General features: G+C 44.8%; 1 protein-coding gene across 4 annotated transcripts; it reads right to left on the bottom strand.

The window, feature by feature from the left end:
- Positions 1–5,980: 5,980 nt before the first annotated feature.
- Positions 5,981–85,561, bottom strand: RALY (RALY heterogeneous nuclear ribonucleoprotein). 4 transcript variants are annotated; one of them, XM_082857572.1, is made up of 11 exons: positions 85,321–85,561; positions 84,225–84,297; positions 49,514–49,596; positions 13,684–13,948; positions 12,506–12,578; positions 12,270–12,317; positions 10,066–10,235; positions 9,239–9,352; positions 8,842–9,032; positions 7,536–7,584; positions 5,981–6,331 (listed from the first exon to the last, which is right to left on the bottom strand). In XM_082857572.1, the coding sequence occupies exons 4-10, from the start codon at positions 13,937–13,939 to the stop codon at positions 7,540–7,542; spliced, it is 897 nt and encodes a 298-aa protein (XP_082713698.1). In that variant the 5' UTR covers positions 13,940–13,948; positions 49,514–49,596; positions 84,225–84,297; positions 85,321–85,561; the 3' UTR covers positions 5,981–6,331; positions 7,536–7,539. The 4 variants fall into 4 exon arrangements, with proteins under 4 accessions (XP_082713698.1, XP_082713699.1, XP_082713697.1 ...); XM_082857573.1 differs by lacking the exon at positions 84,225–84,297 and having other exon boundaries at positions 49,462–49,596; XM_082857571.1 differs by lacking the exon at positions 84,225–84,297.
- Positions 85,562–115,642: the final 30,081 nt, after the last annotated feature.

Raw genomic sequence — 115,642 nt, 5'->3', positions numbered from 1 at the left:
ATGGACACCTTTTAAAATTATATTCATCAGCTGCAGATTTTCATAAACTTTTAAATGAGCCAGGAACGAAATTAAAGCCAAAATACTACATGGGAAGTTGGCCAAACCTAATCATATCATGCTGGGCAACATCTTCAGTATCATAAACTATTTTGGCCTCTGAGAATTATAACTGCTTCACATTTCAGTCCCAGATATACCAATGCACTATGACAGATGCCTCTCACGTGACCCAGAATCTGGGCTATTCTCCGTTTTTTTGGCTGCACTGCACAGCTTGCAGGATCTTAGTTCCCTGACCAGGGATTGAACGCAGGCCCCAGCAGTGAAAGGGCCGAGTCCTAACCACTGACCACCAGGAAATTCCCTCTGGGCTATTCTTAAATAATCATTTATATAATAAATGGCTAGTACTACCAAAGTTCCTAATTTGTGTGAGGTCCTGTTCTAGGTGCTTATATATATTTATTCATTTAATAAGCACAGCAACCCTTTGAGGTAGGTATACTGTTATCTCCATTTTACAGATGAAATGGAGACTCAGAGGATAAGCAGCTCACCCAAGGAGTCACTTAGTTGGTAAGTGGGGAGTCAGGATGCAGTCCCAGGCACTTGGGCTCCAGACCCTGTTCTCTGCCCTCCAGGAGCTTACAGTTTAGTGAAAATGACCGATGACCAAACCAGTTGTAAATATATATAATCTGTAAGAGCTGTAATAAAAGTAGCACACAGGAGGGGCCAGTGCTAACTCAGGCCAGGAAGGTGTCTGAGAAGGTGACTTCTAAGCTGAGCTATAAAGGATAAATGAGGGTTAACCAGTGGGAGAAGACAACATTCCAGGTAGAGGCAGCCTCATGTGTAAAAGCACAGAAATCAGACAGTTCTCTTCACAATTAGTTCTATGCGGCTTAAGAACAGAGGGCAGACTGGGGGAGGTATTGAGCTAGAGAGAGAAAGGAAGAGGGTCAGATCCTAAAGGGCTTACGTGCTATGCTAAGGGGTCTGGAATTTACCCACTGAGCCGTGGATAACTGATTGGTGGTAAAGAGGAAAGACTGATGGGAAGTAAGTGGCAGGAAGGCCAGTTAAGAAGTTGTAAAGTCTATGTAAGAGATAAAAAGGGCTTAACTATTAAGGCAGTGGGATGAAAAACAGGTTAGAGCAAAGACATACCATGGAAATACTAACATGATTTGACAATTAGGAGTGGAAGATGTTGACATGAGCAACGGGGTAGACAAAAATGCCATTCTTCAAGATGCAGGACTCATGAAGATAGATAAAGATGGGGGCTGGTCAGGGCTCAACTGAGATCCTTGTGGACATCCTTGTGGACTATCAGATGGGTATCTGTGTATGTCCCCTGGCACTCCTAGGGAGGATTAAGTTAAGAGTTGGAGATTGTGGAGGCCTGAAAGTGGAGTCTGAAGCCATAGGTTTGGTCAGCCAGGAATTTATACATAAAAATTAAAGCGGATGAAGAGATGCTGGCATAAGAGGAAGAGTCAGCAAAGCAAACTGAGTATGCAGAGGAGGAAAGCCAGGAGAGACTGTTGTCACAAGAATCGGGAGAGGAATTTCAGAGTCATTTATGACAGGGGCATGTGGTGATCAACTGCCCAGGTTTGCAACCTGCCTCCACCCCTTCCAGGTGACAAGATTTTGGGCAAATTATTCAACCCAGAGTCTCAATTTCCCAACCTGTAACAAGGGATGAGTATCTCCACCTCTGGGGGATTGATGTGAGGGTTAAATAAGGTGATGCGATCTGTGTTAAAGAACTCAGAGCACCCAGGAAATGCTAACATATATGTTAACGTATATATGTTATATCCCTTTCTATAGATTCTGCAGAGGTAGAATATAATTAGGAAGACAAAGGTAGATGCTGGATTGGATTGTTTGTATTTGCTCCATAATTATGTCGGTGACCAAGTCACATGTTCCTTTTTAAAACCCTTATGTGCAAGGATGAATGAGGCAGTCTCTCACCTTAGGCAGCTCCCTGTGTGGTCATTGGGGTGTGCAGGGCAGGGCACAGAGAAGACACTGAAGGTGGGGTCTGAGGAATAAGGGGGCTTATTAAAAGGGACTGGAGAGTTGGGGGGAAAGATGGGGTCCAGGTCAGAAAGTAAGAATGGGTAACCCTGTCAGTTTCTGTTCAGTCTACAGAAGAGCCAAACCCATGCACTTGGCCAAACAAGACCTGGCTGCTGTACTTTTGTGGAAGGACACCCTGATCATCTGGGCTCCCACAGAGGTACACTGAGGTGGAGGTGCAGAGAGGAGTATGTGTGCACCAAGAGTCCACTGACCAGTCAGAGGAGAGACGTATCCGTTCATTCATACAAGCAGGATGGCTAACTGGGCTGCCCCATGGGCCTAATCACTAGACCAACGCACTCCTCTTGACTGCAGTAACTCATAGAGTTATTACACCAAAAAAGGCCTCCTTGCTGTTATCTTCCTTTGCCTCATTTTTATAATATTCTATTGACTTTTTCTTTGTGAGCTGCCTGAAATAACATTTTGAAACAAGGTAAGTATAAAAATAAGTAGGAAAAAAAACAGAACAGGAAATTATGGTCTTACTTTTTAAGAGAAAATCACCTGAATCTAATAAGTGCTCTCAGTAAGTATTGTCATAAAAAGAATGGTTCTTTTTTTCTTTTTTCAGATGAGGAAGATGAGGCTCACAGAGGTTAAGTGACTTGCCTAAGGTCACACAACAAAAAGTCTAGATAGGAACTCAATTCAACAGAAGGTCTTTACTCCTAACCCAGTTCCCCAAAGTAGAGCAAGCTACTTAAACCTTTGAGTCTCAGTTTGTGTTCTGGTTATCAACTGATATATAGCAAATCACTCCAAAATTTAGTGGCTTAAAGCAACAATCATTCGATTATTATCACTCATGGTGCTGGGCTTTGACTAGGTCAGCTGGGCCGTTCTTACTCGGTTCTCCAGACAGTGGCTGGGCTGGAGTCATCTTGAAGGCTTCCCTCACTCATGTCTGACAGTTGATACTGGCTGTCAGCTGGAACATGTACACATGGCCTCTTCACAGCATGGTGGCTGGGTCGCAACACAGAAGTAGAAACTGCTAGTTCTTAAGAACAGGACTGGGAGACTGGCATAACAGCATCACCATCACTGTATTCTACTGATAAAATAGAGTCCAGATAAAGGGGAGAGGATATAAAGACCACCTGTCAATGGGGCCATGTTCTAGAACATCCACATTTATAAAATCTATAAAATGGTCATAATCACACAACGAAGACCTGTTTTTGTCAGCCCAAGCCCCCTTTCTTCTAGCTGTAGAACTCGTATTTTCCATTTGGGGATTTTTTCCTCCCTCCACCCTTCACAGGCCCTGTGGCCATGCTCTGCCACCACTTAGAAGCTGCCTGAGAACACCACCAACAGAAGAAGCAGAGCTGAGGAATAGAGAAAAAGATTCCTGATGGCAGCTCCTGAACCCCCGGGTCCCACTGGGTCTGAAAATCTACGCCTGGGCTTTTAAATTTGTGAAACAGTTAACTTCCTCCTGCTTAAGCAGGTTTAAGTTCAGTTTCTATAACCTGTAACCAGAAGTTCACACTACATCCACCTAAAAGGGTGGTTGTGGAGATTAAGTGTAAAATGTGCCTTCTATACAGCAGATATTCAGAAAGTGGCCACAGGTAGAGGGATTTTGATATGCCCAAAGCCAGTCAATGGCCCAACTGGGATTCAAACCCAGGACACCTGGCTCAGAATCTTTTGCCCTACTCTACCGTCTGTATTTTTGTGGTCTCATCATATGGCCCACTGCATAGTATATATGTTATGGGACAAGATGTAACCTGGCCAGGGTTGGCTAATACCTGACAGTCACATACCCATATTTCAATTCCTTGCCCATAAAAAACATGACCAAACTATCATGTTACTATTTCCTAATAGTCTAAAAACTACTCCAAATCTTCAAAAAGCATTCCAGCAGCTGCTACTAAATGTTTTGAATTGGCAAGTGAAATGAGGCCTGAGATAGGTTAAAAACAAATTACGGTCATAATGAGGAATTGGGCTTAGCCATACAACTTGCTTTGGCCAGTAGACCCTTACAAGCATGACACAAGCAAGGAGCTTGAAGAGCACCTGCATATCAGGGCTTACCCTGTCTTGCCTGCTAGATGCTAGGAACGTGTGGCCCAGTTGCCCCCACTACCCAACCACTTGACAAGTGGGTGGTTATCTGGGACCAATCAGCTTCCTGACAATCTGCCAGCTCACTTCAGCCACATGAGAGCCCAGATGAGATAAGCAGAAGAACCACCCAGCTGGCTCACAGCCCAAATTGCCCAGCTACAGAATCAAAAGCTAATAAATGTTCACTAAAGCACTGAATTTCAGAGTGGTTTGTTATACAACTGAAATAAGGGCCATTTACTGTCCCTATCTAGGCCAGTCCCTCACACAGATGAGGAAACTGAGACCTGGCAAGGAAAAAGACCTGCCAGGGTCACAAACCATACTGGCAGCAGTAAAAGGGGGAAAGCATTAGCTCACAATCCAGGAAACCCATTGGCTATGATAGTCCTGCTAGGATCACAATCGATACTTAAGATCTTGAAAGTATCTAGAGGATATCAGTGCTTTGGGCAGAATCTGGTATCACATTTCTTCATGATCTCCTTTTGTTTTTCAGAGTTTGGAAAGAAAAATGAAAACTATTGAGCAATGCAATGGGAAATGTCTTTTCTGGTCCCAGACACAGGGATGACGGGCAGGTATATGCAGGCTTTTGTGGATATGAACCTCTCAACTCAAGGGCCCAACTGTGAGCTTTCTTAGCAGCTGAAGTAGTTCAGGGGCTTTTCTGGGGCGCCAGGTTGGGGAATCCCATTTTTACTCTGTCCAGGATATTTCCTGGTGCCAGGGTGATAAAACAGGGCCTCTGGGTAGGGCAGATGCTCACAACTCTGGAAAGGGTCTTCCCTGCTCTTCTCATGGCCTCTATGCCTGGCATACTACAGAAGCCCATGGCCCATGCTGTTGTACCTGTCCCCCCAGCTCTGAAAAGTGAGTGCCTCAGTAAAGCATACTGAGTAGTCCTTGTAGAGTCTAGAAATGTTATTACAGTACAATGGGCGCACAGCACTAAGCTCTGGGGACACAGAACACAGTGCCAGCCCTAGGTGTGATATTTACCAGGCACCAAAACCCCTTTGGACTTTGCCCAAGTTCCAGTCAAGGGCAGCAGTTCCCCACCTTGTACAGAGGGGAACATGAAGACCTACCCAGGTGCGCAAGTGGGTCAGCTAAGCTAGGCTCTGGTGTCCTGGGTGCAAGGACAGATTGTAGGTTCAGGGACTGTAGTGGTATGTGCCACCAAGGGCTCTTCAAGGGGATGAGACACTCCCTGTGGACCTAGCCCCTTCCTCTAGACACCCTCTTCAACTCTCCAACTCTCCAGATTGAAGTCTTTTGACCAGTTCCAAGGGGCTACTTTTCACTCCAGGTCTGGGTCTCTGACTGAAGGCCTCAGCCTCTAGCCTCTTTCCCCTTGCTGCCCAAGATCCCTGTGAAAAAACAGTGTCCTAAACCAAGATACAGAAGGGGAGGAAGTGGTGAGTTCTAGAACCATTTTAGAGCTGGGAAACAGCAGACTTAGAAACTGAGGCCTGGACCTACCACTGCCTGACCAAGTGGATCAAAACCGCCTGGCACTTCTACCACGAAGTTGCTCTCATGGGCACTGGCACATCTGAGCCTCCCGAACAACCCTACTGGCCATTTTAATCCCCATTTTAGCCATGGAAACTAAGGCCCAGACAGATCAGTTTCAGGCACCCTAGACAATGCTCTCTCTGGCAGGGAGGAGTGAAGGAGGGAACAGAAGCGGGTGTAGCAGACCTGCTTTCTGGTTGGACAGGAGGGCCAGGGTACCTTCATGAGAAAACACAAACCATCCCATCTCAGAGCAAATTGGGATCCAATCTCTTTATTGTCAGGGTCCCCTCCCCGTGGGCCCCACCCTCCTCCAAACCTATAGAAAAACCCCAAGCCTGGGAGTGTCCTGGGGAGGGGAAGCAGAGTGTAGGGAAACTCTGTTCTTTGCCCTCTGGCCTGGGCAGTGCCAACAGGGAGGGAGGGTACATGAGAAGGGGATGCTGATAACTCCACCTGCAGAGAATGTGGCACTGGCTGGGACCCGTGAGGGAGGTGGTGCCTGCTGCCAGCTCTCCTCTGGGACCCGCTGGGGGTGGTTATCCAGGGGTGGGTGCCCTGCTTGAGGCCTGGTACAGTGTACGCCCTTCTCCTGCTGGTGGCCATTGCTCCTGTCAGACTGAGAAACAGACACAAAAGAGAGACTAAGGCTGAGAGGAAGAGCCCCTTCGTGCTCTTGATAACACGGGGCGGGAAGAAGAAAGAGTGGAATGGTGTTTGCTGTTTGCAAACAAAGATATGCCTGAACTCTGGCTTGGGCCTCATAACTTTCTGGCCATGAAACCTTGGGTGAATCTTCCCCTTCCCCGAGCCTCAGTTTCCTCACCTGAGTCCCCAGCACCTCTCCTGCAAACTGGCTTAACAAGGTAAAACTTAGCCTCCCAGGTAAAACAAACCACGAAGATTGCCTAAACTTAAATGTATGGTGGAGCATCTCATAGCATGAATGTGTCATGCGTATAGACACCTCTGCTGTTTGAGGCCCTCCTCCACCCAAGCCTGTCTTACTCTGGAAACGGCCCCCAAAGGAATGGGGCAGAGTATGGGCAGAGCTGCTGTGGCCTGGTTTCCCTCTAGGGTCGGGTAGAGCAGGGTGGTAAATACCAACCAGAGAATGAGCTTTGAGGCCCACACCACTGGGTTCAAATCTAGGCTCCATCAATTACCACCTGGGGATCTTGTGAGATACGTGGCATCTCCCTGCCCCCTTCAGTGCCTCAGGTTTCTACATCTGTTACACTGGCACAGTCACGACCTTGTAGGGCTGGGGTGCACAGGGCATTTCCTCCTGACAGGATCCTATCCCAGCCCCTAAGTCTGGCATAATCATCACCCTCTGATGATGAGCAGCTCCCTCTCCCCACTGTGCAGAGCCGGGACTGCAGCCACAGGAGGCTCCTGGCCATTTCTCACACACCAAGGACTGCCAGCGTTCTGTGCCTCTGATAAGGGTGTTCCCTCAGACACTTCTCCCTCAATCCTCAACAGGCTCAGCTACACATCACCTCTTCCACCACACCCCTCTATGAGCCCCTGGCTCTCCAGTCCCTGTCATCCTGCTCACACTGGGTGGTAATGGTTTGTCCTCCTCCAGTAGACTCAGAGCTCTTTACAAGTGGAGACAGGCAATGTAGCTCGGAGTATTCTGAGGGAACTCCTGTTGGGCGGACCTGGCTAGCCCATCCACGGCTGCCTGCTCTGCAACCCACCAAGCCCCTACAAATGGGCATGGCAGGATGTCTGGGGACGACAGAGCCTTCATTGCTGGGCACAGCACTACCCTGCCAGGTCTACTGCACCCCTCCCCACCAGGACCCCCGTACCTGCTTACTGCAAGGCCCCATCCTCCGCATCTGTGTCCTGGCTGTGCTCCTGATAGGGAGGAGACAACAAAGGACCACATATCACTCACTGCAAGCTCTGTCCTACCCTGGGGCCCAGAGCACATATGGAGACCACACTCAGAAAGGGGGAGGGACAGCCAAAGGGAATAACTATGGGACCAGTCTAACTAAAGGCTGGCTTGGGATCCCAACAGGGTAGTCTGAAGGACCCGCAGGAGAGAAAGGACCAGTCAAGGAAGTTCTAGGTGTGCCAGGGGGCACATTCTGCATAGAAAGACCTTCTTAGGTTGGAGCAGACTGAAAGCCTAGTAGACTGGTGAGCTCCCCATCTTAGGAGCATCGAAGCCTTCATTAGGGCCTCTATGGAGACTACTATGCCTGAAAGAGTAAGATGGGGTATCAGGCTAGGTTTAAATAAGAAGAGACAGGCTGGGCATGAGAAAGACCTCTCAACTGTTATGGCCATAAGCCTATCTGTCCTCACACCAGAACCCAGCCATGTGGAGAAAATTCACAGACCCGCTGAAGGCCAGGCTCCAATCCTGGCTCAACCCTCATTAGCTACAACGCCCCGGGCAAGCTACTTGACTCCTTTGAGTCTCAGTTTCTTCATGGTGTAAAATGTGACAAGAGTAATACTTTGCAGAGTTCAGGGCTGCTGTTAAGGTTAAATGAAGTTAAAAAGTGTGAACTTCAGGGCCCGGTGCTCAGTGTTAGGTAACTGAGAACTAGGCACACAACAGACATCTTATAGACTCAGAATCTGGTCTACTTTCCCGCTTGATATGAGCTCCTTGCCTCAGTCTGAAGAATTCCAATAGCAAACAGAGCTCACTCCCTCTTGAGACAGCCTGTTTTCATTCTGAGGCAACAATGGCTTTTAGAAAATCCTCAGGTGGAGTAGATATCCACACTCCCCGTGGCTTCCCCAGGCAAACCCCTCGTGCTCCCTGGAACTCTGCAGACCGTGTGTGTTTGCTTGAGTCCGTGACTCTTCCCTTCTCCGACTCATGTAGAAGACAGAGTCTAGAATGGGCCTTAGGCTAGAGAGAGGTCTGCCCCAGTCCTCAGTGGGATTTCTGACTGGCAGCTGAAATAGCTAAGTACTCCCTGTTCGTTCCCCCCTCTTCCTCACAGGACTAGAATCCCTGGGAAGGAAGGAGGGAGCTCATAGGGCAGCCAACCAGCTCAGAGGTTCCCCTTCTCCCTGCAGCCCTCCTGCAACCAAGCGTGCAAAGTCCAGTCCCAGTCCCAATTCCCCCTGCCCCCCACCGCATGCCCTCACCAGCTCTTCCTCGCTGTGTGTTAGCAGCCCCTCCTCATCACCGTCGTCTCGAGCCTTTGCTTCTCCCTGGGGCATGCTTGCCTCAGCAGCTGTGTCCTCTTGGGGGGCCGGTGGCCGGCTGCTGCCACCACTACTGCCACTGCCACTGCCGATGGCGCTGCCACTGCCACTCTCGCCCTTCTTTTTGCCATCTTCAGGCGGAAGCGGGGGATGAGGGGAATAAAAATCAACCTGGGGCAGCTGCCCGGGGTAGCACCTTAGCGTAACCTAGGCCTCAGCACAGTGGGTCCAGGTGGGATTGGAGGCCACAGTCCCTCTCTGCCCCATGCACTGTCCTCCCCACACTCTGCCCTGTGCCCCTGGCCACTGATCTGGGCAGGGACCCTTGGAAGCTGACCTGGATTGGACTTCTGCGCCTCGGCAATCTGCTCCAAGCGACCCAGCAAGGCATCGATGTTGGACTTGATCTGGGCCAGCTCTGTCTTGATGGTACGCAGCTCACTGCTCTTTACTGAGAGTGAAGGGAGTACAGGGATGTCACCTAAGGGCTGGGAGCTTGACACTAACACAAGACCCTAGCCCCATTCTGTCAACTAGGAAGACAGGCCAGTGGCAGAAACTATCCTTGTCCACGGTCTTTTTCTGGCCAGGGAAAAGGCCTGAGCTGCCTGTGGCTTCCCCCTGAGACTTTCTGGAGGCCCTTCTGAACCTGGATCTCCCCCACCATCCCCGACCCCTCCAACTCTGAAAGGGACTGGGGATGGATAAGAATGGAGGTGTGTGGTGTGTACCTCTGTGTGCACCTGAGCAAGCATGTGTCTTTGCTTATGTTAGAGAGTGGTATCTGTCTTTCAAGGTGTGTAAATGTGAGTGTTTTACAATCAGATTTCCTGGGTGCCTGACCACGTGTGCACACCAGAATGAATGTGGAGTAGCGAGCCTGTGTGGACCTGTCCTTGTGCTTACTAAAGGAAAGATGACACCATTTCCTCACTGGGCTCCACGTCACAGCACTGGACTCTGTGCCTAACCCAAGACCCTCCTCCACAAATGTCGGTCTTTTCCTCTTAGAAATGCATGAAAATACTCACTTGGTTGTATTAGAGCTGCAGAACTGTGGGAGATTTGTTCCTTTATCTATTTTCCAATGTAAAAAAATGTAATTCTATTATTTTGCTAATGACAAAAATAAAAATTACCTAGGAAGAAGATATAGTCACTCACACTTGATCTTGGCTGAGCCGGTGGTGGTCATGGCTGTGGAGCGGGCAAAGAGCTTGACAGGTATGGTGGTTTTGACACGTCGGACCAAGGGGACTGTGACCCGGGGTCGCTTCACAGGGACTGCCCTGGGCACTGGCACTGGTGACAGGCGGCCCCGATAGTCGAAGAGCCTGTGAGAGCAAACGGGCCAGAGGCTGCAGCATGGCCTGTGGCCACCAGAGGGCACTGTGACCCTAGACCAACACATGTAAGGCTGGTGAAGGGCTGGGTAGCCTGTACTATATACCTCATCCTGCTCCCAGTTAGGTCCTGAGGGTGAAGAGGAAGGGCTTTCTGGACATCAGTGACCTTACTACATCCACCTTTCCTACCATTCAAGCTGGGTAAGAGCAGGGGAGGTGACAGGTGGTAATGGTTATAGCCCCATTCAACAGAGGAGCAAACTGACAACAGCCCCAGAAAGAAGACTTCCCTAGATCACCCTGACACCCAGTCCTGCTCTATTACCTGACCTACTTCTGCTCAGTCAACTGTACCCCGAGCTCTGGTCAGAGTTTTCAAATCTCCCTGAAGCAGTACAAATCCCCAGCTGGAAACAGAGAGGTGAGGGAGTGAGAGTCAATCCCTAAGCCTGCCTAAGCCTCAGTTTTCCCATCTGCCTAGTGAGGATGGCTACCCCAAACTCTGTGCCCCCCACATCCCCCAAGGCTGCCGTGAGGGTAGAGCATGGGAGAACTTGGTTAAAAACACACGTTAGAAGGTGTGATAGGTGAAGGGCCAGGGTACCGAGACCCTCAACTCAGGGGCCTATGGACCTCAGAGGCATGAGGCTGGAGTCCAAGCCCCTTTCCTCATTCTGGGCCCCCAGTCACCCCATCCTTCTCACTCGACTTTGAGGATGGAGGGGCAGGGGGCCCAGTGGAGTATCAAGGTTAGGCAGCTCGGTCAGACCCTCTATACCAGACAGTATGCTGCACCCCCGACGCCATCACCCAGCCCTTTCCAGGAGGGCTTCTCTTCCTGATCAGGCAGAAACTCAGTAAGCCAAGTAGGGGTTTCTCCCACCGCTGCTGCTGCTACCACCTTTCTGCACAGAACAGCAGCCACAGGGGTATACTATGGGATCACTTTCCTGATGACAGCCAGGTTACCTGCCATCACTAGGCAATTCAACGCCCCATGCCTTGGTACTCCTTTGTTTAGGGAGCCCCTGCCCTGGGGTGGTGATGGCTGGAGATGGAGAGTCTCTGGGAATGGACCCAGTCCCAGACCCTGCATTTCTGCCCCTAAGGGGAGGGGGCGGCTCTGGCCTTGGTCAGAATCACTGAACCACAGAATCCCAGAGCTGGAAGAGCCCTGAGGGATCACTTGGTACAAGCCCATTTCAAACTGGGAGGGGATTTGCCCAAAGTTGTGCACTCTATTCAGTGGCAGAGCTGAGATTAGCACCCAGGTCTTCTGATTCCCAGGCTAGGGCACTTTCCACTACATTGCACTGTCTCCTGAAACCACTCACAGGTGAGAAAACTGAGGCTCAGAGAGGTCTGTTCTTCTGGGACAGCCTGGGGCAGGCTGAGAGGGAGGGAGGGAGGGAGAGAAGCAGGAAGGAGGAGAAGCTTGGGCCAGCCCCCACCATGATTTCCACAAGAATGTGGCTGGTGCCATGGACGCTGGGGTCTGGGTAGGCTTGGGGGTGGGCCACAGCCTACCAGGGACTAATTCAGACCTCCAAAGGACTGCTGGCCTCTTGGCTATAAACATAAGGCTAAGAAGCTCAGACTGAGCTCTGAGGTTCCTTCAGCTGGCTGGGCACCTCAGAGAGGTAAGGAAACTGAACAGCAGAAGCGTGAGGGCTCAAATTCCCTGCACCTGGCCCTGTACCTGTTTTGTATTCCAACTTGCTACATTTATAGGTCCCCTGGCTGTCCAGTCCCATTGAGTCCCACCCCAGGATTAGGAAGGGGAGGGGCGGTCAGAGAGTTGGGAGACAGTGTGGGCTGGGGAGAGCTCTGGCCTGGGCACCTATAGAACTGGACCCTAGTCCCAGCTCTGCCACTAACTTGCAGAGCAGCCTTGGGCAGATGCCTGTCCACAACTCTGGGCTTCAGTTCCCACTTGGAGGACTGAGTGGGCTGCACCAGCAATCTCTCAGGACCCTTCCAGCTTGGCTGTTTCATGCCTGGGCACGCCCCTCCCCCGCTCACCTGGCGTAGAAGTCGTCCCGGTAGTAATCATAGTCAAAGCTGTAGCCACTGGGGAAACAAAGGGGAGAGGGCCGGGGCTTAGAGACGGCCACTCAGCCCACTCTTCGCAGGCCCTCATCTCCAAACACCTCCCGAAATTCTAGGCTTGGCATACCGTCACCACCAGTGTTCACTCCCTCTGTGGAAAGAGGAACCAATCCCACCCAGAGACAGACAAACAAGACAGAGCGCCCCACCTGTATATGGCAGATGCTGCTCTCTTTAGCCCCTTGGGTCTGTTGGGCTTTGGCTCTCCAGCCATGTTGATGTCTGTATGGAGGGAGAAGGCAGAGTCAGATGCTGACAGGATTATCAGCACCCATACAAATATCACCCTCATGCACGTGTGCAGCAATTTATGTGTTTACATGAGATACACATGGACTTCACTCACTAACATGGACAACAGGTGTCTTCACAAATTAGACTCATACCCACACATCACATGCATATAGTTGTTTACACATTCAGATACATTCAGATACATGCATGCATGCTCACAATCACACACACACACGGCCACGTACATCAAATTATATGCCTTCTCAAGTACACTCACATAAACGCATACATCAGACACACATCCTCACACATACGTTCACATATCCAGGAAATAAGATCACACACTCTCAACTACACTCAGACGTGGCTCCAACATCCTATACTTAACTGCCCATATGCAAATGAGCCAATGCACATTTACACAAACCTTCTACCAAACATCTTTATGCCTACAGCAGAGTTCAGCAAATGTTAGGACCTCAATAAATATTTGGTAAATGAATACATGAATATCTGCTTACACACTCAAGTATATTCTGATACACACATAACTCTACATATATACATGTAAGTAAAGTATGTGTCCACATATTCCCCACATGTTCAGTTACATCCACATACCACATATTCAGGGACACATATCCTTCTCAAACATACACAAATATACCGAAGTACGTGAACATATACAAACACTATACAGGCTCCAGGGCAGGCCTCCAGCACGGCCACATCTCATGTACATAGCACCGCGACCAAGAGCACCTGCTTCACCTTATGCTCCCAGCCCCTCCTCCTGGCTCTCAGAAAGGGTTCTAACCTAAGCCAAATGCAGCCCAATGTAAGAGGCTGTGCTAGTCCACTCTGTTCCCTTTCTCTGGGGAATCTGCATTTTAACTGGAACGCTTACACTGTGAAAGCAGGGACAGAACAGAAGTGTTTTCCTGAAACTTCTAAAATTTTCCCATACAGGCACTGATCTTATAGTGGGTGATGGTTGGAGAAGACAGAAAAAAGGATAAGAGGGAAGCTAAAGAATGCAGGCCAGCACCTGCCCAGGAGAAATCCAGGGGCAGGGCCATGGAGAGATGCTTACCCAGGGTCTGCCCAGCCAGCACCCGCCCATTCTCTCCCAGCACAGCTGCCCGGGCATGGCGCTCATTGGCATACTGGACAAAGGCATAGCCCTTGTGCACAGAACAGCCGGCCACACGGCCATACTTGGAGAAGATGGTCTCCACATCAGACTTCTTCACCACAGCTGTGTTGAGGTTTCCGATGAAAACCCGAGAGTTGATGGATTTGGGGTCATTCTTGTTGGTTACGTTGCTTGTCTGGATCTTCAAGGACATGGTGGCCACCTGAAGAAAGAAAGCCACTGTGAGGCTGGGAACCCGGGTTGGGCTCAAGGGCTGCCCATGGCCCACAACCTGACTAAACTGGATTGCTTTGTGCCTTCCTACACACACGCCCCTACAGCATCCAGCTTCCCCATTTTTGTTCATTTCACTGGCTGCTGACCTCATATAGGTGTTTTACATATGTTCTGTCGTTTGGTACTGACATGATAAGCAGAATTAGGACATTTTATAAGGGAGGAAATGCAAAGTCAGAGGTCACAATGCTAGTGAATAACAGGACAGGGATTTGAACCCTAGTCTGCTTGACTCAATTCTTCTCTTTTAATTGAGACACTTGAGGTTTATTGGTTTATAACATTACATAAGTTTCATATTGACTCCAGTTCTTTCAAATCCACTCTTTCTTTAATGTTCATCTCAAATGCTACCCCTTGCAGGATCTAAAGTTGAAGATCTTCCACAGCTTTTCTTCTGTTCCTTCAATGTAGAACCATGGTAAAGAGGTCACATGGTAAATGCAAGTAATGTATGCTCTAAAACAACTTCATATTAAGAAAATTGCTCAGTCTGATCCAGACATGGACCATGACTGTCTTTATTAGAACCAGCCATTTCGAAAAAAATGAGCTAAACCTCACTGAGCATTCACTGTGAGCTAAGGGTAGCATGCAATATTGAATAATTCCAAGACTCCATGAGTTCGACAGATAAGTGGATAAATTAGATGTGGCCCATATATACAATGGAATATTACTCAGCCATAAAAAGGAACTAAATTGAGTTATTTATAGTGAGGTGGATGGACCTACAGTCTCTCATACAGAGTGAAGTAAATCAGAAAGAGAAAAACAAATACTGTATGCTAACGCATATATATGGAATCGAGAAAAATGGTACTGATAAACCTAGTGGCAAGGCAGGAATAAAGGTGCAGACATAAGAGAATGGACTTGAGGACACAGCAGGGAAGCAGAGGCTGGGACGAAGTGAGAAAGTAGCACTGACATACATACACTACCAAATGTAGAATGGATGGCTAGTGGGGAGCTGCTGCATAGCACAGGGAGATCAGCTCGGTGCTTTGTGATGACCTAGAGGGAGGGGATATGGGGATATATGTATATTTATAGCTGATTTACCTCGTTGTACAGCAGAAAACTAACACAACACTGTAAAGCAATTATACTCCAATAAAGATGTAAAAAAAAAAAAAAAGACTCCATGAGTGTTATCATTATGCTTCATATTTTACCAAAACCAGACTCCAACAAGTTCATTAACTTGCCAGGAACAGGCATTCAAACCCAGGTCGTTGGTCCCTAAAGCCCATTTCTATCAAATTTATCACTCTCTTTCCCAGAGCTAAATCCACTTTAAATACAGTTGACCCTTGAACAACACAGGTTTCAACTGCATGGGTCCACTTTTATGCAAATACTTTTCAACAGTAAATACAATACTGAATGGTTCCCATGGTTGGTTGAATCCACGGATGCTGAAGAACTGTGGATGTGGAAGGGGCTGACTGTAAGTTATACTCGAATTAACCCCTGCATTGTTCAAGGGTCAACTGTACTACAGTAAGTCAGCATATTTATCTGAGAACTGTTTTTAATAAATTAATTTTTTAGAGTTATCCATTTTACACTTACTATTCAAATTCTGTCCCCTTTGCTTAGAGATACTATACTTGCTCTTTGCTCTCTATACTCAGGCAATGTTTTTTACCCCAAAGGGCTGTACAACTCTCTCCTACTCCCCTTCCTGGACAGATTATAATCTGGGCACAGGCTCCAAAGGGAAAGGGAAAAGGAAGCTCAATTTCAGTAGAAAAGGCCTACGTAAGCCTTGGCATTTATACTTCTTGGCCATCTTCTGCTCACCGACATGGGTTGGTGCAACTCCCTTTTGGAACACTCCTATCTTAAATAGAGCTATTGCAGAAGGTGCTGAAGAACCACCAGGCAGTATGCATAAAAACTCTCATCAGCTTAGGCTAACCATAAACACCTGCCTATTTACCTAATATTTTAGGGCATAGGGAGTTTCAAATTTTTAGTGAATTAGAGAAGAGCTGAGTATAAGCTGGGATATCTGTATCTTTTGTCCCACTAGGTTTTAAAGACCCTTTTCTCCTCAATCCTCCAGCTTAGAAGTTAGCACTTTCTGACCAGCAGATGGTACTGTTTGCAAGGAAACCATACGCTGGACCTGAGAACGATTCTGGGGAAGAACCTGCTCCTATTATGGGCTTGCAGTAGCAAGGATACTACTCAAGTGTGTGTCATCGCAGGTAAAGGCTGAGGGCTGAGAGGGCACTGCTACTGATGAAGGAGCTGGTGCCAGTTTTGGAGCTGGCGTGGGAAGACAAACTCTTCTGTTACTCAGTTTGCCTTTGAATCCAATCATAAACATTTATAAAGCAGTGAGGGACACAAAAGAGACTGCCCGTGAAAACACTTAACACACTGCCCATATGCAGAAAGAAACGCTCGATGTATGTGGGTTCCCCATTCCTCACAGTTCTCTGACAATCCCTCTCCTACCTGGATGACAAGCCATTCAAAGGTTAATTCCTTGTGCATCCATGGGTATACAAGAAATTTGTGGGGCTCCTCCATGGGCATCAGATAACTCTCTCCTTTGAGCTATCTCCAGAGCTATCTCCTGGAGACAGCTCAAAGTCATGAAGTTTTGGCCCAGGGAGATGCCACCTGCTTTGGCTGGAGGGAGCCAACCAGGTCAGGTGTGTAGACCAAGACAGAAAGAAGAGAAGGGGGGGTTGACGGTTCGGAGATCTACTGACGACTGCTGGCTCTGCCACTGCCCTGGCAGGGACATGACCATCGCTGGGTTCCCTCAGACTGCTTCCTGTTCAGTAGTGTTAGTGAGCTCTAACACTACTGAACAGGAAGCACTGCTGAGCACCTGTGCTTGGTGCTATTGTGGGATCAGCATTCACTCCTTGGCTGGTGAGCAAAGTCTTTGGGTTTGCCTCTACCCAGTCTTTTCTCTCATCACCTGGGGTTTGGGACGATGTATATAAAAGGCCTTTGCAAACTGTGAAGCTCTTTATAAGATCTAAAAGTTACTCTGACTAGTTGAACATCTCTGTTCTACTAATATTGCCATTTCTGGGCCCATTCTAGATGAGGGTCAAGGTCAGACTGGAGCACATTCTGTACAATGCTAAGGAAAGGCAGTCAGAAGCCATGTCACACGGGGGTCAGTTTTCTGATCTGTAGAGAAGACACTTGGGAAATATATGTATGTGGTTGCCCTGCACTGCCAAGGAGAAATGTCTGCCTGAAGCATGCTCCGGGAACCTAACCGCTGTATTGCCCAACCAAATAGCCCACAATCTGCTTTCAAGGCCTGCACGCTCTTCAGAGGGCAGGCTGTGCTGCTGCTGTACATAATCTCAAGGGGTAGGTATCTCTGGGGGTTCAGAAAAGCTTAAGTATCCACTCACATGTCCATGAAGCTCCTCAAACTGAGGAATGGAGTTGGGGGTGCAAAATGAAAAGAAAGCATGCTCAGACTAGCTCTCCTAGAACTGCTAGGTTCAGTTACAGAATCCCAAATTCAGATACAGTCTTCCAGGTTATGAAAATACCAATTTGTTAGCCTCACTTATAAGTTATAACCTTTGAATATTTAGACACATGGTACGTGGGTCTCCATCTATACTCTTGTTCTTCCCTGCAAATGTTAGAGGCAAGCTTGACAAAGTTGCACAGTAAATGCTCAATAAACATTAGGGACGAGGCAGTGAAGGTAATATCCCAGAAGGTGGTGAGAAGGGCTAGCTGTGGCCCTTAAGTAGGGGTATGGAGGAGTTGGGGGGACTACTAGAGGCTAGGGTTCCAGGCACCTTTTTCTAGCCTGTGACCCAAACACCTTGGTCCGCACACCAACCATCCCCAACTCAATCCTCTCCACACAATTCTATCTTGGCTCTTCTGGGCTTCCCACTAGGTTAGAGTGGGAGCCCTAGAAAATACTGACATCCTATTCAGCAGAAGCTGGTTGACTTGATAAGCTATTTTCCCCCCTGGGCCAAGCTCTGCCTCACAGATTAGCTGTGTAATTGAGAGCAAGGTGTTTGTAGTCCCCGGAGGCCCCATGCTTAGCAATGAGCTAAGGAGAGGTGGGTAGAGGGATTGTTCTTGTGGAGGTGCGCAGGGGCGGGGGGAGCGGTGAGAATTCAAGAACCCAACTTGTTCCCAGAGACTTCTGCAATGTCAGATTAGCAGGGACCTTAGTGAGCATGGAGCTTATATGCTCTTACTCTGAGGAACAGAGGGGAATGGACATGGCCACGATGCCATAGCCAGTGAGTAGCAGGGCCAAGAACCCCACAGGTCCTCTGACTCTACGTCTAGGGTTCTTATATTTCATTTTTCCTTCTGGGCTGCCAGGAGACAAGTCCCCAGGACTTTACCTGCTAAAACAACTGCTGCATAAAAGCTGGGATCTTAAGCTAATTAAAACCCATAGGAACACAGGCTTTGAAATGCAATTTACAGCTCAAAGGGATGGGCTGGCTCCTTCAGGCTAATAAGAAAAGAAAATTTGGCAAAAAACAAATCATTTTCCCCAGATGAAACATTTCAGATGGAAGCTATGTTTTGGAAGAGCCAAGCCTGAACATGTGGTAAAGTGACAGGGCTTTGTCAAGGCAGAAAAGCCCTAAAAGGTACCTGAACCCCTGAACTTTGAGTAAACGAGCCTCCCAGAGGGGCACCACAGTAAGAATAGCCTCTAATTACTGACTGCCAACTATGTGTCAAGAGACTTTACAAACCTCACCTTATTTAATTCTCACAACAGCCCTATGAGGAGGTAATTTAGATAGGGAAAGAAAGCTCAGAGAGACCAAGTAACTGGTTAACAGAGCAAAACCAGAACTGGAACCCAGGTCTGTTTGACTCCAAAAACCTATGCATAGAGATGCCTTGGGTACTGATTCCCATTGTAAGAGTGTGTCACCCTGAGCCAGCCACACCCTCTCCTTGGTCCTCCTCACCCCTTTCCCTTTTCTACTACAATGCTTCATATTTGCACAGGATTTTAGTAAAGAAAACCCCAGTTTATTTTCTTGAGCCTGACACTGTTAATCCCATTTTATAGATGAAAAAGCTGAGGATCATCAGCAAAGATATGGGACTTACTTAAGGTCCCCCAGTTGGTGAAGGGAGTAGCTAGGGGACTTGAATCCAGGCTTCTTGTTTGACACCTACATGCCACTGTCTCAACTATTCTAAGCCTGTGACTCTGCCTTATCAAACCTCATGCCCTCCCAATGCTGCCTATCAGGACCTAGTCTTCAGCCTGACCTCTGAGGCACTCAACCATCAGAACACCCACTTCTCCAACTCTGTAAATCCTCCTCAGCACTGGATCTCTGCTGCTCTTGGTCCCCATCCCCCACAACCAGTGCTATCTAGAGCCTCTCTCTCGGCCCGTTCTGCTGGACATCTCCAGCCTTATTCCCAAGCATGGGGATGAGTGGTCACACCAGCCTGTGGCCAGACCTCTGCCCTTAGATAACCCTGGAGCCATCTGGGTGACTTTAAAGGAAAATAGCTATCAGTGATGGGGAGAAGCCAAGCAATTATACTGATCAGGACCTAGGGCCTCCTTGGTCCAGAGGCTCCTGGTTACCAGGCGGCTAGGGATGACAGAACATCTGTTAATCTCATTAAACTCTCCAGGCCCCAGCTCATTATCACTGCCCAAATGATCATTACTGGCCAGACAGGACTAATTTCCCAAGGAATGCTCTTTAGTTCTTGACCATTCCCACTCCCAAGAGAAATCCTAGTTCCCAACAACCTGAACACTGAGGGCCCCTGGAATGGGTGGAGAGTTTAAGGGGTCTAGGCTGCAGGCTCAGGAGGCTTGGCTCCGCTGCTCTTAGTCATGTGACCTGAAACAAGTCTCGTAATTTCTGAGTCTTATCAACCTATTCTGAAAATAGAAAGAATCTTTTTCCTGACTACCTTTCAAATCTGATATAAAAATCAAGTAGGCTAATTGATGTGAAAGTTCTCTGTACATCTGTAACATACTATAAATGAATAGGGGATTATACCTATTTCTATTACCCAACTCCTATCTCCTTCACTCATTCAACCAACATTTTTGAGTATTCTCCTCTGTGCTGGCACTGTGGAGGTGCTGGGGAACAGTGTTTACGGGCCTTGTCCTCTCCTTGTTTTTAAGAAAGCCTTCTCTCCAGGAACCTGTTTCTTGACTGTTTCCTAATAACAAAAGAATAAACATGAAATAGCAGAAACGGCTCTGCAGTCAGACAGGACTGAGTTCTAATCCCAGTCCTACCACTTATGAGACATAGCCCTGGACATGTCTCTTATCCTCACTGGGCCTCAGGTTCCTCAACTGCAAAATAGGAACTATACCAACCTCCCAGGATTAGTGACAATATTTGTAAAGTGCCCAGTATAATGGCTGAGACCAGTAGATATTTACATAAGAAACTCAAATGCCCAATGCCCTATGCAAAGAGATGAATCTAGCCTGGCAGTCTAGATCCTCCACATTCCAGCTCTAATCCTCTTTACCCAGGTTGTCTCCCAGTGCTCCAACGCTTCACCTGAGAATAAGGGAGTCAGGGGTAGGGGGCCTATGCATGCTCTCTCCCTTGTCCTACTATCTGGTACCAAACCTAAAAACTTCGTAGAGTGCCCCCTCCCCATGCCTGTCAAATCACTACTGTTTGGGACTGAGAGAGGAAAGAACACTGGTTGGGAGGAGTTCCAGGCTTTGCTGAGCCACTGACTCACCTCTCTACCACACCATGAGGTCTCTAGTCCTATACTCCAACACTAGTATCAGCATCTGTTAGGCCATGAGGGGAGACCCCAAAGCAGAAACAGAAGGTAGAGCTGGGGCCTCAGCCATCTCTTCCCACAGTGTGGTTTGAGTATATACTCTACCCTCCCTGTATCTTGCACTCTAACCCTACCCTTGATTATGGCCTTAGGCTGAGGTTTAGCATCTATGACAAGCAGCCCATATAGCTATGGAGGGAAAGGCAACAAAGGGTAGGTAGGTACAAACTTGGGCTTACAATCCCCAACAATGAGTTAGAGTTGGGGAAATACAAATGATTGTTGGCTTCTTTATTTTTGCCAGAGGTCATCCCCTCCATGCTCCAATAGGAAGACTGGTCCTGGCTTCGCTGCTGATGTACCACATGATCATGAGTTTGGGAGCATGTGACCACGAAGGGCCCTTCCAGGGTTAACATTACCAATACTTGCTGAGCACTTACTACATGCCAGGAACTGTACTATGTCTTCTGCTATGAGGTAGGTGGTGTATATATAGTGTCCATTTCACAAATGAGGAAACTAAGCTTAGTTGGAGCTTAGTCCTACACAAGCTAGGAAATGGCAGAGCTGGGACCAGTCTGTATGAGACAAGAGGTAGTGCTCTTAACCTTGGCCCAGAATGGCTTTGTGCTAGGCATGCACTCTACCTGCCAGGAGATCAGTTTCTAACACTTTCTGATCCTTTGGGAAAAAACTCATGGAGCCTTGCTGAGTGCATACTCTCAAGTCCAAGAGCCAATAAGCACTTGCTGTGAGCCTGGGGGATGGACTCCTCCCCCTTCCCATAACTCAAGGGGCTGGCTCCTCACAGTGATGTGGCAAGATTAGTCACTGCTTGCCGTTGGTTGATTATAGCTATTCTTTTCTGTAAATGAAGTTTAAAAGTCATCAAAGGGTTTGTCAGCTGTGACTTATGAGCCTCTTTCCCCGCAGGGAAGTCAGGCAGTGACAAATGCCCCTCTTGTTCTGCCATCCATTACAAGGCAGAAGGTGCCATGTTCCAATTACTGGAGACCCCGATGAAGTTCATGGAAAACCCTGCTTCAGGCTGCAGCCATTAGTCAGGCCTGGCAGGGCTGCCAGCAGAGCTGCCCTAGGCCCAGGCCCCACTGGCTAAGAATGGAGTAAGGGCACATTTCTGACTTTGTGAGTCAGCCCCTTCCACCCCATACTTGTGTTATCTCTGGTGGGTTTATTCTAGACACATTTAAAAAACGAGTAAAAACATGGGCATCGTGTGGGCTGTCTCAAAGTACCCAGAATCAAGACTGCTTAAGACAAACAGACATGAGGAAATAAGGTCATGCTGCCGGTAGAGTAGGTGGGGAATATGATGCTCAAGAGGGAAGAGGATAAAGTACCTATGATGTTCAGAGTAGAGACTGAAAGCACCCTTAGAGATCATCTAGTGTAATCAATTGCCTCAGTACTCAATATCCATTATATGCCAAGCCCTGTCCACCTAAATGCTGAGGAACCAAAAATGAATAAAATATAGTCCCTACCACTGAGGGTAGATGAGATCATTAAGGTTTAAATAAGTGACTTGCCCAAGATCACAAAATAAGTTAGGATCAGTGACAGAATAAGAAAGCAGGTCTCCAGACCTCTAGTGAAGTAGAGAAAGTGGAGTGACAGGGAGCCCTCCTGCATGCCAGGCTCTTTACACAGAACATGGCATAACGGTCAAGAGCGCTAGCTCCCATTCAAATCCCACCTACACACTTATCACAGGGTTTGACTTCTGAAAAGTCCCTCAATCTATCCAAGCCTCAGAACAAAATTTATTTCAGAGTTGTGGTGAGAATTAAATAAGATAATACATGTACAATGAACAGTGGCAGGCACATATTAAGTATGCCAAAATATTACTTAACATCAATTTGAGGTAGGTATTATTAATCTTGTTTTACAGACAAGACTGAAGCTCTTTTTCACTTTGTCACACTGAGACAGTACTTCTCAAAACTACTTGCGGTGAAGAAGCAGTTTTTTGTTGTTTTGCTTTTTAAACTTCCAATCCATTACAGACAAATACATTTGTAAAATACAATTAAAATGTCAAATTACTGTAAAGGTCTCTAAGCGCTTAGTCTCAATTTCTGTACTCATCACAAACCAGCAAGTTTGCGAACTAGCATCCTATCTATTCAATGGGCTATAATTTGAGTAGCACAGCTCTAAACCACTCTCACCCATCCCTGTCAACCTCTATAAAAAGCAAAGCAAACAAAAAATAGAGTTTATTTCATTTCTTTCGAGTCCCTTAACCTGATTTCTTGTAGACTTTGGTGTTAGACTATAAAAAACTATCCTAGTCTTTTTCCTTTCTTCTCAAGAAAGAGAGAAGAGGATGCAGGTCAATGATGAGTTCAAGGATTTGCCACCAAACGCTTTAGGAGGTGATTTATCTTGCTCATCTGCCCTAGATCATGCTATATCCTGCAAGTCAAGATGATCCAGTCTTAATGAGGACTAACACCTTCCTGAAGCCCAGTGATCTGAAAGGACGGCATGTGCCTGAAGAGGCTAGTACTTCTAGACCCTCTCTCCCCAGACTAGAGGACATGAGGAAACCAGCCAGGAAGGGGAAGCATGTTGTAACTCTTCTTTTTGGTATTTCTAATTTTCAGTCTTGTATCATAGCTATTTACACAGTAGTCTTCTCTCTCCCACTAGGGAGTTTATTGACAGCAAGATGGATATCAGATTCATTCTTGAATGCCACTGTACACCCAACAGTGTGACTGGCTGGGGCAGATGAGCAGCTCTTAACCAGTGTGCCAAGACATAATAATGTACCTTGAATCTTCCAGGTGCATGGATAAAATTTCATCGGTGTACATAACTTCTTTCTGTTCTAACTGAGCTAATAGGGTAGTACTATTTTTCAGCACAACCCAGAGCTGAGTGGGTCGTATGACACGGTGTCTAGAGAGGTACAACCTGCTGCTGTGAACAGGGTGCTGCCATCAAGCAGGAATCAAAGCCTAAATGTTTCCTGCCATGTGAGAGGCCATGTAATATGGTCAAGAGAGTAACCTCTGAAGCCAAATGCCTTCATTCTGCCACTGAACCAGCTGTGTGACATGACCCTCAGTAAGTGTCTTAAGTTCTTTATGCTTCAGTTACCTCACCTATAAAATGGGGGTAGTGATACATATCTCTAGGGTTGCTGGAGGATAAAACAATCTAATTCATGTTTAAAACAATGTCTGGCACATCAGAAATATGCTACTGTTATTAGTATTGTTATTGTTAGAACCCAGAAGAACTTTTTCTTGTGAGTATGAAAGGTAGTGAGTTCTACTGTAACATTAATCTAGAGCTGAACTATGATCAAGGAAAGAATACTATCATTGTGGATGCAATAAATTTTAGTATCTGGAAATGTGCCTTGAACATAAAAGGAATCATGGGAGTAGGCACTCATTAAGTGTTAAATGAATAAAGAAATGAGTATCAAGAGTAAAGCAGTCCCCAGAGAGTACAACTTGAGAAGGCGGGCGGCAAGAGGCCCCTAAGTGAAGGTTCCCAGAAAGGCCTCTTTGTACCTTGAAGACCCAGAAGGCAGGTTGTTCTCCCCTTCCAGGCAACAGGGCTGCAAGGGCTGATACTGCAAGAAACCTCTGCTGGCTCACTGTTCGGTATCTCCGATGGAACCTCCACATTCTGTGGCTACTCTATTCTGAGCAAGGCTGCAGCAGGTTGTGCCATAGTAGTGTACATGTCCCCATTTTCCTATTGGAGGAACAGAGAGGGCGGCCTAACCCCTCCCAAGACAGACCCTGCCCCAAGTTAAAATAGTAACAGGGGATTATTAGCTTTGAATTCCTGCTTGCCTGTGGCGTCCCAGGTCCTGAACCCCACTTCCACTAGCTGTGTGAACTTGGGAAGGCACTTCGCTTCTCTGAGGTTCAGGCTCCCCATCTGTGAAATGGGGATGAAAATCCCTGCCCTGCTCACTTGCAGTGCAGGTTGTTGTGAGGGTCAAAGGAGATAACATAGGGGAGTGTACTGTTACCTGAGATTGCTACAAAAATGTGGACAGGGATATTCCCTGGGATGGACAGCTCCTGCAGGTCTTCCTAGACAGAGGCACCCTGGCAGTGAGCCAGTTGGCTGGAAGTAGGCGGTAGATGGTACACAACTTGGCACTGCAGCCAAGCACTGTGCCCCTCAGGTATAAGGGCAGTTGATTAAAATCCTTTCCTGTGAAATCAGTATTTTCTTCATTACAACAATCCTTCTCCTTGAAAACACCTAATGCTACCCCTCACAGTCCCACTAAGGCTTGATCCTGCCGAAAACGTATGCACTGGCATATAAATATACATATTTAATTTCCCACATTCAGACAGGAGAAAAGAAAGCTGACCTCTGTCCAGGGTGCTGATCTAAACACAACTCAGGGCTCTAAGCATCACCCCACAGTGCTGTATGTTTGGTCCAAAGAGGACCACTGAGAATGATGCCACCGTCACAGCCACTATGTCCCTCTGGTAACAACATTAATTCAACAAATATTACTAAGCTCTGCCTCTTGAGTGAACCACTGAGCAAGTGCATCCTTGTCTCCTGTTTAAGACCCTTCAGCAGCTTCGCACCACCAAGAATCAAGTCCAACTCCTTAAACGTGGTTTAGAAGCCTCTTCACTAAAGCTACCAAATTCATACACAACAATCCTCTAAGGGATTATAAGTCAACCCGCTTTACAGATGAGTAAACCCTAGTGCAGAAAGACAAAGGCAGTTGCCCAGGGTCACATAATGAGCACATTGGTATGAACTGAGTTCTTCCTGAAGGGCTAGGTATCTGACCCCAAGTATCAAACTTACAACCGCCTTTTCTTGGACTAGTCTATATGATGCAATATGGGGATGGGGCATTTATTGCTCAGGTGACCCCTTCAGGGAGCTGCTTAGATAAATGTCCCTTGCTGGAAGCTGCCAATCTGAACTCTCTCACTCCCATAGCTGCAGCATCATTGATAAACTTGGCGTAATGACCAAAATGTTCATTTGCATGTAATATAGTACACATTTGCATACCTAAGTTCAGGAGGCCCAGCCACCACGAGCATCAAATAAAAGTAAACCAATGAGGGCTTCCCTGGTGACACAGTGCTTAAGAATCCATCTGCCAGTGCAGGGGACATGGGTTCGAGCCCTGGTGTGGGAGGATTCCACATGCCACGGAGCAACTAAGCCCGTGTGCCATAACTACTGAGCTTGCACTCTAGAGCCGGCGAGCCACAACTACTGAAGCCTGTGCACCTAGAGCCCATGCTCTGCAACAAGAAAAGCCACCGCAATGAGAAGCCCATGCACCGCAACGAAGAGTAGACCCGGCTCGGCACAATAGAGAAAGCCCGCGCACAGCAACGAAGACCCAACACAGCCAAAAATAAATTAATTAATTAAATAAATTTTAAAAAACCAAAAAAGTAAACCAATGAACCACAACAACTTAGGGGGAAAAAAAAGCCAGCCCCCAAAATAATAAGCATAACATGCCCAATACCTAATGAACTTCTAAACTAATTTATTCAACTGATCATGACAGAAGCAGCTGTGGTCTCTACGGTCTTTTCCCCCCGTCATCCTCTTAGAAAGAATTAGCTAATCCTTTCTGGTCCCCTTTCCCCTCAAAAAGGACACTACACTAAACATGTTTCTATACTGCAATAGCTGGTATTAAAAAAAAAAAAAGTTTTCCCCAAACTTTAATAGATAGATTCTCAACTGCAGGAGCATGAGCTTTGGATAGAGACAGATCAGGATCAATCAATCATTTACTTACTAACTGTGTGACCTTGGACAAGTCATTAAATTCCCTGAGCTGATATTCTCTACTAAGCATACTTCCATATACTTCTTCCCTCCACACAGTGAATCATTTCCTGATTCACATACTAAAACCAAGCCCTGCTGATTTGGCCTCCTAAATATTTTTAGGATGTAGCCCTTCTTTCTCCATTCATATTACCACTCAATTCATCCTCCACACCGTCACAATATCACTACATGCCTCCTTTGCTTAAAACCAAAATTAAAGTTTGCTTATTTCAAAATTCTTGGCCATTAATTTGGGTGTTTGTACTTGTGTGTTTATTTGGTTTTTCTTTTTTTTTCCCAGTACGTGGTCCTCTCACTGTTGTGGCCTCTCCCGTTGCGGAGCACAGGCGCCGAACGCGCAGGCTCAGCGGCCATGGTTCATGGGCCTAACCGCTCCACAGCATGTGGGATCTTCCCGGACCGGGGCACGAACCCGTGTCCCCTGCATTGGCAGGCAGACTCTCAACCACTGTGCCACCAGGGAAGCCCAAGTACTTGTGTGTTTATTTTTTGAAATTACCGTAAGTAATCACCTAAACCCCAACCCCTCTATAGGACATAACTATTGTTAGCATCTTGGTATACTGCCTTCCAGTGTTTTTTCTTGTGCTATGTAATATTTGGATTACATAGTTAGATCACTGATTCAATTCTGTAACATAATTTTTTCAACTAACATTATAACATAGTATATATAACGTATCTGTCCTTATTGCTGCATAGCTTTCAATAAGCATCATTTTAAAATAATTATCATTTTTAATAACTCATAGTTTCCCCATGAGTGGATTTATAATTTAGACTGGTCACAGTTTAGGTGGTCATTTAAGCTTTCTCCAATTTCTCAATATTATAAATAATAGCATCTGAGGGAAAGTTCATTCTATATATTGGATTATTTCCTTAGGACAGAGTGTCCCAGAAGTGGAATTACTGTGTCAAAATGTATGAACATTTTTATGGTTGAGACACACTCTGCCTAATTGTTGTCCAAAAGTGCTGTACCAATCTACACTGCTATCACCAATGAATGCCACTTTCATGGCAACCTCACCAGAATCATGTACTGCATTAGTATGTGTGGTGGGGGGGGGGGGGGGGATAGGGGGTGGGGGTAGTTAACAGGGGAAAAGCAAATCCTCATTGTTGTTTTCATGTATACATGAAAATAATAGTCTCCCACGATTGTTACACTAAGTTTTGAGTCTACAGAGTTTTTGATTGCCACGAAGAAGTTATTGTAGGTTCTTAGAGGAATAATATGCTGAAAATTTATTTACTCATTTATCAAAAAATCATTTATTGAGTACCTGTTTCTGCCAGACACTGTACGAAGTATGGAAGTGAACAAAGTATTTACAGTCCCTGCCCCAGAGGAATTCACGGTCCACACAGTCCAGTGATGAAAACCAGAAACTATGTTTCATCCCTTTCATCTGGATAAGGGCTATGATAGGAACACGTGGGGACTCAGAGGCATGTCACTTACCAAAGGGACAGGACAGAAGGAAGAGGAGGCAGTCAGCAAGGAGTCATCGACAAGTTCTGATCTTGTCCATAGGGATAAGTTGAAGTTGACCCATACATAGATGAGAGGAAACACTTAGGAAAGAGGAAATAGCATGAGCAAAGTTGTGGAAACTGGACAGTGTTTCCACACTGAGTGAATAATAATATGTATTGCGGTTTCGCTGGAGTGTAGAGTCTAAGACTGGATGTTGCAAGAGATGATAGCAGGGCTTCCCTGGTGGCGCAGTGGTTGAGAGTCCGCCTGCCGATGCAGGGGACACGGGTTCGTGCCCCGGTCCGGGAAGATCCCACATGCTGCGGAGCGGCTGGGCCCGTGAGCCATGGCCGCTGGGCCTGCGCGTCCGGAGCCTGTGCTCCGCAACGGGAGAGGCCACAACAGTGCGAGGCCCGCGTACAGAAAAAAAAAAAAAAAAAAGAGATGATAGCAGAGAGCCTGGAAAAGGCCAGATCAGAAAGCCCTTGGGGACTGTTGAAGAGCTTGGACTTCATGGGAGCCATGACCCAGTCCTATGTCATATGCAGAAGAAAGCTCAGTAAGAAGGGCCTCAGAAGTCCCTATAGGTGTTGAGCGTCTGAACTACAGAAGCCAAACCCCGATCACAACATCCCACTGTGTCAACTTTTTTTGTCTCATATGTTAGTCTTCTCTTGCCAAGCAGTGAAGAACTTTTGGGGTATTTTTCACAGCACCTAGCACATTGCTAGGCACATGGCAGGGGCTCCAATAATGCTCATGGATCAACTAACTGGAGGTACCTCCTGCAATAATACATATACTCAAGAAACCCTTACTGCCCTGGCATAGCGCCAGCCAATCTCAGCGGGAGCTCAGTCACTGCCTCTCTTGGCAGATGTACTGCCTCAGAAAGCTACCTCCCCGCTTCTTGCTCCTTCTGCCAAATAAAAAAATGTGCCTGCGTACAAGAAACTATAAAGTATGTGATAACTAAGCAGCACATCGGGTGGCCAGCGGGGTGGCCTGAGGGTCATAAATCCTTCCCCATAGTACATTCCTCAAGCCAAGGACTCCCTCAGCTCTACTGGCAGTTTAGGAGTGCCACCACGACCCCCGCATTAAAATAAAATAGGTTTTTCCAATTGAGCACGTTAAAAGTCTCCTTTGAGTAGCTGCTGACCTTCTCTGAAGTATTACAACTTTCTACATTAATAACATCTGCTTTAATGACGACAAGGATATTAACAGGATGATTATTTCAACAATTAATATAATAGCAAGTCATTCATGCCCTGCTAGTAGTGGTATGAGCTGTGGGCAATGGGATCTGATGTGCTGCCTAAGATCCATCTGAGGAGGCAGTATTAAAATGATCTGTTTCTGTGTCATCTCCCCTCCCAGATTGTGAATTCATGGATGGCAGGGACCACAATCTATTTAATATCGGCATTCCTCCTGCCTTTCAGGATAACCCTGGCCCAGAGTGGTGCTCAGGGAGTACCTGCTGAAGTGAACTCCAGGTACCACTGTCCCCACCCTCTTCCTCATTCATACTTTTTAAGAAACAAAGAAGGAGGTGGTACAGATAACGAAGCCAGGAGACTTGGGAGACAGAAAGGAGACATCTTTGCAGGAGCCCAATCCACTCCAGCCTTTAGGAAAGGCTGTTTTGTAATATAAAAAATGATCATTATGATTCATTAATTGCTTATTTTGTGGTAGATGCCTTGCTAAGTATTTTACTTCTCATTCTTACAACAACTCTTTGAGGTTAAGAATTATATCAAGGTCACAATGGCCCTGAGACTCTTAGGACAACGACTGTGGAGTCAGACTACCTGGGTTCAAATCCCCGCTCTGCCATGTATCAGCTGTATGATGCTGGGTAAATGCCTTAACTCCTCTGTGCCTTAGTTTTCTCAGTTGTAAAATGAGAATAATATTACAGTACCTTCCCCATAAGGTTGTGAAAATTCGGTGAGATAACGTATCAGCAAGTGAAGCATTCAGGAGCTTTCTAAATGAAATTATTATTACTACTGGTCCCATTTAATAGATGGCTCCAAATACCACACTCTTAACATTGCATAAGGTTAAGAGAGATTGCTTCATCAATAAAGCAGGACCAGAACCAATTTCTGATTTGGTGATGGAGGCTGGAGCCAGAACGGTTTTCAGTGCACAAAGCCACTGATGTCATAACCTTGATGAAAACTCTTCAGGATAGCCTTTGTTTTCCATCCCCCAGGAAGATACAGTCACTGTCTCCTCTGGACCCTGATATTCTCTACAGACCTCTGACACAGAAACATGTGCTGCACCTTTGTGATTTACATATCTGTCTTTCTCCATTAGACTCTGAACTCCTAGAAGGCAGAGACTCTTTTATTAATCTTTGCAATCCCAGCCTCCGGCACTGCCCTGGCAAAAAGTAGATGCAAAAGGTGAAAGAACCCTAGGTGGGCACTGTTTCAGTAAATGGTTTCCCAGTGTTCCTGACATGGCAGCTCCTTAAAAGTGAACTGTATATTTGAAGTTCATGGGAAGAACCCAAGTTCCTCATCCATCAGTAGGGCAGAAGGACAGGCAAAACAGTGATGAGAGAGACAACAAAGGAGGATCAAAGCGAGAAGCTGGGGACCAGTGGTGTCTTTGTTCAGTAGACTCCAAGGAGCAGAGGCTCAAAAGAGAGGCTGAATCTTTAGCCCAGAAACTGCTGAATCTAAGCTTTCTGTGGTGGGGAAGATGTACAAGGTCCTCACCAAGCAGAGAGCAACAAAGGCTAGAAACTGCCATCCTCGTTGGAAATCAACACAGCAAGGGAGACCCAGTCTACTCTCTGAATTATCTGGTGACCCTGAGATGAGCCCAACCACTGGGCCCAACCATGCTGGTTTAAAGGAAAAAACACTGGGCAAAGAGTTCGAAGACTTGAGTTCAGTCCTGGAAATGTACCAATTTTTCAATTAATAAATACTTGAGGATCTACTATACGTCAGGATTGCACTAGGCACCTGTAATACAACAATGAACATATCACTAATCTGCTGTCAGCCCCTGGAAAAGTCACTACCCCTTCTCTGAGCCTCAGTGTCCTCATAACGACACGTGGAAGATAACCTCTAGGTCATAGGATTGTTTTGTGTATCAGATGTGTTTTGGAAAGTTTACTGTACAACTTTGCAAAGGTAAATGCTGTATTTTTTACTAGAGCTAAACTAGAAGGCTTAGTAAAAGCAAGGACAGCCCCCCCAAATAAATGCCAAGGACAACTACCTCTGCCAGGTCTGGATAGAAACCAGAGGCACATTCCTAACCACTGAATTCCATGTAAGATGGTGATGGAAAAGCAGAAATCTGACACGTTCTCTTCAAATTCCTCTCAGGATCTTTCCCATAGTTACTGGTATCAGTGTTCATCACTGGGAACTGCACTATGGGGCCTCTTGGATGAACCCCCTGGATGCAACTGAAACTTCTTAAAAGAAGAACAGACTTAAAACTTTGTGGGTTAGAGGCACCTTTCCAGACACTGAGCTAAAATTACCTGACCCCTGGTCTTTCAACTGTTTGGAAACATTTGGTGGCCACTAAGCCTGTTGTTTCCTCATTTTCCTGCTTACTGGCACAAACACAACAAAACAGAAAGCTTGATGCTCTAACAATGCTCTCTGATTAGTGGTTTGCAGAATCCTCTGTAATTTTATGATTTGCCGGCTAGAAGAGTAAGAACAATGGAGTGGAAATAGTGGTGTGGCCCAAGAGGCAGTCAAGCACCCTGAACTTTAGACTTTGTTCTACTGTGGACTGGCTCTGTAAACTTGATTACAGACCTTAATTGCCTCATCCAAAAAATGGAGGAACTGAACCGTATCAGTGTTGCATGAACTCTTCCATGAAAAACCAGTGTTCCTCAAGATGTTAATGAGAGTTCCTCAGAAAAGGGGCTCCAAGATCAAATAAAAACAGGAAACTTGTCATACTCCATGCCTTCCTCCCCACCCTCCCCAGTCACATGCACACTAAGGCTCTAAGAAGTCAACAATAAAGAAATGTACTTTGCATTATTCAGTCTGACTTTTCCTAGATTATTAACGTCTCTTCTGAGGAAGACACATTGGAATAGATCTCTCGGGTCCCTGGTCAGCTCTAACCCACTGTGATTTGTATCAGAAGTACTTAACCAGTGCCTGGAGCATCCCTGTTTCCCACTAACCCAGTGAGGCACTTAAATGATACTCTGGCTTACAGAATTTCATTTCATGTAGTTCACTTCACTGTAGTGAGAGTACTAATTTTTTTGTGTGACATCTTTACTGGAGTATAATTGTTCTACAATGGTGTATTAGTTTCTGCTTTATAACAAAGTGAATCAGCCATACATATACATATATCCCTATATCCCCTCCCTCTTGCATCTCCCTCCCACCTGCCCTATCCCACCCCTCTAGGTGGTCACAAAGCACCGAGCTGATCTCCCTGTGCTATGTGGCTGCTTCCCACTAGCTATCTATTTTACATTTGGTAGTGTATATATGTCAATGCTACTCTCTCACTTCGTCCGAGCTTACCCTTACCCTTCCCCGTGTCCTCATGTCCATTCTCTACATCTGTGTCTTTATTCCTGTCCTGCCCCTAGCCTCTTCAGAACCATTGTTTTTAGATTCCATATATATGTTAGCATATGGTATTTTTCTCTTTCTGACTTACTTCAGTCTGTATGACAGACTCTAGGTCCATCTGCCTCACTACAAATAACTCAATTTCATTTATTTTTATGGCTATGTAATATTCCATCGTATATATGTGCCACATCTTCTTTATCCATTCATCTGTCAATGGACACTTAGGTTGTGTCCATGTCCTGGCTATTGTAAATAGAGCTGCAATGAACATTGTGGTACATGACTCTTTGAATTATGGTTTTCTCAGGGTATATGCCCAGTACGGGATTGCTGGATCGTATGGTAGTTCTATTTTTTTTTTTAAATTTTATTTATTTTTGGCTGCGTTGGGTTTTCGTTGTTGCACATGGACTTTTCTCTAGTTGCGGTGAGCGGGGGGCTACTCTTAGTTACGGTGCATGGGCTTCTCATTGCAGTGGCTTCTCTTGTTGCGGAGCATGGGCTCTAGGCGCACGGGCTTCAGTAGTTGCCGCACACGGGCTCGTAGCTGTGGCACATGGGCTTAGTTGCTCCGTGGCATGTAGGAGCTTCCTGGACCAGGGATCGAACCCGTGTCCCCTGCACTGGCAGGCGGATTCTTAACCACTTCACCACCAGGGAAGTCCCTATTTTTAGTTTTTTAAGGAACCTCCACACTGTTCTCCATAGTGGCTGTATCAATTTACATTCCCACCAACAGTGCAAGAGGGTTCCCTTTTCTCCACACCCTCTCCAGCATTTATTGTTTGTAGACTTTTTGATGATGGCCATTCTCACTGGTGTGAGGTGATGCCTCATTGTGGTTTTGATTTGCATTTCTCTGATGATTACTGCTGTTGAGCATCCTTTCATGTGTTCGTTGGCAATCTGTATATCTTCTTTGGAGAAATGTCTATTTAGGTCTTCTGCCCATTTTTGGACTGGGTTGTTTGTTTTTTTTTTTTGATATTGAGCTGCATGAGCTGCTTGTAAATTTTGGAGGTTAATCCTTCATCAGTTGCTTCGTTTGCAAATATTTTCTCCCATTCTGAGGGTGAGAGTCAGAATACAAGACACTTAAAACACTAAGATGGGAAACCTGCAGTTACCAAGCTCCTAATACTTGTTCCATACTGTGCTCACATTTGTCCATACATTATATTATTTAATGCTTAGACAACCGTAAGAGATAGTTATCCTTTTATTACAGAGAAGAAAACTGAGGCTTGAAGAGGCTAAGTAACTTGCCCAAGGTCATTCAGCTAGAATATGATGAGCACCAGATTTCAAACCTAGGACTACCTGTCTCCCAATTCTTGGTTCTGTTTGGGGCTCTGCCACCATAATTACCAGAAGATCGATCACTAACCTTCTTCCCTAACCTTCCCTGGTCTCAACTGCCAAGTGGGAATAGTAATCCTTGCACTGCTGCCCTCAGAGTTGCCTTAAGACTCAAAGGCAATAATAGGTATGAAAGGGCTCTGTAATATATAAAGATATGAATATAAGGGGCACTTGAAATGTTGTGAACAAATGTTGGTATTTCCTTTCATGATTTTTTAAGGTACTTGAGGTTCTTGTAGGCGTCCCATGAAGCCAACTGTCCTTATCCCAGTCACCCCACCTCTCCGCCCCGCTCCAAAATAGTGTTCCTTAGAATTTTCCAGTTAGGATTTTGGATAAACAGAAAACACATCAACTTCCCAGTATTGAGTACTCTTTAGGCTAACTGTCAGAGTCACACTAAGCAGCCAATCTGCTTAAGGAGTCACAAGTAAAAACAGCAGTGGGGGTAGGAGTGTTGGGAGGCCTGTAGATATAGGAGACTCCTTAAATAGTGGAACATGCCTGGGAAATAGGTCCAAAGGGTCATTTGGGACAGCAGATCATAGAAGCCTTTGTATAAAATCTATCCAGAAGATCAATAAGTATGTTGTGTATGGGAGTAGGAGGGGGCAGGGTTGGCCAGCTTCAATTTGTTCTGGGATGGACAACACCTTGGCAGGGCCCTGACCGTAGAAACAGTAGTAGATGAGTAGGGCTCTCAACTCATTCTCTAGCCCAGCCTGGGATCACACCCTCATGATCCACACTGCTGTGGCCATCTGCTCCCTTCAGCTTCTGACAGAGTAAGGCCAAAAACAATAGCAAAGCATTCTTGGAACCAGGCCCTGGTCAGGGACAGATAAATAAATAGCAAAGTCCTTGCTCGTAGAGAGGAAGGCACTGCACCAACATAGTTTGAGTCTAACCAGAGGTTCTCTTGTAAAACAAAGTCTCTGGCTCATGGGGTATATTCAGGAATTGTGTGAACTGAATGAATCAAAGGAGCATTCTTCTATGACTTAAGAGCACCTGTGGTGTCAGGAGCCCTGGATTCCAGTCCTCATTCTGGCATGAATATAATTCAGTGAATCTGGGCAAATTACTTAACTTCTGTGGACCTCAGTTTACCAACATGTAAAGCAGGCTCTGTCTACCCCACAAGTTGTTATTTGTAGCCAGTGACATAATAGTTGAGACATCTACTCTGTAAATGGCATGAGATGGAATAGTGGGAGCTGACAGAGCATTGGGACACATGGTCTTAAAAGTTCAGAGCCCAGTCTGGAGAAGACTTGAAATAAGCTCCTTTTCTTTCTCCCCAGGCAATTTAAGTCTGCTTTTCTCACACTGAAGTCATTCTTTGCATTTCTATTGAAGGGAGAGGGAAATGTGCCACTCAAGTATGGAACAGAAAGGCTGCCATCTTTCTACCTTCCACAGTTTGTTCAGATTCACTGTACTGCAAAAGAGAGCAAAAGATTTGGATTTCTAATCCTAGCTTTTGTTAATCAAAAGCTGTAAAACCATAAACAAGCCTCAACCTCTCTCAGCCTTAGTTTCCTCATCTGTAAATTGGTGGAAGATTTCCTAAGTCATAAGATTATAGTTAAAATTCAATTAATTAATGATGAAAGAGTGTTTTGTAACCCACAAAATGCCACACAAACATCAGTCATTACAGAGCTGTCTTCCCATCAGCTCATGAGCTACACAGGACAGCAGTTATCACTAAATTGACAGGTGAGATAATCGAAGCCCAGAGAAAATACTGATGGTAACACACAGCTCAACTCTGACTTCCTCCAACAAAGGTAATTATTCCTTTTATTTGTTATAGGAGTTATTTATTAGTTTGTTAGCCTCATTAAACTAACAGATCTCTGGGGGACAGAGCTACATATATTTTATGCATTTTTGTACCTCAATGCCCAGCACTGGCACACCAGAAAGATGCTAAAGAAATAATGGCAGTAGAAACACATCCAGGACTCCTAATCCCAGGTATAGAGATCTTATAACAGGAAGTGGCCCAAACCTCATAGACTGACTCATCATAACTTATCTCTTCCTCAATTCCTCCACCCTAGCAAGACTTTCCATTACTAGAGAGAGTCTCTAAGCCTTTGTAGGTGCTGATCCCTTAGCCTTGAACATTCCTCATATGCTTCTTTGCTGAGCTAATTCCTATTCACCCCTCAGACCTGGAGGCCTTTCTAATCTCCCCTAATACTGGGTCAGGTATTCCCTCTCCACCGCCCCCCCTCCATGTCTGTTTTATCATAGAATCCTAGCACACAGCATGTGTCAAAAGTATCTGTTGATGGTTGAATGACTGAAATAGTGGATCTAGAAATCCAAAGGAGATTCTTGGCCTGGAAGTCAGGAGGGCTGACTGTTTCTAATTCTAGCTCCACCACTGCTGTGCTCAGTGATCTCGGGCAAGCCCCAGTCCTTCCTGGACCATCCATAAATGAGCTATCATCTATGAATGAACTCAAAAGCACCGACAATATATGAGACTTAGACTCATGCTAAGTCCTAAGGGTGAGGAACTTCTGAAGCCAGCTGTGTGCTCCAGAGGATGGGAGGTCCAATATCCTCACCCCAAGAGCAGCACCAGGTACATGGAACTATGCTGTCAGCAGCCTCCCAGCCTGTTGGTTTACTTAATTTCTCCTGATGAAGTGCCAAGAATAAATCGTAGGTGAGCAGCAGAACACGTTAATGAGACCAGAGCCTAATGAATCTTTTCCTTCCTGTGTCAATTAGAATTTCAAAGCTAGGATCCCCAAGGACCAATTTATTAGGAACAGAGAGAAGCCTTTTGTTCATCAGCTGCTGCCTGAGCTACTTTCCCTGGTCCTGTATGTCTGCTATGCAACAATCTTGCTTACTCAGATATGCCACCTGGTGAGACAGACAATACTTCTGGGCTCTGAACTTGAGGAAGGAGAGAAGGGGTCTAGGGTGTTTCTGGGGGTGAGTGGGGCGGTGGTTAAGAGAATCAGAGTAGCCCTGACTTGAATGCCACCTCCCAAGGATACTGGTCTTCAAAGAGCTAATAGCAGCAGATCAACTTGCCATTCACCCAACTAAGTAGCAGGTATTGTGTGACACCTATTTGCCTAAGGTATTTTGAATCCTCCCAACAACCCCCAAAGTAGGTATCAACAGCACTATTTTTTTTTTTTCGGCCGCACGGCGAGGCTTGCAGGATGGGCTCTCAGTTCCCTGGCCAGGGATTGAACCCAGGCCGCAGCAGTGAAAGCCTGGAATCCTAACCACTAGGCCACCAGGGAACTCCCTCAACAGCACTATTTTACAGACAGAGAAACTGTGGCTCTGAGAGACAAAGTAAGAATTTTAAGGAACTAAGGAACTAGTTGAGGAACTAGCTGAAGAACACAACCAGCAGTTGGTAGACAGGGATTTGAACTCACAATCTGAACTTGCAATTCCAGAGACTGGGCTCTTTCTATGAAACCACAGCAACCTTGCCCCAGGGCTGGCAGGGCCAGCAGCTGATGTCCTGAATGGCAGAGATGGCCTGTGGGCAGCCGTGGCCATGTTGGACACTTGCCACCAACACGCTGTCTTTTGCCCAGGCATAAGCAAGAGTGCCTGTGTATTGCTGGTCCTTCCATTCAATGACGTTGGCAATCTCACCCTGAGAACATAATCCAAGTAGAGTCACCATTGACATTACCCCCAGACTCCTCCCCCAGAAATCTTTTGATTTATGACGAGTTGCCAATCCTTGATCTAATAGCTCCCGGGTGCCTAGTTCTCTTGGCTCCCATACTGTCCTCTCCAAGTCACACAGGGCCAGCCCAGTTGCCACTGCAATGTCATCAACAGAGGCAAATTCCAAGGTGAGAAGGTAAGCAAGTCAGGTTTCCAAATGGCTATGAAATGGAATTTTAGGACTCTGGTGGGAAAAATGCTTAAGAGTGAGGTCAAGAGGTTTGTCCAAATTTACAGAACTAGAAAATAGCAAGAACCGGAACACAGGCATATATTGAATCCTAACCTGGCATCTATCTACCAAGAGCAGGAATAATAAATATAGAAAAAATGAGATCAGTGGTTTAAAATTTTTTTAAGCTTTTAATTTTGAGATAATTATAGATTCACATGCACTAATAAATACTTTTTTGGGGGGTGGGGGGTGCTGTGCCTCATGGCTTGCAGGGTCTTAGTTCCCCAACCAGTGACTGAACCCAGGTCCTCGGCAGTGAAAGCTCGGAGTCCTAACTGCTGGATCGCCAAGGAATTTCCCAATAAATACTTTTTTAAAGCACTTAGCACAGTGTCTGGCACATAGAAACCCACCCAAGAAGTGTTGGCTATTAGATAATTAGGAAAAAGGGAGAGGGCATTCAGGATGGGCTGTTGAGGAAGAATTACTAAGTTTCTCTTTACAGAATGCTGAGGTATACCCATATAACACTTTAAATAATCTTTCCAATGATCCCATCAAGCAGGTATTAACATCCCCATTTTACAGATGAGAAAACTGCTCTCAGAAGTCAACTAACTTATCCAAGATTACTTTGTCCCAGTACATGCCAAAGCTGGGATTCAAATCCAGATATATCCAATTCCAAACGCTATGCTCTTTCTACATTTGCTTCTCTCAAGATAATATGGGCTGGGCTTAAAAGACAAGCCTGGATGTAGACTGGAAGTTAAGAGCAGGCTGCCGGTTAAGTAGGGGGGATAGCATGAACTAAGATGCGAAATTTAGCAACATACTGTCTTTGCAAAGAGTGGTAGTTCAAAGACATTGGCCAGAATAAAACAGTAAACTCACATGACAAAGAAAAAATAAAAAGCTAAGGGGCAGATGGCAGAGGGTCACTGAATGCTAGCTGCTCTTGCCAACTATGTGGATCACAACTTGACTCTCTTTTGCTGGACACTAAAGAAAGAGAGGTAGCATGCCAAAACTGAAGAGCCATAGACTGGGAGGCAAAGGAAATCAAGTTCTACCACTAACTAGTTAAGTGGCATTGGGCAAGTCACTCGTCCTTTCTGGGTTTCTAATACCAGAGGATCAAACTAAAAGATGTCCAGGGACCTCTCTAACTTTGACCTTCCAGGAATCACTCTATTACCAGGTCATGTGTACAAATGTGAGTCTGGGAAATGCTAATGCTGTGATTAAACAAAGAAGCCTGAAATGAAACACAGTAATGGTATGATAGGAACCTTGGGTACAGGGATAGAGAAAGAGAGCTAAGTGAGGGAGAGGAGAATAAAGGAATTAAATGGGATCCAAGTTAATCTTGGATAAAAGCCAGAAGACAGCAGGCAGGCAAGGGAAGGGAGGCTGAACCAGAAAAGTTACCAATCCTGGCCTTCCTACTAACTTGCTATGTGGTCCTGGCTATTAGCCTCATTTTCCCATTGGCCAAATGCAGGGTCCTATATGTTCTGGCCTCAGCTGTCCCCTCTCCCCTCTCTCTTCTTTCTCTTTGGTGCTGTTCCAACCACACTCTCTGCCTCCTAGTTTCTCTACAAACATGCTCTTATCTTGGGGCCTAGCCTGCATATCTTTCACACATATGAAATAATCTAATAATTAATGATTTACTCGTTTTCTGTCTCCCCCACTGAAACAAGTTCCATGAAGGCAGTCTTTGTTTTGTTAACTACCATATCTCAGCTACAGGAATAGTATCAGGCATTTGTTGAATGGACCCCTAAGGTCCCTTCCAATTCTGGCATGCTATGATTAACTTACGGGCTTATGGAACTGGTGAAAATCTCAGAAGTTCAAAGTTCAAGCCTGGGTGAACTTAGGTTTAACCTGTCCTTTTGGCTCCAATTTTTGATATTTGCTTTGCCTCAGAGGGTCTTCAAAAATCATCTCCAAATGTAACAATCACATCCTAACACACAACTACACACATGCACAAATAGACAACTATATACCACTTAATTCAAGAATTATTATCGTATGCTAGATGTGAAACACAGTATTTCCTTAACCTGGAAAATGAGGCCTTATGCAGTTTAGCCCCAACTTACTTTGATAACTTTAACCCTAACCACACTCCATTCCTGAAATCCTATGCTCTGGCTACAACAGACTGTTTACTCTTCTCTGAGACACACATGGGAGCTTCTGTGCCTTTGCCCTCATTGGTCTCTTTGCTTGGAAGCTACAGACTCCCCTTCTCAACTGCCAAATACTTCATCTTTCACGACTGTCAAATGTTTCACCTTTGAAGTCCAACTCAAATATCACCTCTTCTGTGAAGCCTTCCTTGATCTCTCAGGCAGTCAGTGTCCCCCCCTCCTCCAAGTTCCCAAAGCACTCCACATGCTTCCATTATAGTGCTCATCACTGCCACCTACTTACTTTATCTACCTCTTCTCCTTGATCAGTTATGGGCTCCAAAGGCCTTGACCATGTGTTTGCCTTCTCCTTATCCCTAAGGACCTACCTCTGTGCCTGGCACAAATGTTTATCATATTGGATGTCAACATGGCACCACAACTAATAACACTTCTTAACCTTCACTGGCACACTTGATCAGATAGTTCTTCCAACCAAAAGTTGGTTTCCCTCATACTTCTACCCACTAATATGAACTCCTACGGGACTGGAGAAGAAGCTGGAAAGAAAGAGGAGAAATAGTATTTGCAGAGCCTTGAATGTCATGCTAAGGACACTGGATTTTATTCTAGAGGTTTTATGAGCAAGAAAGTGATAGGAATAAGATCTATATCTTAAAACCTATGGAGAGAAAAAGGGGGTTATATTTCAGGGTCAAAGACTGGAGATAGGGAGACAGGCTAGTTGACAATGAAAAAGTCTCAGTGAGAGAGGACTAAGATCTGGCCTTGGATGGTAGCACTGGGGATAAGAAGATGGGCAAAACATTTCAGAGACAAAACCACATAATGAAAGCAGTTGCCTACTTTACCTGAGTGAAACTCTGCTCAAAACAAACTTCCTCCAGGTGGAACTTTGTGACCTTTTTGCATCCAAGATGGCCCTGAGGGTAACCAGAGCAGGGAAAAAGCCTCCATGACTAGGTGAAGGGGAAGAAGCAAGTCTAGGATTAGCAAAGACCAAGCTCCAAGCCAGTGAGTAGGGCTGTAGGAGACAGCTCAATGTCCTGCTAATAGCTGCTACCTGCAGAAGTTTCTGCAAAGAAGTCGGGTCTGTGCCCTGAGCAGAAAGATGCCCTCCTGACTTGGAGAGCTCTAGCCAGCTTTAATACCAGAGACTCTGATGATTTTCAGCGGTGCTTTGTTAAGGAGAATTATCCAAAAACTGGAAGTAAGGGAAAAAGGTAACTGTGTGAACTTTTAAAGTCATGTTAGGACATTTTTTTTAGTATGTATCTGAGAGTCATCTGATACTCTTGGAGAATGGAATTTTGTTTGACTTACTGTTCACAAACAGTTAGGGCCCAAATATTTTAAAACTCTGCAAAGTTAGAGATTAACATATAGCAAACTGAGAAGCAGAAAAGATAACATGAAATGTTACATTTTTATTAGAACACTTATCAATTTTGGATCTAATTTAGCAATCTCATTTCAGCAATCCTTTTTCCACTAAGAACGTAAATCCAGTTTCTCAGCTATTCTCTTTCTGCTGGTTCCCACACTGAGATAAACAAAACTTGACACATGCTCACATGGATGAGAATTATGCCCTGACATAGTACACACATCCACAGGCCTGCCTACTTACCTCCCAGGAACCAGATGCCAGGAGGTAAAAGAAGCCTGACATCCAGGCACAGGATTTTAGTGAAGTGAAACAGGTGGTCACTTATGAAATGACATAAAGCTCAGTGTAGCAGAAAGGGCACAAAGCTGAGAGTCAGACCTGCCACTAATTTATTGTGTGACCTTGGGCCTATTACTTACTGCCCTTTGCTGGGCCTCAATTTCACAATTATAAAACGGGTAAGTTGATCTAGGTCAGTGTTGTTTTATAAACTGTGTTCCTGGCAACTATGCAGGTTTAAGGCAGATGCCTCAGAGCCTGTCTTTGATAAGGGGGAGGCTAGACTGGTGGACTCTGGGCCCACCACTGCCACTTCTAACAGAGCAGCTCTGTTTGAGATGTTGAGTTATATGTTTAAATAAAGGGCTCCTCCATAAACTTGATAACTGTTAGTTAAGATTTCTTCCCACTCTGACATCCTAAAATTCCATCATTTTATGGCAAATGATCCTGGGGACAATACAGAGCCAAAAATATCTCCTCTTATCCTATACTTAAAAACATATCATTAGAAGAGGGTCTCATTAAGAAGGCCCTAGCAGTTGAGTAGGAAGGGGTGAGGAAGGGGACAAGTGGGCAGAGGAGGGCTCAGAAAAGGGCAGAGACTAAAGGCCTGTCCCTTTTGCAAATGAAGATTGAGTGGAACCCAAGGCCAAGGACAGAACCCTTTCAGGGAGGGCTTAGATTCACTGGCCTTATCAAGACTAAGGAGTTGGACTCTAGCCCCTGACTCTGCCACATAAAGGCAGATGCCTTCAGTTTCCTTAGACTAAAATCTCTACACGTAATGTACTTTGTAAACTGAAAAATGATTACAGATTTGAAGACCTATTAGAGCAATCTTATTCTTAAATCTTTTATATTATTCTCTTCTCCTGCCAGGTCCCTGAAGGAGGCTCATCACACTTGAGATGTATAGACCCTCTCTCTTCCTTCCTTACATTTCAGAGTTGGGCATACAAGGGGCTTATTGCTTGGAATATTCCCCTCATTCAACTTTGAAAATGACAAGTACACTTCTTACTAGGGAGTCCATGTTCCATGTTGAAGATGGAAACCTGGCCTCTCACTTAGTGATTGGACCTCTGGGCCACACACGTGGATCCTAGAGAAGTTGGTTTGAGGCAGGGCAGAGCAGAAGAAACTCATGGGAAAATGCACTGAAGGCATGGAGATATTCCCATTATACTAAAGCCACTGCATACCCCTTCCTGGGCACTCTTGAACACTCTACCCTCCTGGAAGGGCAGAGGCCAGAGGAAGTATGATACTCAGGAAAGAGCTTACTATACTAAATGCTTGGAGTCTATGGAAGGAGGAGGACCTGAGTTCAAAACCCAGCTCTTTCACAGACTAAGTATATGAACTCTGGCAAATTCATTTACTTCACTGAGGCTCAGCTTTTCCCTCTGGAGCTATTAATAACTTAATGAGTTATAAAGATTAACAAAGATAATTTTAACTTAAAACACCTATGACAATACCTGGCACATAGTAGGCACTTGATACATGTGACTTCCATCAACAGGGAAAGGGCAAATAGCAAAAGATGACTGAACGTGATTCACATGACAGGTAGGGAGGACTAGGGGACGAACCCCAGCAAGTATATCAGAGCCGTGAGTGGCTCAGAATGGGAATGGGCTGATTTGGAGAGTCTGTTGTGCTATCTAAGAGCATCTGGATCCTGTACCAGCCAAAGCAAATCAAACAGGAGTGCTTATGAAGAGCTTCTTTCTAAAACAAGTACGGGCTGTGTTACTGACACACGCCACAGGGGAATTGAGAAGACTGCTGGCAGAGATGTTAAAAAAACTGACAAGCTTTCAGTTCCAATCTTTGCTACTACCTACGTATGGGTACAGCTGACCTTGGTTCCAGAGGAGAAAACCCTGGACTGAGACACAAGAGACCTAGGTGCTGGTCTGAGCGTGACTCTGAGCAGGCGACATCATCTCTCAGGCCTCAGTTTTTTCTTTCTCCTCCAAATAATAACAATTCTTTACATGCCTACTCTATTATCACTATCCTCATTTTCTATGGCTCAGAGAAATTAAGCTAATACAGGCAGGCATCTGAATTCCAGGTCTGCTGTTAAAGCCAGTCGTCTTTCCACTCTATTGCATCATCTCTCAGTGTTAACTGACGGGGTGAAACCAGGTGGACCAAGGCATTTGAGGACCTGAAAATTTTATGATTCTTAGCAGCTTGAAATTGTGGTTTCAAGAGCATTCTAAATATATACTGTAGTGCTAACCTGCTAGTTAAGAAGCCTTCTATAAATGAAATCCTCAACACCAAGGGCAAAAGCTGAGTACAAGCCAACTTGAGAGCCAGAGAAGAGCAGACAATGAAATTTTAGGAAGCCTTGAAGAGGCCCTTGGAGAATACATTGCCTAATTCATTTTACAGATGGGGATATGGAGGCTGCAAAAAGAGAAACAGCTTGACTGGGAACACCCAGAAAGTGGGTGACAGAGCACAAACTGGGTTCTATGTCGCATGGACTCTCTCATACTCGTTATCTACTCAGTCTCCAACATTCCAGGCCGTTCTGATTTTCTCATTGATATTTTTTTTCCAAATGCTGAGTGACAGGCAGGTCACTGCCCCTGCAGCCGACTCCCAAACACTTCTCGTTGTAGGTAATGGCTCTTCCTTTCTGTCTCTGCTGCAGCATTAAGCAGGACTGAATCTGAGTCTTCTCTTTCGGCCCCCTCCTCTTTTTTTCCTTTGAATGACAGACAAAGTGCCTTTGGAGGCACAGAACTGGAAGAGACATACCAGCAATTATAGAACAAATTTCTACTTCATTCCCTCTTTTTGGAGCTGAGGAAACTGAGGCCCAGAGATATTAAATGCTTTCCCAAGGTTGAGTTAGTAGAACAGGCTTAAGAGCCTGGGTCACAATACTCACCTTCTACTACAATCTGACACTGAACACAGGGTATCAGAATTTATTTCAACCACTAGTGGCTGAACACAAATCCAGGCCAGGCATTTTTTCATCATCTCCTATTAGCATCACAATAACTGTATAGGCATTATTGTTCCCATTTTGCAGAGGAGGAAACTACAGCTAGGAGAGGTTAGTCACAAAGGAAATGAATGTCACAGCAAGGATTCAAATCTTTGGCTTTAAAGCTTCCTCTCTTTCCCCAGCAGCATACAGCCTGAGGTTTTTAAGAATATACACAATGGTGGGAAAGATGGAGTTAATTAATCTTCCTAAAGACCAGTTATCCAATTAATCTTCCTAAAGACCAGTTATCCTGTAGATAACTTTGTCTATTGCCCTATGCACTTAAGTACATTAACTCTTGATATATTATGCTAACTGAGGAGATGGGGAGGGAGATGAAGGTAAGGGAGACCAGTAGAGACTCCTGATACAAAATGACAGATAACTCAAAGGAAGCAATTTCTGCTTTTGTGTTAATGTGATCTTTTGTAGGACAGTTTTGGGGCTTTTTTCTGCATCTGCCCCATTAGGTCATAAGTCCCCTTTACTCATGTCCTACTCATCTCATGATTCTGGTATCACACTTGCTGATGGACCTTGGTTTCCTGATTTATGGTTTCCCAGCTTGGGTTTTTGATCTCTTGGCCTTATTCTTAGGCTCAGATCCCTACCTCTCTGCCACAGTCAACGGCCTTAAAACTGCCCTCTAGGAGCTGTCAGTCACTCTTCTGTCAGGCTTGCCGCTCCAGTGGGACACAAACATGCCTCATGAATACAGGCAAAAATCTTCAACAAAATATTAGTAAACCAAAACCAACACCATACAAAAAGGATTATATACTATAAACAAGTGGGATTTATTCTAGGAATGAGCTTGGTTTAAAATCCAAAAATCAATAACATAGTGCCATGTTAGTAGAATAAAGGATAAAAACCACACAAACAAAATCCAACATCCATCCATAATAAAACCTCTGAGTAAACTAGAAATAGAAAAGAACTTAACTTGGCCTGATAAAAGAAGTCTACCAAAAAACCCTACAGCTAACATCACTTAATGGTGAAAGACTGAATATTTTCTCCTTAAAATTGGGAACAAGAGGGCTTCCCCGGTGGCACAATGGTTGAGAGTCCGCCTGCCGATGCAGGGGACACGGGTTCATGCCCCGGTCCGGGAAGATCCCACATGCCGCAGAGCATGCCTGTGCGTCCGGAGCCTGTGCTCTGCAACGGGAGAGGCCACAACAGTGAGAGGCCCGCGTACCGCCAAAAAAAAAAAAAAAAATTGGGAACAAGGTAAGCGTGTCTGCTTTCACCAATTCTGTTCAACACTGTACCAGAGGTCCTAGCCGGTACAGTCACGCAGAGCGATTTTGTGGACATTAAGATTATGTCATTCCTCTACTCAAAACTCTCCAGTGGCTTCCTATTTCACTCAGAATAAAGCCCTACAAGATCTGAGTCCCTGTCTACCCTTGTGACTTCTTCTCCATAATCCACTCTCCCTATTGCTCGCTTCATCTCTAGCTACACTGACCTCCTTTTGTTCCTCAAGACACTAAGCGTGCTCCTGTTTCAGGGCTTCTGAACTTGCTGAACTCTATGCATGGAATGTTATTCCCCAAGATATACACATAGCTCATACTACTTCAGCTCGTGCATATTTCTGAACAGATTTTATTTTCTCACAGAGGCCTTCTTTCATCACACAGTCCCTCCCTATTCCCTTACCTTGCTTTATTTTTATTCCTATGTATTCATTTGTTTATCCTCCACTAGAATTTAGGATACAAGACAGAAAACTATTTTCTTCACTGCTACATTTCAAACACTTAAAACTGTGCCTGGCACATGGTGGACACTCAATAAATACACACTGAATGAATGGACGTCTTTAAAAAGATATTCATGTATAGGAGAATGAATAAAGGCGGGGTTGGGAGGGTGGGAACCACTGTCCCAAGAGTCTGAGAAGGACCAAGGTTTTAGGTCATGGAGGAAGAACCAGTGTAGAATAGAAAAAACTTGGTTCTCTAAAGCCAGATTCTTCTAAGTTCTAAGCTTAGGTCTTCCAGTCACTGCCTGTGTATCCCTCTCTAAGTCTCTGGAACTTATAAAATGAGAATATCACCACCTACCTCCCAAGCTGTTATGAAATCAATTTATGTATTCAATATAGCACCTGATAATATCGTAGATACTACAAATAATTAAACATTCTGATACCTCTGTCCCTCAAGAAGAACCTAGAACTACCTTAAAAATTACCTAGCTCCACCTTATTGAAATGCATAGATGTCTATAGGGCTGTTGCCCCTAAAGTTTGACCTTCATACCCATTTTAACTTCTCTTTCTTATCATTCTTCTTTTACCTCTCCCTTACTGTTAGCTTTCAGCTCTCACCACTAGCTGCTGCTAATATAGCAGCTCCTCCTCCCCTTTTTATACGCCGCTCTTAATCTTATGGAGGTTTAGAAACCAGATTGCTAAGCTTGTTACAACAAAACGTAAAAATAGGAATAAATTAGTGCTGTGCAAGGTATTAAGGATGACAATGCTTTGCTACCTTCTTATTTTTCAGCTGGACTCTGGAAAATTGAGGATGTTAGATAAATAAGATACTATATGGGTATCAGTATATTATACAATCTTTTAAATAGAATCATTCATATTTTAAAATAGTCAATAGTGGAACTTTTTCACAGGGCAGTTGTCACGAAAACAATAAAAGCCAAGCTTGATGCCCAGGCCATGTAAAGGCCAGAAGCTATAGAACATTAGATTAACCAAGACAGAAAGAGAGGACAGCAAGAGTCTGGAGATTCAGAATAGGAGGGTATGTTGGCCAGTGTGGATTCCAAGAGCATCAGGTTGGAGGACCGATCCCTCTGTGCACCCTCAGGCAGGCAGACGGAAGAATAGAATGCCCCTTGTTACAGAGTATGAAGAGAGTGACCTATGTCACTGGCCAAGAGCGAGAGAAATGGTGGGAAAACTGGAATGCCCACGGCCTCTGATAAGATATGAGACTGCAGTACAAGTGCCTTTTTCACTAGCAGTTGGAGGGTGGGGGTTGGGGGAAGGCAGGGAACCTAGGGCCAGAAGAGGAATAGCCCTCCTGTTCTAACATGCTGGGGATGGACTCTTGAAACCAACTATAATATCTGTACTGGCAGTGGCCTTGGAGCCAGGCTGTGTGAGTGCATTTAAACCTGCGCTCTGCAGCCCACATGCTGCAAATCATGGCTGCCAATGCTGCCTGGTTTGTCTCTGTACCCTGGAAAGACTGAACTTGTGGAAAGACTGAACTTCCGGTAGGGCCTGCAGAAGGAGAGGAGGAGAAGGGCCTGGGAGAAAATTTACAGTGTAAATTTCCAAGGCAAAACCTTCCCTTTTACCTTTGGGGAGTTGGGTGGCAATCAGGTCAGGGACTGAGATGCCAAGGATACTTATAACACTTACTTCTCACCTCTCATTTCAGTCATGCTGTTTTACAGTTCACAAAGCTTTCCAACTTGCATCTCCCATTTGATTGTCTACAATATCCTGTATGGTTGGTGCACACAAAATAGACATATGGGTGCAGTGAGGCACTCCAATTTACAAATAGGGAAATGGAGATTATCCAAGCGCAAATACTGAACGAGAAGACAAAAACCCAGGTTTTCCAACTGCAACTCAGCTCTCCAGGTCCCCATCTGTGCTGGCCCAAGTGCTTATGGAATCCCACGTGTTATAGGTGTTTTCCTCTCCTTCCAGTCATATTTAGCCTTGGCCTCCGCCTGCTTGAAGGCTCTTCCTTTCCCCCTCACTAAAAATGCCATTGCTCAGAAAGGACCCCCCCAACTCTTGCCTGCCCTGCTGGGCCCTTCAAATAACTAGACCTCCTTCCTGAATCCCTAAGGAGGTCTGTTTTCTTGAACTTTATAAGAAAAATCATGATTCCAGGGAGATTAGCATTCCAAGGAAAGCCTGCCAAGGCAGAGAGAACAATGGTATTCACAGTTAGACTGACCTGGGTTCTAATATCAGCTTAACGGATTCCCAGGTGTAAGCCTGGGCAAGTTACTTCAGTCTCAATTCCCTCATCTATAAGATGGGGTTTTGTCTAGTTTAAATGGGATCCATAACACTATTGGTTCTTAATATGTTGATTTCCCTTCCTGTTTCACCATCTGCAGTCTTCCTTCTAAGATTCCCTGGACTTCCCTCTTCACACAGCCCCACTCTAATCACTCTGTCCTCACCTCCATTGATGATTACATTCTGCAGGACTGATAAAACCACAGGATTTTCTGAAGCTGACTCTGGGCTTGGTAGGTCACAATCAAGACTGAAATCAGGAAAAGTCTCTAAGGGCTATGAATTCACGTTAAGAGAGCTTATGGGAGAACGGGTTTAGTTGCCAGGTCCAGAATACCCCCCAGCAGAAAGCAGCTGGCAGAAGCCAGAAGGAATTGAGCATGCTTTGCTTTATTCATGGCAAATGATCCCACCCTGTCTCATGGCAGCTCCAGGAAAGCAAGTTCAATTCTCCTCCCAGTAGAAAAGGCTGCCTATGACAGTCTCTTAGGCATGGAGTAGGAGAGTAATTATCTATAAGTTACCTGTACTAAGGGTAAAAATAAGCTCCAAACTAGTTACCTTGTATCTTGGCCCAAGTTTGCCCAGAGTTTGCCTAGGCACTCTCACTCACCAGTACCAAGGCTGAGCTCAGCCAGCAATTTCCTCTTTTGCGTTACAGGGTCAGCACCAACTGTCTCAGGGAAGAGGGCTCACCTGTAACAGAGAGAAATCAGTCAGGGTCTTGCTCAGAACAGGCATGAACTTAGGTCAATGATGGCATGCAAAGTTCCTGCCCTTACATGTCTTGCAACTAGCAAAAGATAGGGTAATAAGTAAATACATAGTTTCAGGTTGTGCTATAAAGAAAAATAAGCAGAGTCAGGAAAGAATGACAAGGAGTGAGAATGAGGTCTATTTTAGATAAATCCGTCAAGGAAGACTTCTCCAAGAAGCAATTGCTAGACAGAGACCTGAATAAAGTGAGGGGGTTAAGACCTGCAAAGATCAGAGGGAAGAGTGTTTCAGAGAGGGGAAATAAGTGCAAAAGCCCTGAGGCAACAATAGGCAAGAGTAAGCTTGTTATGCTAAAGAACAAGAAAGTCAACATAGAATACAGTGATGGGAAGAATGAGGTTCCTCCAGGCGTCAGTAACCTGGAACCCAGCTGGGACAAACTTTCAAGCACTCTGAGATTGATTTCAGGTTTCTCTGCTCACCTCCTCCTCTGCTGGGTAAGGGACAGAGAAACTCCTATATATTTCTTGGAATGTGGGGTAAAGAGAAAACAGAGAAACTCCTATGTATTACTTGGAATATGGGGTAGAAATGACTGGGGTAAGGAGAATAGTAGCACACGCCAGGCACTGTTGTAAACCCTTTATTTGTATTAACTCATTTAATCTTTACAAACTCTTGTAAGGTTGGTGTGTTATTACATTTCCCCATTTTACTAATGGGGAAACAGACAGAGAAGTTAAGTAAATTTGCCCCAAGTCACACAGCTAATAGATGGTAGACCTGGGACTTTAACCCTGGAAGTCCAACCTCCGGGGCTTGCCTTCTTAACCACACACTATACCACTTCTCAAGAACAGAAGAAAAAACACAGGAAACGCATTCTCTAGTCCTAGCTGACATGGCTCACAGCCCCCATTCATACCCAAGTCTGAAATCCTCTCCATTTACTTGCAGTCCAAGTTTTTTACTGAATACCAGTTGAATGACTCCCGAGTCCTTCAGCCAGGTGGTTCCAGAGGATACTGTGATCACAAAGCTATGATGATAACCACGACAACAATAGCAATTTAATAGCCACTAACATTTAATGCACACTTTGAAATAGACTAGGTACTGGGCTAAGCACCTTACATGTACTATTTTATTTCAGAGAAGGAATGACAGTTGCTCTAAGACCTGGGTAGAGGGATCTGTGAGGGGCTCCACTCCAGAACAAAGCAGCAAACACAGGAACTAAAGGATCCCTGTAGGGCAGGGTCAAAGCACAAAGGCAGACGTACTAATGGGTGGGTGGTAAAGGAAAGGACTATCAGCACCTCCAATTAACATGTCAACAAACTGAACTCATCTTCTATTTCCTAGCCCCCATGTTTCACCAACAATTCTCCGAAGTACATTTTTTTTAACATCTTTATTGGAGTATAATTGCTTTACAATGGTGTGTTAGTTTCTGCTGCATAACAAAGTGAATCAGCTATATGTATACATATATCCCCATACCCCCTCCCTCTTGCGTCTCCCTCTCACCCTCCCCATCTCACCCCTCTAGGTCGTCACAAAGCACTGAGCTGATCTCCCTGTGCTATGCGGCTGCTTCCCACTAGCTATTTACATTTGGTAGTGTATATATGTCAATGCTACTCTCTCACCAAGTACATATTTAGACTTCAAAATGTTCACTCATGCTCTCCAACCCCTTCTTCCCTCATTCCCACAATTGCCAAGTCCTTGTAGGGGTTTTTTTTGTTTTTGTTTTCAGTCTCTAACAGCTCTACATCCAAATCATCTTCTTTATTCCCTACTGTGTCAACTTCCTCTTGGTTCAGGATCTCATTATCTCCTGCCTGCACTGCTGGAATAATTCTTAGAATTTATTGACATTACAAGGACAGGCTGTTACAGCAGCCTCTTCCCTGGTCTCTCTTTCACTAGTCTCCCCCGATCCTTCCTGTTCCAATCTATTGAGCCCACACTGCCAGACTAATGTTCCTAATGCCACTCCCCTGCTCAAAAAAATGTCATGGCTCCCAATCACCTCAGCCTTGCTCTCTAGACTCTCATACCATGGATCTGGTCACCATCTACCTTACCTCTACTGTGGGCTTTCCAGCTCCCATACTTTTATCCATGTTGTTGCCTCACCTGGAACGCCTGTCTTCATTTGTACATATTCAAATCCTTCTTAATCTTCAAGGCCTAGCAATTCAGTGAAGTTATCCTGAAGCCTTTCTTACCTCTCTGTCATGTTCTTGAAACATCTCTGGCTGTGACTCCTACCTGGCTCTGGCCTCACCATCCACTAAGGCTTCAGAACACTTCCCCTGTTGTTCTTCCTTGTAAAGATTCCTACTGCTTCCAGACAGGGAAAACCTAGTCAGTTAAGATTTCTGTTCGAATTCCTACTACATACAAACATTCATTTATTTATTTATTCATTCATTTATTTATGGCTGCATTGGGTCTTTGCTGCTGCGTGGGGTTCATTCGTTCATTCATGTATTTATTTATGGTTGCGTTGGGTCTTTGCTGCTACACGGGGGCTTTCTCTATTTGCAGCGAGCGGGGGCTGCTCTTCGTTGTGGAGCAGATGCTCTAGGCTCATGGGCTTCAGTAGTTGTGGCGTGAGGGCTCAGTAGTTGTGGCTCACAGGCTCTAGAGCGTAGGTTCACTAGTTGTGGCGCACCGGCTTAGTTGCTCCGCAACATGTGGGATCTTCCTGGACCAGGGCTCAAACCCGTGTCCCATGCACTGGCAGGCGGATTCTTAACCACTGTGCCACCAGGGTAGTCCCCTACTACTCTTATCTTACTCTAAATCTATCTCCTAGCAAGAGACCTGAGTTTTAATCTGAGCCTCAGATTCCTTAACTACAAAATGGGGATACAATTCCCAACCAGCCTACAATATAGGGATTTTGTAAGAATCAATGTGACAACAGGAGAGGAAAGGGGAAGGGTTGAGATGGGAGACCCAGCCAAATCTTTAACAGCTCTTTTTGTCAGCTGCAAAACCCCAAGTCTTCTACCCAATTAATCGAAAACAATTCCTGGGCCTTCTTAGCCATGGTCACAACTCTGGGTTAGGGGTTATAGAGGATGCAGGGATGAATGAGAACAAATCTTATCCTTAGGCTCCTGGCAAGAACTGCGGAGTAAAGTCCTAGTAGGACTGTGTCAGCTTCCTACAAAGGATGACTAAGAATATTAGGCAGACTATGGAAAACAGTATGGAGGTTCCTTTAAAAACTAAAAACAGAGTTACCATATGATCCAGCAATCCCACTCCTGGACATATTATCTGGAGAAAACTCTATTCGAAAACATACATGCACCCCAATGTTCAAAACAGCACTATTTACAATACCCAAGACATGGTAGTAACCTAAATGTCCACCAACAGATGAATGGATAAAGATGTGGTGTGTACACACATACATACATACACACACACTCACACACACACACACACACACAAAACATTACTCAGCCATAAAAAAGAATGAAACAGGGCTTCCCTGGTGGTGCAGTGGTTGGGAGTCCACCTGCCAATGCAGGGGACACAGGTTCAAGCCCTGGTCCAGGAAGATCCCACATGCCACGGAGCAACTAAGCCCGTGTGCCACAACTACTTAGCCTGCGCTCTAGAGCCCACGAGCCACAACTACTGAGCCAGCATACCACAACTGCTGAAGCCCCGCAATGAGAAGCCTGTGCACCGCAATGAAGAGTGGCCCCCACTCACCGCAACTAGAGAAAGCCTACGCCCAGCAAAGGAAACCCAACGTAGCCAATAAATAAATAAATAAAAGAATGAAACAATGCCATTTGCACCAACATGGATGGACCTGGAAACTATCATACTAAATGAAATAAGTCAGAAAGAGAAAGACAAATACCATATGATATCACTTATATGTGGAATCTAAAATATGATACAAATGAATATTTACAAAATAGAAACAGACTCAGAGACACAGAAAACAACTTATGGTTACCAGAGAGGGAGCGGGGTGGGAGAGGGATAAATTAGGAGTTTGGGATTAGCAGATACAAACTACATATAAAATAAACAACAAGGACCTACTATATAGCACAGGGACCTATATTCAATATCCTGTAATAAACCATACTGGAAAAGAATAGGAAAAAGAATGCGCGTGCGCGCACACACACACACAACTGAATCACTTTGTTGTACACTGGAAACTAACACAACATTGTAAATCACCTATACTTCAATTTTTTAAAAAATTTGAAAAAAAAGAACATTAGGCAGGACCTAACAGTTTCAAAAGTGCTATGCATTATAAAAGTGGAAAAAGAAACCAGTCTGGGGCTTCCCTGGTGGCGCAGTGGTTAAGAATCCACCTGCCAATGCAGGAGACACGGGTTTGAGCCCTGGTCCGGGAAGATACCACATGCCGTGGAGCAATTAAGCCCGTGTGCCACAACTACTGAGCCTGCGCTCTACAGCTCATGAGCCACAACTACTGAGCCCATGTGCCACAACTACTGAAGCCCGCGTGCCTAGAGCCCGTGCTCCACAACAAGAGAAGCCACCACAATGAGAAGTCTACGCACCGCAACAAAGAGTAGCCCCCACTCGCAGCAACTAGAGAAAGCCCGTGCGCAGCAACAAAGACCCAATGCAGCCAAAAATAAATAAATAAGAAATTAATTTTAAAAAAAAAGAAAGAAAGAAAGAAATCAGTCTGACTAGAAGTGGCCTCAGAAGCTTCATTAGAGCAAGGGCTTAGGTCAGGCCTTGATGCAGGGTGACAGGAAGACGTGGGCTACTATGCACCAGGCACTGGGCTAGGTGGTATGCTGGTAACCCTTGTAATACCCTGTGAAGCAAGTGATGGCATGCCCATTTTATAGCCAAGGTAACTGAAGATAGGGAGGAGGCTAAGTGTGTCATTCAAGGTCAAACAGCTGGTAAGTAGCAGAGCTAAGATTTGAACCTAGGTCTGCTTTACTCCAAAGCCTAATGTGCTTGCTTATGGTCTGCCTTACTCATTATGTAGCAACATGAAAAGGGACCAGATAAACTCTGAAGTTCTTTCTACCTCAAAAATCCAATGACTTGAATGGGGTTTGGGGAGAGAAGAGAGGAGCGAAGAGGAGGTTTACTGCTGCTATGTCTTTCCCATAAGACTGTGACCTTACGGCAGGTTTAGGGTCTTTTTAACTAAAATGCCCAAGTATCTGACACAGCCTGGCACGTAGGAGACATTAAGTATTTAGGGAACCTGTGAGTGAATAAAACACCAGCCCTATCAACCTTTGTTCTAAGGTCTAGAAGTAAGGTCCAAAATCTCAAGCTCCATGTTCTGACTCTCAGCCCCAATATCTATATCAACTACCTACTAGTCTCTCAGCTGAAGGTACCCTTTTCCCACTCTTGTTTTCAGGAGTTAGGGAAGAGATGAGAAGAGAAACGGATAAGAAAGGAAGTTAGGTGGTTAACAGATAAAATAGAGGTAGAAGAAAGGGGTGAAAGGAGAGAAGGTAAGGAAGGAAACAAAAAGGAAGGGGGTGCCAGGGCAGGATTAAAATGTCTGACACCTAGACTTTGAGAAAAGTTTCTTTTTCCTTCTGATTCCAGAAACAAAATTGTTTTTGTTTTTTTTTTAAGAGCAGTAGTAGGAATTCCTCTTTATATATTTTAAATGGAAGGAAATTGCTTGTCCAAATCCCAGACCAAATCTGTCAGCAGGAGGTAAAGTGAAATTCCTCAGGGCTCCCATCCTCAGTTCTCACCACCTTCCTGCCCCAGCCTAACCCTTGCTCACCTGGTTTAGGCTGAGGCCTGCAGAGATCAGAAGACATGAAGGTTCTTCCTCTATTCCTCTGCTCCTTCTACAAAGGTTGCTCCAGGCTAATAAGCCCTGATATACATATTATATACAGGTATCTCTCTTTCTTACTAAATCAACAGAGAGAGCCCTGGGCTAAGAGAAAACCTAAAGGCTAGTTCCAGTTCTACCTATAATGCACTGTGTGACCTTGTCAAGTCATTTCACCTTCCTGGACCTTTTTTCCATATCTGTAAAATGAGGGTGATAGTATCTACTATTCTGGAGGATTTTTTGATGGATCAAACAAGATTGTCAAGAAACAGTTTAACTGTTTAAATCTATTTAGTTTGATATAAAGGTAAAGAAGGAATGAGGGGATGGTCTCTTTAAAAAAATGAAATAAAATAAAAAGAGGGCTGTACCACCTTTCACTTGAAGAGATCTGCTCTGAGTGAAAAGACTTAGGAAGAGCTGTGGCAGAGACTGTCACTGTCTGCACCTCCATCAAAAGACAGTAAAGCACCAACTGAGACTGAAAAAGTTCAAGAGCTACATGTATGCAAATACCAACAGTTCCAAGTACAAAGAAGGTAAGAACCAGTAGAAGTCACATATTACTCAGGGAAAGTAACAAAAAGTAGTAATGACCAATTTAGTGGTGAAGAGCTCAGGCTCTAGAATCACACACCTGGGTTTGAATCCCAGCTCTGTCTCTTACTAGCTTTGTGACCTTAGGCAACGTATTTACCTTCTGTGCCTCAGTTTCCTACATTTGTTTTAAAAGGTTCCTGCTTCATAAATGTGTTATTGGGAGAAATAAATTAAATAGCATGGGAAAGCCCTTACCTCAGGGCCTGGCATAAGTGACTTAATGATAGATATTATTTTTCCATTTAAATACCACAAAGGATGAATCAAGCAATAAAAAAGGCCTAGGAGAAAAGAAAGAAATGTACATTTGCTATTACCTTATTATGTACCATTAAGATCCAAAGCCTTAATTATTCTCATTTATTCCTAATAACCTCTTGAAATCCATAGAATTATCCCCATCTTACAGGAGGAAACTGAGCCTCAGAGAAGTAATCTGTCTAAAACCACACAGCCGGGAAAAAGAACTTATTTCAATAGGTCTGACTGCAAAACTGTGTTCTTTCTACTACATATATACCTTGCACTTTCTCATGCTCAAAAATAAGGCGTCCCCCACATACCAAAATAGGCTCCAATAATGAAGTGTTAGGGAATGGACCAACTTCTCCCATTTTGTACTCGATGAAGCAACTATTGGTTTTGTATGCCTGGGGAAAAGATGGGCAGGGGTGAAATGCAAGCGCACCATCAAGTTCCAGAGTTGCAGACTGGACTTACCAGGCCTTCCCAAGGGGCTCTCACATTTGTCACAGTAAAAGAGGAGACAGGGCCTTTTGCCAAACTGAATACCACACCCTAAATGACAAGATGTTCTAGTGTTGTAACAAACAGGCAAAAAGTCATGAGAGGTGCCAGGGCAGAACTCAAATACCTGATCAAAACACCTTATACCGGGAGGGAATACAATGCTACGTATGAACACTTTTGCAAGAGTCAGCATGTACTGTGTCCTGAGTGTGCACATTGTCCCTATTTCTGGGAAGCACTTTACTATGGCCCAGATGACTGGAAGTTTACTCTTAAGACAAGCACTCCTTCCCTTGGGCCAGACTATTATTTTGGCGCATTCCATTAAAAAATAATAATAATTTAAAAAAAAAAAAAGGGAACAGGTTCTTACAGGAGTATATGGAAACCAGGAATCTAGGGCTGGTAAGTAGGGGAAAGAAGCCAGGAAGTAAATTAAGAAAAATCTGAGAGAAGAACTGGGGCCTAGATATCAAAAGCTTTGGGTAGGGTGGGGAGCCAAGCAAAAGACCTAAGACAAGAGAAAGGGAGTGCTTCAGGGGGCTAATAAGATATTTTGATAGAAGAAATTATTTCCTACATTTGTAAAACAAATTTTTTTAAAAAATAGTACGTCCCAGGGACTTCCCTGGTGGCGCAGCAGTTAAGAATCCACCTGCCAATGCAGGGGACACGGGTTCGAGACCTAGTTCGGGAAGATCCCACATGCCATGGAGCAACTAAGCCCATGCACCACAACTACTGAGCCTGTGCTCTGGAGCCCGTGAGCCACAACTACTGAGCCCATGTGCCACAACTACTGAAGCCCGCACACCTAGAGCCCGTGCTCCGCAACAAGAGAAGACACTGCATGAGAAGCCTGAGCACCACAACAAAGTGTAGCCCCCACTTGTTGCAACTAGAGAAAGCCCACGCACAGCAACGAAGACCCAATGCAGCCAAAAATAAATTAATTAAAAAAAAAATAATACGTCCCTATAAAACCTCTGGTGTTTAGAGTAGAGCAATCTCCAGGGCATACAGGAAGACTGACTGAAAGAGGTGTTTCTTTTTCTTTTTATTGTTTTTTTGGCTGTGTTGCATCTTACTTGTGGCACGCAGGATCTTTCACTGCAGTGCGTGGGCTCCAGAGCACGCAGGCTCTCTAGTTGAGGTGCATGAGCTCAGTAGTTGCGGCACGCAGGCTTAGTTGCCCCACGGCATGTGGGATCTCAGTTCCCTGTCCAGGGACTGAACCCGTGTCCCCTGCATTGTAAGGCAGATTCTTTACCACTGGACCACCAGGGAAGTCCCTGAAAGAGGTGTTTCTAAAGTGATATCTTCCTCAGAAGAGGGAAGGAAAATAGAAGCTAGGTTCTCTAGGCCTCCGGGGTGACAACCGAGGCAGGAGTGAGCAGCCACAGGACATAATCTTAGCATAACAGCTCCAGGTTCAATCAGGCAGGGCTCACCTGCAGGCAGTCTCAGACCCATTTCTGCTACAGTCAGCACTTGAAGATGCACAACTGCTCATAGACAGTAGGGAGTATAAGACTGGCCATAGAGCAAATAGTCCTTGTCCCAGGAGCCACGCTTGCCAATCTGTTTTAGTTCTGTCCAGCTTGCCCCCTAACCTCTTGGCCTCGAAACTCTAACTGCTTCAATCTTCGTGAGGCCTGCTTTTCCCAGCCTGGATCAAACACCATGGTCCTGCAGTTCTAGACTCCTTCCAGTCACAAGAATACCTGACCTTGACTCTTATGAGTGGCTCTATTGTGTGTTGCCTATGCCCTGGCATAATAAACCAACTGGCTGTGTTGCCATGGGGGTTAAAAAAATTACCTCACAACATAATAAAAATGCAGCCAAGTCACAAAATGACTCAGTAAAACCCACTTCTACTCCCCAACAAAGACAGGTGTCAGGATGCCCAGCATGTCACAAAAAGAGGCCCTGGAGTGCAGCTGCCTTCTTAATGACAGGTGACATTAGCGCTCCATGAGCCCAATCCATGTCCATGTATGAGAACACTATACATGCCATAAATAGATGAAACTCAATCCAGGCAGTCTCTAGGCTGCCTGGAAGAATGTCCAGAGAATACAACAGACCTGCAAGACAACCATTCTTGCCTCTGCCTTTTCTGGGCAGCTAACAGCATTTCTCCTTCCTCAGCTGAAGCTGCCTCCAGTTTCCCCTTTCTCCTTCCCTGAAAGACCAACCCCAAAGGAATCCTCAAGGGAGGCACAAGTAATTACTGTTTTCTTTTCTCCATGCTAATGAAACAGTTGGAAGGTTCCCCTTCCCCCTCTTGAGCTGGAAGCGAGAATCTAAGGCTTTATAATCTGTAACCAACACACCAAAGCTGGGGCCAGACAGTGCTCTGCAACTGAACTGTACAGAAGATGGCTTTTTGTCCCTGATGAGACCAGAGCTGGAAGAGGCCCCACCATTTTACAGAAGGAGTGGTAAGACCAGAGTGAGAGGATCTGTCCAAAGTCACAGAAGGAAGGCAGTGGCAGGGCCAGAATCAGTCTCCTTACTCCCAATCAGGGCACTTCCCACATCATCCCATCCCACATTCTGTACTAGACTTCCTCTAGTACAGAATAAATTTGGAGGTGTCCTCAGTGTACCTGGAAACTGGAACTACAAATTTCAAGTTTACAGACCAGTTTTTGAATAGGTATTTAAAAAGCAATGACAATGCTCTGCAGAAGTGGACTCAGTCCCAGAACTGGGGTTCTGGGGCAGAAAGCCGGGATCTGAGAGACAATGCCAATTTTACCCCAAAATTTAAATCACAAGTAGATGGTCAGGCAAAAAAACAATCTGTTAATTTTAGTTGGGATTCAGCTCGGTTACATGAAGACTGTAGATACCAAGGGTGGGGTCAGAACTAGCCTTAAGAATGAATTTCAGGTCTGGCAGATAAAAGACCACTTTAGTATAGAATACTAGGACCTCATATTTCACAGATGAAGAAATCGAATCTAGCACTATTTTTTTTTTTTCATACATGTGTTGTTTAGAAGGCACCCAGTCTCAGGTGTTTTTGTTCTAGCAGCCCAAACGGACTAAGACACATGGCTTTACCCTCAATGTCAGAGGACTGTCTGCTAAGGAGACTGACCAGTGATTACCTTACTTAATTTTCTGGCCAACTGTCCATGTCATTGCTTCTTATCTCAGGGTAATCACAGAGTTTTGTCCAGAAAACTAATTTTGGGGGGGAACTTCTCTCTTTCGCTTGGTGGGGAGTATTTGTCCTCATTTTTATTGGGGTTATCCCATTTATCTGTTTTTATCTCATCTTTCAGGAATTCCTCATTGTTTTATCTATTGGGAGTATTTCTCCTAGTCTTCCAACTATGTCACAGATCTCTAGCAGACGATCACTCATGCCAAAAACCGAATCTGGAAACTGGATTAAGACAATTTCGTAGTTTAAATAACAACACCAAAAGGGAGACATGTCTTTAAAAAGAATTTAACAACCGACAGATATTTGCAAAATCTCAGTTCAGTGCTTTATACAATGGTTATCCTTCAAAACATACAGACTGGGATCTGCCATAACTTGTGCTGTGATATCCCCAAGTGACATCTCCCCTTGTTGCAGGAAAGACAGTGGGGCACGAGAGGATGCTCACGTCCCAGGTCTTAGGCGAGTCCCTGGGATGGCCGCCGAGTGTGGGTTCTTGAACAGGAAAGCATTCAAGAGCGAGCCAAACTAAAATGAAAGATGGTTTACTCAGGGAGAAACAGACTCCACAGACAAGAGTGTGGGCCATCTCAGAAGGTGAGAAAGGCCTCGAATCTAGCACTATTGGGTGCATCACAGGGAAAAAGACCCAGGGTGAAGCAGCAGACTGAAGGATGCTATGGCTCAGAGCTAGCCATGACCTGCCTGCCTAGCCATGGTCAGAGAAAAAGGAAGACAGAGCCTCTGGGAAAAGGAGCCAGCATATGCAAAGGCTGTGCTGAGAAGAAAATGGTTCAAGTTTTTAAACTGGACTAATTTGTAGAATCTAACACAATTTTTAAATCTTTTTTATTTTTTTAACCTGAAGACAGAATGTCAGCCTCTAAAATCTCTTCCCTTCCCTCTCACTTCTATCCTAGCTCTATCACTTCAGGTTGGAGTCAGCAACTCAAATCCAGTCCTCAAACAATTCTGACTTCAGGCAGGAAATATTTAAAATAGTCTTCACCCTAACTCCCATCTCCTACCCATACGGCCTGGATGTCAACCCTTCCTCTCTGTTCTCCTGTACTACAGAGTTGAATGTGGCGTTCCTTGTGGTATTCCAGGATATTGCCACTGCTGACCACCAGGCTTCAACTTCTAGAGGGCACAAAATCATGTACTGTATTCTACAAATGGCCCCAGGTCCATGTGAGAACGCCTGCCTCAGGTCACCTGCCTAACACCTCAAGCCCTCCTAAGACTAAAGCCCAGCTCTGAATCCAAGACTAAGCCTTCCCACCAGTGTCCATTCCTCAAAGACTTCCTGCCAGCCTAGACTTATTCTTGAGTTTGCCACTCTCCCCATCCTTCTGCAGGGAAGGCAGCATGGTATAGTAGGAATACCACGCATACAGATCTGGGTTTGGGCCCTGGATCTGGCCACCTAAACCGGGTATCCTTAAGCATTATGATTTACCTGCTCCCCTATATCCTCTTAAGAGCTTTGATTACTGTCTGTTTTTCCACCACTCTCCCCTATGGGAAGAGGGAATATTTAGGTATTTCCCTGTATCCTCAATGAGTCAGTCTCTGTCTACTGAACAATCCTCTAAAACTAAGTTCCCACATCTGTAAAATGATATCTGTGATGATATCACCTGTCTCAGAGTTATGAGATAAAGGAACACAAAAAATGTAAATTGCCTGGATCAGTGCCTGGCCTTTATTCTTATACTCTATCAAGGATATCAGGGCCAAATGTTTACCTGTACTGAACTAGACTGTCCATCCTAGAGACACCATGCCTGCTGAACCCTAGGGTCAGCTGGACCTGACCTCCAGTGTCTGTTCCACTCCAGTAATTAGACTGAGTGCCAGTTCCTAGAACCTTGCCAGTAAAAACAGCTAGAGATATGACTATTCTCCTCACAGTCAAAGGCAGTGAATTTGAAGCAAATGATGTACGTATATACACAAATACTCTAGATTGAAAGGAGGGGAGAACACAGGATAAAAGGAAAAAAAGGGAAGAGGCTGTGCTCTGAAGTTGAGGTCTTAAAGAAGAAAGCCCAGATCCTAAGGGGTAGCTGAAGTCATATGAAGGGCCAGGAACATGAAACAAATTGGCTGAGGTCACACAGTAAACTAAAGGAAGAAATGAGTTTGGAACCCACCACTGCGGTCTCCCATCTAGTGATTTTTCCTATCCACCAGGGTAGATGCACAACATTCTAGGAAAAAGGGAGTGAGTCATAAGGGATTCAGTGTAGTGGCAGGGAGAGACGCATAAGGGATATCAAGTGGTACTTAAATAGTTTCCTGCTTTGAAAGGTGACTGAGAAAGAAATCAATCCAGCCTTTAGTTTTGCAGGGGGCGAATATGCTCTGGAAGTTAAAGGGCAGTAATAAACTCAATCTGGCCAGAACAAGTGCCAGCAGTTAGGGAAGGGGAAGGGCACAGGATGTCCTCAAACTATCATGAGCCCTTCTCCCACAACACCAGCGGCTCCGGGAAATCAAAACCCTCTGCCCACCCATCCCCAACTTCACAACTCAAACTGTAAATTAAGTTCCAGGTTTTCTAGGATACCTGTCCTTTCCAACAGCGGGCCCTCAGATTTATAAAATGGGGGGGGGGGGGTGAAGTATAGAGAAGTAGCAGAATAAGAGTTCTGTGCCATGAGGAAAAATCTGATTCTTTTCTTTGTTCTATTCACAATATTCACCTGAACTTCTGGGAAAGTAAGTGATTTGCCCAAGGTCACACAGCTAATAAGGGCAAATCAGGACTTGCCTGCATCCTGTGTCCTTTGTGATATGGTGACTTTCAGCAAATTTGACCTTTACAAAGTTTTGAGAGGTAGGTAGGGCAGGTGTTCTCTGCTAAATCATGCTGTCCCTTCTTCTGAAAAGTCTCATTTGACACCTCCAATTCATTTCCAGCTTAGTCCTGACATTTATCTCCTCTTCCAGAACTTTCATAATTACCTTCTAACTCAGAGGTCAGCAAACTTTTTCTGTATAGGGCCAGCAGCCTCTGTAGTATTCAACTTTGCCAAGGTAATATGAAAGCAGTCATAGAGGAACAAATGAGTGTGGCTGTATTCCAGTACAACTTTACAAAAAGAGGCAGCAGACTGATTCAGCCCACAGGCCAGTTTGCCTGACATCTGTTCTAACTAATCTCCTGTCTCCAATCACCCTGTCCCTCAATCCACCACACACACTCATATCACAATCCTACACCCTCAATGGATCCCCTTTGCCTACAGGATAGTTTAAACTCTACGTCATCCTCTATCATATCCTTCCCTGCACACTGTACTCCATCACAGCAGGCTGTCACCTGGCAACTTCTTACCTTCCACCATGCTCTTTCCTAACACCTGCAATGCCCTTCTCCATTCCTCTGCCAATATTACCTATTTCAGGGACAAGCTCAAATGCCAACACCTGTGAGAAGTCTTTTCTGGCTCTGCCTTACATAATTAGTCACTATATGGCTATCCCTCACCCACTACTGTCTCCCTACTCCCCCCACAATTCTAAGCTTCTCAGGGGCATGGAGTGTGTCTTATTCAACTCTATATCCCTTGCAGTACCTAACATAACACCCAGTGTCCACTGACTGAACAGGCTTCTGGGCTAAGAGAAAGTCATTCGAACATGGTAATCTTTGGTTCTAACAGAACCATGAGATGACTCACAGCATCAACAGAGCCTTCAGGCTGCTTCAGGGGCTGCCTGCCTCCCTCCCTCCCCATCATGTTCCCTGTCTGGCCAGGTAACTAGTTAAGGTACGGGCCAAGACCAGGCATTTCATTAGGTGGCTTCTAGCCTATGCTGATACATGTGAAGAGAAGAGGGATCCTGTTTTCAGAGCTTCTGGTCCCTGACCTCAAACTGTATCCTTAATACTAGCCATAAACTGATCCCAGATACAGATTTAGCCCTAGATCAGCAGACAGCCTTCTAACAAGTGCAGATCCCCCAAAGACAGGAGATTTCACCCCGGGAAAGGCTCAGGGCATTCAATCCAACCTCAACTGAAGTGAGAACTCAAAGGTATGTGGTAAAAATCATCAGAAGCATCTCCTCTGGATACAAAGGGACCTCTACTGAGATTAAGGGGTCCTGAACAAGCCTGTAGCCTACAAGTAAGACTATCCTAGCTTGAGCAAGCTGTGAGGTCAAAGACTAAATTGCTAATGGGGAAAAACAAAACAAACATACAAAAGAATTTTTCTCCTAAGCCCAGAACAGAACAACATTCCATCTGGGTAAGTAAGCTTGTCACAGGCATGGGGTACTTAGCATATCTGCCATTCCAGGATTACAGCTGTCAAGTTTTAATTAGGGTAATTAGAGTTAAAAATGTAATTTCATTTCAGGGATACTTTGAACAGATTCCATTAATTTCTTTTTTAAAGGAAAGGAGGGGAAGGCAAGCAGAGGATTTTGCCATCAGAGAAGCAAAAGCCCTGTGCCTGAGCCAACGAACTTTCAAACCACTGCCAAGAACCCCCAGCATCTCTGCAGGCTTGGCCCAGAGTGCAGAGGGCTGCTGCTCTTCAGCTTTCCTCCCTAGTTTCCTCCCTGAAACTAAGTTTCAGTCAGCATCTGCTAATAAATCCACCTTCTTCTCCCTACCTGCTCCTGTGTTACTACCATTCAGTGACTACTATTACAGCCTTAGGGCTGTAATAGTGAGGGGCAAGGGCTGTCAATCTGATTGGCTACATGTTAGGGACTACTCTAATGTCCACCCCTTTATCAACTGTTCCTGGACACATCTTCATGCTTTCCTTTGTGCTAGTTCCCTGGTCTGGAGTGTCCTCCTTGCCTTGCCTGCCTCTACTCTTATTACTCTTCCTTCAAAGCCAGATCAAAGTTATCTCCCCCAGAAAAACCCACTTCCATGCCTCTGTGATCCCAGAGAATCCTGCGTATGCCTCTATTAAGGCACATACAGAATACTATGGTCTGTTTCCCTGTTTGACTCTGATGTTAGATTGTGAGGTCTTTCAGGGCAGGGACTGAGTCTTTATCAAGGAATCCTTAGCTAGCACTAGCGCAAGCCCTGACACATAGGAGATACTCAACAAATATTTGTTGAATGACCAGCTGTAGGGGGAATTTGGTCTGAGCACACTAGTAGCTGAGCACATTAAGCCCTCGGGTTCTACAACGCATAGAAATATCTGGTCGTGAGTCCCTTCCCCCTCCTTGCATAGGGCCAGTTCAAAAACCTGACTCAGCCCTCCCACTGATCCCAAATGATGATTGATGTCTCCCACCAGAGACTGCTCATTCCTTAGGGACCTTGGAAAGGAGATGAGAAAGCCAAAGCAAGCAGAGCATCTCCCCCCATCCTCCTCAACCACTGGTTTTAAGGGATTTCCTCCAGTCTTTGAAGGGTTCCAGGGAGAAGGCCTCAGCTCCAGTTCAGTCTGTAGAAGGGTAAGGGATGGCCCTGGTTTTTTTAAAAAAAAAGGGACTTCCCTGGCCGTCCAGTGGTTAAGACTCCAAGCTTCCAATGCAGGGGGCACAGGTTCGATCCTTAGTTGGGGAACCAAGATTCCACATGCCATGTGGTGGGTCCAAAAAAAAAAAGAAAATTCTGAACAGAAAAAGATTCCAAATTAAAAAAAAAAAGTTCATTGGCTTGGAATCAAAGTGTTGCAAATGCTCAGAAATGCTGTAGTGCAGTACAACAGAGAACATGCTATGTGACATAGGGCAGCCAAGTCACTTCACTCCAGTTTCCTTTTCAACCTATCCCGGTAAGTTGTTAGGGGAAATGAACATACAAAGAGGCTTAACCCAATATTAACACTAAATGATGCTGCCATCTGAGGGGGCTGTATTATGTACCTAGCACTATATTATATATGAGTTTATAAAGGTGAGGAAAACATATCGATTTCATAGTAATCAGATTCTCCCCAGCTAGGAGTACTCCTCCAGCTTCCTCCCAGGCTCCCCAGGCCTGGCTGCAGGCCCATATCGATCCACTTCTAATTAGGAACTGTGGCAGTGCTTCTGACAGAAGGTCAGGGCCCAGGCTGCCTCTGCTGGCCTCTGGCCAAAGCCTGAAATGCCTTGGCCAAGGTAGACAGAGAATGGACACTTTTATCGTAGAAAAGTATCCCAGATTGAACTCATCATAAAGCAGCATAAAATTTTAGAGCTGAAAAGGTCCTTTATGAGCATGAGCTTTGTTATATTACAGTTGAGAAAGCTAAGGTCCAAAAAAAGATAACTTGTCCAAGGTGGTACAGAAAGATAACGCAGATCTTCTCACTTCTAGTTCCTTCCTCTACATCAGTATTTCCTAACCTGGCTACACAACAGAAGGACTCTGGGAACTTGTTAAAAATACAGTCTTCCAGGCCCCACCCTAGAAAGTCTGATTTGGAACATCTACAGTGGCTCTGGCTCTTTTGCCGGTATATGATCACCTTCCAATAGAAGTGAACGCTGAAATCACAGGATCCAGTTTGGAACTAGGTTCAAATACACCTTGGCTCATAACAGTGCCATTTAGAAGCAATCCGCTATTGTTTGAGCCAGCCCTCCCCCACCTCCACAATAACAGGGTTACTCTAGAGGCCTTAGTCAAAGGATCTGTCATAAATGGTTCAGACTTCCTAATGCTAGCTTGGCTGTCGACAAAGACATTTCCTTTCAAAACTAGTCTGAAACTAAAATGTCTCTATGAAGATTAGAAATAATTAAGGAGGGAGATTTAAGGAATAGTGGGAGATGGTGTGGTATTGAGTGTATGGGACTGGGGCATGGGCAGATGTGTCTGTATGTAGGGGAGTACTTGTGTGGATACGTAAGGGAGAGGACAGTGTGGTGTCTGTAAGACAGGCTTGCAGATACTTTCGTGGCACACACAATTCTGTGTATCTAGGTAGAAAACAGTGGGACAAGGGTATAGGAGGATAAATGTGTGGGTATAAGGTGTAAGGGAGATAAGTATTGGTGTGTACGGAATAGAAGAAATATGTGCACCTTTGTAACTCAGTTGTGTGTGTATGTGTTGCAAAGCATACAAACCTGTAGGGACAGAAGGGAGTGTGTATGTGTCTGTGTGACCCAGAGACCTGTATGCATGAGAAAACAGACCAATGAGCATTTCTGACTCAACCAGCCCTAGCTTTGCCTGAAGGCTCATACCACTCAAGGGCAGGCCTGTCTGCAGAAATTTCTCATTAAAATTGACATTTTGACAACTACTAAAAAAAATAAGATGATAACAACACCCCCACCATAGTGGGAGGTAAAAAAAAAAGTCAATGCCAATAAAACATAAGAGACAGATGAGAAGCAATTATGCCACGATTACTTCTCAGCTTCACAAGAGGAGGTGGTATTTGGAGTTAAATACTGTGTAGCTGATTCACATCTCAACCCAAAGGCCTGGATTTCCTGGGTTGCCTGGGGAAGAGGGCAAGAAAGAAGGAATTAGGTAGAGAAAGGTAAACAATAAAGCTAAAAAAACAAAAAACTGGTGCATTGGGGGGACTTCCCTGGTGGCACAGTGGATAAGAATCCACCTGCCAATGCAGGGGACACAGATTCAAGCCCTAGTCCGGGAAGATCTCACATGCCATGAAGCAACTAAGCCTGTGCGTCACAACTACTGAGTCTGTGCTCTAGAGCCCGTGAGTCACAATTACTGAGCCTGCGTGCCACAACTACTGAGCCCGCGTGCCACAACTACTGAAGCCTGCACGCCTAGAGCCCATGCTCAGCAACAAGAGAAGCCACCGCAAGGAGAAGCCCAGGCATCGTAACGAAGAGTAGCCCCCGCATGCCACAACTAGAGGAAGCCCATTTGCAGCAATGAAGACCCAGCACAGACAAAAAAAAAAATTACAAAAAAGAACAACAAAAAACTGGAGCATTGGGAAGACGAAAGAAAGGGAAAGGACTGAGAAGAAATCAAAAGTAAAAGACAAGTGGGTCACGAGAGAGGGAAGGAAAGAACAGAAAGAAAAAAGGTAGAAAAGACGGGAGAAAAGAGAATTTCCTTTAGGCTGGCCTAAAAATTTAGCACACATTCTAGAAAGAATTCTAGCTTAGGGCAAGAGTAAATTAGTAGGTGGGGCCTGACCTCTGTACTCTCTCATTGCTTTTACTCTAACCATTCCCTCCACCTGGAATGTTCTTCTCACCATCTTTGCCAACTGAACTTCCCCTAAATCTCAAAAGAAATATTCAAATACTACCAGCTTCTAGAAGCTTCCAAGATTTCTCTCAGAAGTTATCTCCAAGAACTTCCATAAACTGCCAGAGCACTTTATCATATTGCACCTATAGTATTCGCTCAACCGAATACCACAGGTATCTATGTACATATATTTCTGTCATTCATTCTGCAAGTATTATTTGTGCCAGGCTGTTACAGAGACACATGGGAAACAGAGATAAACAGCACACTGTGTCTTGGTTCATAAGGTCTCAATTTCAGGAATGAAAGCAGATTCAGGTGTGATACAGCACCAGAGTACAACTACAGAAGTAGAAGCAAAGTAGAAAGAAGATCAAAATTAATTCTGCTCATGGAGTGATCAGCGAAAGCTTCACTGAAGAGGTAGCATTTGAACTGGTACGAAAAGATGAGTAAGAGTTTGTCAGGTAAAGACAACAAGGAGCCAAAAGAGTTTCTACTCAGAGGGAATAGTCAAAACAAAGTCATTCTACTGAACAGGAGCACAGGGAACAGTGGGTGTTAAACACTGTGCTGCTGACAGAAGGCAGCAAAGTGAGGTGGCACCAGACTATATGAGCCTTATAGTCAAGTCCATAGTTGAGATTTTATCCTTTCCAACCTGGAGTGGAGGTGGGGAAGGAGAAGGGACATTTTAAATACATATAATCTCCTTTATTTAGTTGCCCTACTTTAGAGCAAGTCCTCTCAAAACTCCTGGAAACCAGGTCCAATCCCAGGCTCTGCCTACTGCAGTGGCATCACAAGAATTTCGCATGGAGGAGAAGGGCAACAGTGAGAGAAAAAGAAAGGACGGGGGCGGGGGGTGCAGAAGGGAGGTAGCAGGGTTCAAGGAGGAAGGAGCTGAAAGGGAAGAAAAAGAAGAGGAAAAGAAGAGGCAAGGAAGTCACAGGAGGGAACAGATCTATCTTGGCACTGAGGCTCTTTGCTGCTGAGCTGTCCTCTACATCTTTCTAGGTAGAAAGAATAAGGTCAATGTGATGCTAGTCACAGAAATAGACCCTTTGCACCAAGATGAGGCTGAGCATATTACTGCCACCTCAACCCTCCCTTTGCTTAGGATGATAGGGCTGTACTAAGAAGTGGAGTTTGCCCAGCTCTACCAACCATCCCAAAGTATGCCAGAAGCCCCTAGCCCCATGCCCTAAGAGCATGAGGCAGGAGCACCAAACAGAAGTCTAGCGTTTGAAGCAGGGGCCTGCCCAAGACCTAAGGCTGCCGCTTAGGTTCCTAGAGGAAAGCTCTGTTACCTTCTCTGGACTTTATTTCAATCTGCAAAACAAGGGGAGTAAATGTGATGCTCTCTAAGGGCTAAGATATTACAGAAGCTGCTATCCACAGAGAATGATATTTAATGTGGGAATTTTCCTAACCTATCAAGTCTTAACTTCATTCTTTCCACTCCGACCCATGGCCAGTTTGAAGCCAAGAAGCCAGACTCAGAATGGAAGCCAACCCTGACACTATCATCCATTTGGCTCTGTCCAAAGTCTTGTTCTTGCCCAGACCTGTTTATCTCATAGGTCACAAATGGATACTTAGGCCCAAGGATGTGTTTTGTCTGACCCACACATTTGTTTAAAAAACAAACAAACAAACAAACAAACCTGAGTTAACTGCCAACATTTAAAATCAGACCTCTTTTTTCTAATTAGATTTCTAGCTTCTCTTAAATGTATCAGAGATCTGGCAACACTAGACCCTCTGGGGTAAAGGTTAAAGGGCCTATTATAATCCTGTAATTTATTTGATGCCTTCTCATTTTATCTAAAAAATTTATGCTAACTTATTATCCATTCCATAACATGACTTAATGTAAGAGTAAACTTTTAAGCTACTAGTAATAATATTTAAACTAATCCAACTACAAAAAAAAGATTTGAGTACACTTCAGGAAGGTATATGGTTTATCCTGTGATTTCATGTGTCCCAGTCTGAGAACTCCAACATAGTTTATCCGTTCACTCAAAAAATACTTAGGTCCTGTGGTAAGTGCTGAGAAAACATTAATTAACAAGACAGATGTGGATCCTGCCTTGGTGGAGCTCATGGTCCAGTGGGACATAATGGAAAGAAGCCATACTGAACAGAAGGCACAAAGAAACACTAGACTGAGGATCTCAAGTGTATTCCACAACCTAGGGACCCCTTAGGCAAGTTGTTTAACCTCTCTAGACTTGTTTCCTTGTCTATTAATTGGGAAAGTTTAATTAGGCAGTTGCTGCTGAAAAGTCACTCCCAGCTCCAAATTCTACTAGTATCACAAGAACTTAGCCCAATACGCTTTTCAAGTTCCTAACACTTATTAGCTTCCTCCCTTTATCTAGGAAATCATGATCAGTTGTCATGGAAATTACCATGGTTCTCCACATACTGGATGATGATGTTACAGTAATTACAAGAAGCCAAAGGGAACAGGCAGCAAGAACAGTCAATTATTCAGAAAGCCACCTACTTTCAACACACAGGAGCTGCTCTCACTGCAGCTAGGGGGAAAAAAAGACCAGTTACTAACTTAACTTATAAGTAAAACAGTTTTGATTTATATTAGATGTTGTGGTTTCTTCCATGAGACGGCAGACTTCACCCCAGCCTGTGAGTTGTTAGATGCAAAAAATGCCAATTTTACAAGGACAAGGTTCACTGAGACTTGACTACTTTGCTGTCCTTATGAAGTCCTAAGACAAGCCAGGAGACAGACTTTCTAGGCAACAGAGGCACCAAAAGTTCCTGGTAAAATAAGATAATTCATCTAGTCCCAAGGACTAAGAGCACTGTAACTGGGTTAAGTCCCTTCAATATTAGAGTTCCATCTAGTGCCGAGTTGGCCCCGAGGGACCAAGCAGGTAGCAAAAATAAGTACAGCTGACCAAGTGTTTCAAAGAAAGAAGTGCTAGCCTGGTGATAAATGGCAACAGACACTGGGCTTGGGTAGCAAAGAAACAACAGGAAATGGTGTGGGCTTTGACAAACTTGAGAATAAATATGTTCTATCTAGAACAGTCAGCCAATAAGGAAGTAGCATGTGGAATGAGGGAGAGAAATGAAAAACATGATTCTGTAAACTCAAGCATTTTGCCAAATTGGCCTGGTGCCAATTATGATACGAAGAGTCCCTGGTGCCAGGCTCAAGGAGTGAAGGCTGTAGAATAACTGGGGACTATTCCCACTCCTGTGAATAGGAAAATGCTCATGGTCAGTATCAGGATCCAGCCCCTTCTTCTTCCTCAAAAATCCTACTCCCGGGCTTCCCTGGTGGCGCAGTGGTTGGGGGTCCACCTGCCGATGCAGGGGACGCAGGTTCGTGCCCCAGTCCGGGAGGATCCCACATGCCACGGAGCGGCTGGGCCCGTGAGCCATGGCCGCTGAGCCTGCGTGTCCGGAGCCTGTGCTCCGCAACGGGAGAGGCCACAGCAGTGAGAGGCCCACGTACCGCAAAAAAAAAAAAAAAAAAAAAAAAATCCTACTCCCTCTTCAGGAGAAATCACTCACCCTCACAGCCCACATGCCCAGGCCTCTGATCTCATACATAGTATCTCCACTGAAAACCCTAATGTTCCCAGGCTGGGGTCCAACTCAAAATAAATACAGTTCAGGCTAGACACAATCCAAGACCTGCCAGTCTGCAATCTCTGATCCAGAGCGTAAGATCCTCTGAAAAGATCTGGAACAGAAAGGACTTAGGAGTCCCTTAAGTACTCTTTAACTTTGGTCAGAGGAATTGCTTTTCCAAGGAGCTATCCAGGGTCCTGGATCACTTGGCTCCTGAGCTTTAGAATCCATGATTTCACAGCCTTCTCCTCTGGCTTGATCCACTGTCAAAGTATTTTTTTTAAAGACTCTAAAAAGATATTAGGTAACTATTATATGCAAGGCACTCCAGTGATACAAATGCCCTAAACTTTACTTCTCCTGACTTTTGACTTCACTACCTATATCAGTTGTACATCAACCTGGACCCCAATGCCACCTGTCTGCCACCCAAATTACTACAGACCGAAAACACTGCTCTGCTTGACTCTATTCCTATATAACACATTCATTTTAATGGCTTGGTTAGCCAATAACATGAAGGTTCAGAAATAAGATGAAGGTATCTCAAAAGGATACCTTTAAGAGTCTTCTCCCTGGACTCCACAACTAAAAGTTCCTTTGCAAAACAGCACAATTGCCCCATTACGGTCGGATGTTCTTGGGAGTAAACAGTACAATGCTAAATGTATGCACTCCCCTGGATCAAGATGGCATTCCCCATGCTTCACTCCATCATTATTCTACCATCTCCAGATTCCATTTCCATAAAAGCAATAATACCTTTGCCAAATAGAAAAGAAAAAAGACTAGCTGCCCTTGAAATAGCAACTCAATCCAAGGAGGGAAGGTTTATTGCTGGAAAAACTTTTCTTATTTATCAGATCCCTCAAGCTGGATTTATGAGCAGGGAGAACACAACAAAAATGGTTTTTAGGAAAAGGCAACTGGCAGCAGAGAGGGGCATGGCTTGAGAGAGGGCAAGACAGGATGTAGGGAGGTTAGTTAGGAATCCTATGGGGGATTAAGGATCCTATAGCCCCGCAATGGCCAAAATAGGCTCCATGTCTGAAACAGGGTATGGTCCTCAGTCCCTGGCTGACTACGTGCTCCTTGAAAACAGTCTTATTCATATGAGTATCACCCACAGCATCTAGTATCATGCCATCAAATGGTGGGCACTAAAATGGTCACAAGGACACAGAACACTACTTCTGTAAGAGCTCTCAATGCACACAAAGAAACTAAGGCCCAGAGAACTGAAAATGATTTGCTTAAGCTCACAGATTGGATGAACGGTGAAAAGAAAAGAGCATAGGTTTTGAAGGCAAGAAGGTCTGTTCAAATCCAAGGTTGCTGTGAGGCCCTGGGCAAGTTACCCAACCTTTCTCAGTCTGTTTTCTCGTCTGCAAAATAAGAGTACCTATTTTTGTAGGGCTGCTATGAGGATTAAGAGATACTGACCTCTAGATACAACCACAAATCTACAGGAAACACAGAGGACAGAGAAACATATTAAACAAACCACAGATCTGCAATGAGCAAATTTCTACAGGAAAAACAATCCAACTCCTTCAACAAATAAAAGGGGAAAAAGATGAACTTATAATTAAAAAAGACTTAAAAGACATAACAACCAATTACAATGTATGGACCTTATGTAAATCCTAAGTCAAACTGTAAAAATAAGATTGTGCCATTTATAAGACAATGGGAAATTCGAACACAATCTGGATTTTGATGGTATTAAGGAATTGTTAAATTTTATTATGTGATAATGGTTGTTTTTTTAAAAATCAACTTTCAGAAATATATTGTGGGACTTCCCTGGTGGCGCAGTGGTTAAGAATCCGCCTGCCAATGCAGGGGACACGGGTTCGAGCCCTGGTCCAGGAAGATCCCACATGCTACGGAGCAACTGAGCCCGTGTACCACAACTACTGCGCCTGCGCTCTAGAGCCTGCGAGCCACAAGTACCAAGCCCGCATGCCACAACTACTGAAGCCCACATGCTAGAACCCATGCTCCACAACAAGAGAAGCCACCACAATGAGAAGTCCGCACACCACAATGAAGAGAAGCCCCCGCTCGCTGCACAGCAGCAAAGACCCAACACAGCCAAAATATAAATAAATAAATAATTTAAAAAATACACTGTGAAAGCTTTTTAACAAAAGAAGTGTCTAGAGCGGCGATGGTTGCACAATGATGTGAACATACTGAATGCCACTGAACTATATAACTAAAATGGTAACTTTTATATTACATATACTTTACGACAATAAAAAGTTTAAAAATTAAAAAAATACATTGTGAAATACTTAAGGACAAAATATCATACCCACGTTTCAAAGCACAGGATGAGAAGTATGTAAGGGTATAAATGAAATAAGATTGACCATGAATAGATAACTACTGAAGCTGAATGATGGGTACATCATGCTTCATTAACCTATTCTGTCTACTTTGTATATGTTTGAAATTTTCCATATTAAAAAAGATTTGGTTAGGTTTAAATCCTGGCAACTCCATTTACTAGCAGCGTGACTATGGGCATATTTCTTAACCTACTGGTATCTCAGTTTCTTACCTATATGATGTGGAACAACAGAACCTACTTTTTACGGTTGAGGTAAGAATGATTTTTAATATATACTTAGGTATATTATATTTAAATTATATACAATATATATACAATATATACAAATTATATACAATATTTACAATTGTATATGTATACATAACATATACAATATGTTGAAACTTTATATGAAATGTCTGTCTTATACATTAATTTTACATATAAGATATGCCTTAAGATTATATATAAATTTATATTATAAAGGTTACACACACACACACACACACACACACACACACACACACACACAAAGGGCTCTCAGCACATAGTAACCGTCAGTAAATATCAGCTCTATTAGTATGAACACAAGGCACCAATGCTATCTCAACACAGTGGGCACCCAAGTCATGGCAGCTTTTTTTTTCTTGGCTGCATTGGGTCTTTGTTGCTGCGTGCAGGCTTCCTCTAGTTGTGATGAGCGGGGGTTCCTCATTGTGGTGGCTTCTCTTGTCGCGGAACACAGGCTCTAGGCACATGGGCTTCAGTAGTTGTGGCACACAGGCTCAGTAGTTGTGGCTTGCGAGCTCTAGAGCGTAGGCTCAGTAGTTGTGGCACATGGACTTAGTTGCTCCGCAGCATGTGGGATTCTCCCGGACCAGGGCTTGAACCCGTGTCCCCTGCATTGGCAAGCGGATTCTTAACCACTGCGCCATCAGGGAAGTCCCATGGCAGCTATTATTAATATAAATGGCAGAGTTAGGTCTAGAACCCAGGTCAGATTTTTAATCAAGTACTTGACAAGTCTCCTTGACAGAAGGCCTAGATACCCTCTGGTCAATGTCCCCACTGGCAGCTCTAACACCCCCAGTGTCCCCTGACAAATACCCCAGGACCTAACACAGGTTCAGGAGCTGACTAATGTTTAACATGCCTCTGTGGGAGCAGGCAGGGCCACCCTGTTTCCCAAAAACAGGTAATTTAAGGTACATGTTCTAGTATTTGCTGACAGAACAAAGAAGAAAGACTCTAAGACATGATCAGTGTTCACACCAGCCTTCAAAGTGATTTGGTAAAACTACAGAAAATAAACACCCAGCTAGGGTCTACCAGGCAGGATAAAAGCTGACAAAGAAATGGTAATTTTTCCAAGCAAATATACAAGTAATAGGTGAGTGCTGAGAGACTAAGTTCTTTAGGTCCTGGCGTTCCCCTTCCTCCCCCTCCATTTTAAGAGAAGACAAACTCTCTTTCGACATACTTCAAGTATGACTGTTTGCTGGATTAATTTCTTCCCCGAAATGATGTAATTATAGGCAAAGGGGTCATTCTCATCCTATCAATTTAAATACAAATTGGCTTGAGTACATTATTACCTTTTCCACCTGCTCCAGGAGACTATGAGAAGGTATCACCAACCCCCAAATTATGGAACATGTCCTCCCCACTCTGCTCATTAGCTGGAATATGGATGCCGCTTGATCTAGTTGCTCATCTGTGTTTCCGCTCAAGTTGTTCCCGTTGCACAGAATGTCCTCTCTCCATCTCTGGAGCCTAAATCTCCTGTGATCATACTTTCTGGAAACAAAGTGGGAGGAGAGAGAAGCACTGCAACTGAGAAAAGACATCCGGGCGCTGCTTCTGGGTAGTCTGTGAGATTTGGCCAAGACATAAAAATATTGGTGTTTCATAATTTATAAGCACAGCAAGACAGAATATTAGACATTGGGATGGTCCTAGATAATACATGGTCCCTGTCCTTATCCTACAAGGCCCAGCTCAAATGCTCAGTCCTCCATAGATGTTCCCTGGGCACCACACACCCACAAATGAAGCAATCTCTCCCTCCTCTGAACTTACCAATCACTTTACCCCTGTATGGTACCACCTGAGAGTTCCTATCGTGGTTCTTACAATTCACTTCTCTAACTACACTCCAACAAGAATGACATAAAATAAACAGATAATGCTAACTGTTGACAAGGACATGGAGCAAAAGGAATTCTCTCATACATAGCTGATGAGAGTTTGATCTGGTATGCTTCTGAAAACTGTTTGTCAATAACTACTAAACCTAAAACACTCACTGCTGCCCCTTAACAGTTCTGCCTATAGTCCTTTGCTCCATCATTGCCTCTGTCTAAATGCTTCTAGCATTCTTTCTCCCAATCCCAAGACTGGTCCAGACCACTCTTCCTGATCACCCCAGCCCAAAGAGATCTCCCCTTCTATAGAAAACTCTGCTATTTACCTATTACCTCTGACAAATGACTCATGAATTCTTCACATATAAATTGCATCATCTGGTTTTATAATGCACTTTTAGTAACATCTAACTTGCTCTTCACAATAACACTGTGAGGAAGGCAAGATACAGATTATTAACCCCATTTTATAGATGAGAATATGGAGGTTCAGAGAGGGGAAAATGACTTATTCCAGTTTTCCTGGCCAAATTAGTTCCAGGGAACAAGAGTAAGACCTTAGTCTTCCAACCAAGCTCTCTACACCAAACTGCCTTATTATCAGCTACAACTTCATGATTACCTTGTCTCCCCAAAGAGACCACAGGTTCCCTGAAGACAAGAGTATGCTTTACACATTTTCATCCCTCACAGCACCAAGGGAGGACTCAGTGGGCTCCATACAGTTTGGCCAAATTGATCTCAATATTGTCCCCAACCTTTGAGGACGAACACAGGCGTATTTCCTCTTCTTCTAGACCTCCCAGGCAATGCGAAATTGTTGGAAAAAATCATGAGCACAACACAGCATCCCAAATAACACTTTTTTTTTGAGAATAGGGACAAGGGAAGAGGAAGAGCCCTTCAAGACAGGGTAACCTCAATGTTCCCTCCATTTCCTAGGGCTCCATGCTGCAAAGCATTCAAAGAAGGCTGGCAGAGATAGCAGCAATGGGCTTCAAGAACCACAGTTTAGTCACAATTAGTAAGTCAAAAACTGATCAAATGGGAAATCCCCGGCGGTCCAGTGGCTAGGACTCCATGCTCTCACTGCTGAGGGCCTGGGTTCAATAACTGCTCGGGAACTAAGATCCCACAGGCTGTGCAGCATAGTCAAAAAAATGCCAGAAACCACACCTCAAATAATTCCATTTGCAAGCAAAATAGCTATTTTATTTCAAAACTGAGTATAAAATTTAGTTCAATATGAAACAATTTTCTTCATTCCTAAATAAGAAGCTAGACAATATCAACTCTTTCTGGAAACCAGCCAAAGAACTGATGTAAGAATAGGGAAAGCACTAGGCAGATGTCTGGACACCCAAACCTGAAGGACAATGCTGTCCCCTACCCTAAGGTTCTTGACTTTACACACTGGCTGCTGGACACGTCAGCAATAGAGAAGAAAATCTAGATAACAGGCAGAAGAAAGGAAGAGAAGGAGGGAAGGCCAAAACCAAATTGGAACACTGGAAGTCAGATACTCAAATAGGTCTCCTTGCCTAGTGATACATCCTTCAATTCTGCTATTTCCAGTCTGAACCCTCAACCAAAACATACAGGCCAAGGAAGCACGGGTAAGAATAAGCTAGGACCTGCTATACTTATCTGTCTCTCTCTCCAGACTGAATGTAATCTGAGGGCAGGAATCATGTATTGTTTGGTTTGTATGTTCTCCATAGGGAGAACACATAGTAGGTACTCCAAATTCCTAGAACAAATGGTTGAACTTAGGGATGGAAAGCAGTTGGACTTCCAAGCATAACCTTACTACAGCAGCTAGGTAACCTACTTAGCATGGTAACTCTACCTAACACCCTAATTTTAGTTAACTTTAATTGGTGTGAAAAATCAATTTAGGGTGAGTCTTTAAGGTATGAAGAAAAGTTATTCTTGTGTTCAACTGATTCAGGCACAGCTATCATTATATTGAGAGCACCATTCCTCAGTGCCAGCTTACAACTATCTGGAAGAACAAAGTCCCAAAGCCTTAACACGGTCTGTGTAAGCAGCAAACAACATTTGACTTCTCAGTGTAGCATGATCATACCTTCCAGAAAGGAAACCCAGACCCAGAGAAATAATGAGTTATGGAAATGATTCTTTTAAATCTACTGCTCAGCTTGCTTTCACTAGCACAAAGAATTACAAAGGAAACTAGACAAACAGATCAACAGACACCATGCAAACACTACCGTTAACTAGGCTTAGTGAAATCCTTAATAAAACAAACAAACAGGAGATAGCTAAATACCAGATAAATGCCTCTGGAATGAAGAAAACCTGGCCAACAATAGGTTGACCAGGTTGTAAATCTGACCTTGTAAATGAGAATACTTACTTGGAATAAGGCAATGATTCTTACCTTGACAAATAAACAGAACTCTTCAGTCTCTACAGATGGCATTTCAAGGGCCAGGTAACCACAGCAGAGTATCTACCTCATAAAGCCAAAGCTCTAAGGAAATGCAAATTTCTGGTCTAGTGTTTTTCCAGTCCTAGTGGTGTTTGGGAATCTTATAGTGTTTTTTTTTTTTTCCTTTTATCCTATGATTTTAAACAGTTTGCTACATATTTAAATATAACTTTTTAGTCTTGGACTCCAAGTTTGTCCCATGGGACAACAGCTCCACGTTTATAATGGAACTCAGTAGACAATTTGGTAAATTCATCTCACAAGCAATTTTTCAGCAATCTGTCCACTCTAAAAAGCAATATCCATCTCTTTATATACTGAAAGGTATCTGCGAACCCAGAATTTAACCCTGTGAGATACTCTCAATACTCTAACAAAGCCCCTTCTTCTTCCAGAAATGAATTCTCAAGCCACTCCCATAAAACCAGACATCAGCCCAACCCCCTTGTTTTACAGACAGGAAGACTGAGATCCCAGGGAGTATTAGGTAATTACAATTAACATGAGTTTGGCAAGCATCAAAGGCCCACTGAATGCTATTCCCCCACCAGTGGAACTGCACTGGGTATGTTGGGAGGATGGCCAGATTGGCACTTTAGTCAGTGGAGCACTCCCAATACATATGTCTGAGCCTAAGAAAACCTGAGTATTCAACCAAAAACTCCCAACCCCTACCCCAGCATGGAGAGCAGGGGGCAGTAGGCAGCCTGAACAGCTCGTTGGGGATGTAGACCAGAACCCAGAGATAATATCCCAACCTTCCTCCCCTCCTCCCAGGAGGCACAGCAGATTTATTCATATGGAGGCCATTATGAAGTGACAGAAAGACTGAGGAAAAAAGAAGGGCTGTAGAAACAGCCAGAAGACATAACTAGCAATACTTGGGCAGATGCCTGTCTCTAGTTATTCAATAATTATTCCTCATTAGAGAGGAACTTCCAATCCTTTTTCTGTACCCAGGGCTCACCCTTTGGCCCCCTGATTATTTTATGAAGCAACAGGGCCAGAGAAGGAAAGGGGCTTGGCCAAGCCCATACACTGAATTATTAGTAGCAGGGACCAGACCAACTATCCTCAGGCTCATGACTAGGCTCCCAGTTTATCCTACTGCCCCTTTCTCTCTAGTCCTGAGAGTCTGTGAGCTGCATCCATCATGGGTCTGAAACTTTCCTTACAGTACCCAGGGGTCAGTTGTAGGACAGCAAGCTAACATTACTACTGCCATCATCTCTCCTCCAGTTGTACATTTTATACATAAAGCTAAAACTGAATAAAACTAGGTTTTTAACAGACACTCATGTGAAAACCCTATCTCCACCCCGACATCCCTACTACTGCCTAAGGAAGAAAGGGGAGGAAGAGGAAGCGGGAGGGAAAAGAAAGGAAGAAAATACCTCTCCAAGAGATATACTGTCTGAACCATCATCTAGAATCATAAAATGTTATTGCTAGAAGGGACCCTGGGGGTCATCTAGTCATTATTTTTCATCATTATTCAAATGAATAAACCTGGCCCTTTGAGTAGGTGTAGACTTTTGCCACCTGAGGAAAAGACTGGCACACAGAGCAGAGTCTCCTGACTCCTGCCCATAATAAGAATCCTTCTTAGTCCCTCCCCATCGTGTCCCACCCCACTCTCTCCCCTCCACTACAGTATCTAAGCTGAGATCTGCTGCCCTTTTGAATGCAAGCTTCTCAAGCTATGTTTTATTCATCTTTGCTTTCTCAGTGCCTAGCAGAGTAAGCAGAGGTGAATTACAGAGGGACACTAGCACATGGGGAGAGCAATGCCAAAGAATGTTGTCTGGAGAAAACATAAGCTTTCCTTGACTTTAACATAAGCAGTCTTCAGAGCTGTGCAAGGTCTGGAATGTCTAGGTTCTAATTATTTCCTCCTTTCCAAAACTAGTGTCTACAACAGTTTAGCCAGGGATAGTTATCAAATTTGCTGTGCCATACTCTCCCTCACCCCTGTTTCCCCTCTCCTCCCCTTGGAGAACTATGATCAATAACTGGATGAAGGTAAATGAAAGCAGATGTAATAAGACCCTGCATGAGAAATCTTCCCCCCACCTTCTCCTGTGTCCTCACCTCAATAAACTGCATCCCCATCTATACAACTGCACCAGGTAGAAATCTAGAAGTGTTCCTTGATTTCTTCCTTACCCTCCACGCCAACAATCTTTGATAGTGTCTCACAACTTAATTCCATCTTCTTTTCTACACACACACACACACACACACCCTTCATTGGAAACACCATCACCTCTTGCCTGCATTACTGCAAAAGCCTCCTAACTGGTCTCTTTGCCCATGGTGTTCTAGCCCTCCAATCCACTCCCCAAAGAGCCACTGATATCCTTCTAAAATGCATACAGGATCATGGTCCCCTCACCAAAATGAAGTCCAAACTCTTCAACCTGGGCAATAAGGGCCTTTCATGACTTGGCCTCTGCTCTGCCCACCTTGCCAGTCTCATCTTTTGCTACATCACCCATCTCATGCTTCATGCTCCACCCAGAAATCTTAAGAAACTTACTTAACCCCTCTGGGTTTGCTCCCTCACCTACAGAATGGGAATTATAACAGTATGTACCCCTCAAGATGGTTATGGAAAGAAATGAGTTAACACACATTAAATGCTTAAAATGGCATCTGGTAGATATAGTAAATGGCCAAAAGTCTCACCTATTACCACCACCATCTCTAGACTTGCTATTCCCTTCTGCCTAGAACAGTCTTACCTGTCTCCTCCTCAGATCCCCAAATCTCTTCTTTTCCTAGCTTAGTCTTTTCTCTGAGGTCTAGGCCTAGCCAATTTCTCCAATGAACCACCCCACCCTGACCCTCCAAGGCTGGGTTAGTTCCATTCCTCCGTGCTCTCATGGTGCTTGTTCCTGTCACAACACTTCCCACACTGCCTGTTTCCTTGCCTGTCTTTCCCCTGAGACACCCAAATTTCCAAGCTTAGTACAGTGCGGAGCAGATGTTTAATAACTGTTCTGTAAATGGAAAATTTTCCAATAATGAGGTGCCCAATGAAACAGAATCTCAACGGGTAGCCTATTCAAATGTTGGCTGGGTGGCTGGCTGGTCTACATGATTTTAAGTCCCTCAACTACAAGATTCTATCCAATAAACATTTCAATACACTCTGACCTTATTATCACACTCAGGGGTTTAAACTTTAATATGTAGGCAATGTTGGGCCATCAGATTTTTAAGGAAAGTGCAACATACTCAGATCTGTGTTTGTTGCCCTATTATCCATCTCTGGAACACCTCCCATCCCAACCCCCTGCTGGCATCATGACAAAATTCCAACTACACTTCACAAACATAAACACCACATCCCACCACCACACCACCCAAAACACACAAAGACACAGAAGTAGTCAAAACAAAGGGAATTTTGAAAGACTAAATGCAGCATTTAATCCCATCTTAACTACCTGCAAGCAATGAGGAGCCATAAATACCCTCTAGGAACCCAAAAGCTAATCGCTCTTGTGTGCCTTAATGGAAAGAGGAGGGCACAAAGAGGGAGCATTTCATAAAGATAATCCATTTAATCATCCTGAGTAGTTCTGATCCAAGCTGCTGTCACAGCACTGCTATTGTTGATCACTACAGTCCCATATGCCCAGGACAGCCAGAAAGGAAGATGCAAACAAAGCAAGGGTGGGGAGTCCTCTGAGTTCTATTTCAAGAGCAGGAGTTCCCTTTGGAAGATACAGAAGGGGCAAAGGTGAGGGCGGGGGGGAGGCTTAACCAGAGTGGTACAGCCAGGCCTAGATTCTTGCTCTGGAGCTGCATGCCACACCTTACTGCAGATGAGAACTAATAATCATTTTGCATTTTCAGAGCACCTAGGGCTTAAGGGAGGCACTAAGAGTACCAGCTTTGCCAGTCACAAAAGGACAAATATTGTATGATTCCATTTACATGAAGTACCTAGAGTAGTCAAATTCACAAGGACAGAAAATAGAATGATGATTGCCAGGAAGGAGAGGAGAGGAAGTGTTTATACAGAGTTTCAGCTGAGGAAGATGAAAAAGTTCTAGACACGGATGGTACTGATGGTTGCACAACAATGTGAATATATTTAACGCCACAGAACTGTACATTTAAAAATAGTTAAAATAGTAAATTTTATCTTACATGTATTTTTACAAAAAAATAAATTAAAAGCATACCAGCTTTAAAGTTATATTGTCTGCAGTTATCAATTACATGATCCTGAGCAAGTCATGTAACCTCTCTAATCCTGTTTCTTCTTCTGCAAAAGGAATTTAATAATATACCTAATTCATACAGTAGCTCTGAGGACTAAATGAGATACTCCATAGAAAGTCCTTAATCCAGTGACTGGTACATGGAAAGTACTTAATAAATGTTAGCCTACTACTACAATGCACTTTCATAGCCAGTTTTTCATAGTCCCCACCCAACCCTGTGATAGTTTACAGATAAGGAAACTGAGGCTCAGAGAGCCACAATGAGTGACTGAGTTCATGATGCCACATCAAATCAAATCCTTTGTCCATGAGAGATGCCCTGTACTCACCACTTGTTAATCCGGTGATCTAAGTAAGGCAAGTGCCCTAACCTTGCTATGTCTTAATTCTCAATTAGAGTTGTAAAAAGGAGATATAAACCAAACTCTGAGAGCTCCCTCACAGAACTGGATGAGAAATGAAATCAGGTAACAGTTATAAAAGAAAACTATAAACCATAAATAAAGTACTATAAAATAACAGTGGTGACTTATGAGAACTGGTACTCCTGTGCACAAAACCTGGCCTCCTTTTAATGCTGGGACTAAACAACTTCTTTGTGATTTCAAGTTACTTGGGATTCTTGGTCTTCAGACCTGAATAAGTAGCTTAGTGCCCTTTCAAAAGGTGGCAGAGTACAGTAGAAATAAAAATATTACTGCACTGTAAGTCAGAAGACTGGAATTCCAGTTGTGATTCTGTCACTAAAGCAGTCTGTGAATTTAGACAACTTACTTCCCCCTTCCAAGATTCAGTTAACAGGAAAGAGGGAAAAGGCAGATAAAAAAAGTTAGACCAGATATGACCCCTTCCAGGTCCTACATACCACTACTTTTAAATCCAGAATCTTGGAAAGGGGAGAGTACAGCAGACCTCCAGACTCCAAAGAACTAAAGCACACATCAGGAGACATGGCAAGAGCTGGCCTAGGAACTCCCCTGCCTGATCTTTAGACACCAGGGATCAAACACACTGGAAAACTAGAACACTTACCAAAGTTAATTTTAGTTCACTTCTACCCCTCTGGGCCTTATCTGAAAATAAGAGAAATAAATCTCTATTTGAAGGCAGGGAGTTGAAGCAATTGACTTGAACCACTTTCTGCTCCCCCTCCCCCAACCAGGAGCTATAAATCTAAACCCTATAGAGAACAAGCAAGGTTTGGTGGGAGGAACAAGCCACAAAAAACAAAAAACGGATGAACCTCACTGCTTTAAACGACTTACACCTTCCCTGAGCCAAAACCCCAGGGAACTTCAGTTGTGCTTGAGATGTGGAGTCCTCTGCATCCATCAGCTTCTAACGGGCAAGGAATCAGGGAGAACGGAGTTAGTCAGGTATCCCAACTAACGATGTGACTCAAAATCGGTTCTGCACTAAGAGATTACACAAGTTCACACTAAGAAATAAATAACAGGTACCAGCACCACGGCTTCACACTTCTGTGGCTCCTACCTGTGATTTAGAACACATTACTTAACCTCTCTGCGCCTTGATTGCTGCTTTTGTAAATGGGGATAACCTCAGAAGGCCGTCGTGAGCATTCTATGAAATAAGGCTTGCGAAGTTCCTGAGTCAAGTCCATTAAATGTTACCTGTTGGTATTAAACACTTCTCGCACACATTAGTTTCCTCCCTGAATCCACAAACACCCTGCGAGGCGACATTCTTTCTCCCTGTTCACTGAATGGCAAACTGAGGCTCGGCGGCGAAAAGGCTGCGTGAAGCGCGGAACACGGCCCCAGCTCGAGGGCCTGCTGTTGTTCCTCTATGAGCCCAAGGTGTGCAACAAGCCCAGGACCGGGAAAGGGGGGCCGAGGAGGCGCTCAGGCCAGTAGGGAGCGAGGCGGGACCAGTTTTGATCGCCTCCGGGAACCCGCAGACCCAGCCCGAGAGGGAGAGCCGGAAGAAACCCGGGGCCGAGGCCAGAGCCGGGACCCGGCCCGCCCGAGGCCTCCCCAGCGCGGCCTCCGCTCCCCCCTCCTCCCCTCGCCGGGCGGGGCGGGGCGCGAACACAAAAGACTCCAACTTCCGAGCGGGCGCGGGCCCACCCCGCCAACTCCCGGCCCAGGTCCGACGCGCGGGGAGGAGGCGGGCAAGGAACGCCAGGGCTGCCGGGACCCAGGGCGGCAGGCCCGGGTGGAGAGAAGGTGCGGGGGCAGGGTGCCGGGAGTTACTCCGGCTCCCGGGACTCCCCGAACGGCCGAAAAAAAGAGTTTCTAAAAATAGGCAGCGACCGGCGCGAAGAAGTGGGTGACCGAAAAGGAACAAGGAGCACCCCCTCCCCACACCTTTAAGGAGACGCCCGCGGCCCCCACTCACCCGCCCTGAGAGGTCTGGAGGAAGCCGCGCGGCGCGGAAGGAGGCGGTGCCGCCGCACTCGGGGGCGGAAGGGAGGGAGCGAGGGAGGGAGGAAGAAGGCGGCCCCGGCCGCAGCGTGAGGAACTGAATACACGCGCGGGAGTCGCTGCCGCCGCTACCGCCCCCTCAGCTTCTCGCTGCTCTGCCCACCCTGCGCCGAGCTGCTCGCGCACCCCGCCGCACTGACAGCGGCGCGAGCCCCGCAGTCGCCAGTCCTTCCTTTGGCCGGCACCACTGAGGCGTGCCGGGGTGGGGGTGTCCGGAGCGGCTTCCCTCAACTCGGCCCCGCCCGCCACTCCGGCCCTGGCCCCGCCACCCCCCGCCCCCGCCTCTGTCTCCAGAGACGGGCCTGGCGACTCAAGCGCGAGGAGTCCGCAGCCCCGCCGTGACACAGCCCGGCCCCCGAGGCGCAGGGGCTCTTCCTACCCCCTCAACCTAGCTTTGGAAAGGTCCAGCGCTACGGCGGGGAGAAGAGGAAGGAGGGGTCGGGGAGGGGCCTGACAGGGAGGAGGGACTGAGGTGGGACCCTGAGGAGGCGGGGCTAGGGCGGGAAGAGAGACTGGTTTACACTGGAACCGAGCGTAAGGAGGGGTGGGTCTGAGACAGTGATGATGCAGTGAAGAGAGGCGCGCGAGACAAGTATGGAAGACATTGGCGGCCTCGCAGAGCCGGGCTTGAAAGGAGGGGGTGTGGGCGGGGCTAAAGGGAGGCCTGCCCAGAGGAGGAGTCAAGGGTGGAGGGAGGCCCGGGCGAGGTTGGGGGAGGAGGGGACCTTAACGGGGCGTTTTGGAGGCGGGGCTGAAGAGAAGCCCCAAACGGAGGAAAGACTGAAGCGGGACAGAAGGAGGCGGGCCCGGAAGCTGAGCCGGGAGGAGGGGGCCCAAAGGTGGCCACTCTGGGGAGGAGCCGGAAGGAGGCGTGACCCAAAGGGCGATGGGGTTCGGGAGGGGACTGGAGGTGGGCGGGGCCTGGAGATGGGGCCCAAACTAGTTGGCGGTGGGCGGTGCCCGAGGGATGCGGAAGAGAAAAAGTGGGACGGAGCGCCAGGGCCTTTCCCTTTGAAGGGAACCTGGTGAGTAGAGAAGGCGAAGATCCACGCTGCCTTTTGGGAGTGGGCGGAGACGCCTCCGTGAGGGCGGGTCAGGGGAGGAGGTGCCACTTTCACCTAAAAGAAAAAGGTTAAATTCAAGCAGCTTTACCCTTTTGGGGTGCGAGAAATGTTTTATAATTTGATCTGGATCTGGATGTTTGTCCTCACTACTGAATAGAGTTCTCCTGTCGAAAACTCTCACCTAAATCAGTGTTCCAGCCTCCACGGAACAGCCGGAGCACACGAGGATGGTAAGCCCTTCAGTCCTCAGCTGTAGACTTCCCTGAACTCTAGGAAGACAAATTCTCCATGCATCGTCCGACCTGTGATTCTGTGATTGTATTTTTCACATCACTTCCCCCAGAACCTGCCTAAGAGACTGGATTCCTGAGCACGAAGCAGAGTTTGAAAAGAATCCTGCCCGGCTCTGCCAGACCAGCAGTTATAGCTACACTTGTGTTGTTTGATGACCTGTCGCTGCTTCAAAAGGAAGAAAAATCAAACTAGAGAGATGGTGACAACTGAGACCAAGGCCAGGAACGTTCTTCCCCCACCTGTTCTAACGCCTCACGTCTCTGCTTAAATATCACCTCCTCAGAAAGGCCTTCCCTGAACACCCAGCTTAAAGATGTTCTCTGGTTTGACCTCTTGTTCATTTCCTTCATGGCATTTCTTAGTCTTGTCATTTACTGATCTGTTTATGTGTTTTTGCCCATGTTCCTCACTAGAAGGTAAGTTCTATGAGACCAGGAATCTTTGACTGTTGTGTACGGCACTGTGTAACCAGACTTAGTGTTCAATAAAAATTTGAGTGGATGAATGAGTCAGTCAACCAATTAATGAATCTGGCCCCGGGCTTCCCTGGTGGCGCAGCGGTTAAGAATCCGCCTGCCAATGCAAGGGACATGGGTTCGAGCCCTGGTCCGGGAAGATCCCACATGCCGCAGAGCAACTAAGCCCGTGTGCCACAACTACTTAGCCTGCGCTCTAGAGCCCATGAGCCATACCTACTGAGCCCACACGCCACAACTATTGAAGCCCGGGCGCCTAGAGCTCGTGCTCCACAACAAGAGAGGCCACCGCAATGAGAAGCCCGTGCACCGCAACGAAGAGCAGACCCCACTCACTGCAACTAGAGAAAGCCCGTGGGCCGCAACAAAGACCCAACGCAGCCATAAATAAATAAATAAATAAATAAATAAATCTATTTAAAAAAAAAAAATGAATCTGGCCCCTCCCAACCTCCTCTGCTCTGTTTCTGGCCACTCCTTGGCTCCTCACGTCCCCCTCTGTGTACCAGCCTTACCATGTTTGCTTGAATACACCACAATCTCTCAGCACCCTCTGACAAGGCACTTGGATTGCTCCTTCACTTCTGCCTAGATGCCTCCTGTTCATCCTTCAACACTCAGCTCAAGAACCACCTCCTCTGAGAGGCCTTCTCTGACCTCCCGTCAGCCCCCCCACCCCACCAGGAAACTTGAAGCACTCATCCCTTCCTGTTCATGGCCTCAGTTATAAAACTTCCCTGTGCAGGTGACATCATCTTCCTTGCTGGCATCCTGCTGACACAGGATTATGTTCATGCCCTATAAGTTCCTGTGTGACCTGCCTCCTACTCTTCTTATCCCCTTTTGTATTGCTCTCACCACCTCTCACTCTACTCCAGCCACATTGGCCTCCCTCCTGTTCTTCTGACATGCCAAGCATACGGCCAACCTTAGGGCCTTTGCATTTGCTCTTGTGTCTGCCTCAAATGCTTTCCTCCCACGTATTGGCATGGCTCACTCCTCCTTCAGGTCTCTGCTCAAATGTCACTTCCTCAGGCCTCTCTGAGGAAGTGACCCACATTTAAAATAGCAATGCTCCACTCCTCTGCACTTCCTCACACACTTTCTTGTTGAATTTTTCTCCATAGCACTTATCGCCACCTGAAATATTACATGTTTATTGTCTCTCTCCCATCCCTACCTTCCACTACAGTGTGATCACCACAAAGATAGGATTCTGTCTGTTTTGCTCATTCCTCAGTACCCAAAACAGTGGGTCCTCATTTAATATTTGTTGAATGAATGGCTATGAATTCAACAAAGAAATGCTAGGAATACTCTGCATCGTCCAGAAGAATCCCTGAAGATTAGAGTGTAAAGGGAGATGTTTCTGAGGAAATGTGCTGGCAACACTAGCTAACGTGGAGCATTTACTAGTTGCCAGGCAATCTGCTAAGCGCTTTTCAAGCTGATTCCCACAGCAGCCCTATGAGGTAGGTACTATTATAATCCCTATTGTACAGAAGCTCTGGCACGGAGATTAACTTTCCCAAGGTCACACAGTTAATAAGTGGTGGGGTCCAACTTTAGAACCTGCATGCTGAATCACTATACTATCCTACCTTCTAATTATTAAAGATCTACCACTATTGGTCCAATAAAGGCAAAGAATGAGGATGAGACATCCTTTTGCCTTCTGAGCAGTGTAGTATAGGGTCTGGTGCCTAGAGTTGCGGCAGAATTTTTCCTTAGCCACCATATTAGTCAGGGTTCTCCAAAGAAACAGAACCAATAATATATATTTAGATATATAGAAGAGATTTATTACAGGAATTGGTTAACAGTTGTGTGGGCTTGAGAAGTTCCATGATCTACCGTCTGCAAGCTAGAGAATGAGGAAAGCCGATAGTATAATTCAGTCCAGGTCCAAAAGCCCAAGAACCAGGAGCACCGCTGTCCAATGTCCTGGGCAAGAGAAAGTGGATGTCTCAGCTCAAGCAAAGGAGTGAATTCACCCTTCCGTCTTTTGTTCTATTCAGGCTTCACCAGATTGCATGATGCCCAGCCACATTGCTTTTCTTTACTTAGTCTACCAATTCAGATGCTAATCTCTTCCAGAAACACCCTCAAAGACACACCCAGAAATGTTTTACCAGCTATCTGGGCTAAAGCCCATCAAGTTAACACATAAAATTAACCATCACAGCCACCATGAGGGAAGTCAGCTAGAGAACAAAGCCATCACATAGAGGAGGGTAGGACTGAGAAAATATTGCAGAAAAAATGAGCCAGAGACCTGATAAAGCCATACCTGAAGCTTCACCCACCTCTGGACTTTTCTATGGACCAATACCTCTTTAGAGTTTGAGTATTTTGAGTTGGGATTTTGTGTGTGTGTGTAATGTACAGTAAAAAGAGACCTCCTAACAAAAACAGATGAGTAGGGTTCAACAGGTGGAGGTATTAATGCCTCACATTTTTATGAGGTATTTGTTTACAGAATGCTGGAGGGGATTCCAGACAGAGGGAATAGCAAATATGAAGGCAGGAATGTAAGAACTAAGTGTTTCTGCAGTGCAAGGTATGAGTTGAGTTGAGAAAGATGAGATATAAAAGGTAGGGTAGAACTAGTATCTGGAGGAACTGGTTTCTCCACTCAACTTCGTAGATGGTGGGAATCATTGAAAGGTTCTGAGCAGAAGTTGCTTTGAAATGATAAAGTGTCAGGGTTGGAAGAACCTTTAAAAGCAATCTGGTTCAACTCTAGGATCTGTTTTTGTCCGCATTTCATGGATGAGGAAATGTAATAGGCCAATATCTCACAAATGGTAGGTGAAGGAGCAAGGATTTGAACCTAGGGCCATCTGAGCCCCAACACATGCTATCAGTGACCTCCTCTGTCCACCACTGGAATTAATTCTGCCTTCTGAGCTCACCCTGAATGGGCAAATCCTTTTTCAGAGATTTGACAATGATATTTGTAGAGCTACCCAGATTAGGATTAAGAAGATGGATTCAGGGGAGAGAAGAGTAGAGGGACCCAACAGGTGTCTTCACTGGAGGCAAAGAAAAAAGGAGATGAGGAAAGCAGGTGAATGAAGAGGAGGGAGCAGACAACAGAGAGGTGATGGGGAGAATCAGCAGGATCTGAAGAAGGAGCAGATGGAGATGGAGGGATGTAAGAAGGAAGAATTCATTAAGATACAGGCTTGTCATTAGAACAGGGATTGCAAAATCAGATACCAACAGAGCCAAGTAAGTACCATAAATGAGCAAAGTGGGTCAGGTATAAGATAGTAGGGAGTCATGGGGTCTGCAGCAAGCTGGGAGTTCATGCTCCTTCTAAAGAAGGCACCTACTGCTCATGTGAGAGTATGGGCTCCCAGTGTGGGCAGTTGCCAGGTCTGAGAAGAAAAATAAGCTCTAAATTCAAATTCTTATACAAAAATCTTCTTGTTTTTAAATGCTGGAAACTAATTCAAATTTTAAAAGGAAAAAAAACACTGTGCTGGCCAAAAGAGACACATCTTAAGGCTGAGTTTGGCCTGTGGGCTGCCAGTTCATGCCTTCTAATCAGTTTGGATCCAAACTCCTGTTCACTGCTTAACAACACTGTGTGCTCTCGAGCAAGTTACTTCACCTTTCAAGTCCCAGGTTCTTTTTTATTTCCCCTGATTTAATTTTTTTTAATTTTATTGAAATATAGTTGATTTACAATGTTGTGTTAATTTCTGCTGTACAGCAAAGTGATTCAGTTATACATATTTATTCTTTTTCATATTCTTTTCCATTATGGTCTGTCACAGAATATTGAATATATTTCCCTGTGCTATACAGTAGGACCTTGTTTATCCATCCTATATATAATAGTTTGCAACTGCTAGTCCCAAATTCCCAATCTTTCCCTCTCCCACTCCTCTCCCCCTTGGCAACCACAAGTCTGTTCTCTATATCTGTGAGTCTGTTTCTGTTTCATAGATATGTTCATTTATGTCATATATTAGATTCTATATATAAATGATATCATATGGTATTTGTCTTTCTCTTTATGACTTCACTTAGTATGATAATCTCTAGGTCCATCCATGTTACTGCAAATGGCATTATTTCATTCTTTTTTATGGTTGAGTAACATTCCATTATATATATGTGTGTGTGTGTGTGTGTGTGTGTGTGTGTGTGTGTGTGTGTGTGTATCCCACATCTTCTTTATCCATTCATCTGTCAATGGACATTTAGTTTGTTTCCATGCCTTGGCTATTGTGAATAGTGCTGCTATGAACACAGGGGTGCATGTATCTTTTCAAACTATAGTTTTGTCTGGATATATGCCCTGGAGTGAGATTGCTGGACCGTATGGCAACTTTATTTTTAGTTTTTTGAGGAACCTCCATACTGTTTTCCATAGTGGCTGCACCAATAATTCCCAGGGTCTTATCTGAGCCCACATCATAGGGTTGCTGTAGGATTTTTAAATTTATTTTTTAAATATTATACTTGTTTATTTATTTATATGGCTGCACCGGGTCTTAGTTGTGGCACGTGGGATCTTCGTTGCGGCGTGCAGGGTCTTTAGTTGCAGCATGCGGGATGTAGTTCCCCGACCAGTGATCAAACCTGGGCGCCCTGCATTGGGAGCGTGGAGTCTTAACCACTGGACCACCAGGGAAGTCCTAAGGGCTTTTTATTTATTTGTTTGTTTATTAATTAACAGTAAAGATTTTTTTTAATTTATTTTATTTATTTTTGGCTGTGTTGGGTCTTTGTTGCTGCACGTGGGCTTTCTCTAGTTGTGGCAGGAGGGGGCTACTCTTCATTGCAGTGTGCGGGCTTCTCATTGCAGTGGCTTCTCTTGTAGCAGAGCACGGGCTCTAGGCACGTGGGCTTCAGTAGTTGTGGCTTGTAGGCTCAGTAGTTGTGGTGCACGGGCTTAGTTGCTCTGCAGCATGTGGGATATTCCCAGACCAGGGCTCAAACCCATGTCCCCTGTATTGGCAGGCAGATTCTTAACCACTGCACCACCAGGGAAGCCCCAGGACTTTTTAAAATAAGACAAATGTATGTAGAGCACTTAGCATTCAGTGCCTGACATAGAGCAAAACACTCAGAATGGTTTTATCATCAGTGTGAAAGTTATTCTTTCTCCTATAACCCATAAACTCATGAACTATTAGAAAAGAAAATGTCCCCAAAGACATCTCATCCAGGGGTTTTAAACCTGTTAAGCTACAGAGACCTCTTTTAAGGCAGACCTTTCACAGAAAGGCAATGTATAATCGGATGGGGGAGAGGAGTGGCTTTGTTTGAAGTGAGGGAGGGGAACCTAGAGTCCTGCTTACTAGGCTTCCCCACCCCAGCCACAAACCACCCTCAAACAGTGGTCCCTCCACAGGGTGTTGCAGAGCACGGCTTTGAGAATCACCATTCTATTCCAGGTGATAAGGAAACAGATAGGAAACTAAGGCTCAGAAAGGTACAGAGATTTGCCTAAGCTTCAGTGACAGGGAGGGATTCCTGCTTCCCAAGCTAATGCACTTCCCAACTGGAATGACACACCCTCCTTCCTGTCCACCTGCTTGAGAATAAACCCTCTTTTGGCCCCTCCCTGACTGGGGTGAGGACTAGCCCCACTAGCATTGCCCCAGATCCCCAGGGTATAGCCAGGGTTCTCAGTTGCAAAGTGAAAAAAAAAAAAAAACCCTAAAAAGCTCAGGCTAACAGAAACAGAAAAGGAATTTATTAAAAGCGTATTGGGGAGCTCCCAGAACTGATGGGAAGGCTGGACAACCAGCCTCAGAGAATTGAAATGACAGGATCAGGGACTTGGATGTTGCTAGGACTCTTTTTCCTCAGTCCTTGTCTTTCATTCTCTGTGTGTGAGCTTTTCTCCTCAAGGCTGGACACGTGGCTGCAGCAACTCTCAGCTGCTCCACTAGTGAGACGGAGGCTTTCTGCTTCTAGTCTTGACAGAACTTTAAGCCTTCCTTAAGGGAAGGACTTAGATCGGTCCAACAGGAGTAGGTGCTCATCCCTAGACCAGTTACCCATGGGTGCGGGGCCAGGTACTGTGACCAGCCCACCTTGAGCCAGGTGCCTACTCTTTAACCAATTATTGTGAATAGAGAGGTTGAGTGAATAAGTAGATGACAGTGCCTATTGGAACCATATGGTCAGAGAAGGGGAAGGAGAATTTCTTTCCTCCAAGAAGCCTATCTTATCTCCCTTACCACACACATTTGCAATTAGCTAAGTATAAATGAAATGCTTCACTCTCCAAGATTTGTTGCCCTTGGTTTATAACTATTAAAGCATGCATCCAGCTCAACTAGAATATGGAAGCCTGTCTTGTCCACTTTTGTAGCCTTCCAGCACAGTCAAACAAGAAGCTCCCATGAGTGCTCTCAGGTTAGACTGGATTGAGCTGGCCTTTGGAGACATTTAGTCCAACTTGCCCATTTTACAGATAGAGAAATAGGCCTAGAGAGGGGAACTCACACATCACATATGCTCAAAGCAGGAGAGTTGCAGAACTAGGGCTAGAGCCTTCTCCACTTCTACTCCAGGGCAGGTTCAATTCTGTGTTTAACATTTGGATGCACCTGTTGGCAAGTCTTAGGAGCCTGGAGCTCCCAAGTGTTCGGTCATTGGTGACATCAGAGCCAGAAATCAAATGATCTGGCCTTAGTTCCAACCCCAAACCTGTCTCTTACTGGACAAGCTCCTGAAGCTAAGCCCCAAATTGCACCTCTGTAAAGTGGGCATAAGTTATGTTTACCTTGACAGTTGCTGGGAAGACTAGAAATAATGTGTATAGTATCCCCTGACACATAGAAGTTCCTCAAGAAATGGTAATGTCTTCTAATGATTGTTATTGATGATAAAGAAGATGAAAAATAAGAGCCCTGACTTCTCAAAGGGAAGAGAATCATTCCTGAGGTTGGTCTCTTGCAAAACATGAATCCATATCTTCTCTATCCCAAACAAATTCCCTTTGGCAGGGAACAAAGGAAATCCCTTTGTTAAGAAGGAAGGAAAGAAGAGAAGGAAGAAGAGTTGGCAGACTGTGATTGTCTCTGCCTCTCTATGAACCTTGCTCTGTTTCCCCTACCCCAAACTGCTCCACCCCACTACCATGCTGAATTCAGGTCACACTCACACTAGTGTGAGACCACCAGCTTTGTGGCAGAATTAGGGGATCCCCATGATAGTAGATAGCAAGCTTGGAGCACCTGCTCCTGGCATTTTAGGTTATGGGGGAAGCTCTCATATGTCAATGCAAGGCTGTGTGTGTCACATTTCTCACCAGCTCAGCCCTCAGAGCATTGTCTCTCCTCTCTACCTGACTACTAGGTCTCCAAATTAGTTTTTTTTTTATCAAACAATAGACAGGCTGGCATCTTTAAAGTATGGCCTTCATTAAGTAGGGAGAAAATCATTCCACACCTTCCCTCCCAATGCCTTCCAGTCTCCTAACAAGAGGGGACACCTCCCCCCACTTCCCAGTGAACTTCGCTCCACCCCCCACCCCCACACATTGCATCCATAAGAAGCAACACCAAGATCAGATGCTGCAGCATTAATTGAAATTGACATTAAGGGCTCGCTTGCTCAAGCAGAAGCACATTAGAAGAAATATAAACAAGGAAAGCTTTGCGTCTGTGGCACCTGTTCTAATCAGAAAAACCATCTCTAGAGCATCTTATTCAAAAAGGATTGAGTGCCCAGGAAATAACAGATACGCAAGGGCTTCCACCCCCAATATTCAGAAGAATCACATACAATTCCTGAGATTTTTCAATCTATCTTGCTTCTGTCCTGGCCTCCCAGATGCATTTCTGCAATTGTCCAGCACATTCCCCTTTATGTTCTCCATCTGCTTCTCCAAATCCACTTCTCCATATTTTAACTGTTCTCAGTCAGATGTTTTTTTTGCTGTTGTACCTCAAGAGTTCTTGACCATGTGGCCCAAAAACTTAGCTTTGGATCCAATCAGGAGACCCTAAGACTAAAAGAGTCCTAGCTGGAATAGAGAGGAAGATGCACAATTATGCAGGTTTCTGCATAAAGAACATAAAATTGTTCTTCAAATTGTGTTCTAAGTGATACATCATGTTTTTAAAGGGTGTTAATGGGTGGTTGTCGGTTACAGATACTGTTTTTGCCTGCACAGTATCATGTCCCCGTCTTATTGACAGCAGTTCCCGACTTTCCTATGAACCTCCACTCCCATTCTTGGTCAAGCCCATAAAGAGTGTGGATGCCAAAGTTAGACTGCCTGAGTTTGAATCCTAGCTCTGCCTTTTACTAGCTGTGTGAACCAGGGCAAGTTCCTTAACCTCTCTATGCCTCATATAAGTAATATGGGGAATTGTCAAAGTTAGTAGAAGGAAAGAAATCATAAAGATCAGAGCAAAAATAAATGAAATAGAAACAAAGAAAACAATAGCAAAGAGCAATAAAACTAAAAGCTGGTTCTTTGAGAAGATAAACAAAATTGATAAACCTTTAGCCAGACTCATCAAGAAAAAGAGGGAGAGGACTCAAATCAATAAAATTAGAAATGAAAAAGAAGTTACAACAGACACTGCAGAAATACAAAGCATCCTAAGAGACTACTACAAGCAAGTCTATGCTAATAAAATGGACAACCTGGAAGAAATGAACAAATTCTTAGAAAGGTATAACCTTCCAAGACTGAACCAGGAAGAACTAGAAAATATGAACAGACCAATCACAAGTAATGAAATTGAAACTGTGATTAAAAATCTTCCAACAAACAAAAGTCCAGGACCAGATGGCTTCACAGGTGAATTCTATCAAACATTTAGAGAAGAGCTAACACCCATCCTTCTCAAACTCTTCCAAAAAATTGCAGAAGAAGAAACACTCCCAAACTCATTCTATGAGGCCATCATCACCCCGATACCAAAACCAGACAAAGATACTACAAAAAAAGAAAATTACAGACCAATATCATTGATGAATATAGATGCAAAAATCCTCAACAAAATCCTAGCAAACAGAATCCAACAACACATTAAAAGGATCATACACCATGATCAAGTGGGATTTATCCCAGGGATGCAAGGATTCTTCAGTATATGCAAGTCAATCAATGTGATACACCATATTAACAAATTGAAGAATAAAAACCATATGATCATCTCAACAGATGCAGAAAAAGCTTTTGACAAAATTCAACACCCATTTATGATAAAATCTCTCCAGAAAGTGGGCATAGAGGGAACCTACCTCAACATAATAAAGGCCATATATGACAAACCCACAGCAAACATCATTCTCAATGGTGAAACACTGAAAGCATTTCCTCTAAGGTCAGGAGCAAGACAAGGATGTCCACCTCACCACTATTAGTCAACATAGTTTTGGAAGTCCTAGCCACAGTAATCAGAGAAGAGAAAGAAATAAAAGGAATACAAATTGGAAAAGAAGAAGTAAAACTGTCACTGTTTGCAGATGACATGATACTATACATAGAGAATCCTAAAGATGCCACCAGAAAACTACTAGAGCTAATTAATGAATTTGGTAAAGTTGCAGGATACAAAATTAATGCACAGAAATCTCTTGCATTCCTATACACTAACAACGAAAGATCAGAAAGAGAAATTAAGGAAACAATCTCATTCACCACTGCAACAAAAAGAATAAAACACCTAGGAATAAATCTCCCTAAGGAGGTAAAAGACCTGTACTCAGAAAACTATAAGGCACTGATGAAAGAAGTTAAAGATGACACAAACAGATGGAGAGATATACCATGTTCTTGGATTGGAAGAATCAATATTGTGAAAATGACTATACTACCCAAAGCAATCTACAGATTCAATTCAATCCCTATCACATTACCAGTGGCATTTTTTACAGAACTAGAACAAAAAATCTTAAAATTTGTATGGAGACACAAAAGACCCCAAATAGCCGAAGCAGTCTTCAGGGGAAAAAAACAGAGCTGGAGGAATCAGACTCCCTGACTTCAGACTATACTACAAAGCTACAGTAATCAAGACAATAATGGTACTGGCACAAAAACAGAAATATAGATCAATGGAACAGGATAGAAAGCCCAGAGATAAACCCACACACCTATGGTCAACTAATCTATGACAAAGGAGGCAAGGATATACAATGGAGAAAAGACAGTCTCTTCAATAAGTGGTGCTGGGAAAACTGGACAGCTACACATAAAAGAATGAAATTGGAACACTCCCTAACACCATACACAAAAATAAAATCAAAATGGATTAGAGACATAATGTAACACCGGACACTATAAAACTCTTAGAGGAAAATATAGGAAGAACACTCTTTGACATAAATCACAGCAAGATCTTTTTTGATCCACCTCCTAGAGTAATGGAAATAAAAACAAAAATAAACAAATGGGACCTAATGAAACTTAAAAGCTTTTGCAAAGCAAAGGAAACTACAAACAAGACAAAAAGAAAACCCTCAGAATGGGAGAAAATATTTGCAAATGAATCAACAGACAAAGGATTAATCTCCAAAATATATAAACAGCTCATGCAGCTCAATATTTAAAAAAAACAAACAACCCAATCCAAAAATGAGCAGAAGACCTAAATAGACATTTCTCCAAAGAAGACATACAGATGGCCAAGAAGCACATGAAAAGCTGCTCAACATCACTAATTATTAGAGACATGCAAATCAAAACTACAATGAGGTGTCACCTCACACCAGTTAGAATGGCCATCATCAGAAAAATCTACAAACAACAAATGCTGGAGAGGGTGTGGAGAAAAAAGAACCCTCTTGCCCTGTTGGTGGGAATGTAAATTGATACAGCCATTATGGAGAACACTATGGAGGTTCCTTAGACAACTAAAAATAGAATTACCATGTGACCCAGCAATCCCACTCTTGGGCATATACCCAGAGAAAACCATAATTCAAAAGGACACATGCACCCCAATGTTCATTGCAGCACTATTTACCATAGCCAGGTCATGGAAGCAACCTAAATGCCCATCAACAGACGAATTGATAAAGAAGATGTGGTACATATATACAATGGAATATTACTCAGCCAAAAAAAGGAATGGAATTGGGTCATCTATAGAGACATGGATGGATCTAGAGGCTGTCTAGAGTGAAGTAAGTCAGAAAGAGAAAAACAAATATCATATATTAATGCATATATGTGAAACCTAGAAAAATGGTACAGATAAACTGGTTTGCAGGGCAGAAATAGAGACACAGATGTAGAGAACAAATGTATGGACACCAAGAGGGGAAAGCGGTGTGGGGTGGGAGTGGTGCTGTGATGAACTGGGAGATTGGGATTGACATATATACACTAATATGTATAAAATAGATAACTAATAAGAACCTGCTGTATAAAAAAATTTTAAAAAAACTAAAAAAAAATGGATTATGGGGAATTGTGGGGAGGATTATATGAGTTAATTCACATAAGGTGTGGCTGGTGCATAGCAAACACTCACTAAATCTCAACTGTTATCACTAGTCCTGTTTAGTTCAGAATGGGCTGACCCCATTGCCCCTAGCTCTGGTGATAGCACTTGACTCAGTCCTGGCCAATCAGGACATTCCCCCCACCTCACTATGGAAGGCAGCCAATCAATCATTTGGACTGGGGGACTTGCCTGGTGGCACAGTTGTTAAGACTCTGCACTCCCAATGCAGGGGGCCCAGGTTCAATCCCTGGTCAGGGAACTAGATCCCACACGCATGCCTCAACTAAGAGTTCACATGCCACAACTAAGGAGCCCATGTGCCTCAACTAAGGAGCCCGCCTGCTGCAACTAAGGCCCAGTGCAACCAAATAAATTAAAATAAATAAAAGAGCTAGAAAATGCATGGAATAATTATTTCTTTAAAAAAAAATCATTTGGATTGGTACCATGGGTTGAAACCTAATCTGGTTTCTGAAAACCTGGTCTTACCAGTCCAAAGCTGTAAAGCAAAAGGTAGCATCAGGTTCTGGGCTGGTTCATCAGGAGAGAGAATTCCGAGTAGGGAGACTCAGGGACTATCAAATGTCATCCTGCAGGCGAGGTGCACTGTCTCTACTCTAGCCATTGGTCAGACACCATGAAAATACTTGTGCTATGCCATTATTTTGGTGGACCACAATGAACCACGCTTCCCATTAGCCATGCTCTTTTTTTTGTTTTTTTGGCCGCGTTGGGTCTTCGTTGCTGTGCGCAGGCTTCCTCTAGTTGCCGCAAGTGGGGGCGACTCTCCGTTGTGGTGCGCGGGCTTCTCATTGCGGTGGTTTCTCTTTGTTGCGGAGCCCAGGCTCTAGGCACGTGCACTTCAGTAGTTGTGGCTCAGAGGCTCTAGAGCACAGGCTCAGTAGTTGTGGTGCATGGGCTTAGCTGCTCAGCGGCATGTGGGATCTTCCCAGACCAGGGCTCAAACCCATGTCCCATGCACTGGCAGGCGGATTCTTAACCACTGCGCCACCAGGGAAGTCCCTAGCCATGCTCTTATGTAATCTCCTCTTGGGCTTGGCCATGTGACACACTTTGGCCAATAGGACATCAGCAAGCATCACGCAAGCAGAGACAATAAATGCTTGCATGCTGGCTTGTCCTCTTGGAATGCTCGTTCCTGGGAGCCCTGAACAACCATCTACAAAGTGTGGCTGGAAAGACCACATGGAGAGAATCAGAATCCCAGCCATCAACCTACCTACCAGCTGAATGCAACCACAAGAGTGATCACCAGCAATATCAGTAGAAAAACCACTCACCTAAGCCCAGCCCAGATTGCACAATCACAAGCAAATTAAATGGTTGTTTTAAACCATTAAGTGTTGGGGTGCTTTTTAACTTAGCAATAGACAATCAGAACAGCAATCATGGGAATTCCTTGGCAGTCCAGTGGTTAGGACTCCATGCTTTCACTGCTGAGGGCGAGGGCTCGATCCCTGGTCCGGGAACTAGGATCCCGCAAGCCGCGGGGCGTAGCCAACAAAACAAAACAAAACAGCAATCATGTTTAATAAACTTTCCTAGCTCCACAGAGTTCTCAAAGCCTTCTCACATCTAAGAGAGTGTGATTCCTGTTCCCCTATTAGGAAAGCTGAAGCCCAAGGAGGAAAGCGACAGCCCCAGCCAAGCAGAGGCAGAGTTGCCACGCTCATCCGCTTCGTAATCAGCTCCTTCTACAGCATTTCCCACTGCGCATGAAAAAACCTTATAAACAGCAGCAGAAGGAAGTGTTGTGTAGAAGGAGCATTGGCCTGGGAGTCACAGTGGCCCAGTCTGAAGTTGGCCGTTGCCTTGCTGTATGAGCTTAGACAGCTCGAACTGCTTCTGCTTTCCCCTCTGAGCCTCAGTCTTTCCAATGGTTCAGTGAGGGAGAAACAAACTCAGAAGTTCACAGGACCTGGGCGATAACAGACAAGGGAAGCAGGCAGGGGCGGGGGGTGGGGGTGTGCGGGGGGGGGGAGCTGTGTTAGTGGGTGAGCGCATGCCCATCTAAGGGAGGTCGTGGCTACCCAGCTCCAGCTGGGCCCAGCATGGCCAGATAGCCTGGTTATGTTTTCCTTAGAGAGACAGGAAATATAGGTTATGAAGCAAAGTTTTCCAATGTTAAAATATTATGAATTCAATTGAATTTTTAATGTTGTGTAGGACCAAAAATTACATCCATTTAGCCTTCAGGCTACTGTTTTGAAACCTTTTGACCAAATAATTTCAAAATGTCCTTCCAGAGTTTACACTGGCATCAAAGAAGTATTCCTACCTATCCTCCTCTGCCCTACACACACAGAGCAGCTCCTTCTATCCCACTCAGGTCATAGAGCCTGAGTAACAGGGAAACCTTGGGTATGGCCACCATCTTTGTCTCCATGGACTCCAGCCCTCTCGCCCTTCTGACTATAGGGAAAGGGGTGCAGAGATCCAGCCTCAAATGTCTAAAGTTGACAGGGCCTCATGGAGGGCCAAGAGTGGAAGGGAAGTAACACCTATTAAGCCCCTACTTTGTGTCAGGCATTGTGGTAGACTCTTTATAGCATCACCTAGTGCTGAAGAGCCCAGGCCCTCCAGTCATACACACCTGGGTTTGAATCCTGGCTCTGACACTTGTAAGCTATGTATCCTTGGGCTTGTCCCTCTCCTGGCCTCAGTTTACTCATCTGTAAAACAGAAATCATCATGTTTCCAGTTTCTCAAGGCTTTGGTGGGGATTAAATAAGAAACTGTATATTTGGCAGATACTGTGAATTGGCTACCCCCAAATTCTTTACAACCTCCCTTGCCATGAAGGCTGGCTTGGTGTTCTAGGCTTCCTAGCAGGTAGGGTTGCACGAACAACCCAGATGACAGAGTTTTGGCCAATGATATGCAAGTGGAAGTTGCTTGGTGTGACTTACCAGAAACATTTTTTTAAAATATTTATTTATTTTTATTTATTTATTCATTTGGCTGTGTTGGGTCTTAGCTGCAGCATGCAGGATCTAGTTCCCTGACCAGGGATCAAACCCGGGGCCCCTGCATTGGGAGCGTGGAGTCTTAGCCACTGGACTGCCAAGGAAGTCCCAGAAAAGTTTTTTTAAAAAGACAGGCTCAACTGACATTCTTCAGCCTTTTGCGCTTCCCCTCACGTTCTGCCTGGAACAGAGACGTGATGGACAGAGGAACAGCAGCCATCTTGAAATCTTGGGAACAGAGGTTGACTTGATAAGAATGTTAAAGCAGAAAGATGGAAAGAGCCTGGATTCCTCCAGACTTCTTATGTTAGATAAATAAAACTCCATAAAATGTATGTGCCACAGTTACTTTTCATCTATGCTACTTGCTGTCAAGCACATTTCTGACTCACACAATATAATACCTGGTTCACTGCAATACTCAATAAATATTAGCTGTTGTTATTTTGCCTATGTTACTTTTCATAACCATAACCATGGGTGGTTATGCTGCGGGTGTTATCACCCTCAGTTTAGAAGTGGAGAAATTCAAACTTCCTCCCAGAATGGGTTGTAAAATTTCAGCGAGATGGGTAGCCATAATGACAGCAAACATTTATCCTTGCTCACTATGTTGCTGGCACAGTTCTAAGTACTTCACATATATAAACTCAGTTACTTCCTACAGCAAACCTGGAGGAAAACACTTTTATTCCCACTTGAAAGATGAGGAAACAGAGTCAGAGAGGTTAAGAGATTTGCAAGGTCATATAGCTAGCCAGCACTAGATTCAGGATTCGAACTCTGCAGTCTTAGGACAGTGCCTGGCATCTGTGTGTGTGTGTGTGTGTGTGTGTGTGTGTGTGTGTTTAATTAGAAAAAAAGAGTGCAGCTCATAGATGTTAAGTGACTTGTCTAAAGCCATACAGCCAGAAAGAGGTGGCTGAACCCAGGATTTGGACCCAAGTCTGGCTGGCTCCAGACCCACATCATTAAGGGAATCCCTGTGGGTGAAGAAGTGTGTGGCCTGCCATGTTGGGTTGTTTTGGGTTTTTTTGTTTTTCTTACTGGAATTTTTATTTCTTTTTTTCTTTGAATTTTTGAATTTAATTTATTTTTTATACAGCAGGTTCTTATTAGTTATCTATTTTATACATATTAGTGTATACATGTCAATCCCTATCTCCCAATTCATCACACCACCACCCCTCCCTGCCACTTTCTCCCCTTGGTGTCCATACATTTGTTCTCTAGCGGCCTGCCATGTTGAAGAGTCACATATGTTTTCACTGTGAGGCAAGGCTTTGCAGAAGGAAAAGCCTAGAGCCATGTTCAAGGCTGCTGCCCTATCCAGATGAAGAATCTGAGGCTCAGAGACAGAACACAACTCACCCAAGTTCGTCCAGCTAAGAGGGCAGTGATGGGCCAGGAATCCAGCTCTACTCCATGACTGTGGGGACTAAGGGGTCTGAGGAGATCTGTTCATCCCTGATCGCAATGAGCCTTGGAGACAGAAATGTAGCGGCAGCAAGGGACAACCCAGACATTACTTGTATTAATTAAGAGGGCATTAAATTGAAGGGACACACGCAGGCCATCAGTTACCAGCTTGTGCTCTGACGGCCTCACCATTCTCTATGAGTCCAGCTGGGCTTGTGTGGGGTGCAGAGAGCTGCCCCTCACACCCTGGCTCTCTACTAAAGTGCTTAATTGTCTGAGAAAAAATACCAGTACTCCTGCCCATCTCTGGGTGAAGTTGCAATAAACTAATTGAAATTAACTGGCTTGGGTCTCAGAAGGGAAGGGGCCACTGGTAGGGAACTATAGAGCACACATTCATTCAACAAATATTTGTTCAGCATCTTATGTGCCAGGCACAGTGCTATGAGCTATGAATATGGCAACAATCAAAGCAGGTAAAGGCCCCGTCCTCATGGAGATCATATTTGTGGGAGGATTGAAATCTATCCTCTACAACTCATAGGTGCAAAAAAAGGTTCTTTACTTTTTATAAGTGACAGGCTTTTTTTTTCTTTTTATACTTATACTTTTTTTTTCTTTTATACTTATTATAAGTGACAGGTTTTTTTTTTTCTCGTGCCTCCCCTATCTATTATTGAGAGAGAAAAATATAAACCTGATTATTAACAGTAACTTAGTCTCTTCCAGTCTAAAACCATCTCACATAAGTTAATGCTTAGTATCTTTTGAGTAAAATGTTCACCTTTCTGTGCCTTCATCCCTTCCTCTACTCAAGATCGTGTCTGGGTGTTGGCCAATCCACATATGGATCCTTGTGCTGTCCTTGGACTGTTACCTAAGAGGCCAGGGGACAGCATATGGACCTATATGTGGACCACCCTCCCCTCCCCCCTGATTCAGTGGTAGGGTAGGAAACCCCAGGATATCTTGGTTTAGAGGAAGGAAAACCAATCTGTAGCCAACTGCCAGAGCCCCGCCCATATCCCCTCAGCACCGCCCCCATGCTCCAAGGATGATTACTGCAGCTATGACCCAAAAGACCTGGCCAAAGGAGCATGCTTGGCCTGTGCACTGGACAAGGCAGAAGTACTAGTGATGTAATGCCCACAGAAATACCCTTAAACCAATGACCAATGGGGAGTTGATGGCTACACCATCCTCTTCACCCATTGTATGGAATAACTCTGAGGGGTGTTCTTAATTGCCTCCCAGAGTTCCCCAGTGGGATTAGGCTTCAGTTGCCCACAGTGGTAAATTATTTGATCACACATGATTTATTCACAGGCTTTCCTTCTCTGCCTCCCTCCCTACTCCACTATCGGTATTTCCTGGGATCATCCCCCAAATAAACTAGTTGGTCTCAAATTCTGGACCCAAGGTCTGCATCTGAGGGAACCCTAAGACATCATCCATTTAATATTTTTTAAATGTCGTATCCATTATATATTTTATTGGGGGGATGATAGATAATAAACAAATATAGTAGAAGCTCTTTTATCTCATGTTATGGAAACAGATATTTGATCAGTGCATCAAAAATATTAGTTCAAATGTGGATTAATCATAACATATGATGCATATATACCTTAAACATTTTAGTCTAATTTAAAATAAGTAAATGTATAGTTAAGTGCCAATCTTTTGACAAAGGGCTAATCTTCAGAATATTCTGCATTGCTCACTAAGGCTTCTGGGTAAGTGGAGATATGCTTGGGGAGAGCCTGAAGAAGAGGCAAGGGGATGACAGAAGGGAACTGATCAGTGAGAGCCAGCTCTAGAACTCAAGGCTTGTGAGTCCCAAGGCTTGTAAGACCAAGGCTTGTCAAGGTTGGAATGCCAACCTTGTCAAGGTTGGAATGGAGTCAAAATTGCCGTGAAGCCGCTGGTCGCCAGCCCTTCCAGGGGCCCAGGGACGGTGGGCGATCATGTTTCCCAGCAACACTGCTCCAAAGACGTGGGCAACTGCTGTCCAGTTTCACATCCCAGGCCAGCTACCCTGGAGGAATTGAACCTGACCCACCGACTGATCCACAGAGACAAAACCCAGAGGGCCCCCAAAGACAGCGTGAGAGGGAGCTGCCTCCTGGGATAGTGTGTTGCTTTATGGCAAGGTCACAGGGCATCTATGTGGGAGGTTTTCCCAGATTGCCCCACCCCCAGCCATTATACAGTTGGGCCTTCTAAGGAGCAGTTTGGAGAAAGGGCTTAGAACCAACTTTATAATTCTCATAAGGAGCACTGCACTTCATACAAATTAAAGTGGTTTCATGGTTCCTAATGATTTTCCCAATGACTATGCTAGTGTTCCCCACTTTTCTTCTGGAAATGGAGTCATGAGCCAGACCAGTTAGAGACATCTGGAATTTTTCACACCAGAGCTGAGGAAATGTTCTCTATCCTCCAGGAGTTGCTAAAGCTGGAAGGCTATGATTCTGGAGTTGCCAGAGGCCACATTCCCCTCCATGTAGAGAACAACCATCTGTGAGAGGCAGGAATGACTCCAACAAGCAAGAGAGAAGAGAGAGAGAAAAGCTTGACAGCATTTTAGACTGGATGTCTAAATCCAGTCATTGCTGGGGTCACCTCCACTCTGTACGATCCATGGTTTGGTTATGTGAGCCAATAAATCCCCTTTTCCTGCTCAAAGTAGTTAGAGTTGGGTTTCTATCACTTTGAGCAAAGAATCTTTGACTAATACAGATATCCTCAGCAATGGAAAAGATGAGGAGCTTTCAAAGGGCCTCCCAGGCAACAGATGTTCACAGGCAGGGGCTGGAGAGAGAGGGAGAGGAACACCGAGATGACTGCATGTAGGAAATACCTTCCGGGGACTCCTAGGAATACATATACCCCTGCTTAATTCTTGTTTTCTCACACACACACTCACACACACACACACACACACACACACACACACACACACACACATCAGGGATAAAGGGGAAAAAGACCTTGAGGAAAACATATTGTTATAACAACGTGTTATATGTAATAACATAGTGTTATAACAACACTCTGAGTCAGATACTTATTATTTAACCTCCTTGTAAAGCCCAGACCCTCGGTGTATTCTCTTTCACTCTATAAGGCAGCAAAGAAAATATACACTTTAGCTATTATTCTGACTCTTATTCTCTCTCTCTTTCCTGAATCATTTCTAAATTATTACCTTTTATAACCTTATATAACCATAAAAACTAGAACAGATCCATTCTTTATGAGGAATTGCACAATTCATAATCTCCTCTCAAAGAGAAGGCCTCATGTGCATGTAAAAGCTTGAACATAAAGCACTGGGGTTATTTGTCAATCCAAGAGCAGGCCCCAGCCTGGTGGGCAGAGGAGGGAGCTTAGAGAAATAAACTTGGAATCAATGTTTTATTTCCTTTTATTATTGGGAAGAAATGTTAGTTAATTGAGAAAAATGAGTGTAAGTTTTTCTAAAGCCCTGTTGTGGGAGGCGGGGGAGGAGTTCACTGTATGAATAGTCATCATTTGAGGGTTAATTGTTCTTTAATACTTTGGGATTGAAGGGAAATTATGGAGGAGGGCTTGAGGGCTTGAGGTCCTATATGAGTAAAAAATGCTGAGAAGAGACACCACGGGCTTTTGATAGATGATAGATTTGACTGTTGTCAGGAGTATATCCCTCCCTCCCCTCTACCTCTGTGGATGGAGTATACTTCCTCACCCCTTGACTCTGGGCTTGGCCACACGACTTGCTTTGGTCAATGGGCTTGAAATATGTTTGTGCAGTTGGGCACCCTCTCTTGCCATTCAGCCATCATCAGGAGAGAAATAAGTTCTGGTTAGCCCGCTGGTTCTAGGAGGAGAATGAGAGATACATGCAGCAGAACCACACAGCTACCAGGAAACTCATAACCCAAAGCTAAATGTTGTTGTATCCTGCCTAGAGTTTAAGGTTGATTGTTATGTGGCATTACTAGAGCAATAGCTAATTGATAGAACACATTAACGTGATTTCCCTTGAACAGGCAAACTAGTGAAGACTGGCAACATTTGGGTTGTTTTACTAATAAAAGTTAAACTCCTGATGTGAGCAAATCTTTTACCTTTTATTATTACTGGTTTAAGTGGAATCAGGAGTTGGGGAGAGAATGGTGAAGTTTTAGCTCTGGGACCTCACAGCACAATTAAGCCTATCTGATTCAGGCATGGAGTTTGTGGTCAGCATATCCATGGATATGGTTTGTTGCGAGAGGCAATCCACCTCTCCCAACAAGCCGTGGGCCCTAAGCTTCCATGCACATTCTTGCTGGATATGCCAAGAACACAAGGCCCTGACTGCCTTCTACTCAGGCCATTTCTCAGGACTGTGTTTGCAGCAAGCAACCTTAACAGATGAAGTAATATCTTCCCCAGACAAAGAGCTGACTAGTTACTGCTCAGTGTAGAAGCGGTAGATTCTCCAAACTCAGTATTCTTCTCCTATAACACAACTCACTGTGTGTGCAGGCCCTCCTGTATCATCTCCTTGGGACTTGGGAGACACGGGAAATCAGAGTATGCCTGACAATCTGGCTACTCTTTCTCTGTAAGTAATACAGTCCCTGGCTCTGCCCAAGAACTCCGTCTTCTGCTAGTACCCATGAAGCGGTCTAGCTTCTCAGCTTGTAAGCAGGGTAAACTCTCAGACCCTTCACAGCTTCTGACATGAGTCATCTCTCATGAATGTTAGTTGTCCCAATGTACTATCCAGGAATGAAGTCTGTGAACTCCTTTATATTTAAACAAAAAAATAGATTAACATAAAAATAGAAGTAAACAAGGCTAAAAGTATGTATAAGTTAGGCTGGGATTATTCAAAGGCTGGGCTCAGTAAGGACTTGACCACAGCACCTACACATGGCTCCTCTATGTTGCTTGGGCTTCCTTATAGCATGGCAGATTCAGGGTAGTCAAACTTCTTATACAGTGGCTCAGGGCTCCAAGAGCAACCCCTAGGAGAGGTCATTAGCATGGGTCCTAATCCAAGATGATTGTTGTCCTTATAAGAAGAGGAGATTAGGATACATGCTCACACAGAGGAGAGACCATGTGAAGACACAGGGAGAAGATGGCCACCTATAGGCCAAGGAGAGAGGCCTCAGAAGAAATTAATCCTGCCAACACCTTGATTTCATACTTGTAGCCTCCAGAATTATGAGAAAATAAATTTCTGTTGTTTAAACCACCTAGTTTGTGGTACTTTGTTGTGGCAAACTAATACAGGGGTCTAGAGCTAAGCAAAGAGTTCTTAGATGTGACACTAACAGCATGATCCATAAAAGGTAAAATTGATAAATTGGACTTATTAAAAACTTTTGCTCTGGGCTTCCCTGGTGGCGCAGTGGTTGAGAGTCCGCCTGCCGATGCAGGGGACACGGGTTCGTGCCCCGGTCCGGGAAGATCCCACATGCCGCGGAGCAGCTGGGCCCGTGAGCCATGGCCGCTGAGCCTGCGCGTCCGGAGCCTGTGCTCCGCAACGGGAGAGGCTCGCATACCGCAAAAAAAGCCCCCAAAAAACAACAACAAAAAAAAACAAAAAAACTTTTGCTCTGCTCCTTTTAACAATAGAGGATGAAGGGACAAGCTACAGACTGGGAGAAACTTGTTGCAATCCACATATCTGACAAGGGATTTTCAAGAAAAAAAATCCAATTAGAAAATGGGCAAAAGTCATGAATAGACTTTTCATCAAAGAAGATAAACAGAAGGCAAATAAGCACACGAAAGATGTTCAACATCATTAGCCATAAGGAACTGTAAGTCAAAACCATAATGAGATAATACTACATGCCTATCAGAATAGCTAAAATGAAAAATAGTGCCAATGGCAAATGCTGGTGAGGATGCAGAGAAACCGGATCATTCCTACATTGTTGGTGGAAATGTAAAATGGTACAGCTACTCTGAAAATCATTTTGGTAGTTGTTTATAAGACTAAACATGCAGGGATCTCCCTGGCAGTCCAGTGGTTAAGACTTCGCCTTCCATTGCTGGTGGTGTGGGTTCGATCCCTGGTCGGGGAAGCTAGGATCCCACATGCCTCGCGACCAAAAAACCAAAACATAAAACAGAAGCAATATTGTAACAAATTAAATAAAGACAAAAAAAAAAAGGTCCACATCAAAAAAAAAAATCTTAAAAAAAACATAACTAAACATGCAACTATCATACAATCCAAACTGTTTGTAAGAGCCCCAAACTGGAAACAGCCCAGATGACTTTCAATGGGTGAAGGATCAAAAGAGCTGTGGTATGTCATTTCATGGCATACTAGTCAGCGTAGGAACAGACTATTGATACACACATCAACCTGGATGAATCTCCAGGAATTAAGCTGAGTTAAAAGGTCAATCCCGATAGGTTACATACTGTATGATTCCTTTTGTACAGCATTCTTCAAATGACAAAATTATAGATGTGAGGAACAGATTAGTGTTTGCCAGGAGCAAGGGAAGACGAGGAGAAGGAGGTGGTGTGACTGTAAAAGGGCAACACACACGATCATCGTGGAGGTGGAACTGTTCTATATGTTAACTGCGTCAATGTCGATATGCTGGTTGTGATATTGCACCACAGTTTTGCAAGATGTCACCATTTGGGGAAACTGGACAAACGGGACATGGAATCTCTCAGTATTATTTCTTATACTTCCAGTAAATCTATAAATGTTTTATGTTAAAAGAGAGAGAGAGTGGGAAAGCTTTCCTTACTGATGTGAAAAGATCTCACAGTTAAGTGAAAGAAAAAAAAGGATTGGAAGAGAGTATTTGCATGCATAGAGAAATCTGGAAGGATACACACAGAACTAATTCAAGTGATTCCCTGAGGAATCCCTGAGGGTGGGGAGAGGTGGATGGGGAAGGGGGAGGGTGGGAGAAGTATAGACATTTTGATAATGTTGGCTTTTTTAGCTTTTGAAACATATGAAAAACAAGAAAAACAAACAACAAAAAAGATCCTTCTAGGGACTTCCCTGGTGGTCCAGCAGGTAAGACTCCACGCTCCCAGTGCAGGGGGCCTGGCTTCAATCCCAGGTTGGGGAACCTGCATGCGTGCTGCAGCTAAGAAGCCCACAGCTAAGAAGCCCACATGAGCCCACATGCTGCAATGAAGATCCCACGTGTCACAACTAAGACCCAGCCCAACCAAAATAAATGAATAAATAAATATTTTTTAAATAAAGAAGATTCTTCTAGCTATTGTTTGGAGAGTGGATTAGAAGGGCCAAGGGTAGGATTGGAGAGACCAGAAAGACTTTGCCCATCTAGAGAACGGCAGAACTCCACATTCTTCAGTGCAGCATAACCTGCCTTCTGAAACAAATCTAACTGTTTGCCTCTGCTGAGAAAGCTTTTTCACCCCTAGGATAAAGAACAGCAGCCCGGCATGACATTTAAGACATTTCACGATGTGGTCCCCAGCTGATCTTCCCAGGCTCATCCTCTCTCTCCACCCCTTGAATCATGATGTTCCCTTTTACCTGAACACTTGAAGTACTATCACACCTCTGTGCCTTTGCCCATGGTGTTCCTTCTGGCTGGAATGCCCTTCCTGCACACTTCATCCTTACAATCTCCAGCCCCTTAAGACCAAATTCAAGGTTCCCTTCCTTTGGATGCTTTTCTGACCAATGCATCTCCTAAAGCCCCATACACAATTAATTGCTCTCTGTTGAGGGTTCCCAAGGCACTTTCTCTAACTGCCATTTTATCATTTGTGACATTGGCATACACTCAGGTGTGAGTTTAATTAATTGTTATTACATAATTAATTGAGTGGTCATTTGTTTAATATCCTTCTCCCCCGCTAGACTGCCAATTCCAGGAGGGTAGGGACCATGATTGTTATATAATCTTACTGACTGGGACAGTGTCTAGGATCCTGAAGCTTACAGCTAAGGGGTTCTCTGGAAGGCTTGGGATCTTGAGCTCCCATTCTCTTAAAGGAACAGCGTTCTGAATGGTGACGCCCAGAGCATGTTCTAACTGGCACTGCAAAGGACTGAACCATCACTCTCCTTGTTCAGCTCACACAACCCTATTACTGGACCCCTACCAGGCAAGCCACTAATCTCCCTGAGGTTCTAACAGATGTAAGGGGTTAAACCCCGCCAGCAGGGCTGAGTGGGTGGGGGAGCCTAGAGCTCCATGTCCCACACAGTAGCCACTAGCCACAAGTGAGTATTTAAACTTAAATTAATTTAAATTAAATTAAATTAAAATTCAGATCCTTAGTCAAGCTAGCTCAATAGCCATCTGTGGCTAGAGGCTACTGTTATCGGACACTGCAGAATTACGAAACATTTCCATCATCATAGGAAGGTCTATTGAACGTCACTGCCCTAGAGAATTACCACCACCCTATTTTTTCTTGGCCACACAGCTTGCAGGATCTTAGTTCCCTGACCAGGGATTGAACCCAAGGCCATGGCAGTGAAAGCACCGAGTCCTAACCACTGGACTGCCAGGGAACTCCCGAGAATTACCCTTTACTGAGTGCTTCACACAAAATATAGCAGTCTGTTGAAGCATCTCAGTGTGTGTGCTTAGGGGCCAGACTGTCTGGATTTGAACCTCAGCTCTGCCAGTCATTAGCCGTGTGGCCTTGAGCAAGTTACTTCACCTCTCTGTGCCTCATTTTCTTCAACTATCAATTGGGAATCAGAATAGTATCTACCTCATGAGGTTGCTGTGAAGATTCAATGAGATAATACATGTAAACACTTGGAATATTACTGGCCCACAGTTAATGCTCAGTACTTTGTTGGTTTGTTGTCATTTTTTGTTTTTATCCAAACCTCACAACAAATCCTATGAGATAAGTGCTATTATGATTCGCATTTACAGATGGGGAAATTGAAACTCAAAGAGCTGAAGCAACCTATGCAAATTCACATGGTGAAAAAGTGGCAGAGCTGGCTTTGAACCCCAAAGCCCTCGGTTTTCTAGACTTCTTCCTTTTTGAGGGGTGGGGATGGATCTGCCCCTAGCTCCAGCTGGAACTTGGTCTGGTTCCACAGTCCTTGCCAAGATGAGCTTCTGCCATCCCTTACTAGGAGCTCCAAGCACTTGACTGATGCCCCATCCCCACCAGCGTGAGGCCTCTGCCATCAGCTGGCATCCATCAGAAAGTCTTCTCCTTCCTGCTGCCCTAGATGAGATGCTGGACCCAGAGCGCTGTGCAAATAGAACATGAATTCTGCTGACAGGGTTAATAAGCCTCCTAAATCAGCACTTGGACTTTTTGCTTTACATATGTTACTCAAGTTACATGTCAGGGATTAATATATACATTATAAACCAGATGTGCCAGTTACATATTTCTCTCTGGAACATCTCCTGGGTGCCTCCTGAAACTGCTGCTGGTGTTAATCACACATTCTTCCCACCATGCTTGGGCTCTGGTGGGGCCAAGCTGTAAGGAACCAGAGGCTGATTTTTCTCTCTTTGGATCCAGGCCCAGCTGCATTGGGTTTCACAACCATTTCTGTAACTTTCTGCTGTGCAGGCTGTGGCTTTCAGCCTGTTGTGTCCAGTGCTCAGCCAAGGTCTGGGTACATAGTACCTATACGGAGGAGGTGGCAGAGGCTGCTGATTGCCTACCTGAGGTCTATTTTCTCCTTGTTCCCAATGAACAGAACCCTGATATTGTTTGGGGCTGCAACGTACCAAGCTAAAAATATTCACCTTCCCTATTTCCTTCTGGCTAGGTACAGGTATAAGAGTCAGTTCTGGCCAATGAGATGGAAGAAGAACTATACTGGGGCTTTGTGGGAAATCCTTACATAAGGACCGTCCCTCACTTCTCGATTCCTTTTCTCTCTGCCTGGAAAATAGTCATGATGGTCACAGCTACAGCCATCTTGCAACCATGAGGTAACAAGCATGAAAATGAAAGCCTACATGCTAAGATGGAGGTGTAGAAAGATCGAAGGAATCTGGAATCACGTGGCTATATCTGAGCCTTTGTACCAGCCCTATTCTGCTTCCACCAGACACATTTTTATATAAGGTAAATAAGCCCCCATCTTAAGTTTGCAGTTACTGGGGCTTATCACACTCCGGATGCATTTGCCTTCAGTGTCCCTGGCATCCACAGAGAAGCAACTCTTGGGGAACCTCCTCAGTCCTTGCTTCTCTTCTCTGAAATGAGCTCATCACCACATTCTTGCCCACACCTGTTTCTCAGAAAATTTTAACCACATTCCCTGCTGGGTGGGCAGTGAACCATGGCCATAGCTGATTGAGTCAGTGATCTAAACCTGACCCAACCAGATTCTCTCCCTGAGAATTTCAACTGGACCCAGAGATCTGCATTCAGAACACACAAAGTGGCATCTACAGCCCATAATGGCCCCGGGAGGGTTTTGTTTGTCCTATCTAGTGGTTTTTTGATATTAGAAACATCAAGCTTCCCATTAAAATCTGGATTTCTGGCTTCTCTTGAAACAGTGGAAAGTTGGGCATCACTGGGCTCACATTCCACGTGGCAATAAATGGCTGCTGGTGAGAAGTGGCTGTTCCCTCTAGATAGGCACACAATCTTCCATATTCCATAGTCTCCACCTTGCCCCAGTGTGTTTTTACACACGGCTCCATGTCACTTATTCCTGTTGCTTGCCTGGCTCCTTTTGGAACTGGAGTTTAAGATATCTGCTCTAATTAGTCTCTGTAAGGCCCTTGAATCATGGTGATGGTAATAATGCTGCTGGTGAAGATAACAATAGCAACAATTATTGATGGTTGTTATGAACCAAGTAGCTTGGTGAGGGCTTTACATATATTATCTTATTTAGTCCTCAAAACAAGAAGACCCTACTATGATCATTGTACAGAAGAGGAAAGAGGTGCAGTAACTTGACCAAAGCCTCACAGTTAGTAAGCAATGCATCTGGGATTCAAACCTAAGCATTCTGGCCTCAAGTGGGTGCTTCCCAACCAATAGGCTATACTGTCTTCTCATGAATTAAGACAAAGCCACAGCTGGAGAAGGACGCGGCAGATGCACAGAGAGAGTGAGTGAAACTAAGGTAAGAGTGGGAGGCAGAGAGTGGCTGCCATGGCCCCTGGCTGTTTTCTGGTTCCTTGTGAAGCGCAGATGCGCTCCACACAAGGAAACCTCAACCAGTTGGAACTCATAAATGCAAGCAACAGAAACTGACTCTGGTAGATTTCAGCAGAAGAGGAATCAGTGAAATAGACACTGGAGAGCTTTCAGCATTGCTGGGAAGGCTGGAGAACCAGAATGGCCACCACCGTGGCAGAAGCACGGGGCTAGCCTGGTAAGGACCCTGCTGCCCCTACCACAGAATGTCAGACCTTTCAGCTTCCCTTCAATCCTGCTAAAGCTTCACGCCTGACGCTAGGGACTGCCACTGGCCCTACTGCCTGGGCTGCTCCAGAGACAGAATATTGCTGCCTCTGTGGCCACTGTCACCAGATTGGGCTTCTCCATTGTCTCTGTGTCTCTGTGGCTCCTCAATCAAAGTACAGTGTGTACCTCTAAATGCCTAAGCCTAAGTTCCATGCCCAAACCCTAGCTGCAAGGGAGCCTGAGAAAGCAAGCAACTAGCACTTCCACATTCTACGTCAGGAAGTGAGCTCTACTTCCCACTAAGACTCATATTGGTGGGAAATTCTCCACACATAAGTATGGGTTTCTGAGTCTGAGCAGCCAGAAGGGACAACTGGCTAGCCCAAGTGATACATCATTCAGGGTAGCATTAGGAAAGAGGTGGCACACTCAAATGGAATCAAGGAGAATAAAGAAGAATTTATAACGGTGCAAGAAGGGTTAAGGGAAACTGGTAAAGGATGGGGAAACACCTCAGAGATTGCAACCATTAGAAGGGGCATTATGACTCCAGGCCTGAAGGGGCAAGGAGAGGGGGTGCTTATGAGAATGTGGAAAGAGCTGGAGTTGTAGGAGAGGGTTTTCTAGAATGGTTCCAGTCTGTGTCCCCAGTGAGGAGGGAGCTGGGGAAATAAAAACTTCATTTCTCTTTCCTTCCATCCTCCAGTCTTCTGCAGGTGGCTCCCATTGGGCAAGCCCAACAGGAAGCCAGAGAGTAAAGGATCCAGCTGACATAGTCCATAGAGGTGAGCTGCTGGGGCACAGCATGCCTCGGGGCGGGGAGGGTGAAGGCTAGATCCGGAGAGTAAAGAGAATAGCCAAAAACCCATGGTGTGATCTTGGTCCTATCACTTAATCACTTTGAACTGTTTTCTCCACTTTAAATTGAGAGGCCCTGACATTCTGTGGGTCTCTCAGGCCTTGCTGCTGACCACTCTGTAATTTCCTCCTTTTTGGCCTGTCCTGTAAGTTTGCCGCTATGTCAGCCTCCATATAAAAGTCAACGCCTTTTGTTTCCAAAAAGCAAAGAATTTCCTATGTGGTCACAGGGATTCACAGGGATTCTCCTTTGCTGCAGGTGGAAACAATTCTCCATCCAACTGCCCAAATCCTGACTTAGTGGCTCCTCTGGAATTTTTCCATACGGAACAA

Source organism: Leucopleurus acutus (genome assembly GCF_964270905.1).
Source record: "Leucopleurus acutus genome assembly, chromosome: 16".
NCBI lineage: Eukaryota > Metazoa > Chordata > Mammalia > Artiodactyla > Delphinidae > Leucopleurus > Leucopleurus acutus.
The sequence above is the reverse complement of the archived record's forward strand: the minus strand, read 5'-3'. Positions and strand labels throughout refer to the sequence as shown.

Excerpts from the sequence above, each read along its gene's own strand:
- RALY (XM_082857572.1), bottom strand. The coding sequence starts at position 13,939 with ATGTCCTTGAAGATCCAGACAAGCAACGTAACCAACAAGAATGACCCC. Across the intron at positions 12,318-12,505 it reads GCAGCATCTGCCATATACAG|TGGCTACAGCTTTGACTATG; the intron begins GTGGGGCGCTCT and ends TTGTTTCCCCAG. Across the intron at positions 10,236-12,269 it reads CGGGACGACTTCTACGCCAG|GCTCTTCGACTATCGGGGCC; the intron begins GTGAGCGGGGGA and ends TTGCTCTCACAG.